The sequence below is a fragment of the Zonotrichia leucophrys genome, chromosome 2, assembly GCF_028769735.1.
Source record: "Zonotrichia leucophrys gambelii isolate GWCS_2022_RI chromosome 2, RI_Zleu_2.0, whole genome shotgun sequence".
Lineage (NCBI taxonomy): Eukaryota > Metazoa > Chordata > Aves > Passeriformes > Passerellidae > Zonotrichia > Zonotrichia leucophrys.
Genome location: NC_088171.1, coordinates 147932792 through 148048632, shown reverse-complemented (window position 1 = coordinate 148048632; position 115841 = coordinate 147932792). Strand labels below are relative to the sequence as shown.

The window sequence follows — 115841 nt, the reverse complement described above, 5'->3', positions numbered from 1 at the left end:
TCAGGTTCAACAAAGCAAAGTTCTGGGTTGTACACTTTGGCCACAACAAAGTCCTGCAGTGCCCCAGGCTGTGGCAGAGTGGCTGGAAAGCTGCCCAGTTGGAAAGGCCCTGGGAGTGCTGCCTGACAGTGGCCAAACATGAGCCGGCAAGTGCCTAGATGAGCAAGAAGGCCAGTGGTCTCTAAGAATTCTGTGTCAGCACTGGTGTGGCCAGCAGGACCAGGGTGGTGATTGTCCCTCTGTGCTGGGCACTGGGGAGGCCACACTTCAAGTGCTGTATGCAGATGTGTGGCCCTGTTGAGACTGAGATTAGTGAGAGATGCCTCTGCCCAAATTAAGGTGCCAGTGAGACCATCTACCAAAGTTAACAACAGGGATTTTATTTAACAGTAAATGGGAGGAAGAGAGGTAGAAAGGAATACAGAAGAGGAGGGTGAGAAGGGAAGTGGAGGCAGAGGGGATTGGGAAAGAGATGAAGCAGAAGACAGTCCAAGAAGACACTTGGTTCCAGTGGTGTCACGTCAGTCTTTCCTTACCATGTGCCTGGGGACTCCATGGTTCTTGTGAAGGGTTCATACCTTTCTCCAGTCCTTACTGTGGGTATCCAGGGAGGCGTTTTGCTATTTGCCTTGTGAAAGGAGGATGCCTTCCTTTGCCTGCAATGCTGAGGCCCACAATGCATTTCTCAGCTCTGAATGCAGCCTTGGGAGCAGGGTGGGGATGCAGCCCCCGCCAAGGCAGACCAGGCCTAAAGTCAAATTCTTTTGAGTTTTACAAGGCAGTGCCTTCCTCAGTCGGCTCTCCCTGACCATGTTGCCTTGCTTATTTCTTGTGGATGCCGCACTGGGGCTGGCAGGAGCTACCTTAGCAAGTGATTGCCTAAGGGTGAGCACTCATCTTTGGCCATCGACCTGCTGCAGGCCCCGGGCTCACTCCTCCGGCTACCCCCTGAGGCAGCTGAAGGAGAAAAGGCCACGCAGAGCCCGCCGGGCCCTATTGGCCATGGAGCGCCATGGCCGTGGGGCCGGGGGCTTTGGGACGGCTGCGCTGCCAGCGGGGCAAGCAGGAACGCTGCGTGCCAGGGGCTGGGCAGGCACCGGGCAAGCTCCTGCCGGCGGCTCATCCCCGCAGGGCTTTTCCTGGGGAGGGGCGGCCCGGGCACGCCCAGCCTCCATGCCTGCTTTGTCAGCCTCGTCCGAGGGATCGGCAGTCACGACACAAACCGCAGACATATTTGTGTCCTTGGGCAGTGCCGTAGGAAGATGCTCACTGTGCCCGTCGTCGCAGGGATCGCTGTCCAGGGGAGAAGCTGCTGGCTCTGCTCCCTCCTCTTGCAGTGAGAGGGACAACTCGCTCTCTGGCTCACTGTCCGCTCTCCTGCACTGTCTCTGTCAAGGAGCTCTTCTTCCTCCCACTTTACCAGCAGCTGGTCCAGCCGAGTGTCCATGGACAGCGCATCCTTGTTGTTAAAAAGAGACCACAGCTCTTCAAACAGGTTGGGAGGCACGAGCTGTGCGTAGGTTTTGGTCTCTCTTGTAGAGTCTATGGTCCAGCTGCAAAAGCTATGCTGGCCCGAGGGACTTTCTGCATCCAGGGAGGAGAGGATGTCTTCCTTCAACTTCTCCAGCTCCTCTGCCTCGACATTCAGAAGATGCTTTGAAGCATCCTCAGGCCCAGTGCACATTAGCTGGCCACATGCAGTTTGCTCGGGCAGCTGATGAGTTTCCCTGTCCTCACAGGGACTTCCAGATGAGGGAGAAGCTGAGAAGTCTGAGCATTCCTCAGGCAAAAGCCCATTGTGCCCCTCGTCCCAGGGGCCTTGGTCCAGAGCAGAAGTTCTTGCCTCTCCCTCTTTCTCTTTCAAGAGGGCAAGGGATGTGCACTGAGGATTGCTGTCCTGTCTCCTGTAGCCTCTGTTTCTGGGAGTTCTTCCTCCTCCCACTTTTCCTCTGGCTCTTTTGGAAAACTGTCCCAGGGCTGCAAGTTGTCAGACACAGGCTGCTGCTCTGCCAACTGGGCAGGAGACAGGAGCTCAGAAGAGTTTCCAGTCTCTTCTGTGGAATCTTTGGTCGAGCCAAGAGCACTGGGCATCACCTGGGACTCTACATTTGCCTCTTGGAAGACATTTGAATGCTCCTGGGTCCAGGTGGACTTGGTGGACCTGTCTTCACACAGCCACGGGGCAAGGCCTCTGAATTGCCACTCTGCTCTTCCTGCACCTCAGTGAGCTGCTCCATCTCGGTGTGCTCCAGGTGGTTCCAGGCAGGCTGGGTCCCTGTGCAGCGCAGCGTGCCACCTGCCCGTTGCAGGGGTGGCAGGCGATGGCCCTGCCTTGCTGGTGACCCTTGCCAGAGCCTTTCAGCTGAGCTGTCTGGGGACGGTGTTTCCCAGGCCCCATAAGCAGCCCGAGTGCCCCATGGAGAAGGTGGCACTAGGTCTCGGTGGGTACTGCCTACAGGGCCTGTGCACCATGCTCTGCCTCTGGGAGAAGACCCAGAGGCTGCTGGGGCTGCTGGCAGAGGGGGCAGCTTGATCCGTGCCGAGGCTGCTCTTGGCATGTGCTCTTGGAATGGAGGTGACCCAGTCAATGGAGGGCCGTGGAGAGGCGGCAAGTCTGACACGGACAATCTTGGTGGCCGTGTGACTGTGCCACTGAGGGGCACTGAGTGCCCTCTTTCCAGACTGCCCTCCTGTGTGTAATGTCCCGGGAGGCTCCCTGAGGTGACTGGTCTGGGGAGCAGTTTGTCCCCGTGGAGGGGCGTGATAGCTGTCCAAGTGACCTGCAGAGCTGCTTGTGGCTGCCTGTGAGTCACCTGGCAGCAGGAGGAGGTGGTTGATGAAGGTAGCTGTCTCCATCAACATAGTTGCAAACTCAGCCCTGGCCCTAAGGGCAGCGCTGACCATGGCAGCCAGGCCAGGCTGGGTTCCCAGCTGTGCTCGCTGTCTCTGGGCCATTCCCTCACCCAGGCCGTCCAGGCACCGGCTCCTCCCCAGAGCAAGGCCTGGAGCCAGGCCTGGCTGCTGCTCTCTGCCCCCAGCCCTCCCCCAGGTCCCACTGCAGCCTTTCCCTCCATTCCCGTCCCTCACCTGTCGCCGCTTGGACAGCAGCGACTGCCCCTCATGGGACTGACTGGCTGTGGGCGTTTGCCTCGTGTCTCTTGAACATCTTGGCAATGCTCTGACAAACACTGGCCAAGGGCACCCAGGAGAGCTGCTTCCTCCTGAGGAGCTGCTGCCTCGTGAGAGAACTGCTGCCTCTTCAGAGAGCTTCTTCTCTCCTGAGAGTGACAACACGAGGGGTTTGGCCCTATAAAAGTTCTCTGCATTTCCACATGGACCTGTGTCACAATGGCCTCTGGGCACGATGGAACTGCAGGTCACAAAGGCCTGGTGGGCATGGCTGCCCCTTGTCTCAGAGGCCTGGGGGTTTCCATCGAGATGTCGCTTTCTTAGGCCTTTGCCCCTCTACTTTGACTACACTTGCTTGTGTCCCAGTGATTTGCAGCACTCCTTTGTCTCCCCCCCTGAGTTTGTCCTCCAAACATCCCCAGAGAAGCCGTGTGCCCTGCCAAACTGCTTTTCCCACCCAGCCCACCATGTGTTCCACCCCTTGGCCCCACCTCATGTAGAAAGATTATGAGGAAGGCAAAAGCTGAAGTAGCACTTCATCTGGCCACTACTGTAAAAGACAAGAAAAAGGGTTTGTCTACAAACATCAACTAAAAAGGAGGGCCAATATTAAGCCTTCTGGTCCTAGCCCTGACAGTTGACCAGTGGCTTCTCCAAGAACCAGCCCTGGCAACTTTGATGAGAGAGACTGCTTGAGCCAGTTTTCGGAAAAGCAACTTTAATGTAACAGCAAAGCAACAAACTACACAACATGCATAGTAGAAGGAATGAACCAGAAAAAGCCAGGGTCCAGAGTCTGCAGAGAAACTTATACATTTCAGAAAGGGGCGGGGTTAGGGCAGGGTCTGAGCAAAGGATCCAACAGGAGAGAGTGACTTGGAATATTACAATCAATGCAGCAAAAATTATCCAATGACAACACAGGGAACTTAGGCCTTTCTAGTAGTAATTGAATAGCTGAACTAGAGGATCATGGGTGGGAGCTCCTGCTCACCCTAACTTTAAGAGGGTTTTCCCATGGCCTCAGATTTCAGCCTCCTTCATTATTTAAACTGACTCAAACAGGCCAAGAAAAATTCTTCATTTGATGCAGAGGGGAATATGTTCACAGAGAATGAGGAAAAGTTTTCCCTACCTAATGCCTTCTTTGTCTCAACCTTCAATAGCAGACTGTTTATGCCAAAGACAAGCAGCCCGCTGAGCCAGCAGACAAGGGACAGGGAGCTGACCAGACCCCTGCAATTCTGCAGGAAGTTATTAGTGACATGTAGAGCCACTGAGACACTGACAAGTCTGTGGGGGCTGGCTGGGAGTCTCCCAGGCGGGCTCAGGGAGCTGCAGATGAGGTCTCTAAGGTGCTCTCCATCCTTTATTATCAATCCTGAGCAGTCACCAGGGTCCCACTTGACTGGAGGTGGCAATGTGACATCCATGCCCAAGAAGGGCCACAGGGAGGATGCAGGGAATTGCAGTTCTGTCAGCCTGACCTCAGGGCCCAGTATGGTTCTGGTGCAGGTCATCATGAGGGGGATCACATGGCTCAGAGAGGACAACCAAGGGATCAGGTCTAGTCAGTGTGGGTTTGGAAAGGCAGGTCCTGCCTGACCAACGTGATGTCCTTTGAGCAGCAAGTGGCCCTCCTCAGGGCTGAGGGAAAAGCTGTGCATGGAGGTTCCCTGGACTCAAGCAAAGCCTTTGACTCCATCTCCCACAGCAGAGTCCTGGAAAAGTCGTCAGCCCAGGGCTTGGGCAGGGACACTCTTTGCTGGGTTAAGAACTGTCAGGACGGCCAGAGTGGCTGTGAATGGTGCCACATTCAGGTGGTTTCTGGTCACTAGTGGTGTCCCCTGGGTCCAGTCCTGTTCAGTGTCTGTCCTGTGGATGTAGACAGGGACATTGAGGGTACCCTCAGTAGTAAATTTGTGACACTACCAAGCTGGGTGGGAGTGTCAACATGCTGGAGGGTAGGAAGGCTGTCTGGGGGGGATGTGGATAGGCTGGATAGATGGTGTGAGGCCAGAGGATGAGTTTCAAGAAGAGCCAGGCCTGGGTCCCACCCTTGTGTCACAGCAAGCCCCTGCAGTGCCACAGCTGGGGCAGAGTGGCTGGAAATCTGCCCAGTGGGAAAGTCCCTGGAGGTTCTGGCTGACAGAGGCTGTCTGTGAGCTGGCATGTACCCATGTGGGCAAGGAGGCTGGTGGCCTCCTGGCCTTCTGTGTCAGCACTGTAGTGGCCAGCAGGACCAGGGCAGTGACAGTCCCTCTGTGCTGGACACTGGCTAGAAATCTTCATTCAGTTCTGGGCACCTTATGAAAAGAAAGGGGTTGAGGTGCCAAGATTGTTGCCAGGGAAGGGCAGTGGTGTTGATGAAGGGTCTAAAGGGTAAATCCCATGAAGAGCTGCTGTGGGAGCTGGGTGTATTCTGGGGAAAAGATGACTCGGGGGGACCTTACTGCTCTTTACAGCCTCCCTGGCAAGCGGCTGTAGCCAGGTTGGGATTGGTCTCTATTCCCGGACAAACAGCAACAGAACAAGAGAAAATGGCCTCCAGCTATGCCAGGGAACATTAAAGTTGGAAAGCAGAAAGAATTTGTTGACTGAAAGGTTTGTCAGGCATTGCAAGGTTCTGCCCAGGGAGGTGGTGGAGTCAGCACCTCTGGAAGTGTTCAGTGAACCACTGGATGTGGCACTCAGTGCTCTGGTCTTGTTGCCATGGTGGTGTTCAGTCAAAGGTTAAGGTCAATGGCCTTGGAAGTATTTTCAACCTTAATGTTTCAGTGATTCTATCTTTAAGATCCCTTCCAACCCAACCTATTCTATGATGCTCTGAATAAGTAAGAAAGAGTAATTGAACTTAGGAGAAAATACATGAAATATATGCTGGTTCATTCAGAGACCTACATGAGTAATGAAGAAATAGCGTTTAGAGGGAAGCTGTGTGATAAATGTAACACCAGTCTGTGCCTACAGTAAAGGATAAACCTTCTGTATGCACAATCTTGGAGCATAATAAATGGTTGACATTGCTGGAGAAAAATGAACTGGAACAAACTGATAACCTAGATGGCAATAAATCATGGGAAGAGGATGTAGCATCCCAGTGTTCCACAACCACTATGGTGTGAATTGTTCTATAAAATGACTTGGGGAAAATGGTACCATTTCTCACTTTTTTTTGCAGTTATTTTGGTTGATAACAAATAAAAGTGTTTTGACCTCCTTAATATCCATCTCCTTGGGGGTCTTAGGAATCTAAGCATCAAACAGTTTGTTTGTGTGGTAAGTGTACAGAGCAAACACAAGATTTTTCTGAAGCACAAATCTAATGCTATTGTGCATCCAATGCATCATTCATTTTAAGTCACTGAATATTATTAAAATGTATGTAAAACATCACAGTAAGACAAACCACAACCAGTTTCTGCATGAGCAAAGAGAGTTAATTGAGATTGTATGTCCAGATCTATTAATTATGAGATGGTTATTGAAAATAAGAATGTACAACAACAATCAGAAAATATGCTCAGGATGTTGCTTTTACTTTGCACTGTTGTGTATTGTGCCATGTTGTGTTCTATGTATGTTTTTTCATTTCTTTCTTGTTTCCCTGCAGGGTGAACCAGGACTTCCAGGATTGCCTGGTACTAAAGTAAGAATTTTTTTTTTAACTTTTCCCATTATTGCTTGAGAAGTAGAAATGCAGGTTGGGAGGATCTCACTGAGAGATGTTCTTAGTTTTTTTAAGGAAGTTTTTAAAAGAAAAGACTTTTGAAGAAGGCATGTGACAGGTTCCAATGAGGAGATGCTCTTCCACAATTCTGGGAGATTGTGAAGTGTGAAGACCAGGACTTGAGGCAATGAAAGAAAGCACTGCCTCAAGTGCATCAGACAGAGCAATACTGTGACAAGACCGTGTGGTTTCTGACAGTTGTTGATTCCAAGTGGCCTTTGGTACATAGAGCCTGGGCAAGTTATAAAAGCAAATGAACTTTCAGTATTGAGTAGCTGAGTGTCTTTGATATGGACTAAGTGTAAGAGTTGGGGCAGGAGAAGAAAAAGGCAGTTTCTGATGAGAGGGAATGATCTTTCCTTAGCTTGTATCTGGAAAAGTCCTGGTGGAATATTAAAACAGCTAGAACTTGATGTTCTGAAATCAGGAAAGCACTCATGAAAAAATGAAACAGAAAAGAGAAGAGTGGGGCTTATCCTTATTGTGGCACTAGATTAACATCCTTTGTGCATCCCTCTGCCTTCACTGATGCCAGAGACAACTCTGGCAGGGATGTAAGGATGTCCAGAGACTAGTACTGTCTGTATGAAGAGGTTATCTCTGGGTGAATGGAGAGATTTACCACTAAGTATGCAGAGGAGAGGTCTAGAACTCAGTTCAGTATGGGCTGGTAAAAAAGCAGTTAGGTAGTATCCCTTTAACCTTAAAAAAAAACAAAACAAAAAAGATTAAAATTAGGAAATAGCACTCTTCAACTATAGACAGGAATAAGAGGCTCCCTGGTAATTGTGGGAAAGTCAGCAGGCTTTCCCTTACTCAGAATGTGGTAGAAAGTAAAGGAATTAAAAAACTATGAAAAAAACCTGGCTGTTTGGGTAAGAACATTTTGCTGTGCTGTTCAAATGTGATATTAATGATGGGACAGCAATTACCAAGAAATTTTTAAAAACGTGTATAACATCTGAAAATGAGTTTAACTGATGGAGCATATCCCCAGCCAGTCTGCTTGTTATGTGATTCCTTCTGCACTCAATAGATCTTTGTGATTTGGAATAAAACAAGATCTGGGGAATTTACTAACTTATTTATATAATGAGATAATTAATTAAGTTCTTACTGTTTATACAGCCACCCAAATCACTTCACAGGTGAGAGAAAACCTTGTGATAGTCTGAGCTCTTTAAATAGAAAGCATCTCCCAGCCTGCAAGAGGATTTGAGGAGCTGTAGGAGTTATCATGCAACTTGAAGGAACAGCAAGGGCAGAAAAGTACCCTGTGGGGGCCCATCATACCTCTGGCACCTTCTGCCTTGTATTTACTCTTTCCATCCTTTATGACTCTGTATTTCCATTGCAGGTGCATATTGAAGGCCTAAAAGGAGAGGAAGTAAGAGAGACTCAAAATCTCTTCTTTCATTGCAAGGATATTTTAATGTAATTCTGTTGCCTGTTAGGTTAGATTTTGCTGGAAAATAGTGCTTTAAAGGGAAGCTGGATGGAAGCATTATCAGGACATCAAGAAATAAATTTTCCTAATTACAATGGCAAAAATAATGAAGAAAGGAGAAAGGGCAATGCCATTTTCAGATGTGAATCTTACATAAATGAGAAATATGAACTGTTGAGTCAGCTATGCAATTATGCAAGGACAGGGATGTATTAACATTAATGTTAAACTGTATTTTATTTTTTGCCTAGTTTGTCTCTGAACCTGGGCACTCAAATAGGGGGACATACCCATTGTGTCAGTCTGTTAGTCCAATGTATAAAATATATATATATTTAAATTTTTATTTTTTTGTTGGTGGATCTGTATTTTGCATTTAGCTGTTACTTAATACAATTGTATGCGTCATGTAAATGATACTTTAAAGCCCTTCAGACCTCTGTAGGCTTGGGGGAAATGCTGGTGGGAGCTGTTTATGCAAAAACTGTTGTTCTCCACTACCAAACACCACCCCAGAGAGTTCTAGTGGAATATCCAGGATATCCCAGTGTCTTCAGTAGAGTTACTACCTGTGAAAAACAGAGAACCAGATACGGATAAGTGCCTGTTGAGTGTGGGTGGATCAGTCTGTCTGCAGCCTAGTGAGTGCTGATAATTTGAGTAGTCAGAGATTAAGGAGAAAAACAGCTGGTTCTGCACTGGTTCTTCAGGACTTGTGTGGAAAGTGGTGGTATAGGTCCTGTAAAGACAGTCAACATGTCTAATGTGCCCATGCACATTTTCATAAAGATACTTTAAAACTTTTATTAAAAAAACCCCAAACATTCCTGTAGGGAAAGCCTGGGCCACGAGGACCACAAGGCCACCCTGGACTTCCTGGACCTCCAGTAAGTTGTTTCTCTCACTACTTGCAATTTCAGAAGCTGAAACTCAGGCTGGAGTGAGGCATATGAAAATCTTATACATTATTCAGGCTCCAAAATATTTAAATAGTGCCCACAGCCTCCAGTTTTCTTCATTGCTGACAGAAGGTGTTGTGCTGTGGATGGCCTGTCTGAACACAGGGAAGTGACAACCAGGACACGGGCAGACTTTGCCTTAAGGCTGTTGTCATGCAGAACCTGATCATTTTTCTATTTCTAATGTCCTGAAGAGCTGTATGGGGCACATCTCAGAGAGGGACTGACTGATAATTTGTGAGCTGTCATGTCATGAAGGTCAGGGAGTAGTTGCTGTCAAAGGGGTTGGTGTTATGCCACAAGGTCGTGGCTGAAATACTTTCTGGATGAAAACTAAGAATTGAGTATGTGTGTTTATATTTCAACACAATTTTTATAACAGTTTGTACATGCCAACATTCTTACTTCTGACTTAAATTGCAGCCTATTCTAGTTATATTTTATGACCCAGCTCTGCAGGATGTCTCAGTTCAGACTGTCACTGCTGCCTCATTTGTAAACACTCTGTGTTTCCTCTCTTTTGAATTGCTTGTTGTGTTTTACTGTTGATTGGCTTTTGTAAAATTGATGGCATTGTGAAGGTGTGTTGCTTAGGTAAATCCAGTTTGAATTATGTAATTTAAATATAGTTGTGTGCTCTGTATTTAATCAGGGCATTGTCACTTTATCTTGTTTACTCATTCTCTTCTGCTCACAGGACAACATAATCATCAGGTAAGAGTTGTCTAGGTAGCCATGCAGTAATGGTAGCACAAAACAGCAGGGAAATCATATATAGTTCACTAGTTTTTTCTTATTCTGTTAACTTTCTAAATCTTCTCAATTTTAAAGGGAGAGCCTGGTCTGGAAGGCAAGCCTGGAATCCCTGGTTTGCCAGGTCAAAGGGTGAGTTGCTTCTTTTATTTAATTTGAGTCTCAGGAGGCTCGGGACAGCTTTGTTCAATAAGGTTTGCTACTTTCGCCCACCTTACATATATTTGTCTACTTATATAAGAATCCTGAGTCCCAGATCCTTTCCCATATTCCTTATTCATATTCCAGGAACTTTCAGTACCTCTTGGAGCTGACAGGTTGAATGCAGTGCAGGTTCTTTATTGCCATGTGCTCTCCTGTATTTATATCTGCTCCTTACTGCTGAGGGGTTGCTTGATATGACTCTGAGTGTGCAGAACCACTACTAATGTGGTCAGTTTGAAATTTCAGAGAAATTCTGTTGTCGTAGAAGTCAAATGAGTGTAAAGATTCTTGCAATACATATTATTTTCTGTCCTGTTTGGTCTGTACTCAAAAAGAAGATCCCCAAAAATGGTAGCTGGTGTACCATTCTCTGCCAGAAGCTTAGCTTTCCTATGCATGAAAAACTCATGGATTTTTTTTGACATGGAATTATATCTTCACATATTTAAGTACTGCTAAGAGGTCAATTTCATAGTGGACCTGATATTGTTGCACTTATACTCTGAACCTGCTTTTCCTTGCTTGAGCCTGTCCATATGAAGAACATCTCATGAGACAACACAGAATCAGAACACATTACCTCGATTTGGAAGACATCTCACACGAAACATTGAGGGAGTCATCGAGTCCAAATCCCAGCCCTGCACAAAGGAACCCCAAGAATCCCACCACGTTCCTGAGGGAATTGTTCAAATGCTTCTTGAACTCTGGCAGGCTTGGTGCTGCAACCACTGCCCTGGGGAGTGATTGTTCCAGTGCTCAGCCACACTCTGATGAAAACCTTTTCCTGATATCCAGCCTAAATCTCCCCCAATTCAGCTTCATGCTGTTTCCTCAAGTCCTGTCACTGGTCACCACAGAGAAGAGATCTGTACTTACCCCTCCTCTTCCCCTCACAAAGAAGCTGTAACTGCAATGAAGTCTCTCCTCAGTCTCCTCTTCTCCAGGCTGAACATACCAAGTCCTCTGGACACTCTCTAATACCTTTATGTGTTTCTTATATTGTGGAACCCAAAACTTCCCCCAGGACTCAAGGTAAGGCCACTCCAGTGCAGAGCAGAGCGGGACAATCCGTTCCCTTGCCCAGCTGGTGATGTTGTGCCTGCTGCCCCGAGGACAGGGCTGACCCTCCTGGCTGCCAGGGTGCTGCTGACTCCAACTTTCTACTTACCAGGACCCCAAGTCCCATCCCACAGCTGCTTTCCAGCCTCATTCCCCAATCTGTCTGTACATCCAGGGTTGCCCCATCCCAGGTGCAGGATCTGGAACTACGGATTCACACCAATCACCACACAATTGGTGATTGCCCACCATCCAATTGGTGATTGCCCAGTCTATTTGTCAAGGTCTCTCTTCAGGGCCTCTTTGCCCTCAAGAAAGTCGACAAATAAGAGTGGAAGTGAGATACCTGCTTAGCATTTTTGGAGGCAGTCACTTGGGTCTCAGTACTGCTGTTTAATGGGTCACTTTTTTAAGTAGCCACAGAGACTTTATAAGGCGTTCACTCCCTAAAGGAGATCATGGGGTTTGCCTGCAGTGCTTTGAGTCAGCACCAGGGCTGTTATCAGCCTGTGTGAGAACCTGTGAGCATAGGAAGGTGATGAGGAAACAACAGCGCAGGGAAAAGATATACACCTGGCTAAGAGGCTTTCTGCAGACTGTCCATTGGATTGTGTGCTGTTAAATTTAGCTGTAAGCATGAATTTTAGGAATCTTCCTAAAGATAGTGCAAGCAGCCTTTAGTCAATGCCTCAGTGGAAAAGGGCACTTACTTGCTTTCTTGTAATTTCCTAAACATTAGAAAATATCACTTTAGCAAATAACTCTGCAGTGCTTTGCCCCTAAATTGGTAAGTTAGGAGTTATCCTGGTTTTAAAGCCTTCTGTGAAACATTGTTTCTTGAATCAGATTAATAGAGCATATTAGCTGGTAAAAGACAGTGATCCGTCAGGATTTGCAACAGGACAGAAAATGCTCCTGTTAATGATCATTTGATTACAGATGTCATTTGATCTGTTCTGTCTTTAAATTTTTCCCTAGACTCTGTTGTGTCTAGCTAGTTAGACTTCTCCTAAGGGTCTTTATTAGTCACCAAGCATCTTAGATGAACAAATATATTTTTTTAATTAAAGGCCATTATTCAATGACTGAATTCTTGAGATGAATCAAAGTACTGGGCTTGGTGGATGTACACAGATCCCATCTGGGGGCAGGAGGTAACAATTCCAACCTGAAGCAAGCAACTGGGTTGTGTTCATTTTATTAGTCAAAAAGTGTCTGGCAGCTGATGTCTGCATTTTGACAACGATACCCTCACATCAGGAGCACACTGTGTGAAGAAAAATGCTCTGCTATTCTCATGTGACCTGCAAGACCTCTGAGTGACAGACAATACTGTCCTGATTTTATTAAAACTTCCTGAAAAAGAACTCTGAGAGTCTGCTTTCACTTTTAGGGTGGTTTTGTGGTTTTCTTCCCTCTACCTGTAATTCTTTTTCTTCTGTCAAATTGAAGAAAATTGAAGTGCTTTGGTTCTGCTCTTAAGTCTTTGATACCTGATCTACTAAACTATTTGTTGGAAATAAAACCAATTTTTTTTCTTGATAGGTACAAAAGGTGCAGGCTTATGACATGCTCCTAGAAAACATGCAGATCTGTGTCCAGTACAGATTAAACATAGGGTTCCTCTTAAGTGTACTCAGTAATTTGGATTTCAAGAATCTGCCTCTTTTTTAAATTTCAAGTGATTGAAATTTCAGAAAGAGACCAAGAGGAAACATTTATCCTGCAGCAGTCATGAGGTAGGAGCTGTTTAGACCATTTTGAGTGTGATATGCTGGACCGCAGCTTAGTTTTATAAAATTACATTGATAAACTCTGTCCAAGTTCAAGGTACAATCAGTACAAACCAAAAAATAATACTGGAGTATCATGGGGTAATAAGAATAAACTTATGAAAAGAAAATTAATGGAAAATACATTTATAATATAGTAACATTTAATGAATGTACTTCTCCGTGTTTAAGACTCAAAGTCAGGCAGATAAGTAATAATAACAATAAATAATAACAAAAGTTTAAAGTAGGAACTCCTGGGTTCAGGGTGCACTCCAGAGGAGCAGTGTTCAGATTATTTGTCAATGCAGGAAACGTTTGTCCCTGTCAGCTGTGCTGGGAGATTAAAAGTTAACAAATCTGTGGAGGGCTGCTGAGTTCTTCCTGTGTTTGATGGCGGAAGAAATACAGGTATTTGACTTTCCATTCTTGACCCATGTCTCACCTGAGTGGATTGTTGCAGATGACTTTCCTGTTCAGGCCAGTCACAACTTGAATTTGGAAGTCGATACTATTTCAACTCTTACTTCTCTGTATGTGAACTGCCCTGGATTTGAACCACTTTAGGCTCCCAAAATCCAAGGAATGGAGAGAGCTGACTGGTAATTCCAGGGTGAAATGGATAAATAATCTAGGAGAGAGGAGAATAAGGTTGCCTAGAAAATTAAGTAGGCTTTTTGGAAGGAGCTAGCCTCAAGGTGCACTCTCTCTCAATGTCCAGGAGTCCTTGTAACCCTTGACTTTGCCACAACTGCCCCAATAATCACTCATGATCTGGCCAACCCTGGTGGTAATTTTATCCTCAAACTATGGAGATGCTCTCACTTCAGAATTTACCTGTGTTATCTATCTAATGCATATGGAGACTGCAAAAGGCTGGAGCCTTCAGGGAGCTCAAACATTGATTAACACTACTGGATTTCTTCTGGTTTCTCTAGTATTGCAGAGGTAAAGAGACCAGATAAAATGGGTAATCCTAGTATCCCATCAAGGTTACAGGAGAAACAAAATTGGCATTTATGCTAGCCACAACTAAAGATGTTTTCTGTGTACTTTGTACCAAATCAACCTGTGTTCCTGAGCCAAACCTCAGAGAAAAACATGCTAAGAAAATGTGTATTCTGGCTAATGGATAGCAAGATGGGAAAGAGTCTTGGGCTGAGGTACCTTTCAGAACTTCCCCTCCAGCAGAGTGGAAATGACATTTTTCCTTGATTTCCTGTCTTCTGTATAGAAGATATTGTTTTGATGGATGGTTGTGTTCACATTTATTTGTGAGTATTTGAAATGTTCAGATGACTTTGCCTGCCCTGGCAAAGTTCAGCTATGCAGAAATCAAACTGTAAGCAAGTTAACAAAAAAAAAAAAAAAAAAAAAAAAAAGGAGAAGGAATTGATGTCATATGATGTCATAGACTAAATTCAGAGTGAAACTAATTGTCAGTGAGCTAAATACACAAATTTCCAATAAAACATACATTTTTAACTGTGCTTTTGTTCAAATTGCTGATAAAGGCAAATAGGATATATTTCATATTGTCAAAAGCTACACAATCTTACCTGATTCCTACTGTAGGTAACAGAGCATAATGTATGGGTTTCTCTGTCATATTATTAGGCAACATGACATTTCATTAAGTTTTGCTCTCATAGGTATAATTTCTCCCAGCAAGTATTTCTGTCCTTTTCAGACAGACTATAATGCTTTGGAGCAAATCTGTTGTAGTTGGATTTCAGTTAACCTCAGAGTGGCCCACAAGTCCCTTTCACAATGGGAAGTCTCTCTCAGTCTCTGTATGTTGCTCTAAGAGATTTCTTAATGTTTTGAAACAACCTGAAGCTTCTGAACATTATACCCAAGGAAAGAATAACCAGCTGCTCTTGCATCTCTTCTGAAGACAGAACAGTTGGTTGGTGGGAGACAAAGGCATCAGGAACACTGGGTTGTTTTGATGGACACAATTAAGGATGCTTCCTATGTGCCTGGTGCCAAATCCACCTCTGTTCCTGGGACCAAGCCTCAGAGGACACTGCAGCATCTCTCTTCTGAGGAAAACAGAGAGCTGGGCCTGTTCAGCCTGGAGAAGCGATGACTGAGGGGGGACCTTATCCCTGTCTGTCAGTGTCTGCAGGGAGGGGTCAGAGGGACCAGGCTCTGCTTGGGTGCCAGCAATGGGACAAGAGGAACAGGCAGGAACTGATGCCCAGGAAGTTCCACCTGACTATGAGGAAGAACTTCTTTACTGTGAAGTGACTGAGCACTGGATTCTCCTTCCCTGGAGATATTCCAGAACTGTCTGGACACAATCCTGTGCCTGTGCTCTGGGATGGTCCTGCCTGAACAGGGGAAGTTGGACCAGATGACCTGCTGTGGTGCCTTCCAACCTGACCCATTCTGTGATTCCAAGATTCTGTGATTCTCAGTGTTGTAACTCTGGAAGTAGCCACCTTGGCATGGAGCTCCCGCATGGATAGGAAGCTGGAGGCGGCTCATCTCCTGTGTCTGGCCCCCCACACCACATCCTGTATGCTTTATTCATATTCATATTCATGTTCATATTTAAATGAGTATTTTAACAGTGCCATTTGCATGGTCACCTTGGCAGCGGGCAAAATTATGATCTTTAACTAGAAAACATATGTTAAATGATGTGGTAACATGAGTCCTTCAAATTAAAAATGAGGTCTTGTTGGCTTTGACAAGAAAATAAATGATGGATGTTGGAAAAGTAGAAGGAACATTTAGGAAGAGTGGGTGTGCTGGAGTATATAATTCAAATTTTTATTGATATTGAGTCCTGCAAATGATTACAAATTCTTTCTGATACCTGAGGACCCTATAATCACTCCTTTAATATTGTTCTTAAATTCTTCTGTATATGAATGCTGATTTTCATTGTTTTAGGGTGGAGAGTTGCTGGGGATTTTTTAATGAGAAAAATAATTAAAATAACTGATTCTGACACATCAGATAATAAATCTCAGTCACAGCTGAGGAAAACATAATGAAAACTTTTCTTTTTGATGGTTTAGATTTTTCATTAAGTCAGCAAAAAACTGCTGTTAACAGATGCTGTTTCTGCACATCTTTCTATGAAGAAAAATAAAGGGAAGATTTTGTATTTGACCCTTCACATTATCAGGGACATTAAACTTTTTTAAATTATATTTTCCTTCTAAAAAGAAAATCAATCTGGAAGAGAAGTAGAAATGAAGGAAGAAAAAGTCTGTCTCTCAGATATTTACATGACTCTTCTTGTACCCTCCCCCACTATATTACTAACAGCCTTAGAAATATTTATGATTCAGTGTCGGTTACATATGAAGGAAGAAGAGATAATTTTTATAAAATATGTGACTTACCTAAAGCAACACAGCAAGTCATCTGTTGGGTTAAGAAACAAGTCCAACCTCTGCCTTAACTCCAGTGCTTACTCCATCCTTTCTTCCTCTTTTTTCTCATGTTGGATTTTTTCCTTTTGAATTATCTGAGATCAAACCCATGAGGACACACAAGTCCAGCATCCATACAGGTGACCTTGTCTCAGGCTTGTACTCCAGCTCTTGTCTTCTGCTTGCCTTGCACCAGTGGAGTTCTCTGGTTCCTTTGAAGGGATATTTTTAACTTGCAGAGGAGTCTTGGTAAGCTCTGCCCTTTGGTGCTAGTGTCACCTTTACCTAGAAATGCCTCATGGATTCCTGTTTTCCAGCTAAGAGATTGTGGATCTTTTCTATTCAACCATGCACCAGAGTTCTCTATTATTTTATTTCTTAATGCAAGAAACAGTGCAAGGGACCAGAGGAACATTGCTTTACCTCTCAGCCCATGTTTACACTTGGCACTTCCCTTGGCTGCATCTCGGCACCGTGACTTCCTTATCCCTCTGTAGCGGGAAGCCAAGTGGGATTGCAGGGTGTAGGAGATGCCACAATATGTGTAAGAACAGCTCTCAACTTTACAGCTATTTTCACAATTTGGGAGATACAGGATTGTTAAAGACAACTGGGGTTTCATTTCCAAATGGTGTCGTCTTCATTTCTAGCTTTTGTGTTTTGTGTACCCACGTTACATTGATTTACCAGGTTGGTAGTGAAAGGCTTTGGAAAATCAATAGCAGTCTTTGGTCGGCTCTCTAATATGTGCTCCTCTGTTGAACATGCAGGGCAAAAAAGGAGAACCAGGATTCCCAGGAATCAATGGTCTGATTGGCCCTCAGGTAAGTGATGACTTCTTCTTATTATTTCTTATTATAATTTTCCTGTAATATGTGTAAAACCAGATTTGGTGGAAACAGAGGACATGGAACCACACAATGCAGCATGTGTGATCTTCCTCTTTATACTGTATTTGAAGTTCATGTTTCCCCTTTTAAGATGTAAATAATTTATCTTGTTGAGATTGAGAGATGTCTGTTTGTCTGACAGCAATTTCATTTACCTTCCAGAGTTTTTCAGCATCTTAGAACCAGCACAGCTGTGTTGTATGGCATTTCCCCATTGCCTGTGCTTAAAGCTGCCTCATCCCAGAGGAGAATCCTTGATTTGTGTTTAGTGAGGAAGGGGGATTTCTAAAGTTAATGACCCCTTAACTCCTTTTTTTAAAAGCTTTTGGCAAATTAGAGCTGCAAATTGCACCATAGCATCATGAGGGCAACACAGAGGGGTTTATGTTAAGAATTGCCAAGAGGATTCAGCTCCACCATGGATCAGCCTGTTTGGCCCTAATAACACTGACACCTCTGACATAGTTCCTTGTTAACTTTGGAGACAAATTCAGCAGACCTAAATCACTTTGTAGGGTCACCCCGGCAATAAGAAAAATATCCACAGGAATGTCCTAAAGCAGGAAAGGTGCAATCTCACATTGAGCTGACTGCTCATAACAAAACAGCATTTCATTTGTTCCCTTTCAATAGTAAATTAACAAACTGGACTTTGGCTTTAGGATTGTGTTTCAATAATTGCTAAAGGGAAGAATGATGAGCTTCCATTGCTACAGCTGTTAATGATGTACTGCAACTTCTGTAGTGGCATGGGATTTAGATGGTGGTTGCTGCTACCTATACTTATTCCCCAATAAGCATCTCCTGTGGAAAAGCCACTTGGGTAAGCACTCAGGGAAAGCAGTCAAGTCCACACACACCACTCATCATGGCTAGCTCAGCAAAGAAAGGCAGAAGGGCCTTTTATATGGCCAGTTCTAGTGGGGTTTATTTCAGCACACTGAAGAGAAACCAGAGACAAAAGACCAGACCATGTGCTCTGCACAAGGGTAAGTAGGGGAGGGCACGGGGGCGGTACAAAGGGCAGGGCAAAGGGCATTGGCTTTGGGGAAAATGGGGCTGGCCACCAAGGATACCACAACCAATGAGGGAACAGGGAAAGGAGAGACCAGGGGAAGTTGGGACGTGTGGGGAAAGGAACTGGCATTGGTCTGTGTTAAGTGGAAGTCTGTGAGGAAGTCTTTTCTGTCTGCCCAGGTGGGGTAAACTCCATGGTGTCTCCAAAGGAGGGCTCTGGGGATTTCCCTGAGGGGGGAGGAATCACACTGCTAGACAGCAGATTCTGATTGCTTATTTATTTGCTCTGGCAATTTATGCCCTTGAAAGCAGGAGGAATGATCTAGATGTGGTTTGTGTGACAGGAGTTTTGTAAAGAGCTGATCACCTTTCCAGTACCTTGAGGCCCCATGCAGGTGAAATCCCTTGTGTGCAGCAGGGAACCGTGCCCAGCAAAAAACCATTTGATACTGGTTTTCATACTTTAAGTCTTTTTACTTTTGGTACAGTATCTAATCTGCAAGTATTTCAGCAGCAGCCTGCAAGAATGAAGACAGTGTTTCTAATGGATTTAAAAGATTTTAGAGTCATAGAATATTCTGAGTTTTAAGGAGCTCAGAAGGATCATCAAATCCAACTTGAGAGCCTTCACAGGACTCCCCAAGAATCCCTTCCTATTCCTAGAGCATACAAGAACGCTTCTTGAATTCTTGAATTGTTGAGTTAAACACCCTGCTTTTGTTGTGTGATTTTTCTTATCTTGGTTGATGGTTGGGGGTTTTTTTAAGTTTAGTTTAGTTTTGTTTTTTTCTTATTTTCCTTCATTTTGGAGGAATATTTTTTATCCATGTATTATTTTTTAAATACCTGACAGTATCCATCCAAACAATGTCACACTTACTTATCTCAAGTTCCCTGCAAATTAAAGATATATATGCATGTGTTAGCAATTTTATAAATGTATCTGTGAAAATTGCTGACATAGGATTAAGTAATTTTCCTTTTTTGCGCACACTAAATAATGTTAGCAAATTTTATGTTAATTAAAACTGCACAAAATGCTTCCCACATCAGGGGTACTTAAATTGACTCTTCCTCCAAGCTAACTGCATGAAAGGTAAAATATTGTTCCTATTCCTGCAGTGGCACTCTGTTCTAGACATATTGCTGCAGATTTCAATGTTTCTCCTTAATGAAAATGCTTACATTCACTTTGTGACAAAACTATTCAGCTTAACAGCACTTTTTGTGACATTAGATTTTTAAAACACTTTATCAGCATTTTCTCTCCTTTTTATTTTTTTTTTTCTTAATTAGACTATGTCCCAAAAATGCCCAGGAAGAAAAGTGGTTTTCGTATACTGTAGTTACATGGATATTCATTCAAATTATGCATGGAAGCCTGTGTCAGCTCTTCCTGTGCTGTCCTGGTGGTGTTGTGGGACAACTGATTTGAGTTGGCTGCACATAAACTAATTAGAACACAAAAATAGTCTCCCTTTCCACTGCAATTTTAAATTTATGTTTTCTGACCTGATTCCCCACATTGATACCTGTATGGACAGGAGGAAGGGGTTGATATAGGAACTTTAGGAGGCTCATTGTTGCTGAAGGACTCAGGAAAGATCTTCTGAAGTTATTAGTGGGCTTTGCCAAGGAAAATCATTGCTGATGTGCTCAGTCGTACTGAGAAGCCACAGATCAGGAAGCTGTGCAAGGGAACTGACTTAAGGGCTGCTCTTGTGGGTCCCTTCCAGTTCAGGTTATTCTGTGATTCCATGATCCAGTGATGAACTGGAGGTGAGATGAGTCAGTCCAAGTCTCAAGGATCATTTGAGAGATTATTTGTCAGACCCTGAAGCAGCATCTAGGAGGCAACTTCCCTGCTAGACTGGGTATGTTTTGTGTAGCTTTGTCTCTCTTTGCACACACCAACTCAAAATTATAATTGTAAGCCAAATTTTATAATTATCAACCAAATGATAATATAAAAATATTTTTAAATATTTATTTTTCCTTCCAGATCAGCTGTGGTGGTGAACCTGTCCATCTGCTTATTTGTTTCATGTTGTCTGATCAGCACCTTTAAAAATGAGCATTTATTTTCCAGTCATTTTTATAAATGATGCATCTTGCAACATCATTAAGGCATGGAATAGAAATTCTGGATATTTTTTCCTGTCTGGACTTGAGCAATTTTCTGGCAGCAAGGACACAGACACCTGAACTTAATAATGTGTTTGTGTTGTTATTATTTATTTGTACTATTTTAGTGCCCAGGAACCTTAATCATAGACCCAACTTTTATTGCAGTAGGATGTTCAAATGCAGACTGAAAAATGAGCATTTCTGTAAAGAACTTTAGGCTGAAATAATTGTCTCAGGCACTCTGAGCTGTATCACTGAGTTACCAGGGCTGGGGTTTGGCTCCAAATTCAAGCAGTTTTTGGGTTGAGAATGGGGATACAGGTGCCTCCTCCTGTTGATGAAGACCCAGTTAATATCATCAGTGGATCCTGAAGCTCTCTTAAAACAGGCACCTACTGTGGCCACTGAGCCACTGTTGAGGCTCCCTGAGATGAGTGGGTACTTGCTGGCCACCTGGGAGACATCAAAACACATTAAAAGTCTTTGAGATTTAAATAAAAATGCCGTAGCTCTGCTTTGCAATACCTCTGGGCTGTTACTGAGGCTTGCCTTGTGCTGGATAACCTGGTGGTGTAAGTCAGACCTGAGAGGGAGATCAGTACAAGCTGTACCTGTTATGGTCCTGGCTGGCAGTGATTTCATTAGTATAGACTTGTCTGTAGGGTGTGAGCTCAAGCCCGGCTTTTCTTAAGTAATTCAGGAAATAAATGGTCTCCTCTGAAACACACAGTGTCCTTAATGTCCTTTTTATAATGCAAGTTAATACTGCAAAAGGTAAAAAAAGGATGTGGGCCCCAGCTGCAAAGCTCAGATTGAATTCAAACTTTGCCAGTGCTGCTTGGAATTGGAAGATATTGCTCAGAGCAATCTTTAATAAGATCTATACCTTTAAAAAATAAATTAAAAAAGTCTTCACCTGTGAAGATTGCTAATAGTGCTGAAACAAAAGACATTAAAGGAGATGTTTTAGTTGTTTTTTCTCATTTGCTGCACTGACTCAGTAAACCAACTCCAAGCAAACACATGGGGAAATAAATCTTCCTCTTTAGACAAAAGAGATCATGTCCATAGCTTACACTAAGTGATTAAATTAAACAAACACTGCCTTTCACTGGAAGCAGGAAACTCTCCTAGAAAGACTGCTATGTACAAAGTCAACTTTATTCCATACTTTTAAAGAGCTGCAAAGACAGTTTGGAGAATTTTTTGTTGACAGAACTTTCATTTTAAATTTAATGTTGGTACTCCAGTTCCAATGCCACTTGATAAAGTGACTGGAGACTGGATCTGTGTATGAATTATGGCGCTGTCACTGGTGCTGACTACAGGACATGTATTGTAGACAAATGCTCACATCTGTTGGCTCTTCAGGCTTTTGATTTTTAGTGTCATCAGCAGCAGCTATTTTTTATAAGTTCTCTTACCTTTGTATTGATTTGTAAGGCAGGATTTAAGCAGAGAGAGAAACACGGTGCTCTTATGCAGCATTACAGAAAATATCTCAGTAATAATTTCCATTTCAGATTGGATATAAGGAAAATTTTCTTCAATAAAAGGATGGTCAAGCGCTGGATCAGGCTGCTCATGGAAATGGTAAAATCACTGTCCCTGGAGCTATTTAAAAGAAGTGGCACTTAGAAATGTGGTTTGGCAGTGGCTGTGGCAGCCCTGAGTTGGTGGTTGGACTCAAGGGTCTTAAAGGTCTTTTTCAACCACAATGATTCGCTGATTGTATAATTCCAATTCACAGCAGAAGTGGCTGGGGTGAGAAATGAAAAGCAGATTTGAGGAGCTGAACCTGGGGTTCACTCAGATGCTGTGGAGGAGAAGTGGAGCTCTGGAGTAGTAAAGGACATAGTGAGACACATGGGCTGCTCCACAAAACTGGCTGCAACAGCTTCACTTTTGATGAGAAAGGAATGTAAATAAAGGAAAGACAGCACAAAGGCAACAGGGAGGGTCTGTGGGGTCTTTTTGAGAGGTGAAATTGTGGGGAATGTCTTTGGAGACAGGAACAGAAAGTGGAAGGGGAAAGTCTGTCAGTGCCTCAGTTACTCATTTTGCTCTCATTTTGGCGGCAGACATGCACAGAATGCTCCTGTGTGTCCCTTCTTGTTTGTGAAGTGCTACACTGCATTAACAGCCCAGACCAGAAACTGTTTTAATATGGTCAAGGGCTCGTCTAAACCTTTGTCATAGGGTAAGAGAATCCAGACAACAGCATGGAATAAAGCACAGATAATATGTCTGTTTAGGCTTTGCCTTCAGGTGTCTGGGAAAGCCATCAGACTTCAGTTTTCATTGTTGAATGTCATTTGTTCACCTCCCTTTAAGACTTAATAATCCCTTCCTTCATGGAAAGGAGATTTAGGCCCAGCTGCCTACTGATGGAGTCACAGACAAAAGTTTCTGTTCCTTCTCAGAGCCTCCTTAGGGAGTCTACAACCTAAATCTTAAAATCCCTGCCTTTCCCAGCCCATCTTCCAGCAAGGTACAACTGGAAGAGGAGAGCACCAGAGAGTGGATTGTGGAGGACATATACAGCTGTGTCTCCAGTATGAACAGTGTCAGATTTCTCTCCTGAGCACTGTCACTGCATTACATTGTCTAAGGAATGAGGCTGGATGAAACACAAGCCTGAAAAAAACTCACCCTCCACAAAGATTTTAAATATATCCTATCCCAAAACACAGATGCCTCTACACAATATTTAGGTTTTAGATTTTAATGAACATTTGAAATATTTTTGTTTCAGAACAGCAGTTTGAAAATATTCTGGTCTAAACATTTTATTAAAAAATTCCATGTTTTGTATTTGTTTTCCAAAGTGAGTTTGTGTTGATCTGTTCTAAAATCAAGTTTTCATGTATCACTTCTTGCTTCAACACTTACAAACCACATGTCAGAGTGTTTACCAGACAGGAAAAAAATATACCCTGTGATTCTTTTCTTCTGGTTCAGGGTTTTAACAGGACAACACTGTGCTCTGGACTTGGAATAGGGACTCTCATCTGTAGAATTCATCAAATAATCTTTGAAAAAGGTAGTTGTGTAAATCAGGTGCTTTAATCTGGATTCACTTAAAAATGGAAGCAAAGAAAACAGATGGTGTGAGATTTTTTGGGGTAAACATTTCACAGTCCTGCTGCTGTAGTTTTATCGTGTTGGGTTTTTTAAAGCATAAATAGATTCTTTCTGTCACTTTGGTGAATTCTAATATTTAAAAAAAAATATTACTTCCTCTGGATTATATTCAGAAATCAGGAGAAGGGTTACAATGTGAGATGTTGATATACAAGTGAAACAGAAATTCTCTGCACAGTAGCAAAAGGGAATGCTCTATAAAGGATATTTGTGATGTATTTCTGCCATTTTATTTCACTTTATCCCATCACTTGCTGTATCCCAGGCTGCAGAAAGAAGAAACCCAGTAGGACAGTCAGTGACTGCTGTGTGCAGTCAGCTGGAGCAGGCTGCCAGCCAGCACCCTGTGCATCTCCAAGGGATAATGCTGGCCATTCCATAAAACTGTTCTTTCTGTGTCCACCTCTGAGAAGATTTCATCAGAAGAGTTTCCCATTAGTGGGTGGAGCATTTGTTGGTGCAACACATGGTGAGGCTACCTGTAAGCCAGTTTGGGCATGATATCCTGAGTAATTATCTCTTGGGGGACAATGAAATTGAATTATTAGTGGCTATTTAGGAAAATAATCAGATCAGTGGGATTCAGTTTCAGGACTTACGGTTGCATAAGGTTATTGTGGTCTATCGTATGGAAAGTTCTAGAGAGTAATTAGAAATTGTCTTGGATAGTGAGAATACCAAGAGTTACTGGGAGAAGGAGCTGGGATGAGGAGGATGTAGCAGTTCACATTTTAGGGATTATGCTGGTTGCTGGCAGATGCTGGAGTAAGACTTAGCTTTTAGATCAGATTGACCCTGCCAATTCACTGCATGGGGTAACACAACATGCCTGGGATTGCTTGGGCTGAGGCTGGGTCCTGGCTGGGGTTTTTCACCTCCTGATAGAAATTCCCTGGTGTAGGGCTAGGAAGGAAGGTGTTTCCTGGTGAGAGACAGTTCACTTACTGACAGAGAACAAAATTAAATTATTAGGAAGGAACTGTTGGAATTGTCAACAAAAGTCTGTGAATTTACACATAGTCCAATCTGAATTAGTTTGTAGTTTTTGTAAAGTCTTACCTTTTTTCCCAGTGCTCCCCCCATTCCTCATGGAAGCCCTCTCTTGGAGCCCACACCTTCTGCAGGGCCTCCCAGCAGTGCTTTGTGGAGGTGGAGCAGGGCCAAGCAGAATTTCCATGTCCTTGGTGTGTGTTTGCCCCATCCAACTGTGGCTGCACACAGTTGCGTCTGTGTGTAGTGTATTCTCTTGTGCTGGGCTTTTTTAGTCTGTTGAGTCTTTTCCTTGAATGGTGAAGCCTTTTTAAGTGAAGGAAAGTCTTCACCAGGTGTTTCCTGATGGGTATGGAATCTTTAACTGCAGGATCGAACTGCAGGACTCCCCAGGAATTAAATCATCAGCATCAGTGTGTCTGAAGACACTCTACAAGTGAGAGTGTTGTTGAAAGGATAACTCCATTTCTGTTCTGAGTTTCTCTGAGGCAAATGCAGCTGCAGTTTCCTTTTCTGGTCTCTTTGCCCCATCTATTGGTGAGAAGAGACTGTCTTAGCTCCTGGCTGAAGTTTGTGAATGTATTTTGTAAGATCACTTATTTGCCATCTTTGCTAAACCATGCCTCAAATAGGTCCTTCGCTTCACTTTTTTACACCATTGTCTTCTCATCATCTACATTATTCATTAAAAATAAATGCTAATAATGATCTATGGCTTGTAATATCTTAATATTAAAAGATGACAGGGAAAATGCTCTGTGACTAATTTCTGTCTTGTATCAGTTGCTCAGTTTAAAATCTCTATAAGAGTTTTAGGTGGGGTGGTTTGTTGTTTTTTTAAGCAGAATTACACAAGAACTCCCCTAATGCTGAAAACTGAAAATTAGTGAGATTGTCATGTTAGAAAGACAGAAAGAGGCATCCAGGGTCAGATTCCATTTCTCACACTGTTTGCTTAGGTCCTGATTCAAAAAATGCATGAACACATTTCATTCTGAGCATAGGAGAGAGAAATCCTGTCTTGTCTACAGGGGAAGCTGGGAATAACAAACACTTTTGTATCTCAAGCAACATACTAAGATTTGTCAAGGCTGGAAACAAATCTCTCATAGGAAGCTAAATTTAACAGTTTGTTTGATGCATAAAATAGATCCCTCTTTAAACCAGGTGGCTATTGAGAGAATGTTTCTCCTAAGAGAAACAGCTGTTGCAGGGAAATGAGTAAGACTGTTAAGATATTTCCAACTGAATGTGTTAATCAAACTATGATTTTGTGAGGATCTTTTACTACCTACCAGGTTGATGTCAAGCAACAAAATGGTGGCAAATTTTGTTTAAGACACTTGAATCATTGCAGCATTTCTCCTTACTCTTGGATTAATATTTTTAACCCCACCCTCCCAAAAAAAAGCAAGCTCGAACCACAAACCTGTTCATTCATTAGTTGCTTTCAGCAATTTTTTTTTTTTTTTTTTTGGAGGTAAATTATTCACTTTGAACCAACATGAATCAAGGTTAACTTTGTTTGGGTGCTCCAAGGAATCCCACTGGTCAAGCTTTGTGTTGTGGGTTACCCCTGATGGCCTTCCACTCCTCCATCTCTTGTACTGGAGTGGAGGATGGAGCTCCCCTTGTAGCAAGGGCAGCAGTGGCTTAAGCAGAAGAAAATGTTCAGCCTGTGTTCATGGCTCCTTGCTTTGGCATCTTGCAATTTTTAGGTAGGAGTTAAGAAAATAAAGCTCAGTGCTTTTGCCTGTTTCCCACAGGGCCCCTATTACATAGGGGAGGACCTGAGGCTTTCAGTTCCTACCAGAAAATTTGATAAATTTGCTTTGTTTCCTCTCTTGCAGGGACCTCCAGGGCCCCCAGGCACTGCTGGACCCCCGGGACCACCTGGGCCACCGGTAAGAAACCCTGGGGGGTTTTGTTTTATATCAAGGAGAAATAAAAACAGATGGAGAAAATTTTGGGTCATGGTTTTCAGAGGGAACAGAGTTAAGGCCTCTGGAAATGTGGGCTTTCTCTTATATTTTCTCTGCTAAAAGCCACAGCTGGTCCTAGAGCACAGCTTCTCCCTGCTAAGCCTTGGAACCACATTGGTGCTTCCTGGGGATAAATCAGGGTCTCCAGGGCGCCCCACAGCAGTGACCTGGCTGCAGTGGAAGGGAAAAATGTACTTGAAGTGAAAGCAGCAATCTGCAGTGAGATTCCTGCAGAGAATAGAAATACTGATTCATTTTTTATCCTGATTTCATTTCTCAGGGACTGCCAGGAGAGATTGGAGTTTCTGGTAAAACTGGACCACCTGGACCACCTGTAAGTGTTGAGGAACTGTTTCCCTCACCTCAAATTTCTTAATTACTTCAGATAATTTAATTCTGAAGTCTGCTTTGTTTCCCACTTCTTTTTTGCACATCGGGTTTTAATATGGGCTCCAGTTCTGTCAATTTTAATGCAGAAATAATTCTCAGATACCTTGTGTGAATAAGAATTTTACCAGGTGCAGCTCCACTATTCCTATGCAATTGGATCATGGTATTTTCTTTATGTGATACCTTTTATAATTCCTTTTGCATTTGACACAATATTGTTTCTCTAAACCTGGAATTTCCTGAATAAGGCCAAATTACTCATGATTGAAATCTCAGATTTAGCAGACTGTAGCAATTTCTGTTGTTCTTAAGTCACAAAAACTGAATAATTAAATACTTAGTACAGAATTGCCACCTACAGTCTGCAGTGTGTGTGGATTGACTGACACTTGGAAAAGGGAAGAATTTTTTTTTTGCCATTTTAAATGCATGACAGGAAGTAATTTTAATTCTTATCTTGCTGAACCACTCTGTCACTTTGTGCTATATAATTTAATTTTAGGGGTCTATTTACTGTATAAGAAATTACCAAGATTTAAAAGGAGAAACAGATGTAAAGGAAAATATATGTATATAGCTACAGGTAATAGGGACTTATAGAGAATAAACTAAAATTTAAGTAAGATACATAAAAAAATTTAAAGATTCTCAGTACCTAAAAGCTCTATACTGGAGTTTCTCTGTAACAATGCTGACATCCAGTGGTCATTCACTAAAACTGGGATACTGGAAGAAAAGGCAGAGCAAATATGTACAATGTGAGAATTTTTGTGTCTTTTGAGAAAAAGTAGGAAAAAAAATCAAAACCCAAAATGCATGAGGGGGTTTTTCTTTTCTTAAACTTATGTGGGTGGCAGGAGAGATGAGCTGAGCATGTTTATGCTGAGTTTGCTGGTAACCATTTAAAGAATTGGCACTTATAGCTTATGTTTTCCTTTTGTTTAGGGGCTGCCTGGCAAAGATGGACTCAATGGGCTTCCTGGGCTTACAGGTCAAAAGGCAAGTGACACCACAGACACTGGGATTAAGCTCCTTACCCAGGCAGATCAGAGGGGTGAGCAAGCAAGGGAGGCAGGAAAAACACAGCTGGGCATTGCAAACAATCAGTCAGGAAATCCACTGACTCTGGCAAGTCAAGGCACACCTCCAAGGCACAAAGAAGAAGAGCAAAGAAGGGTAGAAGGCTCCAAAGATGTTCCTTTCTTTCCTCCCTGAAGGGCTGAAAAGAAGAGATGCCATTCCCCTGAGCCTTCTCTAGGTCTGTGTGGCAGAAACTTGGTTCTTTATTACTTCCTACTTCTTCTGCCCCATTTGAAATCTTTTCCAAATTGTGGCTTGCAAGGGGAGTTGTCTCCTCCATTGTCTATGCACTGGGAGAAGGGAGATAGTAAATGTAGAGATAGGAGACACTTCTCATCCCCCTGCAAATAAGGGACAAAGAAATGTGCCATGTTTTGACTATCAAGGCCAAACTAGGTTTTGCGGGTGATGATTATAGTAAAGAAAACAGCTCTTAACTATCTGTTGCCTTGGATTGCCTTGGCAGAGGTTTTCTTGCTTCTGATACTTGATCTCAGGTCTAGCGGAATCCCCAGCTCCCATTTATTGTTGAATAAAGGTGAGGAATTTGCAGCCCATAATATGTTTCTGATTTTAAACAAACTTTGGATTTTATCCACACATCTGTGTAGCACTTACTGCATTTCCCAGCTGTGTAGTCACATTTCAACCACTGCAGCCTCTGCTGTCCATGCTGATGCCACCCACATTGGAAGATCAGTTTTAAAGTATTTACACAATGGATCCAGTGACCAAGGCCCCAGTCCCAAAATTTTATGGTTTTTTTAGAACACTTTCTAACTTTCTAACCACATACAGTTTGAAGAAACTGAATGGAAGGGGTTTTTTTTCCCAGATAATTCACTATGGACATCTTTAATGCAACAGTGATTGTGTTTTTCCAGAAATTCTCCAGTAGGATGCTGCAGATGTGATTGCAAATGGCCCTGGAATGGAAAAATATTCCAGGAAGCATATTCTCATATGGCTCCATTTACACCCTCAAGGTGATCTTGAGGAACTGAGTTGAAATATTCCTCACCGTTGGCTGCAAATGTGCTGCACAAACACCAGAGGAGTTTGTGAATTGACCTCTTGTGTTCCCTGCAGGGAGAACGAGGGGAAAAGGGTGAGGAAGGCTTTCCTGGAAAAGCTGGCTCTAAGGTAAGGGACTGTATTTCATAATCCACTGAGTATCCACTGAGTCAACCAAGGTGTGATTTTGGAAGATTTTATACTGAAGTCAGGAGAAGAAGATTCCTCTGAAGTTGGAGACATAGGAGGATGAGCAGATGGGGTTCACTGACTTCAATGATGTTCCAAAATACCAACACTTGTTTGGTGCTCCTCTCTCAAGCCTGTTTGCAGGGAGACCTAACCTGGACCTTGCATTGGCTCCCTGCAGGCTGTGTTCCCAAGCCATCAAAAAGGCAATTTCAGAGCCTTGTGGGGTGTAGGTGGAACAACATGGACCAGTAGGGACCACATTTTGCTAATGAGGAAGTGTTCTCACCAAAGGGTCAAGTCCTTACAATGTTACAGATTTGATTTTGTTTTTCCAGGGTGAACCAGGGAGCCGTGGCCAACCTGGTGAGCAGGTGAGCAGAAAAACAATCTTAACAGCAAACTTGACCTGTCAAAACAATAGCAAGCGACCACATGAGATAAAAAAGCCATTTGCCAATGACAAGATCTGTGCATGTCACTTGCATCTGTGATTGAATGTGCAACAGTTGTATCGGTGAGGCTTATGGTTGATTTTAGAAGGCTTTTCCAACCTTTTAATGAGTCTGTGATTGGTGGAATAAGGCTACAAGTCCAAGGCACAAATTGAGCTTTATTGGGATAAGGCACTCAATAACTATTACCCCACCCCGTGAGTCTGGACTGTACTGCTGCTATTCCAAAAGTCCTTGTAATCTGCCTGATAGGTATCACTCAGTTCCCAGGAAAGTATCCTTACCTCGTGTCCCAGGTAAGGGGAAATCACCACAGCATGGGCAAATGATTCCTCAGGAGTGTTTTCATCAGGCTCCAAGGGAGGAGTGGTTTCTGTGCCCTTCCTTGGTGTCATTTCACTGGGCAAGCAAACTATCAGGCTTGAAGTTTCCAGGCAGGTCAAGTGCAAGTGCAAGTCCAAGTGCAACAAGGGGCCAGACCCCAGCCTGATCACTGTCCCTTGGTCTGAATCATTTCCCCACACAGGGCTGTTTTAAGTGCTCACACCACTTCCAAGACACTTGTCCCTCTCTCCACAATGTCACGTTCTCTGTTTCATAAATATTCTCTTTCCTGTCTTAAATTGAATAGTGCTGTCCCTGAGAGGACTTCACTTCATACATCCTCTGAATTTCTACAGTAATTTGCTAATAGCATGTATATGACTGCTGTTTCTTCATTCGTTGTACACCACCCTCCAGGTACCATTCTACACTACATTTCTGTGGTTACAGATCAGAACATCATTTTGGCTTATGTCAGATATTTTACTAAAGTCAAAATACATCAGGAAAATGCTTTCTTCATGTCTGCTTAGTTTTCATGTCTAAGGAGGGAACTGGATGAGTTTGATATGATTAGTTTTTAACAAATCCACACTGGCTGTTTTGTATTATATTTCTGTCCTTGAACTCATACAAACTCAATGATATTTTGCTTCAGGGCCTTTTCAGAGGCCAAATTTAAACTGTGTTTTTATTTTCCCTCTAAATTATCCTCTGTGTCTTTCAATGTTAGATACTTTGATTACTCTCTGAATCTCTGGAATGGCTGGGATCTCATTGTCCTTTCCATTCCTGGAAGTGTCCAATGCCAGATTGGAGCAACCTGGGATAGTGGACGATGCCCCTGCCCATGGCAGGCGGCTGGAATTAGATGATCTTTAGGTTCCCTTCCAACCCAAACTATTCCATGACAGCCAGGATCCCACAGTAGCTCTAAGAAAACATCACTCCATCTGCCACCAAATGCCACTTTCTTTAAAATTCTCCCAACATCACCTGGATGTTCTTAGTCATCCTTAGTTACTACAGTATCTTGTTCCTCACCTGATTTTATCTACAGACCCATTGCACCTCTACCATGATAATCTCTTGTTCTCCCTATACTTAAGATAATCTCTTTAGAGCAGGAATTACCTTTTCTTAGTTCAGTATTTATACAAGACTTTGTGAATTTGGGTCTTATCCATGACTGATCTACTTTGTGATATTGCACTATAAATTCAGATAGAAAAGAATTATAAATAGGAAACCACATGGTTATTTTCAGATTACAAACTGGGTCAACTGGGAGCTAAATTTGAGAGTACTTGATATATTTAGGAGAAACCACATGACACAGAGATCATAGTTACTCCAATAACAAGTATTGTAAAGCAGAAACTCAATGTTCAACAGAAGTAAATCCCAATGTGCAATAGTGCACTGAGATAATTCTATATCTGTTCATCAGATGACATCTGTACTGTTCCGATTAATACACTGCAGTTTTTGCATTTCCAGACTACACCGGATCATTATGAGGAAAATAAAAGTCATATTATATTTCTTTTTCTGCTTTCATTTGCTTCCTTGGTCCTGCTACAGAGCAGCATGAAGGAAATACATCCTAAATTTTGTGGCATCAGTTGACAGGCAAAAACCAGAGAAGTTTTACTTGCTGCTTTAAGTAATGGTTTAAAAAACTAAGAAATTGTTTGATAATCAAACTAATCTTATTCTCTCTCAGCAAACTACATCTACAGTAAGTCTCATGAGAAAAATCAGGCAGAGTCTATCTTACAGCATTCAGTTTTCATACACTTTGTCTTATTTTCAGGGTGAAGCAGGTTTTCCTGGTCCTAGGGGCTTACCTGGACTGAAAGGAGAAAAAGGAGACCAGGTGAGTGGCTTGGAGCCACAAATTGTTCTTTTGGCCATTTAACATCAGGAGGACTTACCTGAGTGTCCCTAGATGATGTTGTCCCTTGGTGTGATGGCTATGGTAAGCAGCTGGTTAGAAACCACAAGGTTACCAAGTACCCAAAAAAGGTGTTCCCTGCCTAGTGACTGTTCCCAATTAACACAGAGGTGCTAATGAACACCTCTGTGTTAATTGGGAAGAGTATCTATCCCAAATGGGAAGAGTTGTGCCATGCTGCTCGTGAAGCAGTAAGAAAGGTTAGAACTCTAGAGGTCAGATTGCACTTTAGAACTCCCTTTCAGAATTACTTGCCTGATTTAGGGACATTTAAAATTCTTGATAACAACAAAAAATTACTAATCTATCTTGTCACTGAGCCCTGGAAAAGGCTTCAGATGGCTGAATTATTTTCTGATGGCTTAACTTCTACCCAAGTCCTGGTGTCTACTGCTTCTTCTGGGTAGCTACAGAACTCTGGAGACATCTTCATGCCAGGAAATATTTGGGTCAATGTCCTGACAGTAAATTTAGCCACATGAGTGAGGTTTATAACCTTGATTACTGATGACATGCTTGAATGTGATCAAGAAGGATCTAAAATCTAATCTGAGGTTTTTCCATGCAGTTTGCTCCATTTTATGCCTTGTAGAGCAGAGGATACAGAATATATTAATGGCAGAGGTTTGAAACTAAGTGGTCTTTAAGGTACCTTCCAACCCAAACCAAAAACATAATAGAAATATTCATTCTGGGTCATAACTGCTCTTTTGCTGCCTCTTTTCAAATTGGAAAAAAACCCTCTGGTTTTTATAACTACATCAGGCAGTAGGATCTTCTACGAGCAAGTTATTTTAGGATTGGTGCTTTCCTTTCTGTGAGGTCAATTGACAATTATTTGTTTTGAAAATATTGTGGATTTTTGAAGCCATCTTCAAAATGTTACTTTTTTAATTGCTTGCTCTACATCTTGGAAGATAGACAACTGAGAGTGTAAAATGTTTTAGTGAGGCTGATGCATTAAAATCAAAATGCACATTTTTCTTGCTTTCCTTTCCCTGCTTATAGGGAGAAAAAGGAAGAGATGGTCTCCCAGCAATGAAAGGTGAAAGAGGAGAAAAAGTAAGTCATGAAATGACCCTGATCTTCCTTAGACAGGAGAAGAAAACAGACAAAGGGGCAGAGACAAGTGATAGAGGAGGCTGAGGAAGACTAGAAAATTTGGAAGACTTTTAGCTGAACTTCACAGAGAAGCAGCAGAAATAGCTATGTGTTGGATGAAGAAAATAATTTACTGAGCAATTAAATCTGATGAAATAAAGGACAATTTCATTAATTCAAGGAAAACCTTTTTTTTTAATTTGGTTAAAATTTTCTCTTTTTTCAGTTTTATAATTGGCTGATATAAATAAGCCTAGAACTAAAATCAAAAATGTTTTCTGTGCCTGACTGTAGGGGATAGAACAATAACTAAAAGAATAGTTTGGGCTTCTGCTATCACAACCCCATTGATTTTAGTGAAAGTAAGAGAAGTAGACAAAGGTAATGTCCACCAAAATTTACATTAAACCCTTGCGAACATGAAGGTGAAGAAGAAACATTGACCTTGCAGATGCTTGTGAGGGTATAGTGGAAAAACTGCCCTCATGACAGAGGCAGTGGAATTCAGGGTGTGGGTTCTTCCATCAGTTCTCAGTTTGTCAGTGACTTTCACCACCTGTGGAGGTGGGAATTCTTTCATGGGTGATCCACTGACATCAATAAGGCACCTAAACCTCCTTTACCTGGGAGGTTAACAAGTTTTGTTGGTAGTTCTTGGCTTTCAAATGCCAGGGGACTGATGTTTGTGGAGCAAAGCCCACAGGAAGGTCAGTGCCAGGGCTCAGGAGCTCCTCCAGCAACAGCATAGTTTTGACTCAAAATTAGGGGGAACTGGATTTAGCTACTTAAATATTTGATGAAAAACAGATTTTTTTTTTTTTAAATCAATGAAAGAAGTTTAGCTAAAACATGTTGTTCAATCAAGACTTTTAGTCAACTTTAATTTAAAAAGCAAATTAAACTCCATATCCTAAACTGGATGGGGCAACTTTAGAAATTCATCAACCTGTGAATTCAGGTTGATGATAGAATCATAGAGAGATGAAGACAACAGAATGAGAATCCTGCATGCATCAAAGCAAGGACAGCAAAAATTCAGTCCAGAAGTGTTACAGAGCTGGGGGGTTGGGTTGTATCTCATCTGGTAATGCTGCATCTTCTAAATGATAATGTTAAATTTTATTTGGGAGTCTTTTTATGTAGTTAGTTACATTTTTTTTCTGCTCTCCAGGGTGACACAGGTTCCCCTGGACCCCCAGGCTTACCTGGAACAGTAAGTAAGATTGTGTTTGGTGCTGTAAGATTATTCAAGGTGTCATTCCTCCACATAAATTCCTCAGAAACAATTTTCAAGTTTCTTCTCTGCAGAAACTTTGAGACCTATTTACTCTGAGATTATATCCTTTTGTTTCAGAGAAGCAATACCAAGGTTTATTTCATCTTTTTATTTTTTTGGTGAGGTTGTACTTTCCTCTGTCTCTTCAAAAACAGACCGAGAATACATAAATTTATTGTTTTCAAAATTAAGATGCAAAGTTAGTTTGAAGAGCCTGAGTATAATTACAAGTTCACTGATGATTAAATCAGCACCCACTGAATGTAAATCCACAAACCTCTGAGTTCCCTCTAAGAAAACCTGAGTAAGCAGCTTTAAATTAGCATCATCATTGCCACTAAAGGATTTATACCAGTCACAGATCCTCCAAGACATGGCACACATCCTCTCATCATCTCTGCTCACCACAGCTGGATACAGCTGCCTCATTCACAGATTATGGAGAAAATCTGAATCAGGGTCTGTTGGTTGGTGAAAATCGAGTGCCTAAAGACCCTGAAACAGCAGTGGAGTGCTGGAACCTGAAATGCAGGGAATTCTCAGAACTTTGGGTCTATATGCCCCATGTATGTATGATCTGAAACCTTGGAAAAGGCTTCCAAATTAGGTGATAGAAACAAGAATATGGATTTATAGTTTAAAGCAGAGACACGTTGAGTTAAGAAGAGGAAAGTTTAATATATAGAAAAAAATAAAAGTAGTTACAAGGGTAAACAAGAAGTTTAGAATACAGTACTGTAGGTTTTTGTGTCATAACATGATTGACCAAGAAAGCTTACGCTGTGGCATGAGTCCATGAGACAAAATATTTAAGGATTGGGTCAAAAACATAAATATCCTTGTTGGCGGTGTTTTATTGGTCAAAAAATCTTTAAAAGTTCTTGTAACTGGAGGTCTTGTGACCTTCTGAACCATGTTATGAATATGTGAGCCAAACTCACCCTTCCTGCCCGTGTAGAAGTTAAAAATAAATAGCATCATCTAAAAACTTAGAGGCCCTGTCTCTAACTCATTCAAAATTCCTTCAAAAATCCCCATAATGGAAAAGATGATTTAATTTATTCTCTACCATTAGCTGGGCCTCAGTCTATGCCAGATCACTTCATGGTGCTTTATGTAGAAAGACTCCAAGTATATCAGACAAGAATAACCCAGTCACAACACCAAAGGTGAATCTGTGTTGGTAAAGGCAGAAAAGGCAGCTCACAAACAAATAAAACATGGCTGGACATGGAAATGTGCGCCACTTCTCAAGCTTTCTGTGTTTGTAGGGAGAAATTATTTCTATTTGTCATGGTTTAGGAATGGTAGTCCCCAGTTTAGCACCCCTGACCCCACAAGACCCCAAAACCAGCCTCTGGTCACTCACTTCCCCTTCTCCCCTCTTCCACCCACATGTGCCCAGAGAGGAGAACTGGAGGCACAAAGGGCAAAGATTGAGGGTTGAGATAAGAACAATTTATGGAAACAACAATAAGCTAAGCAAACAAACAATAGCAAAACAAACAATAACAAAAGTGGACAAAAGAGGGAGTGTGGAGCTTGACCTGACTGCAGCCATGCCACCCAAAATGCTCCCTCTGGTCAGGACCAGTTTTATCCCACTGCTCCATCTGCCTTGCTTGCTCCAGCAGAAAGGAAAGTCCTTCCCTTCTCCAAAGTGAGAGAAAGAAGCCTTTTCCTCCACCCCTGGCAGTGGCCTAAGGTGGTATTGAATAACATAATGCCTTGGCCGTGCTCCCTCCCACTGATCTAGGCTGGAACCAGGGCCTGTTTCAGTTGTTAAAAGTAGGTAGTGCTTTTGACAAGTCTTCATGTCATCAAGATCTGTTTTTTTCTTCAAAATTGTATCAGCTTTGAGAAAAGATACTGTCTCTTTCTACGAAACTTTTATCATTTCTTTTTGTGGCTATTCCTTCAGAGTGACTGTGTATTCCCATTGAGATTTCATGTATGTGGTACAAAGCAGAGGGAGAACACACCAAGTTCATTCATGGTATCAGGGAATTTAATAATACAGAAGGTGGCTGTAAGTGGAAAAGTGAGCTGGAGATTGCTAGCAGTAAAATTGCTATAAAGTCTAAAGATTGATTGTTTTTTCATCATGGTAGGACACACAGGATAGTCTTGAGTTTATGTTCATATTTCAGATATTCTGGGAGATTTAAGATATTTGTGGGCTTCTTTCCAAACATCCAGAAGTTACAGTGGGTTGCTCTTTTATAAACTTACTTATGGAATGTATGGAATGTGCAATCTGTAATGACAGGAGTATGTGTAAACTATTGCATTTTAAGGAAAATAGTCTATCCTGTTATTAACACTCTGGTTTCTGTTCCAGCCAGCCTTCTTCACCCCACATCCCAGGATTCCTGTAAGTAACATCTCTAATAAATATGTCCTCTGGCTTATCCCCTCTTGTATCTGGTAGACACACCCCTTATTGTTTTCTGTGTTATTTAAATGCTTTCAGTAAAGAACCCAGATTGAATCTGGTTCTGGGCATCCTCATCACTGCAACCAGCTGTGATGAGAAGTCCAAAGCTGTGCTGGTAAGATCAGCAGTCAAACCAACTAAAACCGAGTGTAAAATGAAGATTTTGTTCCCATTTATAGCATCTAGTGGGAAATAAACAACATAACATTATCAGTGAATAAGTTTGTTATGGATCAGGAGGTTTCATGGATGACAGAGGTAGGCTGTAGTAGGAGTGCCATTAGAAAGAGAAGCATATATGCTAGATTCTTCAGAGGATGAGGAAGGAAATAAGGATGTGAAGAAGTACTGGAGAAAGAGACAGGATTTCTTTGGCTTGCTCTTCCCCTTTGCTCAATGGTTATACTTATATATATATCTATATACACTCTAAGGAGACATACAGAACAATGACATCTTACCTTTGTAGTGCTACAGTCACAGAAAGAGTTTTTCCTTTTGCTTTGAGTACATTGCTCTGGTAAATGAGCTGCAAGACAGTAAGAAATGAAAGGCTTGAAGTGTGTCAGCTGTTCCATTTGCTGGGATTTCTCCCTGTGCAAGACGACTGTGGTGACACCTGCCACAGCACAGCTCTGCACATAGCAGTGTGAGGGAGGAGAAGGTAAGAACAGTTGGATGTACAGGTGTACACATTAAAGTGTCAGAAGGAGGTGATGAGCCTGAGGAGAGTGTCATGGGTGGCAGGACCAGCAGGGTGCTGACAGGTGCACTCCAATAACCAATCCTTGCCATTGCTTCCCATTGACTGTGTGTTGTATTGTACCAAGGAGCTATTTCCTATCTGAAATATTCCTGGAGATGGGGTGAGAGAACCACAGTGGTGGTCAGGTATAATGGCTGGAAAGAGGCAATAGCAGTAAAAAAAGAGGTGGCTCCTCACTTTGCCCTCTGTCTCCCACTGTGGCCAGGCACAGCTGGACCCCCCCTGCACTTTCTTTCCTTTAAGTAACACAGGAATTACTGAGGCATAATTGAGGCTACAGGAGGATACTGCTGAGAGCAGGTCATGGGAGCTGTAAGTCCTCTTCTGGGCCAGGCTGGTGGCAGCTGGCAGCTGGCACTCTGTGTTTTCTGTGCACTGAGATGTGGGTAAGCAGTGGGTGGCAGTGGATTAAGAGCAGCTGCCAGTGGGCAGCACTAGCAGGCACTGGTAACAGCTTGGCAGAGTCATGGATTTGGCAAACTGGAAAGGACTCACAGGCAGATTTTCTGGTGGGTTGTGTTAGCAAAAGCCATTTGTGTCCTGAGCTGCAGCTATGGCCAGCAGGTCAAGGGAGGTGATTCTAATCCTCTGCTCTGGTGAGACCCCTCCTGGAGTGCTGCATCCAGCTCTGGAGCCCCCAAAATAAGGAGATCTTGGATCTCTTAGAGGAAATCCAGAGAAGAAGATGGTCAGAGGCTGTAAACTATCAGATGGCAGGTTTAGATTAGGTATTTGGAAGTAGTTCTATATTGTGAGAGTCCTGAAGACACTGGCACAGGTTGTCTAGAGAAGCTGTGGGTGCCCCATCCCTGGAAATGTTCAAGGCCAGGTTGGATGGGGCTTTGAGCAGCCTGATCTAGTGGGTGACATCCTTTCCAATGGCAGAGGGGTTTCAATTAGATGATTTTAAGGTCCCTTTCTCCCCAGATCATTGTATGAATCTATGAAGAAATCCTTCCTTTGCCCATGTCTGTGGTGGTTAGATTTTGCACTGCTGTGCAAGTCAAGTATCAAGGAAAAAGTGGAAGAAAGGAAAATCTTAAAAACTTTCCCCATTTACCTCTTGCATTACTTCTCCACTTTGCAATTTTGTTTTCCCTGGTAATGTACATCCTTATCCCCACTCAGTAACACCATCCCTGCCTACAAATGCACTGACCTGTGTCTGTGCTTTGTCCTTCTGCTCTCTCAAAAGAGTTTCAAAATTTGAAATGTCATTACACAAAACAGCTTCCAGGCACAAACATACAGGTTTGCAGCTTTAGCCCCTTTGCTTGAGCTGCTTTAGGTGATCCTGATGTTTTTCTGAAGGACACTAGATGGCATCAGGGACTGCCTGGCTAAAAGTCGATCTAATGGGATGCTGTTTGTAGAGTAAAATTCCTCCCATTATTTACCACAGATTACAATGTTTATTCATAATGCATAATTAATACAAGCATAAGTAATATTTATGCAGCTACACTTATTTTATCTGTTAGAGAATCATTTGAAAATGGACTGTGAATTCCCAGGTGCTGCAGAAATGATTGGCAAATAGCAGACGTAAATAAAACTCAAGCTGATTTGTCTGGCTCTGCATTTTGGCTGATCACTATTCCTTGCTTGTGTGTGTAGCTTAAATCACTGATGTTCTTACTCTTGATTGCATAATTGAAACACTTGGTATGATAAATAATGAATAAGTAATGATTGCTGTTGCCTGAATACCTGCGTTCATAACAATATATAGGAGTGAGTATTGGTGTAGTGCCTCCTTTATTCCAGCTAGTTCCATAATTGTGTGCTTTCCTTTTCAATTTATAAAAAGCAGACATATGGATTTATTGATTATTGCTCTAGACCACAGGACAAAGCTGATGAACTTCTGTCTGAATGCATATTCAATTTACTGTAAGGAGGAAGAACAGGAATAAATTAATCTTATTAGGCAGTGATGGTGGTGCATGAAAAAAATGTACTGACTTTGCAGGAGGGAGAGGAAGCTGCATGGATGTATGGAGATGTTAATAGAACTAGAGATCAGGAATTGCTGTGTAGCTCACCTCTGGAAATGCTCCAGATGATCACTGAACACTTCTCTTTTATAGATGGAATAGGGAGCTGTATCTGGGATCACTGTGGAATGACATCAGGGCTCTGAGAGGTAGTGCAGTGGCACTGGTGCTTTTGCTATTGTTCACATCATGTGGCCTTTAAAAATGTTAGAGATTCATTTTTTTATTTTACGTATAGTCTTAGCTAGTCTTCTGCATGAGGGCAAAATGTTCTCCTTTTAAGCTGAGTATTTTTCAGTTAGTATCAGAACAGACCAAGAAGTCTAGATAGTGATCTCCATGTCTTAGTGTGGCATTCGTTTTTGACTCATTGACCTCAAGGTCCTTTGAAGAAGCTACTTTGTGTTAGAAATGGGTAACTGATTGAATGAGCCCACTTACTAAACAGAACTAGTGTGAGTTCTAGCCCTGGAAATAGCTTTTATTTCTCTCTTTGTCTTACTGTTTTATATCAGGGTGAACCTGGACCAAAAGGGGACAAAGGAGATCGAGGAATGACTGGAGAAACTGTAAGTGCAGCCAAGAGAGGACATGAGAGTGGTCAGTTTTGGAGGGAGAGGGTGGGACATGCTCCTTCTGTAGCTGGGATGCTTCTCTCATCAGAAATAGCCACAGTGGTGCTTATCTTTGTACTGCCTGTAGAGGAAGCTACATGACTGCTGGAGTTTAAGCACCTAATCTGTAGTTCTGGGCCTTAGTAGCTGAAAAAAGGACTGTGGGATTTTCTAGGCAGAGCTTGGCTGCCAGTAATTTATGTGCAGGATTTATTAAGGGATTTTGAAGTGATGTGGCCCAGCTAAATTGTGCATTTGGGTACTGCATTTGTATTCTGGACTTTCTTATTCTGGATGGAGCTCCCAGAAGAGACAGAGCCCTGTGCAGTGACGGCCTCTGAAAAAAAATCATGCTTCTCTCAGTGGAAGGAGCTCCTTTACCTCTCCCTTTGTATTTCAGGGATTGCCTGGGGTCCCAGGTGAGCAAGGTGTGCCAGGACCTGCAGGAGTACAGGTAAGGGGGACCTTGAAGAAAAACTTTGACATGACTAGAGTGGAGTGCCCTCAAGGTCTGTATCACTGTAAATAATTCTTCCTGTACACACCAGCAGCCCATTTCTTTTTTATCTTTTTATGAACCTACTGTCATAGGTTCAGGGATTCTGTAGAGGTTTTTACTTCTGTTGGACTGCAGGACAGCAGGAGGAAAATCAGCTCAGAGATACAATATCTCTGTAGCAGAGTCAGTATTGTCTGAGAGACTTCTTCCAGCTTCATGGTCCTTCAAGAAGACATCTTGTACTGCTGCTATTAAACCACAGGTCTTGCAGATAAATCACATTTCCAAAACATTGCAGAGCAGTCAGATTCAACCCTAGGTCATCTGACCTGGAATGAGCAATGGCTCATGTGAAATGCTTCTATGGTCTCAGCCATCTTCAGAAAATTTATTGTGTCACACAAAACTATTTCCCATCAACACTGAGGTGTTTCCATTCAACATGGGTGGGTGTTCACTCTGCCATCATATATGCTGTGCCCACCCTATATAATCAGCAGTACTTGGGCATCAACAACAAACCAAACAAAAAACCCCAAAACAAAAATCAATAAAAGCAAACCAAACAAAACCAAACCCCCCAAAACCCAAGTAAAAGCCACTGTAATGCCATGCAACTTTTGACTAACATCTGCTAAATGGGGGACAGTTTAGTGAGCAGACTTTGTCCTGCAAAAATTCTTCAGAAAGGGCTCTCTGATATCTATGGGTTAGGACAAACCCTCTGCATGGGGATCTCTTATTACCATTCCTGGACAACTAATGTTTATATTTCAGAGCTGGGGGTGAGTCTTCTGTGAAGGGAGACCATAAAAGTTCAGCTGGAAATTAAGTAGTTGATTGAGGAGAGGAAGGAGTTTCACCCAGATGAATACTTGCAGGTTTCAGCATCCTGTGCTGAGTATCTGAACTGATCAGTCATTAGTAACTCTTTTGAAGTCTTAGAGTTTTATTTTTATAGTTCCCTTTCTTGCTGCATAGAGAACTGGGAGCTGTTTCCTCAGCCATTAACTCCTCTATGAATTAGTTAACAAAACCAATTCCTAGTGCACATTCAGGCATCTTGAAGCCTTTTTGTCTGGCAGGAGGTCTCCATCCATATCTAATCAGCTGGTATCTCTCCTTTCTGCACAGGGTGCAAAGGGGGAGAAAGGAGCCCGAGGAGAGGCTGGAGCCCCTGGAGAGACTGTGAGTAACTCTTCCCTTGCAGCATTTTCCCCTGGCAGTGACACACCTGAAGGGACACTGACATCAACATCTTGTGGATTCGCAGTCCCAGGCTGCTTGATCACAGAGTACATCCTCATGCACAGCTGGAAGAGGCTGTTTGTGGGCAAACAGGACCAGATCAATGCCCCATTCAGCCCAGCTCAAGGTTGTGCATCTTTTCCTGCTCAATCTCTCCCTGCTTAACAAAACACCCTTTTGTGAGTGAGTGTGACTGCACTGCAATGTCAGCCCAGCTCAGGCAGGCAGCTGGAGCAGGGAGCTCACTGCTCAGCAGCAGCAGCAATTGGTTTTTCATCACTGGTGCTTTTAGGCTTTACTGTCTATTCTGTTGGGCTTTTTTTTAATACTGGCTCATCCAGAAGACTCATCCCACACCCTTTTTTGAGGCATTTGTTGTAGGGAGTGCTGCTCTTGTCTGTCTGTGTGCTTAAGAACAACAAAGGATTCCAGCCCAGTTTTATTATTGTAAAAACACATAAGACCTTTGCAGCTGAATAAAAGGCCTCAGACTTTTTTTTGCAAGCCAAGAGGAAGAAACACTGAAGAACTGTTTGAAATAATGATTGAGAAAGGGAATGACTGATTAGGAGAAGGAAGGAATAAGAAATTCAAATCATGCATCCTAGAGCACTGAATTTTTTTCTTCCACCTTTGTGTTCATGGTTTTCTTTCTTGTGCTTGTGCTTGGTCTCTAAGGAGTGCTCTAACGCTAAACCCTGAACTGCCTGTTTTCAGGAGTCTTTCACTCTTGGTTGAAGGACCCCTTAGTATTTTGGAGAGGAGGAAAAAATAAAAAAAAAAAAAAGAGAGATGGTAAAAACTATCCCACTTCCACAAAAACCCATTCCTTGGTTTTATTTTTTATGAACCTGGTGGTTCAGAGGCTGTTTATGATATGGAAATGCAGATATTTGCAGGCACCTTCCCTTTTCTTGCCATCCTTTCACAGACTGCTGCTGTTCCATATTTCTATTGGCTCACAGACCAGTGACTGTAAATAACACAGAAATGAAGAAACCTTTAAACCTCTGCTATGAGAAAAGGCTGAGAGGATTGGGATTGTTCAGCCTGGAGAAGAGAAGGCTCCAAGGAGATCTCAGAGCCCCTTTCAGTGCCTAAAGAAGGAATACAACAGAGCTTGAGAGGGAGTTTCTGCAAGGGCATGGAGTGATAGGACGAGGTGGAATGACTTCAGACTGAGAGTAGGTTTAGATTAGAATTAGGAGGAAATGATTTCCTTTGAAGGGGATAGAGCACCGCCACAGGTTGCCCAGCACCAGCTGGTCTAGAGGAAGGAGTCCCTGTTTATAAGAGAGGGTTTGGAACCCAGTGATGTTTAAGGTCCCTTCCAACCCAAATCTGTGATTCCATGAAACCTCTAAATATAGCCTGGTAACCCCAGACATACATCTCTAGTGGGACATAAATCCCCAAATATATGTCCTCTAATGAATATATGTCTCCCATGTAATTTTGGAGACACACATGGGCTTTTTCATGCTACAAACCTTTATCTTCCAAACAGATGAAGACCTGAAATTCAAAACTCTACACTCTGGATGGTTTAGGCTATTTCACCTATTTAGTGCAAAAGAATGTTTTCAGGTTTTGTTCCCAACAGCAGAGAAAGGTAGAATTGTCAGCAAAGCACATTTTGTTGACCTACATTTTTTATGATAAATCAACATTCTTTCCTTTGTTCTTCTGATATTTCTGGCCCAGACTTTCCTCCCCGTATCTGATCTAGATTTAGGATTTCTTTTGATAGAAGGTAGCTTTAAGCTCCCAAAGAGAGCCTTCATCCATGTTGTATTGTTTCATTACTCTTTACACTAAAAAGTTTCAAAAAAATGTGCTATTTTTTGCCTTCTTGATGTACAACACCTTGTCTGACATGAAATCCAATCTCACTTGGAACATCTTGTTCCTATGGTGATACAAGTTGTGATATGCACACACACACACTTCATTTTTCTTAAAACAGGGTTTGAGTGGACCAGCAGGGCCCCCAGGTCCAAGAGGCTTGCCAGGAAATGTGGTAAGTATGCACCAGTGTATTTGTTTTCCCATCTGTGCCCTGATTTCTTTATTTAATGTGCTTAGTTTTCCCTTCCATGGGGATTACTATGATGTTCAAAAGGCTGTGTTTTATTAAACTGTTTCTTATGGCTGAATTGAAAGATCTGGAGGCACCTGGGAATGGTGTATCCATTGTCTTCTCATATTCATTTTATCAAGGGGAGGAGGAGAGCTGCTTCATTCCTCACTAAATTGTTACAAGCAAATTTTGCTGCCAACTCTTCAAGAGAAAACATTCAGTGTTTATTGCCTCTTTGGTTTTGTTTTCTTTGCCTTTTTTCACTTGTCCTCTCCTTTTGTAAACAAGACTTCTTGGTATAAAAATAACATAATAAACTCCCACTTTTATTATGGAAGCTTGTAGGCATTTGAGCCTAAAGACCCTTGAAATCAATGCAGTGTCCCCTTACTTGGGGGTTCATCATCACTATTAATCTTGCATGAAAAAATTTTTCATATTTGCTAAAAAAAATCTTTGGATTTACTCCACTCCCAGCTCCACTAGGGTAATTTTCTCTCTAGTTCTTGGGGTTTCACTGGGCTTAGACTGGAGTAGGTGAAAAACAGCATTTAGACCTCAGGATATGATCAGGGGTTAGACCATAGCACTGTTAGAACCAGAGTTCTGGGCAATCCAAGAAAACTTAAATTGCCCTTCAACTAATTGTTAAGATACATTTGATTTAATTGTATTAATGTAGTGATTTAATTTCAAACTGAAAGGTGATATGAAAATTAAGAACTTTTCAATTTCATATTCCATTAAGCAAACTTCTATACCAGTAATACCAATATATTACCTATAAAAGCCAATATAGATGGAAATAATTTTTACTGGTGCAGAAAGGAAAATAATTATCGCATCTATTCCGAGGTCAATCCAATCTTAATGGTGCCAAGACATGATTTCACATCTTAAAATGGAGTACCATTCTAAGATATGTTTTGGTGGGTTAGGAAGTTACAGTACTTAATTTAGAGCTCTAAATCATCTATATTTTGACACAGAATCCTTTGAGACCTGCCAAGATGTTAAAAGGATTGAAAACTGAAATAGAGGAAGAAATGAACACAGCTACATTTCCCAATGTTGGGAGGCTTTTGGCTTCTCTGATACAGGGGTGGTGATTGGGGGTTGTTGGTAGCATATTAGGAGCTACTGAGAATTTCACAAAACAGAAAAAATAGTTACTGGTACAATGCAAAATTCTGGTACAAGCTCAGTTTCTGCTTTTTCTGTTCAGCTATTTTTTATATTGAAAAAGAAACTCCACCTTTAAGGACCTGTTATACACCTTTCTGTGGTATTCTCTGGATTACAGATTCTCTGTACTGGGAAATGTTGAGCTGATACTGATCCTTGAGATAAACTACACTGAACCCTCAGGTCTGCCCCTTTGTTTAAAATCCAATACTGCCTACAAAAAAACTTCTAAGCTTTAAAGTTCTTTTCAGGGTGTGCCTGGAGGCCCTGGACTCCCAGGAAAGGCAGGAGAAAAAGGGGAAAAGGTGAGTTGGTTCTTTGATGGTTTGTTTCTTTTTTGTTTCTTGAGCATTTTAAGTAATAGGGACAGATACTGTCTAAACTGGGAAATTATTTCATAGGTTCATGAATTCATCTTGTCTGAGCTCCTCTATTACACGTGCTGTAAGGTTTTCACCCAGTTGCAACTTTAGAATTTACCAAATAAACCACTGAGATATGAGTGGATATACTGAAGTCACTGCTACACAATTATGGTCTTCATTACCTGACAAGAGCAGGCATTTGGTGTTTTAAAAAACTCCTATTTATGACAGAAAATCCAAAACTGGAAGAAAAACTGGTTTCCTGTCCCCTTTCATGAGCTTTCTGAAGTCAGGGGCTTTTGTTTTGGTCATACACCCCAGAGTGCCCAGCATGCTGATCTTTGTCCTGATTTTTGTTTTCTGGATTAGGAATGATTAATCAGAAACATGATTATCTATATCCATGCATTTGGGGCTTAAAAGGGAATGAATCCCAGCTCATTCAGTAAAATCTTCTTCCAAGTTACTGAGCTCTGCCTCAGGGTCATGTGAGGACCAAGGGCTCTCTCATTCAGTGTTGCAGAAGGAGTGATGCACTTCACTCACAAGAAAGAAGAACAGTATATTTTATTGATGTAAGACACCAGGTTAATAAAGTTCAACGGTAAATGCCACAGTGGTTTAACAAGGTTCAGTGCAAGGTACACTTGATTATTTACTGCATTGAGGACAGGGAGAGACAAAACTGTCAGGGAGACCCTTCCATTGAGTCATGAGCTTCAGAAAGGATCCCTTTGTGTTCTAAACTCCTTCTCAGAGAGGAATTTAGGTGTGGCTGCATGCAGAGTTAGTCCTAAACTTGATCAATATTTTGTCTAAAGCATTATATGCATGCAACCAATCCTTTGTAGCACTTAGCTAAGGTTTCAGAGTTTCCAATGCATTTATTCCCATTTTGTTTGCTGAGTATCTGATGTGATAAGGTGATAATTTGAGGGGTTATCTTGAGAGGCATCCATGCTCAAGGGGAGATCTGGGCATGCAGGCCCTGGCTGTGCACTGTTCTTGGGGTAAGATGGTTTGCTCATGTTTTCATGCTGGGTACAAATTTCTCCCAAATTTGTGAAGATGTTGACTAGCACTGTGGTTAGGTGAGCACATTGCCCAAGCCATCTGTCTTGGGTTTGAAAGACAGGGTGTCTGCTAAGAAAGGCAGGAGCCTCCCCTAAAATGGAAAATGTAAACCCCCTCCCTCAGAATTGCTATAAATTTTAAATTAAGGGGCTCGCAGACAAAATATATGGGAGCAGGAATAACAATTCTTTACTAGGAAAGAAAATAAAAAGATAAATGATGCAGTACACTAAAACAACACTGACAGAGTCAAAACCCAACCTGGCACCCTGTGGGTCAGGTGTTGGTAGCAGTCCAACTGGAATTGTGGCTGCAGCCCTCCTGGAGTGTCAGGGGTGGTTCTGTTGGAGCAGGGATCCTGTAGAAGGGTGTAGTCTTCCTTTGAAGATCCAGTGGAAGAGGCAGCTGTTCCTCTGGGAAATCCAGTGGAGAAGCTGTGCTGGTATTCCAGAATCTCAAGATTATATCCAGGTAGGAATGCTTGGCTCCTCCCTCTGGGCAGAGCATCTCCCAATGGGATGCCATAGTCCTTATCAGCCATGCCGTGACATTCAATGGCTGTTATCAGCAGATGTCTCCCCAGAGGGGGGAGTTGTGTAAGAGATAAGGAAAACTACCCACTTAACAGAAGACAACTGCCATACAGATGGCAAATAGAATACAATTTGCTTGAGAATCCAGGAAAGCAGCCCTCACATGTGGGGTTGTTACCTGCCTCCCCAGAACCCAGTGTGAGTCAGGAGCAGCCATGACAATCGGAGACATCCAGTACTGTTGTTGGGTGTCACTTGGGCAGGGTTATGGGAAGCAAAGGTCAGGTTGGGATCAGGGCTCATTCCAGCATTTCTCAGTGTCACAGCAGGGGTAACCAGTTTTGATGAGTTCAGGTTGGGGTGTGCTCCTTGGAGAGAGCACACCACCACATATAGCTGTTCCAAAAACGTTTTGAAGCCTTCTTTTACTTTCCTTAATGGAAGTTACAACTGCCTTGAGATTACTGAAGGAAAAGTATTCCCATTAATGAGGTTTTCGTATGATACCAAAAGAAATCCAGGTAAGACAGCTAGGAAAATATCCGTCTTTCAGTTCCAGTGAAAGATCTGAAGTGGTAATTGTCCAGTATTTTAATGATTCTGATGGTTTCCCTTCTACAGGGTGATCCTGGAAAAGAAGGAAAAGTGGGTTTACCTGGGCCACCTGGTGGGCCAGGGCGTCCTGGAGAGCCAGGTTTGCCTGGGAAGGGTAAAGATGGAGAAAAGGTAAGTCCTGCTGACAAGCTTTGTGCTTGACTAGTTCAATATGAGACAGACAAGCATGACTTCTGCAGGAGAGCATGGGTTTACCTGAATCCATGGAAGGCCTGCCTGTGGAAAATGTTCCAGATCCAATCTGTGCATTAAAAAAAGTCAGAACTGAAGATTTCTGAAATTTACACTGAAAACAGAGACCTCCACAAGGAGTAACCATTGTCCTTGTGACTAGCACAAAAATGGATGGAAATTCCCTAAAAGCTTTTAATTCTTGCCCAATAGCAAATTGTTTAATTTGGTTACATGTTGTCAGTAAAATATTGCCAGGACAGTGTGAGCTCAGGTGGGAAGTGATGGGAGAATTGCTACCTTGACTATAGCAAAGTCCAGGCTCTTGTTTGGCTGGATGGTGACTGTTTTCTTGGTTTACTTTTGTCACTTTAGGGGGAAAGAGGACCACCAGGCTTGCCAGGACCCTTTGGACATAAGGTGAGCATGGACTTCATTGTGGACTGCTCATCTTAGTCACCTGAACTGGAGAAAAGAACATGGTGCAAACATGGTCTGTTTTCCACTGGAAAATAGAGTTTGCAAAGCTCTGACTCAAAAATGCACTTCTAGCCTTCTAGAGGATTCCTTTCTTTAGTATTTCAGCATCTCTGTGGATGTAAATATTCAGCTATGAATTAGCTGTGTTCACTTTCCACATTTAAAGTACCTTCCAGCACTATAAGAATTCAGCACAGATGGAGGTCTCACTGCAAACTTTTTCAGGGAAACTGGGACTGGGACCCTTTAATCCACACAATCTGCATGGCTCAGGGGTGATTTTCTCTCAGGACCACCTGTCAGCCCTCAAAAAGAACTTTTCCCTTGCCCTCATTCCCTTCACCTCTCTGCAAGGAGGATGTGAAATATTTTCCAGTAGAACCAGGTAGTCCTGGTTTCCCCTCCTGTATTGAGGCAAAGACTGGCTAGTTGAAGAGGTTGATGACAGTAACTTCTGCTGAAAATAATGTTTATTCTCTTATAAGCACACAGAAAAGAGAGAAAGGAATAAAACAGCAAAAATCTTTGATTTTGGGAGGATCCTGATTGTCCACTTGAACATTTAATCAGACATTTCAGAAATTGTCCTCTTCAAAATGACCATTTTCTGATCTGGACTGGAAAAAGAATCAGATGTTGAAGCAGATTCTGTAAATGATAAAAGGAGTATGCGACCCAATCCATCTACATCCCATATTTTTGAAATAACCAAACTGCTATGATTTTTTCTTAGTTTTGATGCATTTTGTACAAATGCATTGCAGTCTTTTCTATATATCTTTGACAGTTCAGAACACAGACCTACACCCACACAGACACACACTAATAGACTGAGAATTAATATAAAAGTCAGAAAAAAACACTAAAAGAAATCTCATTAAGTATTCTATTCAACAGCAACAGAAGATGATAAAAGTCTTAATTGTATGTGGGAAAATACTATTGAAATTTTTGTATTAAAATTATCTTTCTGAATAAAATAACTGATAAGGGATGTGTGGAGTATTTGAACTAATCAGAACGCATTTTTCCTCACTGGCCATGCAGCATTATTTCTTTGTAGTAAAAGATTAGCTTAAGAAGAAAGCAAGAAAGGGGAAAAATAGGAGATATTGCAGATTTAATTTTGAGTGGGCAGAATCCACAGGTAACCATTTTTCTATCATGCTTCTATATGGCTAAAATAATGTCATAATAAATAGCATAAATAAGATTGGTTGTTATAAATCTACTGCCAACGTGAGACCAAATCTCGCAACTGCAATGCAATCCATAAAAATCTTATTGATTTCTCCCTATAACTAGAAAACAGATGTTAAATTAAAGTCTTACAGCTGAATTCTTTCTTAGCCCTCTGTCTGCAGTGTGCATTGAACAATGTCAAGCTGTTTTCTGTGCTATTCAGTTTTACTTTGAAAATCTGTTTTTTAGAAGGGAAAGCTCTCCTTTTGTAGTACAGTGCTTGAGAGAGAATGGTAGAAGTGTTGACTTTTATTTTACCAAAATAATTTCATACACTTCTGTGAGTAGGCCTATGTTGGTAAAGGACAGGAGAATATTAAGATGCAGCAAAACTTCCCTAATCCTGTCTTCCCCAGATCAATGATCTATGTTAAGCAATTTTTGTGCCTTAGTCTTCTAGCCCAGAGAGAGAAAAGTGATTTATGGTGCTTGGTGCTTCCCCCAGCCCAGGAAAGTTCCTGCTACCCTGGTGAAGTCCTTGGTTCTGAAAGTGTTCTGGATGTGGCTCTTGGGGGTTTGGTTTGGGTGATTAAGGTGCTGCTGGGCTGGTGGTTGGACTTGCTGATCTTGAAGATCTCTTCCAACCTTGGTGATTCTGTGAAATGCTGGAAATTTGATACACTGCACTAAAATAAATGAACACACATGCAAAGATTGTGTTTGCCCTCAGTTCTGTGATGTGATGTGAACGCTCTGAGCCTGCAGAGGGGAGCTGGGGCCCCTGTGGGGGAAAAGGACACTCATGGCATGATGAGACAGTAACTGTGCCATGTCCCCATGCTGCCACATGGCAGGACCAGGACCACATGTACTCATGTGACATTCTGGTGTGCCACCTGCTTGCATTTCAGCACATTCTCTCATCAGTGCACAAAGCTTTTAACTCTTTCCTTTATTTCAGGGTGAGAGGGGAGCTCCTGGCCTCCCTGGACAGCCAGGAGACAGAGGAGTGCCAGGAATTGGCCTGGCTGGACCCCCTGTAAGTAGCAGATCCTGCTGCAACCTGTAATGGGGTGGAAAATCATGCATTGGCCTCTGCATTGCCTGTGCTCAGCTGTGCTGAGAGCCTGTGGGACATTTTGCCTTCTGAAGGTGCAGATTCCAGAAGAGTCCAGAGGCTGCCATTTGTGGCTCGTGTCACATCTCTGCAATGAGGGCTAAAAGTGCTCTGGGATTGATTGGTGTCACTCCTGAATTTTGTGCATCATCCTGGCACACTGGCTGTGGATGTGAGAGGAGATCTGTGCCAAGCTCTGGTCTCCTGCACAGTCACAGCCTTGCTGTTGTATGAGCCCTGTTGGAAGGGATGGGTGTGGCACACATGCCCACATCAGTGACACAGAGACATTCCAATAGCAAAATACAAAATCAGATTGCTTAAACTGCTGTGTTCCAGGAGGGGCCTCCTGCCTATAATTTCTCCCAAATATTTGGTAGGTTTGACCTCATCCAGCTCTGTCCTCTTGACTATCAGTTGGTCCCATGGTATATATGGGAGTCTGCTTGGAAAATTTGGATTTTTGTGTTGCTGGGCTTTGATCACTCCTTTGTACAACTCCTCTAGAAATGAGGGGGATTTGGCAGTGCTCTGGCAGTAGTCCTGCTCAGAGACCTCCAGCTATGCACTGAATTTGCTAGTGAAATATATTTAGGAGGAAGCAAATGCTATTTCTGGCTGTAATTGCAGGAGGATATCTGAGCCCTTGCATTCTTTTGCAATACGTCATGCATGCCACGATCCTGAACGAGTCATCAATGTTTGGTTATTATATCTGTTTATCTACATATAAATGTCCCAATTGGTAGAGGAAGTTGGCTTGAAATGATAAGTCATATTGCTGGGTAATGAGTTGAAAAATCTGGCTTTCTGAGGTGTATGTCCACTTAATATTTGCTTTTACCGTGCTGAATTCTGAGTTAGAGCAGACAGGGTTGATCCTGTTTCACACTGTGATCATGGCTTTTATGGTCCTCATAGATTTACCAATCACTGCAGGTTTCCTGGGTGTCCTTTGATTTATCTAAGGATCTATAGATTTATCTATGATTTATCTAAGGAGCAGTGGTGTTCTTGCATTTCTCAATGTTCAGCCATTAATTAAATTAAAGTTAAATTAACAAATGAGTATCTGGCTTGTTTGAAAATCACTAGTTAGTGGATCGTCTTTAATTACAGATTTTTAGATTCAGTCCAGGACTAGATGAGTTCATGTCTGCATCTTGATGTACACAGGATGACAAAGTTGTTCTTCATTGGGGATTTAGCATCCTCATCTCCATAAACACAAATGACTAAGGACTTGACTCCAAATGCAGACATCTCTTGTCTCACACCAGAAGATTGGTTTTTTCAGTGTCTTCATTATTTGCCCACTGTCAGGATGTGTAGCCACCTACACACCACACTGTTCTCAAATGATATGTTTTATTTATTTAATTTGCTTTACTAAATGCTTCTTTAAAAAAAAAAAAAAAAGAAAAAAAAAAACAAACAAAAAAACAACCAAACCCCTATTATGATGGGATTTTTTCCACTATAGATTCATCATAACCTCAGCTCCAGTGCAAAGACTGGAGTTGGAAAAAAAAAACAACTCTGTATAACCTTGAATCTAGCAGACTGTCACAAAGACTGAGTCCTACAGTAAAAAAAAAAAACTAATAAAATCAGTGGAGTTGCTTCAGTGCATATTACACGCTGAATTAAAGACATCAGCCTCTACTCTTTTTAGCAATGTGACAAAATTGTGTTTATAATACTTCAGCTTCAGAGCTGAGAGCCAACAACTCTTTTTAATTGGAATCCTCACCCTGTTTCCTCCTCTGCCCTTAACCTCTCTCAGGCTTTGCTCCCTGCACAAAAAGTATATATAGATGAGGATTTTTTTTACCTTATCTGCTGAAGTATTGAGTTACAATTTACATAACACTGAGCCATAAACTTGAGCATTAGCAGAGTGTGTTATTTCCAAAAGAATAGGGGACAGCTTGGAAAACTGGGGTGAATTCACATGTTTATGCTGAAGCTGCCTAATGCATGGATGCACAGTATAAGTAGAAACATTTCAATTTTGCCCTGTCTTGCCTTGTGGGCATTAATTAAATTATGCATTAAGCCATTTCTTTAACATGCACTAAGGTGTCTTCTCTCGTGGAGACACTGTGAGGATTAATGAGTTGCTGTGCCTGAAACAGAAAGCAGAAGGAGAGCAGAGTTATAGTGGTAGCCAATTTATTCAAACCTTGTTTTGTGTGTGTTTGGAATACCAGATTGAGTCACCCATGATGGATGTGGCACTGCATCTCTTCTGTGGTGTTCCTGTAGAAGTGGGTACCTGCCAGGGGCTTCCTCTACTCAGCTGCACATTTTAAGTTGCATCCCCAAACAAACAGCATGCACAAGCCCACTGCCCTCCCCCTGCTTTGACCTAAATTAAAAAGCACAGAATTCCTGTGGGATGTTTTTCCTTGTGTAAGAGGTGGCTGAATGTAGTGGTCTTCAGAACCTGGGGGATTTGTCCTGCCCAGCCCAAAGGATGTGTGGATGCTGTGGTTCTGTGTCTCCAGACCCAGCCAGGAGCATGGATTGTCCATGGGCAGAACGCACACCCATCCACACTCAGGAGTGCAGAATGCAGTGAATAATGCCTTAATGCAGGACCCACCCTGCTAAATGAGAATTTAAAGTGTTTTGATTGCTGTGTCTTTTCTGTTTGTAGGGCCCTGCAGGACCCCCAGGAGACAAAGGGTCACTGGTACAGTATGTCTTTCTAGCTATACCCAAATTCTCTGGGGAGGGGACAGCCACACTAATTATGTTTTTGCCAGTCATTTCATGAGGGCAGATGTCATTGCTTTGGTTTTGCTTGAGGAATGGTCACAGGGTGGCTGATCCACCAGAACCTCTGTGTATTACCAGGTACTTGTCTGCTCTATTGGGTTATGAGAAAGAGTTGATCAAGAGCCTTGGCCTGGTGGAAATGTTTCTCTACCTGTCAGTAGTCCTAAAAGGGAAATAATGAGTGACTTGCTTCACCCTTCTTTCAAAAAATTATTTTAAGGCACATAATTCAAGGCATATTTCTTCTAGCCAAGGCCTCAAAGGTTTAAAAGAAAGCATATTAGAACATTTTTCTTACTTAAATCTTACAGATTTCAGTATTCAACAAACACACTTTAGTCCCTGAACATTCAGTTTTTCAAGGATGCAATCCATTGGTGTGGCACAAACAACTGTGTACCATGGTCTCGGTAGACACTGGCCGGAATTTCCAGCACAACAGCCAGTCCTAGCAGAGTGATAGCCTGGAACTGAGGAGATGTGTGCTGTTTTTACAGTCCCCCATGGCAGGAAGGAAATTATGAATCTGACTCCATGTTCTTAGAAGGCTAATTTATTACTTTATGTACTTATATTACATTAAAGAATGCTATAATAAACTATAATAAAGAATAGAGAAAGGATTCAAACAGAAGGATTAACAAGATACTAATGAAAAACTCATGATCTCTTCCAGAGTCCCACCACAGCTGGACAGTGATTGGTCATTAAGTAAAGACAATTCACATGAAACCAATCAAACACCCAAACAACCACCTGTTGGATAAACAATCTTAAAACCACATTCCAAAGCAGCAAAACACAGGAGAAGCAAAATGAGATAATGAGAAGAATCCTAGCCAAGGGGATTTTTCAGAAAACATGACAGTGACAGAGATGGATCTTCTTTTCTCCTCTACTGTCCTGTGCTCTGTCATATTTTCTCCCTGTTCAAAAACCTGCCTCCTGTAAAGAGTCATTATTACCTCTCCAATCAATGTATGGAAAGATTGACTTTAGTGATGCACATGAAGTCCCTTGAGGCACAGAAATTGTTGATATCAGGATAGTGCAGTGTGAGCTGTAATTATATTTATTCTTAAACTCTCATACTTGTGTAGGTGCTGGTTAATTTTTCCACCAATTATTATTAGATTAAGGATTTCTTCTCTTCAGCTAAGAAGCACCTCATAAATACTGCTCACATTGCTGGGTTTGTCTGTTCTCTCCCTCTCAGGGTCCCCGTGGTGTGCCTGGGATTCCTGGACCTCAGGGACCTCCTGGCCACGATGTAAGTAAAATTAAAGTGCAAGTGCTCAAAAAGCTGGTCAGTGCTTGCATCAAATTTCCTTAAAAAATTGTGCTGATAATCAGCTGCAGTCTCTGTTACTCGGATTGTCCAAGGGACATGATTTGCAGAAGTGGAGCTCTTACAACTCAGGATGTCAAAGGGGAAAATAGTTGGAATAAGGAGGACTGCTTCAAGGAAAGTGGGGTTCATCACTGAACCATTTTAAAATGACACTGGAGAAGGAACTTGGCAGCATACACTGGGGAAGGATCCCACACTGGAAAAGGATGGTGGTTAGACTCTCTAGGAACTTCTTAGAATCCACTGAGATCAGTGCCCTTTCTGTTAAAACAGGGCCACAGCTGTTAAGTTCTCTGTGAGTTCATTTTGTTGCTGCTATTGTGCATTTTTGAGGATATTTTAACCTCTTGGTGCATTGTGCTCCCACTGTCTCAGTGGTGAGTCATGGAACTGAGGAGCAGAGAGGAACGTGGCGGATTCCCAGCTGGAAAGCTGGCCCTCTCTCTGCCTGCTTCCACTTCAGGGCTGCATCAGAAAGAGGAGTTTTTTTTTTTTTTCCTCTATGATGTGGAAACCAGTCCTCTGAAGGAGCCTCTGAAGATTTGGAAGGGCTTGATCTTTGAGTTTAAGGGAACACTATGGAAAGGGGGAAGTGACCTCCTGGAACTCTCCTTCTCAGCACTGCTCTGTGATGCTGTCATGTCTGAAATGGTACCAGCTCTCACCAGCTCCACAGCAAGCATTTTCCAACCCTGGTGTGGCTTTACTGACATCCATCAGGTGGCCTAAAGGGGGTCCTTTCCTGTGAAAAGAAGGTCTTGTTTTCTTTCCACCTACTTATTCCTAGAGGGGTTGTGGATGCCCCATCCCTGGAAGTGTTCCAGGCCAGGCTGGATGGGGCTCTGAGCAGCCTGGGATAGTGGAAGGTGTCTCTGCCTGTTGGGAAGGATGAAAATTTGACAAGAAAGTCTCACAGATATGTGTGCTTAGCAGAAAGATTTTTGAATGTAGAGTCTGATGCAGGAATAGAGATGGAAGCAAGTTTTGATATAGAAGAAAAGATTTGCTGAGCCAGTTTTACTAGATAAGTAAGAGGCAAAGGGTGTGTTAGTTAGAAGGGGTTTTTATGACTTAGGGCAAAGGATAAACCCACCTCAAACAGCAAGATGTTTTTACCAAGCAGAAAGATAGCACAGGAAAACAAGTCAGTAAATGTTGCAAACAGAAAAAAGGTCTCAGAATTTTCCACTGCAAGAAAACTGAAAAACAACTTCTAGCTTAAACTGTAATGTACTAGCTTTTAGTGATTGGATAACAGTAATGTGAATATGGTAATTATAGTAGTTATGATAGGCAATAGATAAAGTTAAGGTATAGATTGGTTCTACTGCATTAAGATGCTCAGCAAAGAAAAGTCTATAATGCATTGTAACCAAAACCAAAGGGTCTCCAGGCCTGCCTGCAGCTGGAGCTCATTTAAGCTCTCACACCCTGCCTATAGCACATGAACTGGATGATCTTTATGGTCCCTTCCAACCCAAACCGTTCCAAGATTCTCTGACTCTATTCTTTGTCCCAAGACCAATGATTGAGCCAGGGTTTTCCTCCAGAGCCCATGATAGCTGAAATGGTCCCTTGTGTCCCTGAGCAGCCAGAGATTTGGGATTGATTGTGTCCTGCTGCCTGTCCCTAGATCCTGCCTGTCCCCTCATCCCATTGCCTCAGATGTTTGAAATTTTTAATGAAGATGTTTTGAACAGGAGATAAGATAGATGGGTTTGTTAGAGCTGAACTGTGTGAGGAGATTGCCTGAGGCAGCTTTTTGGAGTCTCTTTCTGGCTCTGCTCTGATCAGCATTGGCTGGTCAACTCTTGGAGATGCAGCACTGAGGTCTTTACATTTTTCTTTTCCCTGCAGAAAATTAATCCAAACACAAACATTCCTCAGGCTACTTATAAAACACATTTTCTATTACACACACTGCTTTAATTGCAGTCAATATGTCTTTTAGAACCTTTCTGCATTGTGTGATCACTTGTTAAACCATTCTGTCTGTGTTGCAGGAGGCATAATTGGGGGTACAGGGCACATTCCAACATTTCTTGGTGTGTCAGCAGGGATAACCTATTTTGACAAGATCATGCATTTGCAGTTCCCTGATCTCTATCTTTATTTAACTAGCATAAGGAACTTTTTGTTCTGCTTCTGTGCTCTTGTGTGCCAATGCAGTGTTCCTGTATCCTCTGAAACATGTCCATTTTTGTACTCTGCTGTGTTCAAACAGGATATCATTGGATAGGAAAGCTCCAATTTGAATTGCTAATATGAATTTGCTGTGCAACTCCCAAGCCATGCAGTGTCAATTGCCTGAATGACTTGCCTCAGTGTCTTGTACTTTGCTGTGGCCTTTGCAAATGTATTCCATGTTTTTTTCCTGAGACTAGAAAATTCTTTTAAATCACATTTACATACATCAAGTTACTCTCTGAATTATTTTTCCAGTTGCAAACTCATCAGATGCTTGTGGAAGTGCCTGCTATCAGTTGCATTCTCTGATATAGCAAATCAGATTTACAACTGCATTTGGGGACATGAAAGAGTCAATATTGTTTTTGCAATATATTTGGCCAAAATTCTCCCCCACTGGCGAATAAATTGGAGCTTTTTACATGACTACCTTCAAAATTTTTTCTGGTCCCCTAAAAGCATGTGTCATATTTTTTTAGGATGGCCCAAAGTCGCCTTTGGAAACATCTGTTGGTTACTTAGTCTAATATCAAGAATTCTCAGGGCAGTGTCTTTTTTTATTAAAATTTAGGTTTTGAAAATACTTGCCTAGTTTTGCAGTACAATTGTGCTGTTTTGGCCTTGTTCTGTTCCTCTTAGAAAAAGCCTTGCTATTTCTTTGTCTTCTAGAGTTCATTATGGCCATAAATCCCTATGAATTATCTTTTTCTGTGACAAAGCTGGGGCATGTTGTCTTCTTGCATATATACAATTTTCTTGTCTTTAAATTTGCATTTGTTTTCTGATTAACCAAAGCTCTAATTCTTAAAGCCTGAAAAGTGTGCTTTTTTTAGGTCTTTTTTCCCTAATAATATGACTAACTTCTTCCATAACAGAACTACTACACATTGTGCCTACCTTAAGGACCTCAGTCACTTAAAAAAATTACTTTCTCTTGCTTTTGGAAAAAAAAAAATCTAAATCACATGTCTGCCAGTATTCCTGTATCAAGCATTAAAATAGTGTAGCCTTAAGTACCTTCTGTTGGAGAAGTTGGCCAATCTCCTAGTCTGAGAATTACAAAAAAGTATTTCTCCATGTTCAGTGATGTTATATGCAGTGCTGTCTCCTCCAGCTCTGCAGAGCAGGTCCCTCCTGCCTGATTAAATTTGATATATGGAGGAAATTCTTAACTGTGCATGTAGTGAAGCACTGGAGCAGAATGCCCAGAGAAGCTGTGGCTGCCCCATCCCTGTAAGTGCTCAAGGCCAAGTTGGATGGGGCTTGGAGAAACCTGGTCCTGTGGAAAGTGTCCTGCCCATGGCAGGGGCTTGGAATGAGATGGGATTTTATGTCTCTTCCAACCCAAACCATCCCATGATTCCATGAAAAGGTTTATTAGAAAATGTAAAAGGACAGGACAAGCCACAGTGAGCAGGTGCAGGTCTTAGCCAAACAAGTGCTCAGCCAGCTCTGGTTTACCAGCCCCTTTTATACTCTTGTGTTTACCCCGTGTTTGTTTGTTCCTCTCTCTCCCCCTGCACAGCCCCTCATGCATCTCCCCAGCTCTATCAGTCCCTCTGCCCTCCCAGTTCATGTCACTCAGTTCACAATCTGATCACTTGCAAGGTCCAGATTGCTCTCCCAGCAAGTGCAGTCTGTGGTTTTTGATGGCCCATCAGTTACTGCCAGTGACAAGATCTGCTTCTTCTTAGGTCTGCCTCTCTTGGAAAATTTAGTTTCTGATTTCCTCCTTTTCCCTTAATTTCCCAGTTGATAAGGTCCTGGATGTGGTAACCTTGCTGCAATAAGCCTCCTCATATTTCCACATGCCTTGATCAATTTGCGTGAATGTCCAGGTTTGCTTCCCATCATTGCCATCCTTTTTTTTGGTCAAGTTTGTGTCCTTGACATTCTAATTTATGACTTTCTTCTTCTCTTCCTTTGTTGAATTCAAAAAGATTCTTGACCAGATACCCCTAAATGAGCAGACACTCTCTGGGCAGCCACTCTTACACACTTCATGTGTTGGGAATGATCTGTTCTCCCCTGCCTGTCTGCTGGGAGATAAAATGTTTCTGTTCAACACACCTATTTAGCGTCCTTAGATTAGGAAACAATCTGAATGAGATATTCTGTTATCCTCCTATTAACAGTGAGGGCACCTGTTTAATAGGATCTTTCTGTATTTTGATTATGATAATTTGAATTAACATAAACACTGAATTAATCACTTTTTAATTAGGTTAATTATTTATGGTAACTAAGTTCCAGAATTACTGAGAAGTTCATCGCCCCCCTGCATTTGCTTTCATAATTGCAGAACCTTTGTGGATGCATAAATTACTGCCAGTGGATTTGAAAAGCAGAGTTTGCTGTTCTGAGGTTGATTTCCCCATCCTGTTAGAAGGACAGTTCCAGGGAGCCTTTGTGTTTGTTTTACTTACACCCCAAACCAGGGTACACTTATTAACCCACCTATTGTCTCTTTATTGCTGTGGCATGTAACTGATTTAAGATATTGCATTTCAAGTTCAATTTTCAGTCTTGTAATAGAACTATCCCACCATATGCCTGTGTGACTGACACATTTCCCCTATACACTTATGTTTCCTTACAGAGTTTCTTTAAGTATTTTCACATGCACCGTTGACCTGAGCATCCTTTTCCCCATCATAGGATTTTGCCTGTTAACTGCACCAGCATTTAATTCAGAATATTCTGTATTGGAAGGAACCCACAAGGCTCATCGAGTCCAAGTCTGGAGTGAATGGGCCATGAGGGGATCAAACCCACAACTTTGGCATAATTAGCACCATTTGCCAATCAACTAAGCTAAATATTGTTTTTTAGCATTATCAGCAGCACAGTTTCCATCAGTTCCCATTTAAAGACCATTCCTGTGTGTCAGATTTTGCAGACTGATGCTCTGGATACTGTGCATCACACCTCCTCGTGGCTGACATCTTTTCCCTGTACTGGTGTGCTGTACCACTCACTAGATATTCTGCTTTGTGCCAGCCACTCTTGGCTGCAATCTTCTGAAAGTGTTCAAACTTTTTGAGTTTTCCAACACTGGTTTATTACTTGGATCTGTGCATTTTCCCACATCGTGTTTCTGTGCCATGCAGTTTTTTGGTCAGACTCATTTGCTTTTCTCTGAATTTTCTGGCTTTCTCTTTTCCAGTTCCCTCCCCTATTAGCTTGTCAGATGTAGTTGTAACTTCCATGTCTTCATTCTAACATTTTCATTCTGCTCTGAGCAATGTGAAGCTGCATCAGGGGAGGTTTATGTTGGATATTAGGAAAAGATTCTTCATCCAGATAGTGTCCAGACACTGGAACAGGATCCCCAAGCAAGTGGTCACAGCACCAAGACTAACAGAGTTCAAGAAGCATTTGGACAGCGCTCTCAGGCACATGATGTGATTCTTGGGATTGTCCTGTGCAAGATCAGGAGCTGGACTTGATTTTTTGCAGGTCCGTTACAATACAGCACAGTTTGTAATTCTATATTTGCAGCTTGTCTGTTTTTGTCAGCCTTTTCTAACTCCAGACCTCTACAGACCAGCAATACTTCCTCTACTTTTGACTCTGCTTCCATTGGCCTGTTCTCTGATAATGCACCATGCTGAAGTGCAATCATCCACATCTGTTTTGTTCAGTTTGGCTCACAAAATCATTCTTCAATGGACATTCTCTGGTTGCAATCTTGTACCTTTCACTTTTTCTGGAGAACTTTTCCTGGGGATTCAGGGTTTTTTTCAGATTTGTCAGCCATGGCACAGAGCTTAATCTCTTTTTCTGTCTCATTTCCACCCTTTTAGAGACATCACCAGCTCCACATCATACAGCATGCAAGAAAATGGGTTCATCCCTTTTTGTCTCAAGGCACTCTGATACCATGTGGACATGATAGCTGTGCTTAATCCTTTCCAAGGATTTCCATTTTATTCACTCTCTCCTTGCATGTCTTTTCACATAACTAAGAAGTCTTTTCCTATATTCTTTTTTTTAAAGATCTTTAAATACTCAGATTACACCGCTAGTGCCATGTTCATATTTCAGATCCCAAAGCAGAAGGCTGTCAGTGAGCCCTATGGCATATATTTATAGCTGTGCTACTAGTCAGCATGAAAGACATTTCTGAACTGTTTTACTGTCTTGCTTTCTGATCCAGGATTATTCTCATGGCTCAAGTTTTTGCTTTGCATCACACTTTTTAGAGCAAGTTCTGGGTGAGTCTTCCTGAACAAAGTAGGTCTGGGAATATAAGATCTGTGTAATTGTTATTTAGCCATCCCCCTTCCCATTTGCAGAGGTGGCTGAGAACACAGTGGAGAAGATGCCAAAAGTATGACCTGACAGCATCTGTGAAAGAGAAGGGACTTGGGGAACAGTGCACAGTTCTCTGGATTCACCTTGAAATTCTGTGGAAGAAGGAAGGCTATAAATGACTAAAATGATTACTTATATTTACTCAATTCCCCAGAAGGACTTCTGGGAAGAAATGTGAGCTAAACATCTTCTTCAGACCTTGTCTTCTCTTTGTTCTCACCTGCGGAGGGTTTAGTTGCTCAGGAAACAAGAGTTCATCCATGAACTTCAGGACTACTTCAGCTCAACTTTAGGTCCATTTCAGTGAGTGTTTAATTTTTGTCTCTTAGAATGACAAGGTAATTGAAAGGTTTTTGCTCATCCAGAAGCATTTAATGTGGACATAGAAAAAGACAATTGATATATTTTCCCATTTTTTCTCTCCTCTGGCAAGACACACAGGATTTAAGTACTAAGTGAGACTCAGGATGAAATTCAAGTTTGCCCTGTAGCTACAATTGTGGTTTATCATGACACACAGTGCTCTTTGGTCATTAATCCCCATCTGGTTGTCTGTGTAAATAATGCAAGGAACTGATTGGCAAAGTGGAATAACCTGAGACAAGGTGGCAGAAAGAACACCCAGTGCCCTTCCTGGCTAAGCATTTGACCAAATTTTAAAGGAACTTTCCATGTGGAAACAACTAGATAGTCTCAAAGAGTAGCTCCTGCTGAGCCTAGACTGGTTGAATGCCACCTGTACCTTGATCAGCATCCAGATGTTGATGCAGCCCAAAAAGCCAATCAAGTCCTGGGCTGTATCAAAACCAGCATGGCCAAGAGGTCAAGGGAGGGGATTTTGCCTCTCTACTCCATTCTGATGAGACCCCACCTGCAGTGCTGTGTCCAGCTCTGGGGTCTCACAGCACAGGAAGGACGAGGAACTGTTAGAGAGTCTAGAGGAGGCCACCAAGGCAAGTGAAGGGATAGAGCAACTCTCTTACAAGGAAAGGTGGAGAGAATTGGGATTGTTGAGCCTGGAAAAGTGAAGGCTTCAGGGTGACCTATTTGTGGTCTTCCAGTACCTGAAGGGAGCCTTGAAGAAAGATGGAGAGGGATTTTTGACCAAGTGTGAGAGCTATAGGTAACCAAGACAGCCAAAATCCAGACCTGTGTAAAGAATAGATTTATTCCATTACCACTCTGGCAGAATGACGACACATGCACTACTAAGTTTATTCCATCTTAGCAGGGGCAAAAAGTGCTCAGGGTAACCTCCAAGCTCCTTATCTCTCTCTCTCCCAGCAGGCAAGCCCCAGCCTGTGAGGAATGCCTTTTAAGTATTTTACAGCATTTTGTTATCTTCTATAAAACTTCCACTTTTCAGGACAGACAGAAAACAACCCAAAGAAAGCACAACATGTGAAATTTTACACACTGAATATTCTTAGCATCCTCCAGCTGCAAGGTCATCTTTATTGAAAACAGCTCTTCTCATCAGGTCTTCCACTTTCAACCTTTTTCTTGCCACACAAGGGGAGTGGCAGTAAAAGGGATAATGGCTTCAAACTGGAAGAAAGTAGGTTCAAATTAGATATATGGAAGAAGTTCTTTACTGTGAGGTTGGTGAAACAATGGCACAGGTTGCCCAGAAAGCTTTGGCTTCTCCATCCCTGGAAGTGTTCAAGGCCAGGTTGGATGGGACTTAGAGCAACCTGGTCTAGTGGAAGGTGTCCCTGCCCATGGCAGGGGGTTGGAATGAGATGGTCTTGAAGGTCCCTTCCAACCCAAACCCTTCTATGACTATATGAACATCCTGGGTGGCAAATCTGGAACCATCAGAGAGAAAACCCCATGTGGGGCTTCAACAGAATCAACAAAGCTGAACACAGTAAGATCTTTTTTGGTGATCAGTAGAAACTGTTCCTTTAGAAAAAAAAAAAGATCAGGTAGGACAGCTTTTGTATGTGGTAAATTTTGTATGCTCTTTGAGGTGCTCAGTATGAATAGAACATGCACTTGCTTAAGTGATGATACAGGGTGATGGACCAGGTGGATACAGGAATTCAGCAGAAAATGGTTTGGGGAAATGTCTCCAAGCATCCTTAAAACTGCAAGGATCCTCACAATGCAGATTATTGTCACCATCTGAGCCGTGGCCAACTGTCTTGTTCAAAATATTTGGTTTCCCAAGTGAGCATGCCTTTATGCAAATGTTTTACAAAAATTTTTAGACTTGGTTTTGGTTTTTTTTTTTTAGCAAACTTAATTCCTTGTAAACGACATGTTAGAGATGCACGCTGAGGGGTGAAGGTTGTCCCTTTTCCTAATCCTGCCTTTCTGAACATAAAATACTGAGGATGCTGATAACTTCTATGCCTTCATCTCAAGAAAATGGATACCACTACACCTCAGCAAACAAAAAACCAACCAATCAACCAAACAAACAAATTGATTTTGCTTGTTGAAAGGTCCCTACAGAGATTTAAATCTTCATCCTTCACATCAGTAAAGTTCACAGTGTTTCCTATCACCAGAAGACAAGCTAAAGCAATTCCAGTCTCTGTGTGACTCAAATGAATTTCGCAAAGGTTTGAGAGGATGTTCAAGTTGCAGATATTTGGAGAAGTTTGCTGTCTGTCTCATGCAAGGAATAGTGCTGGTTAGCAGAAGAAAGTGAAATGTGTGCTAGTCCAGATCAGTCAGCAGAGTGCAAGAGCAACCACGGGGTTGTTGTACAATAATTTCACAATATTTTTCTTTTTCTTGATCTGTAGGGTGTACCTGGAAATCCAGGGGAAAGAGGACCTCCTGGAAAACCTGTATGTAACTTCACTTCTGTATTACATCTTCCTTTTAACTCAGTTTCCTCAGAAGTGCACTTGGGTGCTTTTCCACTGTTGTTTTTCCCAGCAGAGCAGTAGGAAAAAGACTAAAACCCACTAAAGGTTTAGTGAAGGCTTTGGAATGGGAACAACTGGATATTCTGCATGTACATAAAAGCCAAAATTTAAAATTCCACTTCCTTAGCACCACTCTACAGTACCCTCAGCAAGAACTCATCTCAGGTCCCAGTGAAAAGCATTGCTAGGGTAGGGTGGGAAGTACAAGTTTGGCCCAGTGAATCCTAGACAGGATGAAGAAAACCAGTGAGAATCCAAGAACATGTTCAGGAAAAATTCTTATGTCTTGATGCCTCTTAAAATTGCCTGAAATAATGAATTTCTCATTCCACAGGGTTCGCCACCCATGCTTACTCCAGAGGACATAAATCTCCTGGTAAAGGTAATCAACTTTTAATGAATGTGAGAGTTTATGTCTCTGTTTGATTCAGTGAGAGTGTCTGAACTACAAGCGCAAAAGGTGTCTTTAAACACTCTTCAAAGCTCAAGAATGACAAGTCTCCTGCTTGCTCTGGTATTGGGACACGAGCTCACAGTGGAGATGAAAATCCCTTCCCCAGCAGTGAAATGATCTAAAAAGTTCTCTGTAACATCTCTAAGGCTTTCTCAGCTCTTCTTGAGGCATGCATTCCAAGGAGAGATAAGCGTTATCAAGTTACATTATCTAAACCAGAAAATGGAAACCATTTTAATAAAATGCTGGATTTTTTCACATACAACTTCAACAGTGACTGGAGTAATTTTAGGTAATTGTGAGTGCAAATTTAGTTTGCATTGTGAATCTAAAAGGATGCAGGTAATTAACCCCAGAAGTACTTGTGATTCAAAAGTGATAATCTGTCTGCCTTTACACTCCATGTAGAGAATTTTGTGAGAAATTAGTCAGTCTTTGATAGGTGTTGACTGAAAAATCTCTATAGATTTACATGGGCTGAGTTGTGAGTTTTTTAAGCTGTCTTAAACCTGGCAAGAAATCTTTTGTTATTGATTGAAATAAACTAAAAAATTACCTTCTCTTACCAACCTCATTAACCAGAGGGCCCTTTTAAGATGGCTGCTGTGAAATTACTCTTCACTCCAGAGTTGTCTTTGTTTTGTGGACCCTAGTATTGTTCTGGAGGTTTTACTGTAAAGTGTTGCTTGGGACTTCTGATCTGGACAAGAGCAAGAGACTCATTCTTGGGTACAGGATTGTCACTTTGATGTTCTTTCATTTCCTTCCTTTGCTTCTATTATGGTTAAACACATTTGTGCATTTTTTCTGCTTGGTATTTTTTCACTCCACACTTGGTACAGAAAGCAGCACCTTGAAATCCCAGGTGAAATTAGGGCTCTGCTGTTATGGGTGTTTCTCAAGCACTTACATTGTAAGTAGATAAATGTGGATGTAGGCACTGAGACTCAGGACAATTTACTCCACAGTTTTGCAACAGATTATTGACAGAGTTGGGTGTTGTAGCAGGGGCTCCTGGCTCTCCACCTGATGATCTGTTTTGTAATATGCTCTTATGGGCAGGATTCCCCCTTTACTGATGGGAGTCTGCCTTTGAAATGGAAATGTCACAGATGGATTCAATTTCCTGAGGATAGCTGGAATGTAAAGACTGCTGAGACCATGCTTCAAAGATGTTTGGAAGGAGGGAGGTAGTGATTCTCCCTGATAAAATTTGGCCAGGACACTGTGACATTCACAAACTCCATTGGATGAGTTGTCCTTAGCCAAGGTGGCTGCTGAATAATTTCTCCTGCAGAACCCTTTCTGGCATTGTGTTGCACCTGATTTTTCCCTAGAAACCTGCCCTCTAAGCAGTAACACAGATCTTTCAGCCTGGAGCAGACAGAGGCTTCTAGTGGTGTTGTAGATTCAAGCCAAGGTTTTTCTTGATAGTCTTTCTAGTTTTCCTGACCTCCCTATCAGGAGAAACTTTTCCTTGGTTTCCTGATACTGGGTTACCAGTTAGGACCTAGAACTGATAGGAAACTTCTTCCCATGGGAGCAGGTGTGAGCTCAGCTGCTGACCCTCACTCTGCTTCACACTGCCCTCATTGGTTCTTTAAGGCAAATTCACCCCAATCCTGAGGTAAAACAGCAAAGGTTTAAGAATTACATCAGCAGCACAGTGCTGCATTCATAGCGGGTGTCCACAGGGTCTGCTAAGTGTCTGCAGCCTATTGCTGACGTGTTTTCCCATGTTCTCTCCCAGGATGTGTGCAGTGAGTGCCCTCCTGGGCCTCCAGGACTGCCAGGCATCCCAGGTTTCAAAGGGGATAAAGGTCTCCGAGGACCACCAGGGAGAGATGGCCAGGATGGGAAAACGGTAAGAGAGCTGAAGGAGTCACCATGCCTGCATCTGCTGGGACCTTGTTTTTCTGTTAATATGGTTGATGGTTTCTCAATAAGATTAATTTTTTTTTCATCAACAACCTGGTGAATTCTTTTTAGAGGCCCGTGGAGTCAATGAACTAAACTGGTGTTTACCTCTACCTCTTGTGCATTGCAGGGGATTGCTGGTCCCAGAGGTCCTCCAGGCCCACCTGGGCTCGATGGCCCAAAGGTTAGTTGGTTTTCTTCACTTGTCTGATGAAAGCTTATTTGTGACTAATTAGTCACACTAACTATTTTGGGAGCAGGTTACCCAAAGAAGTTGGGAATGCCCCATCTCTGGAAGTGTTAAAGACCAAGTCGGATGGGGTTTTGAACAGCTTGGTTTAGTAGAAGGTGTCCTTGCCCATAGCATGAGGGATTGTCTCACTTTAATAGTGTCTTCTACCATCCCTTTGTTCACACACAGACAGGCAGCCACATCTAAAGGGCCTGATTCTTGTTGTTGAATTTCATTACATTGATGGATAGACTTGAGAGTAAGTTTCAACTCAAATTAGGTGAGCAAGAAATTAAAGCCTCAGCAGTAGCCACCATGCCTGTCCCTCTCCTTTTTGAATCTTATGTCCTGGAACCACTTAAGGCTGCAATGAGCTCCTGGGCTCCAAATACACCATCTGCCCTGGTGGTCTTACCCAACAACTCCAAGTATTTCCTGAAACATAATACAGGAAAAACTTTTAGCTATATGGTGCTGCTTCATGGTCTAGGACATAGGTGAAATAAAACTTCTGTTGTTTGAAGTATTCCAATAATGTCATATTTAAAGCATTTCTCATAAAGAGGGCTGCCACAAGTCTGCTCACAATGCCAGTGCCTGGCCACAGTTAAAACCTTTACAGCTGCGTAATGTTAAATAAATCAAAACAAATCAATGAGGGAGAGGTAAGGTGATTTAATGGTTGGCCACAGTTTCCTTCAGACATCCTTTCACTACCGACTTACTGTCTAAAATAGCTCCTGCTATTTTAACATCTTTGTATTTGCACTTGTTAGCATGCAGGACAAGCTAATAGAGTTTCATTAATTAATTTCAGATCTTGCAATTAAAAATATGGTGGGGAGAGCAGCACAATCTCAAAAGTAAATAGAGTTGATCAAAATGAAAGTATGTTCCAGGATAAAATTTACAAGAGAATTAGTAACCCATAAAGCCAATAACTGGCAGAAATGCCAAGCAATCTGAGACATACCTGGCCATCTCTCTGCTACTTTCTTATATTTCATAAGGAAGCAGAGATTTAAGCAGAAAAATGCATAGTTAGATAAAATAACAGGATACATTTCAAACTGTACATGTGCATAAAGTCAAATCAAGTAACTGATAGGTATTTTAACTTGAATTCAATAAAAACAGTTCTCAAAAAAAAAAAAAAAAAAAGAAGCATTTGAAGACCCCTGGGAAGGAGCAAACACAAGGTCAGTCTTTGTGACTCTTTTCTGCATATCTTAGGAGGATCCTTGCAGTGGAAGACCCAAATTGCTCTGCACTTTTGACTCTGTGGTGTATTGTCCTTACCAAGCTATTAGGTCCTGCTCTGAAAGAAGAGCAGTAGAATTGCAGATCTTTGCTCATGAACAGCTTCATTCCTTCTGGCCATATGAATTTGAGCTCTTTTATTAATAAATTGCAACCCTCTTTCTCCCCTTTGTCTCCTAGCTCTCATGTAGCAAACCAGTGTATTATTTCCATGGCCAGCAATTCATTATTGCTCTGTGCATTGTTCACACCTTGCTCACCTTTACCTCAGCAATTTTCACTGTCTAATCTCACTGTGAGCACTGGTAATGCACACATGCACATTTAAGTCAGCTGTCTCTGCCTGTGTCTCTAGAACAGAAAGAGGGGAGCAGTTTCTGGTTATGAATTTTCTGGCTGCACCTTAAAAATGCTGAAGGGTGTGGGCACCTTTGTTGGGCCAGATGATTCTTTATCAAATGTGATTTAGTGAAGTGCCTAATAACCTGCCTGGTCTTTAAGAATGCGCAATTCCTCTTTATGCCTATGATAATAAAACATTAAAAACCAGCTATGCTGGCTCTGCTCAGAGGCCATTTTCCACATATATTCCTGGCTCCAGCACTGGTAGTGAAAGTCTAGAGAAGGATTTAAGAGGAGGACTAAGAGGGCTCAGTCCTGATTCTTGAGTTTTATTCTTGAATGTCCAAGTGCTTTATGAGAGAGGTCAAAAAGCTGTCACAACACTGAATCTCATTGACTTTCATTGGCTCTTGTTTTATTACCAGGGTGCTAAAGGAGACCGTGGCATGACTGGGGAAGTAGGAGAAAAAGGTGAACAGGTAAAAACAGAGTGTGCTTTCCAGCAGTGCTGTCACTGTGATTGGTCCTTCATCACTAACTCCTGTGATGCCTGTACAAGAGCATCCTTCTCAGAGGTAGAGGAGGAAGATGGGAGCTCTTAATCACTGACAAACCACAAATGGGCTCTGTCAAAGAGTGGAACCATAGCTCTACAGATTCCATCCTCATCTCCAATAAAAACCTCCCAGTACCATCTGTTTCCTCACCTCTGGACTGAATGCTTTAAATTTTCTACATTACCTAACACTTCCTCATTTCCTTGGATAATCCCTAGATGATTTCCAGGAGTTCAGGTGTCTATGGGGTGAAAAAGCAAGTGTGTCTGTTTGTCTTAGATGATGAATGTAAGGAGGACCTCTTTTAGGAGGGACTGAGATGCCACAGGAAAGATGAGAATGGTTTAAATTAGAGTAAACTTTCATAGTTAATTTTGCCAAGAGCTTAGTCACTGGTTTAAGGTGCAAATTAGCACCTCTTCAATGACATTTTTAGGACATTTTAAACAGGCTTGGTTTCTCAAATGACCTCCTGTCTTGTGCAATTCCACAATATCTGCTCTAATCTGCCATTAGCATAGACTAAAATATGCATGGGAAGAAGTACACCTGAAATTTGACTATGTTATTTTTGAAATGCATGCTTTGAAAACCAAGGTTTCACTTGAAAAAGCCTTTATTCCCTTATAACCAGCTCTCTGTGAATTGACTCATTTTGGTGTTACTTCACAATAATCACCAGTTAGCTTTTATAAAACTAGATAGGTGACTAATACATAAAGAAAGTCTCTGATTTCATTCTGCAGGGCCACCCTGGAATGCCTGGCTTCTCAGGGGCTCCTGGAAACCCGGGTCCACCTGTAAGTTCCTCTGTTGCAAACATGGTCCTGTAGTTTATTGTTGATAAAGGGTGTTGCAAGCTCCATGTGGTGGAAGGAACCATTCCCATCTGTCTGTGCAGTGAATTTTCATTTTCCAGTGGGTTCCTCATGATCCCCTGAGTGTGATTGAGTTCCCCACTCATGGTAATTGCTATTTAATACATTGGCCACTTTCCACTGATTGCTTCAACTCGTTCTGTAAATTGTTGCTAAGCTTCAGTTGCTCTCTTTATACAACATAAAGATGATGATTAAAACTCTTCCATAGGGACTATTTAGTACATGTATAGGTGCTTTCCTGTATGTGGGGTAAATTGTTAGTCTAGAACTAGCAGATCTAAGAGCATTTTAGTTCTCAATTTTGCACAGTAGTATGAGACTGGATTTTCTCCAATTTTCATGTTGTGGGAGTTACTTTTGAATTAAAAGGCCTTTTTCATGTCCCTCTCTATCACAGTCTTCATTCTTAGATTCTGCTCTCTCCATGAATAAAATTATGCTTCTTTGTATTTAAAAATGGGTGATAGTGCAGGATCAGGGATGAGATCACTTGGCTCTCCTGCTGGCTCTCCTGCTTTACTCCCTTCAAATTTGGGGATTTTTTCTGAGTCAAGGACTTTTCTCTCCAAACCACCTTTCATTGCCCAGAGTCATCACAGCTCATATTGCTGCTTACAGTGCAGTTTGGCTGTGTTGTGCTGAGGGTGTGCCACCTTCATCTGTTCTGGGGATCAGCACAGCCTGAATTCCCATTGACTAAATGACAGGACATACCAGAAAGGGGGATTAGATTAAAATTCCATATTCAGATGGTATCAATGCCTAAAGGATGCTGGGTGCTTTGCTGCTGTGACAGCACATGAACTTGCTTTGTGAGTGATTTGAGCTCCCATGAGCATTATTTTAGGAGAAGTTAATAACAGACACATTTGCTGTGTCTCTATTAACCTAATACTGCTACAACTACAGAGCTGAACCAGTGGGATTAAAGCACTTTAAATTGTCCTATGAGACCTCCTGAACAGACTCACAGCCAAAGGAAAAGTAAAACTGAGCCTGTCAAAACAGAGCAAAATGTGATGTCCCCTATACAATTTTGTTCTTCAGGTTTTGCTGACTTTTCCCTCTGTCTGCATTTGCTTGTGGCTCCAGGAGTTTGCCTGATACAGTGTGTGTTTCATAATTTCTGTTCTCCCACAATTGCTGTTCTTCAGAGTTATTTTTATCATGATTGGCTTTTTCCTACTTGTCCCCTATTTTCAGAAGGAAGAGCCAGGACCAAACTCAAATATCTGACTATTTCTGGCTTTGGAGGCTGATTGAGTGCAGAGGTTGGCACTGCTTTTCAGTGATGGATGAAGAAATGGAATGAATGTTAAGCTGAGTGATTAAAGAAAGCTCCAGAGTTGCCAGCTATGTGTTGACAAATATATAAAATGCATTAATCATTCACGTTGTTTCTGCTTTATTTTGTTTAGGGATCAGATGGGGCACCAGGACCAATAGGACCAGCAGGAAACCCAGGAGACATGGTAAGCTCTGAGCTCTGTGCTTGACTGCTGGCTTCACCTGGTTTTAGGTCTGTGAAGTAAAACTGAGCTGGAATCCATGTAATGTCCCTTGAAAGCTCCCCAAAATATTCAGCCTGCAAATAAAAGTTCCACAAATAACCACAGGTTACTGTTCTAGCCCTTTTTTTACTCACCAATGAAATTCCAAGTTGGCCAGAAGATAGTCCAGCCCATGGGACCTCTGTGGAGGTTTTTGTACCTCTTGTCTGCCTGTCCTTGCTATTAACATCTCTTAGCTGCCAGAACAGGATGTCTAAATCTGTTAGGATGCTTCATGACCTAAGGCTAATACCTGAACTCTATGTGGGGATCATCAAAATATAACCAGAAACCTGTTCAAGGATGTCACAGCACAGACTGCTGAGATGCTGGAGCCTGGCACTATTTCCTGGCACCACAAAAAATACCAGTACATGTATAACTTGTTGAGAAGCCCATGAAGAATATTGGCATTGCTGTTTCATTTTAAGGGTTTTCAGATGCTTCTATGTCAATGCATCAGAAAACCCTGGAAGAAACAGGTAATCTGATTGATGCTAATTTCAATTTGAAAATTTGAAAATGAACCTTCCCTAAAGAATACTCCCTATTGAGTTGGAACAGTTTATAAAACTGTGTAATTCCATTATGGATTTCTACAGCAAGGTTTCCTAAGGGACAAGGTGCCTTTTGCAGAGCCATTTCACAACCTGAACTTCATCATAAGTAAACAGTGATGGTCCTTCTGATGGCTGTTATGAAATAGAGAGCATTCTCAGAGAGGCCAGAGACAAAATGAACAGGCTGGCTGAAATTCCATTTCAAATGGATGATAAGATTGTGACACCATGAAAGACCTGGAGTGATATTGTCCAATCCTGCTGGGTAAGGGGATTTCTCGGGATGGTCGGCAAGGCACTTCTGGTAATTACTCATTTAAAAGGTTATAAAATACACATCTGCTTCCTGGCAGGACTCCTCATCCAGGAAGTTAAGGATGAAATATTAAATATAATTAAGCTTCAGAAAAAAAAAAATCTGAGTGATTTCAGAGGTTTCTCGATTGGTAAGAACTCAATAATAGTGAATTTTTTATGTTTAAAGAGAGTCATCCATTCTAAAATAGAAGGAGTTCAAGAAAATTTCCTAGACTGTGTGACATGAGCTACAAGACCACCTTCTCACAGTTGTCCCATCAGACTCTACATGTGATAAATCTTCATCTGATAGAAGCCTCTGAGGATCTTGCCTGACACTCAGTGTTTGTTCTTTCTTTTCAGGGCAAAGATGGTCCCCCAGGTCCACAGGGCCCACCAGGGCTGCCTGGACTTCCAGTGAGTGTGATTAAGCTCCTTCTAATTCAATACATTAAATTATTCATGCATACATAGGTATGTAAAACAAAGGGGTGACACTTCTGAGGTGCTTTGAGAGCGGTGTGTGGTCTGTAGCAGTGTCTGTTATGCTTATGCAATGTCCTTGTTCCAGGACAGTATTTGTTTTGTTCCAGGATCTGTATTTGATCACTTTAAAGCAAAGTGTTAATAACAGTGTGAATCAGGACTGTTCATTGCTTGTCTTCTCATAGGAAGAAATACTCTTATACAGAGCATGGAAATCAAGTTATAACTCCAGTGTAAGGGCACAAGGATTCAAAGACTGGGATACTGACTTTATCTGAATCCAGTCAAAATTATTTCTTTGCACTGACTCAGATTCAAGTGCACCTTGGGCATAGACTCCTCTCTTCTGGAAAATGTAACAGTACAACATTTGGGGATTTTTTTAATCTGTCATAAAGATAAAGCCAGAGATAATTCTACTGTAAAGTAGCCTACCTGAAGATAATGGCATTACAATGATTTATAATAGTTGGTTTTAGAATCATGATTTTAGATTGTTGGCCTGCTCACCTTGCTGGAAAGGGAAATATTGCCCTATGGGAAAGGGAAAGAGGTTTCAGGTGTAGCAGGGAGAGGTTTATAACTGAGCTATAGAAGTAGGGAGAGTTTTGGAGATGTAGGCAAACATAAGAATGTAATGATGAGCAGACTTCTCATACTGACAAAACCCCCACCAATCATCCTTGTCAATTTTACTCTGTTTTGCATTTCATTTTACAGGGCATTGCTGGTAATGATGGCAAAGATGGCAAACCAGGATCTCTGGGGGAGCCGGTAATGTAATTTAAAACTGTTTTGCTCAGTCAATCAGAAGCTGCATCCAGTTGTTGTTTTTGAAGCTGCCTATCTATGGACTCCTCGGGGGGAACAAGGAGCCTGTTTGCACATCTGTTTTTAACAACAGAAAAACTGTATTGTCTTGAGCGATTTATAGGCATGACACATGAGCAATCTTGAAAAGAAACTATGTTCTTTTACTTTTACAACTACCATAAATACACTAAAACTTAGTGACTCCACTTTTACAGCTGTCTTAAACACTGCAGAGAAAGAAGGTTGTCTTGTAACATTAAGCCTAGTGATCCCTCCTTTTGATAGAAGTTTATGGGGCATAAAAAGTTTAGAGGAGTCTTTAAAGAAGCTTTTTTCTGGATTGCTCTGAGACAGTTCTGTTGCCCAGAATTAGAGTTTATATTTGATTTTCTCTACTTAGTCTATTACTTGCATTTGCTGAGTCAAAAAAGCTGAGCTACAAAGTTGTCAGCTAAAAGGCAATGTTAATAAATTTGGCAGTGGATGTAATTTCTTGCAACTGTGTGTGTTACATGAAGATGTGCTTCAAGTATCAGGCATTGCCAGCCTCTTCCTGTGATTTGCCAAATGGGACTTGGTGGTTCTGGGAACAGCCAAGTTCCCAGGCATTAGGACAAATGCTAAGTAGAGGAGTGCTTGTCACAGAAGCTGCAGATAGTTTGTGTTTGCACCAAACCACTCCAGTTCTGTGTGCAGATGCTGATTTTGCATGTGCTGATTAGGTGTTGGTGCAGCTCTGACACTGCAAACATGCACCAGTCCAGAGCTGTGAGGTGCCTCAGGAGCTCAGAGTGCAGGTGACAGAGCAGCTCAAGGTGTGTTTGGGAATGCCTGTCCCTGCTGCTCTCCCTGCAAATTCAAACTGTGCTGGACAAACTCTGGGCACTCACGGTTCTCAGTGATGTTGTGTCTAAGGGAGGGGACTGGGAGGTTTCCAGCAGCAGTGAGATGGACCTGGGGCTCTCTCTAACATGAGCATTATTGTTTCCCACAGGGAAAGCCTGGAGAACAAGGGCTCCCAGGCCGGGAGGGTGCCAGAGGATTGCCGGTGAGTGCTGCTCTAAGGGTTCCACCCACTCACCCCCTGTACTGTAGTCAGGGGGCATTTCTTGAGCAAATGAGGTTCTTTACTGATGGAAACATATAACCAGTCCTGGCATTGTGACTAAATAAAATATATAAATAAGCAACAACAATAGAACACAGACATTTCTGAATCCTTCACAATGGAGAACAGTAAATCCCTAATCTAGAAATTAAAGCATGTGACCTCATGCCACTTCTCCACCAGAAGTCACAACTGTAGCCCTTGTGCTCTGTTATAGGTCCTCTGAAAGACTGGGGACAGTAAAGTTTAGGGTTAAATAATGTATTGGCTGGACACACCAGGGATACACAGAGCACAGCCTTGGTTTTACAGCTTAAGGAGCAATGGAAAACTTTTCCTGTGATATGGCCCTGCCTAATTACTCCCTGGGACACAGCTAGTCCATGCTGATCAGTCCCTAGTAACTTTTGGAAAAACTGGACAGATTATTAAAAGAACATTTAGTGAAGATAGAGTTTTCTTAGTCTTTCCTGCATCAGGGTGATGGATAATTATTGATTTCATTCCCTTGTATAGGGTTTCAAAGGACAGAGAGGAGATACAGGTCCCCCAGGTCCCCGGGTAAGTAACAGGTACCTCATGCACAATCCATTGGAGAAAGACTGTGGGAATTGAAATTGTCTTTTCTGAGGCAGTAGGTAAAAATGATGACAGTGTTTTACATGGCTGTTTTCAACTATGGGCCACCTCTATGGCACAGAAATGACAGCAGCTGGCTTCATTCCCTCTGCTGAACTTCTGATTGCAGGGAAGGTGAGGCAGCTGGTAGAGCTCAATCCTCTGATGCTCCCTTTGAGATACTCCTTTGTGAATAAGTTTCAAGGATGCCTCCATGCCACATCCTTCTGGTAAAATGCTGGCAAAGTGAGGACCTCTACTGCACTTGTTAGACAAGTGCTGGCTCTCCTCCATAAATGCTGAAGAAGTGCAAAATAAGTTCAAGTAGAAAACTTACAGAAAAGTGAATAGAAGTGTCCCTTTGGCTTAGTTTCTTGGGAGTCATAAAACCCAAACCTCAAGTCCTGCATGAAAAGTTGTTCTCCACTCTCTTTGGAGCTCCTTGGTGTAAAAAGGGGAATACAAAACTGATTGTTTTTCTAACTAATCCTGCCTTTTTTACAGGGAAGTAAAATTCTCTGCTTTCAGAAGTTTATGTGAAAAATCCAGTGCTGGATATCCTCATCTCTTCCTCATTATGATAGCTTCTGTATCATGAATGTGTTGGTGGTTTTCAGTGCCTGCAGTAGCAGTAGCAAATAATTTGCTGGAAAGCAGAGCACTGCCTTGTGCATCACTTACAGGAGATGTTTCTGAGTTATTTTTATAAGCTGCGTGTCATATAAGATGAACGAGGCTCTTGCTGGCTTTAAAAGATTTTTCACTGAGCTCAGTCACACATTGCAGAAACCCCATACCTGTTCTGGTGGTGATACTGGTCTGAATTTGACCTTGAGCTGATCTCTTCCCTTTTTGCTGAATTGCAGGGGGAGCCAGGTGTGACGGGTCCTGCTGGTCGTGAGGGGCCACCAGGGAAAGATGTAAGTGCACTATTTTGAGCAGAAATGAATCTCCTTCTCCCTGACAAATGAAAATTTTAATTCACAGTGACCCTGACCTGAAACAGCTGCAGAAACTCCAATAAAGGGTGAATTACTGCAGGGAATGATTTGTGCAAAGATCATTAGGGGAAACAAAGAATTAGAGGTCCTTTGTCACCGCTCAGCTGCTGACACTAAAATGTCAGCTATATCTTTGGATAAGCAGAGAAAGCAGCATTGTGTGAAGCCCAGGCTGTGCTTGGTAGCCATGGACCTGTCTTCTGGCACCCATCTCTGAGCAGAGCTCTGCTCTGCAGGTCCCACCAGGCCAGGCTCTGTCACGCTTCCTCTGCCACAGCTGCATCTGACTGACTGTGTCACTCCACTGAAGTCTGGGAAATACCTATGGAATAAGTTGCTGCTACTCAGAGGAAAGAAAGATGGTACAAACAGTTCCTCTAGCATGACTAGTGTCAAGTGCAGTCACATAACAGAGTCCTGGGAGGGAGCAGCTGATGTGGGATCCTGCAGCAGCTGCTGAGCAATGTTCCCAGCAGCAGTGCCACTGCCATGGGACCTGGAGAGGTGGCTTCTCATTTAAACCCCTTTGTGTCACTGGAAGCTGGTGTGCTGAAAATGGTACACTATAAAGCAAAATGTAGGGCAGACCAAAAGGAACCCCTCAGAGGAGATGAAGGAAGCTCTGAAGCCTCCCTGCAGAGAGAATAGGTTTGTCAGTTCTTGAGAAATTTCAGAGAATCTCTGTCCCTAAGAAATACAGCTTTAAGATAATCTGATAATAACCTGATAGAAATGGTTTCTGCCTGTAACCAGGTTGCATTTAGTGGTAGGTGTTTAAAATTCAAAGGGTTGATCTTCCTCATAAATAACTGAAAGAGGGCAGTGGGATTCCTTTAATCCTGTTTTCCCTAATACGTGAACAGTGTAATTTAGCAGGAGTATTTTAAAATGTTTGTTCACTTGCCTCTGTGCCAGATCTTTCTCAGTCATCATAATACTTTTCTTCCTTTCAGGGTGATCCTGGTCCCATAGGACCACAGGGCCCTCGAGGGCTCCGAGGGCAGCCGGTGAGTTCTCTCTCCTGACAAGCCATTTCTAGAGGTCCATAATAGTTCATAGAATGGTTTGGATTGGAGGGAACATTAAAGATAATGTAGTTCTAACCCCTTGCCCTGGAAAGGGATGCCAGCCACTAGACCAGCTTGCTCAGAGCCCAATCAAGCCTGGCCTTGAAAACTTCCAGGGATGGGCTGTTGTGTATGGTGGGAATGTTCTGCAGTCCAGAACTCTGGCTTGAAAGAAGAGAGTTTAGGAAGATTCAGACAATGTTTGATTAAAACACTTTGCCTTTCAGAAACACAAATAAGAGTAATATTGCTAGGAACTGATGATGACTTATAATAGTGCAAGGGACTGATGGTTGCTGACTGAGTGGGAAGAACAGTTCAATGGATTCTGTCAGGATGCAGAGTCAGAAATACTCATATTTCAGTCCTGCCTCTGGGATCCCACTCACTTCTCACATGGCCTCGGTTTTCAAAGGTAGACACTCACTGTGGATGCCCAAGCTGTTTTGTGGGGTCCAGTTGTGATGCTATTCACCTGTACTATTTTATTACAGCTTCAGTGGAGAAATAGAAATCTAGTTGACATTTCAAAAAGTTTCATTTGGGATGGCTCAGAAATTATTTTTATTAGTTTCACAGGGTTTAAAATTCTGTCTTAGAAATTAATCCTTATCAAGTCTGAATTGTTATCTCTGTTGCTGAACCAAGGCACATGTTTAGTGTGTTGCAATGAGTGAGTTCCTTTCCTCTGTGGAAGACCTGGTGGTGAAACAGATTCCACAGAATGACTGGGGGGGGGAAATGCTGACTCAGCAATGCCAGGAGTTGGAGCAGCAGGTCCCTCTAAGCTGGGGGGGTTGGGGTTTAGATTAGACTGCAAGAACATAAGGAGACCTCCTGTGTCTACCTCATAATTGATCTCATTACTCCTGTGCTGCTGGCATCACTCACTATCGTGTTGTGCCCCTGCACAACATCAGCAGTGAGTAAAATTATTTGAAAGGATAGAAATTATCATAACCCCAAGCCACAGTCTTCTTTGCAGAAGAGTTACTTGTATGTTGGAGGCCAATGTATCAGTTTCTCTTGTTCTTCCTTTTCTTTGTTTTTTATCTAAAAAAGAGTGTGAGGTATGATTTTGAATATTGACAGTACAAGGGCTGGTCTTTATGGTCAACTCCAGTGAAGGGAAAGACTCTGAATGTTGAGTTGAAAGAAAAGGAGTGTAAAATCTCACCAAACTTTGTGTATGATTAGCTCATCTGCTTTCTTAAGGAACAATGAGAAACAGGTTCTTTTAAGGGATGATTTGGCTCATTCTGAATTGTCTGGTGTCAGGTATCTATCAAATGTTAGAACAAGTATTTCTCTCCATTCCCCAAAAAAGGGGAAGCCTGAGATGATTTAAAAGAGTCTTGTCTGAACAGTGGTGACCTGGAGCAGCCAGAGGAGGTGGCTCCATCCACCCAGAAGGGTGCTGCATATGATAAGGACAAGGGTGCAGGGAAGGAGAAGTGATGGTTTGGTCCTCCTCAGACCTGCTGATTTGGGTGTACATATTGATTTTTTTTCCTGAGATCAGCCATGCAGTCAGGGACGCAGAAGCTGTGAGGTCAGTTGGAAATAAGATACTTCACAAGTCTGTCAGGAGAGGAGACTGAACAATGCTAAAGAAATCCCTGCTGATGTAGGTGTAGCTGAATATTTCTAGTTTTAGCATGCATTACATCACTAACCTTTTTTCTTTTGACACAGGGCAAAAATGGAGTGCCTGGATCTGCAGGAGAACCTGGCCCAGCTGGTATCCCAGTAAGTACCACAAAGGGAGGCTGGTGCAGCCAGGAGAGGTGACTGACCAAGTGTCGGTGGAGTGGATTAGTGTAGCTGGTTACCATCCCTGAGGTTTCCATGTCTGAAGATGGGTGATCTGAAAATCAGTAGCTGGCCACAATTTTGAAGGGTGTTTGGCTATGTTCCTGGAATTGAGATGCTAGCTGGGTCATCACTTTTCCCAGTGAAAGTTAAGTGTTCACAGCAAATGGAAATGATTGATTGCCTAGCATGGAAAAAAGATTGGCATGCCTCCTCTTCACCAGTAGATTGAATTTTGCCAAGCAGAGAGCATGCAGCCAGCAGAGAGTTGTCACAAGGAAGGAGAGGGCCTCGGGGAGTTGGCTGGCTGCCACTGAGGGATAGTGGCAGCAGAAAAATCCTCCCAGGCACTTGAGGGAAGAGCAGACAGCGGGCAGTAAACCAGGATCAGGAAGCATAATGAAACTCCCCTGAGGCCATCCTGTAAGGAAGAACAGCTTGTAAATGAAAAGCTATAAGAAGGACGGTGGTTTGGTTGTTTTTTGTGTTTTTTTCCTCTGTTCTGCTGCTGAAAATTGTCCAGAATTCAACAAATCCATGCAAACATTTCTTTGTGCCCAGTAGCATCTATCACAATTCAGAGCTCTTCCCTCTCTTTGCCCATGGAGACAGTACAGCTTGCTGGACTGTGGGATTAACAGGAAAACAAAGGCAGAGCAGGAGGAATGTGAAAAGCTGCAGCAGGGCTTCACTCTTTGTGACCTTTGCAAAGTCATAAAGCCACCCCAGCCTCGCCACAGACTTGTGCCCTGATCAAGCATCTGCAGAGATGTCTCAGAGGAGCAAACACCACAGAATCACAGAATCACCAGATTGGAAGAGACCTTCAAGATCATTGACTCCAACCCATGCCCTGACACCTCAACTAAACCATGGCACTGAGTGCCACATCCAGTCTTTTTTTAAACACATCCAGGGATGGTGACTCCAACCCCTCCCTGGGCAGACAATTCCAGGACTTTATCACTCCTTCCATAAAATAATCTTTCCTAATATCCAACCTACATTTATTTCCCTTGGTGCAGCTTGAGACTTGACTCTGTTCTATCAGTTGTTGCCTGGAGAAAGAGACCAATCCCTTTCAGGAAGTTGGTTTCTGACTAGAACCACCTTTCAGGAAGTTGTTGAGGGTGATAAGATCACCTCTGAGCCTCCTTTTCTCCAGGCTAAGCACTCCCAGCTCCCTCAGTCATTCCTCACAGGAATTCCTTCTTGCCCTGTGGATCCTTGCTCTTGCCTTTTCAAACTTATTCTCTCATTTTTGTTACACCTACCCTTGTTCCCAATTCCTATCACTGTTTTTTTTTACCTTCTGGGTCTTTCTCAGGTCACTGTGGCTTTGGGATGCCTTGTGAATGCCAATTGGGGATTATTATTTTAATCATCATAGTGTTATCACAGTACCTATGTGATGTGACCCAGGGACTCACAGGCAGCTTCCTGCACAAACAGCACCACAGCAGCCTTTGCTCCTGAGGATTTAGAGTCCAAAAATAACATAGGAGATTGAAAAAGGATAAAGTCAGATGGATGAGAAAGGGGAAACGATGAGACAGTGTTGGTCAGCAGAACAGACAGTCATCTCATCATTATCATTCTCTGTCATTAAAATGAATCCTCTCCTTTTCATAAAGGTTATTATGGGAAGTGTCTCCTTTTGCTGTACATAAATCCATTTATTTTTAAATGCACTAATTTCCTTCCCAGTGTGGTGTGACAAGCCAATATTTTATATTTCTGTGTTGAAAAAAAGGAATGTGAGGAAGGTTATCATGGCAATAAGGAATTTTTTTTCCACCTTCACTATTGCTGACTTGAAATCACAAGGTAAAATCTGCCAGGAGCCTTTTCCTTTTGCTGTTTGAAAAGTGCCCATCACAGTTCACACTTGCTCATGATTAAGCCCACACACAGCAACACAATCCAGCCCCTGAAATCTTCAGGGCAAGTTACACACCCCAAATCCATGTGCTTTGTGCCTGACAGGCTCATTGGTGCTCACTTTGCATGAGTTTTACTCTAAGAAGAAAAAGGGCTGTGTTCTGAACCAAAATTAGGGGGCAAAGTTCTGAAAATAAAGGTTAAACTAAGAGTTAAAACCACATCAGAAGTGTGCATGAGACAGTTCTGTATCATGAGCTGTCATTTCAACTGCTCTGATCTGCAAGGAGAAAGGGACAGTTTGACAGAATATGACAAGAGATAAGTGAAAGAGACATAAATTGAACCTGGAAATAAAGGCAAAGGAGAAGCCCTATAGCTGTCTGTTGGTTGTATTCTTGGATTTGAGTAGTATGACCACCTGCACTGTTTCCCTGTCATCACCTATCACAGCATGTCTGCTCTCAACACCCCCTTATAAGCCATGTGTCACCACAACAGCCCTGGAACACACCTTCTGCCCCTGCCATAATTTTCCCTTTTCATCTTCTCCCAGGGACCCTGAAGAGCTTATTAATAAGGCAACCACAGTGCCTGCACCCTGCTTTTATAAAATACTTTGTTCTTCCTTGTCATTTTGGGAGTCCTGCTGCTAAAATGAAATTTCCCAGTTCCAGTGTATCTGTAAATGAATGTTCTTGGAAAGAGGTGTTATGAAAAGGTGTGCTAGTGTCTGTCTCATTTCTGTCCTAAGGGTCCCAAAGGAAATAAAGGAGAAACAGGCAGCCCAGGACTCCCTGGCTTTATAGGACCCCGAGGACCACCTGTGAGTATGTCTGGGGATGGATTAGATCCTCTCTTTACCTGATTTTAAAGGTTAGACAGGAAGATGGACATGCTTCTCTTCAGTTAGGTTAAAAAAAAAAAAAAAAAAGCAGGATGTATAACAAATCCAGAAGCCATAAAATTTTACTTCCAAAGGAAACTGGACTGCAAAAATAGTATTTTTCATATGGATGAGCAACCATAATCTCATGTATGGAGCTGGTACCTGCCAGTCAGCCCTGATAATGTGTGCATTAATCAGACTGCTTCAGTAGTCTTCTTAATACAGGTATGGGGTATTTAAGTTCTCAGACTTCATCTCTGCATGAACCTTAGATGGGCTAAGTAGGGAAATTGTGAGTGCTGTATTATTAGTGCAAATTGTGAGTACTTTATTATTAGTGCAAATTCACTAATAATACAGGTATTTCTGATACTTACTATTCTGAAGGAAATTCCTTTGTTGCCAGCAACAGAGGTACATTGCAATTAAAGCATTCATATATCTCCCAAAGTGATCTAAAATAATAAACCTATACCATGACATTATCACAGCCTCAGAATTCAATCTCTTTGCAAGGTGAGTAAAAGATCTTAAATTCCACTAGAAGGATGGAAAAAGTGATTGCTAGTTAAATTTTTTTTATTTCTAGATTTGTTGTGACAAAAAATGATAATTTAAAAGATTTTTGTATGTCTCTAGCAGAGCTGAATCTTCCACAGGATGGTTCTTTTTTTCCTTCTGTATTTTTTAATGTTAAATTTTATGATTTGAAAGGAAGGTTTTGGATGAAAAGAGTAGAAATAAATATTTCTCTGGACAATGAATTTTAAGCAGCAAACATGGTAGCCATTTAAAACTGAAGTGGGCCTAAGGAAAACTCAAGTGAGTTTAATGCAGCTTTATTTGGATCACACATCTCTGATTAGTTCATTCCTCATGGAGATGTGTATGGGAGCTAACACAGCTGAAGATGTTATGTTTCCAAGGGAAAATATCATGTTACAGATATGATCATGTGTGTTGGCTGCAATCAGACTTAGAAAGTTTTTTTTTTTCTATACATGATATGGGAAAGTGGCCAGAATTTCAGCAACAATTAGGTTAATGTTTACTTTGCTTTACCTGCAGTTCAGGACTGCAGTGATTTTTTTTTCATTGAAATACTAAAATGGAAACTATATTATCTAATTTTCACATTAAAAATGAAAAAAAAAAAAGATATGTGTAAATAATTCTGCAAGGGTACTTATTGAAATTAAGATTATTTAATACAGTTCTGAAAGACAGGTGAGCACTTCGCTTAAAATTCTTTAAACCTCTGTATGTGTTTTTCCAGCTGGTGTAATACAAGATGGTACTTCTACTGACAAAATTTACTTCACTTACATCTTCAGACACTTATGGGTATAATGCTGATGCCATTATACTTATGGGTATAATGCTGGTGCTCCTTAAGTTAAACAAGACCATATAAAGTGTATGAAACTTCAGGAATTGTTAGTAAGAAAAAGGAGCAAAGTGTGTTGGAAGCAGGAACACACAGTGAAAGATCTGCCCTCAGCTGGTTTGTTAGAAATTACTTCCTGTTATTTATGTTTACATGGGATGCAAATTCACTAAAAAATGCTTTCCAAATAGCAGGATGTGTCTATCCAGGAATGACCAATAGCAGTAGGATAAGGATAAATCATGCAAACCTGCTACTGTGTAGAAAAAACTTGTGTTGTTAACACAAAGCAACACTTATGAGTATTAGGTAGAGTCTTTCTTCCAGCTCCTCCAGTGTGATGCTAAATCCACTTTCTGTGTGTCTTAGGGAGAACCAGGAGAGAAAGGTCCTCCTGGAAAAGAGGTAAGTTAAATTCACTGTTGTTTCAATATAAGACTGGTGACACAGGGAAAAAAATCGTCAAGGGTGTTACCAGGGTTGAAACAAATTGGGGTTTTTTTTCATAGAATGATTTGGGTTGGAAGGGATCTTAAATATCATCGATTTCAACCCACCCTGCCAGGGGCAGAGACATCTTCCACTAGACCAGGTTGCTCAGAACCCCATTCAACCTGATTTTTCAACCATTCCAGAGATGGGACATTCACAACCTCTCTGGACAACCTGTTCCAGTGCCTCACCACCCTCACAGTGAAAAATTTCTACCAAATATCACCCTTTCTGATTGTGAAGCCATTTACCTCTTGTCCTGTCACTACAGTGCCTGACAAAAAAGTTCGTCACCATTTTTCTTATAAACCCCCTTTTAATTCTGGAAGGGACTCTGAGGTTCCCCCAGAGCCTTCTCTCCTTCAGGCTGAGTAACCCCAGCTCTCTCAGCCTGAATCCGCAGAAGAGGTGCTCCAACCCTTTGGGCATCTTTGTGACCTCATTTGAGCATCTTTGTGGCCTCATTTGAGCTTCTCTAACAGGTTCATGGCCTTGGTAATATTCTGGCATCACAGCTGGACACAGCACTCCAGGTGGGGTCTCACCAAAGGGGAGTGAAGAAAGAGAATCACTCTCCTAAACCTGCTTGTCATGTGGTTGGGGCGGGGGCTTTTGCTGTTTTTTGTTTGTTTGGGGTTTTTTGTTTGGTTGGTTTTTGGTTTTTGTTTTGATTTATTTTTCTTTTGAGAGCAAAAGAGAAAGCTCTCAGGAAACTGTGGGGTTGTCATGGAAGTAAATTTTCCTGGGGTCACAGGAATCATTACAAAGGCATATGTTTCATTATTCACTTTTATTATGGACGGTTCTTTTATGCTTACCTTTATTTTCTTGCAGGGCACACCAGGGAAACAGGGTGCAATTGGCTCCAAAGGAGAGAGGGTAAGTTGGAGAACATTACCAGTTATTTGATTATGATGAAATAAAGAGAGCTATTCTGAGTTAGGGCCTGGGGGCAGAGGTCATTCAAAAGTGAAGCCAGTGCTTCTCAGTCTTCCAGGTCTCTTTAATCATTCTCCATCAGAACAATTTGTGATTCATTTGTAGTGCACCAGATGTTGCACTCAGCAACTTTGCCAGCTCAGCTGTGAGTGTTTCTCTGTGTTTGGAAATCAGAAGTTTGCTTCTTATTTTGTGGTGGTAATGTCCTTCTCTTCACTTAGGGAGAGCCTGGCATCAAAGGTGAAAAAGGCCTTCGAGGAGAAAAGGGTCCTCCAGGTGATCCTGGGATACCTGGTCACAAGGGCCATCCAGGACTGATGGGTCCCCACGGACCTCCAGGAGACACTGGGCAAGTTGGTCCTCCCGGTCCTCCGGGGCAGCCAGGATTTCCAGGACCAAGGGTAAGGTTGCCAGAAAAAGGCTTTGCACAGTAATTTTGCTGCCACAGGGATCAGAAAAGTGCCTCAGAGTACATTGAGAATGACAGAAACTGGAGCAGGAGTATGTTTTAACAGGGAGGCAGTGCTTTTAGCTCTTAATACCCATAAAGGGGAGCTGTAGCACATGTCAGGGAATCATGGAATCATAGAGTGGTTTGGGTTAGAAGAAACCTTGAAGACCATCAGTTCCACCCCCCTGCCAGGTTAGGGACACCTTCCACTAGACCAGGTTGCTCCAAGCTGTGTCCAACCTAGCCTCAGACGCTTCCATGGGTGGAAATTAGGAAAGGCTTATGTGGGTGTTGACTTGCACTTCAGGGGAGCTAAATAATCCAGACTCATAGTCAGTGTGTCCAGTTGCTGACAGCTTTTACCCCTAAATGCCTAAATCCATTCCTGTGATGTTGACCTTGGCATTGGAGTGTAAAAAAATATTCTTTCTAGGAGGACAATAATGTGTAGCACTTCATACAGAGGACTAACACCTTCCTCTGCTGCTGGTTGTTACGAGAGAAAAAATGCTGAGCTGTGGAAAGGTCACTGCTCTATTCCTGGAAGTCCTGTAGTCAGCTCATCAGAATTCATGAAATACTATTTTTGTTTAATATTCTCCCTCTTTTTTTTTTCCTCCCCCCTGTTGGGAAACAGTCTCACTACTGAGAATGCCTGAGGGTGGTTTATGTTGCAGAATGAGAAAAACTACCAACAGCAGTGAAGCCACTGTGCCCATCCTGAGGATTGTCATGGTTTGAGCCTGGCACAGAGCCAGTGCCCCTCATGAAAATGCCTCACTTTGGTGTCTGCTGTGAGATGTGACTAGGAATAAGCAAAACAGGCTTTAACTTAAACATAAAGACCACTTTATTACTTAAACTACAGGAAAATAGGGAGAGACTATAAGGAAAAAAAAAAAAAAGAATTGAAAACTTTACAAAAAAAACCATTTTCCTCCTCCCCCACCACCTGACTTTCCCAATCCAATACATTCTCCCAAAACAACTGCCCAGCCCGGCACAACACTTCAGTATACTCAAACATCAGTTCATGAAGAGGAAAGGAGTCCTTCTCGTTCCATAGGCTTCTCTTGGAAACACACTGAAACCTAGTGTGCTTCTCTGTTACTTCGGCACTGCCCGGAAGAAAAAAAGTCCTTCTGCCGCTTGTAACATCGTCCTTCCATGCCCAGTGCTCTCACCACTGACGGCATGGACCAGAGCTGCTTTTAGGGTTGTCTTTCAAAGATGCTTTGTCTCACTCCAAAAAGGCACAGTCTCTGCTTTTGGGACCTCTGTCCCCCCCATATTTTTCCAACCCCCTGGGGCCGGGGAGTCCTCACAAAGAACCTTCCTGGTTTTGAGGCACTGCCTCCCCCTAAATGCAGTCTGTGTCACAAGAACAACTGAGTCCATAGCCACGAGAAAAGTCTAGCCAAAAGGCCACTCCAAATCATCTCTCCCCATCCAATCATCTCCACATTCTCCGGGCCAGGTCCTTATCTTATCTCATCTCATCTCTTATCTCCCTTCTTATTCAGCTTCGAGGAGGATTAGCATTTTTGCAAGGCCCCAATCATGCAAGAAAGGGTTAAAAGTTTTCAGTCTCTGTCTGTCCTGGGACGAGATGATACTCCCACACGTGCTGCTGCTGCGGCCGGCCGCTCTCCCTCCCCCTTCTCCTCCTGGCTGGCTGCCATCACATTCGGTGCCGCCGGCTCTCTCTCTCTCTCTCCTGGGGGGGGGGCTGGCTGCCCGATGTCTCGATGTCTCTTGGGGCTCCCCACCCTTCCATCCTTGAAAGCCCCCTCAACCCCCACCTCTGTCCAGGCCCCAGGCCTACCGCATGGCGGCCCCTCCCCCGCCCAGCAGCAGTGGGCCGGGCGGGGGAAGAGATCTGACCTCTTCGCCTGACGATGTCCAAAAGAGGAAGTGCCAGGGCAGTGCCTTGCTTTTAACCCCTGTGTATTCTCGGAGGTGTGTCCAAACCCCACTGGCTACACCAGGTGTCAGTATGAAACCCAAAACCTTCATTGGTTTGACCACAGCTTCCCAGAATTCCCACTCCTTCCTGGTCAAACCATGACAGGATGAATTGGAGATCATCTCTGAGGAGAATAAACAGAGAATAATCTCTGATGTAAAAACTGACTAAATTTTAGACAAAGCATTTCTTCGTGTTTGAAATCAAGTGATGATTATGAAAACTTAATTTAACTAATGGGGTTAAAACTTGAAAAGATAATTTGTAAGCCTTTAAATTATGCTCTGCAATTATGTTTACTTAGTGGGATATACACTAAGAGCCATAGTACTTAATAATAAAATTGTTTCTTTTGTCACCAGTGACACATCTTTTTCTCATGCAAAATTTGTGTCAGGAAGGAGGCGGTAAATGGACCAACTCTGTATTTATCAGCTATGCTATTGATTAAAATTAAAATGTCACTTAGCTATTTAATAAGATATCATTTTTTAATGAAGAATAACTTCTGATTCAGAAGAACTCACTAGTTTTTCATAAACATAGAGAACACAAACTGCATCTTTGTATGTTAAAAGTGTGAGGGAAAAGCAACACTTTTGCAAGCAGTTGATGCAGAAAAGAATGCAATCTTTAGGTTGACCAGAAGTATTTTCAAAACTGACAGAAATGCAAAGAATTCTTTTTGCCAAAAAAAAGAAAAGTGTATTTCGAGTGGAACATCTCACTTTCTGATTTATAAAAGAAAATACTCGATCTTTCTGCTTGAAATGGTTTATTATTTAACACGTCTACAATTTTCTTTTGAGTTCTTATAAAGGCAAGAGCCTGGCAACCCTAAAATCTATTTACAATATTATTTACAATCTAAAAAATTCTTCCACCTATCAAAAATGCTTTCATAATTTTTTTAGTTGCATCGTCCAGAGTTGTAGTTCACATTACTTTGAGTTTTTACAGCTATTACAGCTGTACAACAGCAGCAGCAAAAAAGAATTAAGAGAAAGGATGAAAGATACTGTGCCTTGGGAGCTGGGTAGGAGGCAAAGGCCAGACAACCACATGCCCTGTCTCTGTTCAACAGCCTGAAATCAGACAAAACCTTCTACTGGTTTGGAAGAATAGGTATCATATGCATTAACTGGCTTCTGTTTCCTGAGATAAGGCCTGCTGGCAGGGGATACATCCAATATGAGTGTTTTCAGGAAGTCCAGATAGCCAGCATTAGAACCTTTGGGGCACATGCACTCTCTGCAAGGAAACATGCCGTGATGAAAAAGAACATAGGATCACCACTGGGATCTGGTAGGGGAGAGATGTTTCCTAATGTGACTTCTGCAAATTCTCCTATGAGTGAATAGGAAGGAGATTTTCCTAAGGATGGTGGTGGGAACAGTACTGCAACTAGTGGGGAGACCAGGCTCCCTGCTTAAACCATTGACCCGCAGTTTGCCAGAAGGCTGGAAACTGAGAATGCCTTTTGGCTCTGTTCCCACAGCACATTCCTGGAAAGGCTGTCAGCCCAGGGCTTGGGCAGGGGCACTCTTGGCTGCCTTAGGAACTGTCAGGATGGCTGTGACCAGAGTGTGGAGGGGAATGGAGCTGCAATGGGTTGGCTTCCAGTCACTATTAGTGCCCAGTCCTGTTCAGTGTCTGTCCTGCTGATGTGGGCAAGGCCATCAAGGGTACCGTCAGCAGTAAATTTGTGATGACACCAAGGTAGATGGAGTATCTGAAGGGTAGGAGGGCTCTGTTTGGGGGATGATATAGACTGGATGGATGATGTGAAGCCAGTGCAATGAAGTTCAAGAAGAATAAGGCCTGGGTTCTGCCCTTGTGTCCGCACAAGGCCCTGCAGTGCCCCAGGCTGAGGGCAGAGCAGCTGGAAGGCTGCCCAGTGGGAAAGGCCCAGGAGCCGACAGTGGCCAGACGTGAGCCGGCATGTGTCCAGTTGGCCAAGGAGGCCAGTAGTCTCCTGGCCCTCTCTGTCAGCATAGTGTGGTCAGCAGGACGAGGGTGGTGACTGTCCCACTGTGCTGGGCACAGAGGAGGCCACACCTCGAGTGCTGAGTGCAGATGTGTGACCCAGTTAAGACGCCATTAGTGTGACATGCTGATGTGCCAGTTCAGGTGCCAATGAGACCATCTACCAAAGTTAACAATGGGGATTTTATCTAAAAATGAATGTGGGGTAGGGTGAGATGGAAAGAAGGGGAAAACAGAGGGTAAGGGAGAGATGAAGCGGAATACAATCTGAGACACTTGGAACCAGCTGCATCCTGTCAGTCTGTCCTCACGCTGTGCTTCTCCGTTCTGGGGACCCCAGTTGTTTTCTTGGAGGTGTTGGTGTTCCAGGGTCAGCACCTTTCTCCATTCCATTTTGGGGGTATCCAGGGAGGCATTTTCCTATTTTCGATGTGAAAGGAGAATGGGCATGCTTTCCATTGCCTGCAATGCTAAGGCCCAAGGAGCATTTCTCAGCTCCTAATGCAGCCTGAGGGATGCAGCCGTCAGTGCAGACTGGGCCTGGAGTCAGCTTCTGTGGGATTCTACAGGGCAGTGCTGTCACCCTTCCTCAGCCAGTTCTCCTTTACCTGGCTGCCTTGCTGCTGGCTTGGGGATAAGGGATTCTGGCTGGCAGCAGGACCTACCTTTGGCAAGTGGTGCCCTATGGGTGAGCAGTCATCTCCTAGGAATCTTCCTGCTGCTGGCCCCGGGCTCACTCCTCCGGCTGTCCCCTGAGGCAGCTGAAGGAGAAAAGCCGGCGCAGAGCCCGCCGGGCCCTCTTGGCCATGGAGCGCCAGGGCCGTGGGGCCAGGGGCTGCGGGACTGTGGCTGTGCCAGCAGTGGAAGCAGGGACCTGGTGTACCAGGGGCTGGGAAGGCACCGGGCAAGCCCCTGCCAGCACACCAGCCCCACAGGGCTTTTTCTGATGAGGGACAGCCTGGGCACAGCCAGCCTCCATGCCTGCAGCATCGGCCTCCTCCACGGTGTCAGCAGGCGAGGCACAAACCACAAATATCTCTGAGTCTTCCAACAGTGCCATGGGGAAAGGCTCACTGTGCCCCTCCTCACAGGGATCGCTGTCCAGGTGAGAAGCTGCTGGCTCTGCTCCCTCCTCTTGCAGTGAGAGGGACAACTCGCTCTCTGGCTCACTGTCCCCCTCTCCTGCACTGTCTCTGTCAGGGAGCTCTTCTTCCTCCCACTTTGCCAGCAGCTGGTCTAGCCGAGTGTCCCTGGACAGCACATCCTTGTTGTTAAAGAGAGACCACGTCTCTTCAAACAGGTCAGGAGGGATGAGCTGTGCATAGCTTTCAGTCTCTCCTGTACAGTCTTTGGTCCAGCTGCAAAGTCTGTGCTGGACCCAGGGACTTTCTGCATCAAGGGAGGAGAGGATGTCTTTTTCCAACTTCTCCAGCTCCCCTGCCTTGATTTTCAGATGATCAGAATCATCTTCAGGCCCCATGCACATCAGCTTGCCATGTATGGTTTGCTCTGGCAGCTGATGAGTTCCCCTCTCCTCATAGGAACTTTGAGATGAGGGAGAAGCTGAGAAGCATGAGGTTTCCTCAGCCTCTGACATGGGGAAGAAGTCACTCTGCCCCTTGTCCCAGGGATCTTTGTCCAGGTCCGAAATTGCTGCCTCTGAGTCTTCCTCACTGAGTGGAAGAAGCGATGCACCCTGTGGGTCACTGTCCCTGTCTCCTGGAGCCTCGCTTTCTGGGAGTTCTGTCTCCTCCCACTTGTCCTCTGGCTCTTCTGGAGAAGTCTCCCAGCCCTGTGAGTTGTCAGAGACAGACTGCTGCTCTGGTAACCAGGCAGGAGACAGGAGCTCAGAGGAGTTTCCAGTGTCTGTGCTGGAGTCACTGTTGAAGCCAGGAGCTCTGTGCATCACCTGGGTCTCTGCATCTGCCTCTTGGCAGAGACTTGACTGCTCCTGAGTGCAGGTGGACTTGGTGAACCTTTCTCCAAACAGGTACAGGGCAAGGCCTCTATATGAGTCTCCACAGGTGTTGCCACCGTGCTCTTCCTGCACCTCAGGGAGCTCCTCCATCTTGGTGTAGTCCAGGTGGTTCCAGTCAGGCTGGGTCCCTGTGCAGAGCAGCGTGCCACCTGCCCGTTGCAGGGGTGGCAGGCGATGGCCCTGCCTTGCTGGTGACCCTCTCCAGAGCCTTTCAGATGAGCTGTCTGGGGAAGGTGTATCCCTAGCTCCGTAAGTAGCCACAGTGCCCCATGGAGAAGGTGGCACTAGGTCTCGGTGGCTGCTGCCAACAGGGCCTGCAGACCATGCTCTGCCTCTGGGAGAAGACCCAGAGGCTGCTGGGGCTGCTGGCAGAGGGGGCAGCTTCATCCATGCCGAGGCTGTTCTTGGCATTTCAGGGCTGAAGTGGCACGGAGGTGTCACTGACAATGGAGGGCCATGGAGAGGTGGCAAGTCTGACACGGACAGTCTTTTTGGCCGTGTGACTGTGCCACTGAGGGGCACTGAGTGCCCACCCTCCAGGCTGTCCTCCTGTATTCCATGTCCTGTGGGTTTCCATGAAATGTCCTGTCTAGGGATGAGTCTGTCCCAGTGTAGGGGCGTGACGGTCACCCATGTGACCTCCACAGCTGCCTGCGGCAGTTTCTGGGGCACCTACGGGAAGCAGGTGAAGGCGTGAGATGGAGGTGGCTGGGCAGGTACACTGTCCCTCCTCATTCTGGCAAGCCCAGCTCTGGTCCAAAGGGAGGTTCTGGCCATGGCAGTCATGCCAGCCTGGGTTCCCAGCTGTGCTCGCTGTCTCTGGGCCATTCCCTCACCCAGGCCATCCTGGCACCGGCTCCTCCCCAGAGCAAGGCCTGGAGCCAGGCCTGGCTGCCGCTCTCTGCCCCCAGGCCTCCCCCAGTTCCCACTGCAGCCTTTCCCTCCATTCCCGTCCCTCACCTGTCGCCTCTTGGACAGCAGCGGCTGCCCCTCACGGGACTGGCTGTGGGCGTTTGCCTCGTGTCTCTTTGACATCTTGGAAGTGCTGTGACAAACACTGGCCAAGGGCACCCAGGAAAGCTGCTTCCTCCTGAGGAGCTGCTGCCTCCTCAGAGAACTGCTCTCCTGAGAGTGACAACATGAGGGGTTTGGCCCTACAAGAGCCCTCTGTGTCACGGAAGGGGTCTGTGTCACAATGGCCTCTGGGCACGATGTAACTGCAGGTCACAAAGGCCTGGTGGGCACTGCCACCACTTGTCATGTAGAGACATGGCATCCTTGGTCACAAAGTTCTACTTTAGGCCTTTGCCCCTTGACTTTTTCTATGCTTTTTCCTCTCCCAATTACCTGCCACTCTCCCTTTTCCCACCTTGGATGTTCCTCTCCTAAATATCCCCAAAGATGCCCTTTGTTCTGCCAAGCTGCTTTTCCCACCCAGCCCACCATGTGTCTCACCCCTTAGCTCCCACCTCGTGGAGAAAGACAAATCAGTAAGGCAAAAATCAATTAGCACTTCACCTCGCCACTACTGTAAAAAACAATTTAAAAGTGTTCATTTAAAAAGATTAGCAACAAAGGACAGCCAAATATTCATTCTTTATTGGATATGTGATGGGTATATGGTTATGAAGGATGAGGAAAAGGCTGAGCTACTGAAGGCCTTCTTTGCCTCAGCCTTCAACAGGCAGATCCATTCCCCAGAGGACAAGCAGTCCCCTGAGCTGGCAGACAGTGTCCAGGAGCTGACCAGACCCCCTGCAGTTCTTGAGGAAATCATTAGTGATCTGCAGAGCCACTGAGACACTGTTAAAGTCTGTGGAGCCGGCTGGGAGCACCCCAAGGGTGCTCAGGGAGCTAGCAAAAGAGCTCACTAAGCTACTCCCATCCTGTATTATCAGTCCTGGAGTGTAATGATGTCTCACATGGCTGGAGGTAGCTGTGTGACACCCACGCTCATAAGGGCAGCAGGGACGATGCGGGAAACTGCAGGTCTGTCAGCCCGACCTCAGGGCTCAGCAAGGTTCTGGAGCAGATCATCGTGAGGGGCATCACACGGCCCAGAGAGGACAGCCAAGGGACCAAACCCAGCCAGTGTGAGTTTAGGAAAGGCAGGTCCTGCCTGCAAAACATGATGTCCTTTGAGGAGCATGTGACCCTCCTCAGGGCTGAGTGAGAAGCGGGGGATGGTCTCTCTGGACTTGAGCAAAGCCTTTGACTCCTTCTCCCACAGCACAGTCCTGCAAAAGCCATCAGCCCAGAGCTTTGGCAGGGGCAGCCTTGGCAGACTTAACTGTCTGGATGGCTAAGTCCCGACAATGGCTGGGAATGGAGCTGCAACAAGTTGACATTCAGTCACTAGCAGTGTCCTCTGTGCCCTGTCCAGTTCAGATTCCCAATAAGGCCCTGCAGTGCCCCAGGGTGGGAGCAGAGTGGCGGGAAAGTGCCCAGTGTAAAAGTCCCTATGGTTGCTGGTTGACATAAGCCGAACGTGAGTCAGCATATGTCCAGGTGGGCAAGGAGCAGGGTGGCCTCCTGGCCTTCTGTGTCTACACTAGTGTGGCCAGCAGGACAAGGGACATGATTGTCCCTCTGTGCTGGGCACTGGGGAGGCCACACATTGTATTCTATGTCCAGTTCTGGGCCCCTAAGTTCAGCAAGGACATTGAAGTTCTGGAACAGTTCCAGAGAAGGGAACTGAGATAGTGAAAATTTGGAGCCCAACTCCTGTGAACACTGAAGGTGCTGGTCTTGTTCATCTTGGAGAAAGGGAGGCTCAGGGGAGATTTTATCAGAGGCTCTATAACTGCCTAAGTGGGGTTTAGTCTCTTCTCCCAGACAGCTGGTGATAGGACAAGAGGACATAATCTCAAAATGTGTCAGGGAGGTTTATTTTGGATACTACAAACAATTTCTTCACAGAAGGGATAATTAGATACTGGAATGGGCTGCCCATGGAAGTGGTGGAGTCACTGTCTCTGGAGACATTTAAGAAAAGACTGGATGTGTCACTCAGTGCCATGGTTTACTTGACATGGTGGTGTTCAATCAAGGGCTGGACTTCATTATCTCAGAGGTCTTTTCCAGCCCAATTGATTCTGTGATTGTTTTGAGTCCCTTTACATTCCTCTTTTTGGCACCCATCCTGCGGCCCTGTGTGTGATGGGTGATGACATGGCACCTGCTGAGCCCTTTGTGGAGCCCTTAGTTTGCACATCATAGAACCACAGAGTGTTTTGGGTTGAAGGGATGGACCTCAAAGATCATCTACTTACAACTGCCCACTCAGCATAGGCAGGGATGCCACCCACTAGGTGAGGTTGCTCCAAAACCTACCCAGCTTGCCTTGAACACTTCCAGGGGGTGGGCATCCACAGCTTCTCAGGGCAACCCATTCCAGTGCCTCACCATCCTCACAGTAAAGAATTTCTTCCTAACATCTAATCTAAATCTTTCCTCTTTTAGTTTGAAAATGTTCCCCCTTGTCCTATAACTATCTGATCCCTTTACTGTGGTTATCTAGTCTCATCACTGTGGTTCTGACTCTTTAGGGAGAGCCCCCATCTCTAGAGACTTTAAGGAGACTTATCCAAGAGGAGTTATCCAAACAGCTAGATGGTAAGTAATCAGTACCAGGAAGCCAGAAGATGGATCTGAGAGTATGAAAGATGCTTTCCAGAGCTGTCCTGGCACCTGAACCTCTCCTGCTTAAGGAAGATAGAATTGCAGCAAGCTTGCTTGGGAGATGTGTGAAATGAAATGTGCTTTATGGTTCCCCAGGCTTTGATTTTCCCAGCAATAGCACAGAAAGTAATCAGAGTAGATCATAAACTTTCTTTTGAGGTCTCAACTGGAGAAGAAATGTTCATGATTTTTGCTTATGACTTTTGATGCTCATCAGTATTAGAAGAGGGGCTGGAGGGGATATGGGCTGCTGTTTCTCTCAAAGTATGAGAATTGCAGACCACTACTGATCCCATTGACAGTGAGATGCAGAGCTGTAGTCCTTCTCACACAGCTCTTGATGCAGCTGACAGACAGCTGCAGGCATTTTGTTCTGCGCTAAAGATCACAGGTAAACAGGGTGATCATTTCACAGATTTTATTTACACAGTCTCAGTCTTCAATGTCCACACCAGTCTGAAAGCATTCAAGATCAATGAAGAGAAGAAAGAACACTCTTCTCTCTCTATTCTGTAGAATGTTTATGTGATGCTAAGTGTTTTATGAGCTCTCAAGTTTGCTGTCATGGTGTAACCCCAGCCAGCAGCCAAGGCCCACACACCACTCACTCACTCCCCACCAGCCAGATCAGGGAGAGAATCAGAAGAGTAAAAGCTGGAAAACTCATTGGTCGAAATAAAGACAGTTTAATAGGTACAGCAAAAGCTGCACCCAGAAGCAAAACAAAGCAAGGAATTAAGTCCCTGCTTCCCATGGGCAGGCAGGTGTTCTGCCATCTCCAGGACAGCAGGGCCCCAACACAGGTAATGGTTACTTGGGAAGACAAACACCATCACTGCAAATGTCCCTCCCTTCCTTCCCTCTCTTTGTACACTGAGCTTGATGTCACATGGTCTGGAATTCCCCTTTGGTCAGTCTGGGTCTCCTGTTCTGGCTGTGTGTCTTCCCAACACCCAAATTTCCTCCCCAACGTGGCTGTACAAAGAGCAGAAAATGCCTTGGCTCTGTGTGGGCCCTGCTCGGCAATAACAAAAACATGTCTGTACTATCAGCACAAATCCAAAACAGACCCCCATTCCAGCCACCATGAAGAAAATTAACTCCACCCCAGCCAAATCCATCATGATTGTTCAGGGTCTTAGCACTGAAACGGCAGGCAGTGTGTGCTTGTCTGGAACAGCCTGGAACAAGACCAGCCATGTAGCATCTCTGCATCACAGAAGCAATAGGAAAAGGCTCTCATTTTCAGAGCACGAGTGGTCCCAGTTTAACAGGGATCCACCATCTGCACAACTAAAAGAAGAGACATTTCAGATACTTGGAGGACAAGGTACAGAGGATGAGAGAAATGTTTATGATAAAGTATGGAATTTAGGAGAAATTCAAGGCTACCAAGAAAAGAGATTTAAATAAATTAGAGAGGATCAGAGAGTCACAGTCATGGATTATGGAGGGACAAAAAAATGGGTGGCCATGGAAAATTGATCTATGACAGTACTTGGGACTTTACTGGGCCCCTGGTTCTGGTTTTCCATCTCTTGGAGCATAGTCCTTCTAGTCTAACAAACCCATTACCCTCTCTTCACAGCAAAGTTACCCTACATCCTGGCTCAGATACAGCCTGCACAGGTAAAAGCATCCCATGGCAGACCAGGACCTCCTGGTCCCCCTGGGAAGGAAGGACTCCCAGGAAGAACTGGCCCTCCAGGAGAGCCTGGTCGGCCTGGACAGACTGGGTCTGAAGGGCCACCTGGACCAATTGGTCCCAAAGGTAAGTGAAACTTGGTGTGTTGGGGCAGGCCAATAAAAGGATGTATCCACTGGACTTTGGCATCCACCTTTCCTTTTAGTAGCTTATAAATTGTCCTCAAAATGCAGGTGTTTGAAGCGACCTCAGTCTCTTGAACCAGAGGTGTTGAATATGACCAGAAATTGTTGGTATGTTGCACCTCTGGCCAGAACTAGAGTGGGACAAGTCTTCATTTCCACTTAATGTCCTCTCTCAGAGGATTGGCCACAATTAGGAACTGTTTTTACCAAATAAATTAGCTTCAATGTGGATGGAAGACCTATACTAGTACTTAGTTCTGTAGACCACATTCATCAGTTCATATTTTTTCTTTCCCTCTCTACAGGAGAAAGAGGAGCAAAGGGTGAAAAAGGAGACACTGGCATTGGTCAGCGAGGGGAAATGGGTCCCCCAGGAATTCCAGGTGTGTTATTCAGAACATCCCACAAAACACATCACTTAGAACCACTGCCAGGACACAGGTCTCTGCTGTACTAGAGAGATGATCAGGATGACATAAAAACAACAGACACAATTTCTGCAGGATGTTGCCCAAAGGGAAGAACTGTATCATTAACATCATCTCTGGCCACCTTTATTTCCTCAGCCTGATGAATGAGTACAATGAACCATCTCAGTTCCAGCTAAGTTAACTGACCTTTGGGTCAAATCCAAAGTGAAGCTTTAATTATTAGATGCACTGTGAAGTGATTTCTCTGTCCTTGGCAGAGTCTTCCTGTGACCAAGCTGAACCCAGAGGTTCAGGCAGCTTCAGATGTTCTGAAAGGTCATATTGAACACCTGTGCCTTGGGGATACAGCTTCTGCTTTACTATTACTGTAAAGCAGCAGCAAATACAGTTTGTCTGCAGTCTGAAATTAGGCACCATTGATAAGTTTTGCCTTCACTGCTTTCTTGGGAAAGGAGCTATGGGAAGCCCTCCTAACTCCATTGTCTGCATCTGGCAGACTGGTCTTGCATTGCCCTCAAATAACAATGTGCCCACTATGCTCTGCACCAGTGAATTATCTCCCCAGGCTGGCTCTTGCCTCCACTTTGCCATTCTCACCTCCTCTCTGTGAGGACTGTATGTCTTTAGTTGTCTCGTGCATCTCCATGATGTCAGCATGGAAGAAGAGCAGCCATATCAGAGCTGAGCATCCCAAGGTCACCATAGGGAGTGGAAATCTTTTTTTCAGAGGAGACACTCTGATCTCTGATACACTCTCTGTATCCTTGAGATACATCCTAGCCAAATCCAAACCTATGGAAGCTGCTGTCTGCATCCCAGTTTGGCAGCAAAACCATCTCCTATGACGTTACACTGCTGAGTACTGCACACTGGGCGTGTCACTCACCAGGGCACTCACTAGGGCATTCTGTTTCTCTTTCAGGCCTCCCAGGGGAGCCTGGTTATGCCAAAGATGGGATGCCAGGGCCTCCTGGCCCTCAAGGTGAAGCTGGTGTGCCGGGCCTGGCAGGTCCCCAGGGGCCCCCGGGAGCCAATGGACAATGTGACCCCTCTCAGTGCGCTTACTATGCAAGCCTGGCTGCCCGGCCCTCCAATGTCAAAGGGCCATAGAGTGCAGAGAGCACCCCCAGACTTGTTTTGAAAACTTGAATTCCTCACACCTGCCAAGAGCTCTCCAGTGTCTTCAGCTGCGTTTCTTTCACAGGAGGCCTTCTAAAGCCAACAAATGCTGCCGGTCGGTCAGATTATTTTTATGAATTATAATAATAATTATTATTATTATCTTTGATGTGATATGTGAACTTATTTTTTTGTTTGTTTTCTTTAACATCAGGGCATATTAAAATGCTAAAAATAAGTGGGGTTTTTCCTCTTTTGAAAAGCATATAATAGCAATGTGTTGTGTGACTGTTTATGCAAAACCATTCCAATGCCAAATTTTTTATCTGTTATCTGATTAATTTTTTCCAAAGCTTTATCCCTCACCCTTTCAGCTCAAATCAAATCCTGCAGCCTGGAGCATTAACTGTGACACACAGGCACAGGATTGTTGGTGCTATTTGCCATCTGCATGGCAGGGAGGAAGATAAAGTCATACCAAAGCTGGAAAAGGTGTCTCCAGTGCATCCAACTCCCAGTGGACAATTTTGAACAGCTAGTGTGTGCTTTCCAGAAGATCCCTGTTAAATTTAATATTCTTCTGCTGATAAATGAATCAATATTCTATAGGAGCTACTTTTTCATGGAGTCATGTGGGATTTCATTGTAAAGGCCTGAAAGGATGCACAGAAGATCTCAACCTCTCTGTACTGGAGAGTTTTTTTCCAAGAAGTGGAGCTTACTTACCTCTGTCAGGGAGATGCATTTGCAAGGTTATCCTCTGTCAGGTTAAGGATGCCAAATCCCCTGTGCAATGTCAGCACATGCACAGCTCCCTACCACTGCTTCACCCAAAAATCAGCCAGAGCAGCATAGAAAGCCCCCTGGTATTAAAAACTCAGGAAGCCAACTGTGACCCAATTCACTGTTTTGGTTGATCCATTATGACCATAACTTGGCAAGTGGTGTTACTTAGAGGGCTGGTGCATAGTGCAGCCTGGTCTAGGAGGATGTTCATCTTTGATGAAAGGATCAGAAGAAATGTTCATAAACATGGGGGAAATTGTGTTTGATGGTGACAGCAACAAGCCAGACAGTGGCCATTTCTCCCTATCAGCTAATTGCCAAAATCAACCTGAGAATGCAAAGACAAAGTAAAAAGGGTATGGAGTCTTAAAAGACCTTCACAATAGGTCATTAGTGAGCTTAACCCTCTGACCAAGCCATGCCCACCCACCAAGTGCAGATCTGAGAAGTGATCAGGCCTCAGATACGTGCCAGCCAGCAAAGCAGCTCTGTTTTCAAACCTCTTCTGCACAAAGCAGTTTGTAGTGAGAGATGGGAGTAATGGACCTGACACAGGCACTAAGTGCTGAATGTGTTTGGGAATCCGGTCTGCTCTTCTGGAGACAGAAAACAGGCACCCTGCCCTGCTAGCACATTCTCCATATGGCATGGTGCTTCCAAACTGGGCAGCCCAAGCAGAAGCCACAGCTGTTGATAACCAGCCCAGAATCATACCCTGAGGCTAAAGCGCTGAGATAAGCTTTTGCCAGTCTTGGAGTATTTTCTCACCCAGTAGCAGATAAAATTTGCCTCTGCTTTACTGAAAAATGAAATTAAATAACAAGTACAAATGCCAGGGTTAAACAAAGTCTTTACTGTGTAGCTCATAATGGTGCTATTTTTGCTATTTCCTATGCAAATAAACTCTTTGATTTGATTTTACTGTGTTTCTTGCTATGGAAAGACCAATTAAAGTGAAAATACCATGAAGTGAAAACCTTACCACTTTTAAGTAACTTTCAATGATATATGTGTTACTGTAGTGCATCTTGGGTTAGCTTGCTGGATTTTAGTATTAAGCAAACATGCTGATCACATGTTTGACAGAAGCATTTTTCTTCGTTCAGGCTGACATTTCCTCCCTCCAGTGGTGAGGCAAAACAGGATCCTTTTTTGAGAGCACCTCCTAACATGGGAAGAGACATTGTTTTGGGTAAATGTGGTGGTAATGAACAAGCGTTATGGAGGTCAAACATGTTAACTGAGCCATGCAAATGTGACATTTAATTCCTGTCATGATGGTGACCCCTTCATCTCCACAGGCTCTCATCATCTGTGTCTGATGTGCCATGCAGGTCATAGAATTCAGTACATTCTAGTGCATCATGAGAAGAGAATCTACATAATGATGTTCTGTGAAACAAATTTCAGGGTCTTTAACTCCTGTGAGGTCATAGAATCACAGAATAATTTGGGTTGGAAGGGAACTCTAAGGGTCATCTAGTGCAATCCACAGTAGGTGAGATGGTGCAGTGGCACCCACTTGAAAGAGATGAAAGAGTTGTTTTATAACCTCTTTCATTTGAACTTCTGTGGGAGCCATTTCCAAGAGTCAGTATTGGGAACATAAGGGAAGCACTTGCATCTTTAATAGCAACTGAAAAATCTGCATGAGCTAGACACAGACTACATCTCTGAGCATTTTCCACCCATAAAAGGGGACACAGCCTAATTCCCTGTGCTTCAGCATATTCCCTAGCATATGGCTATCTGCTCAGTCTGTTCCCAGAGACATCCCAGACTGTCTCTGTGCCCTGAATTCAGTGGGTGCCATTTCCCTGCTTTTTCTTAAACCTTGTTTTCTCTCCAGCCAGTTAAATGACATTTACCAGGCAGAATCTGTTGTTAGTGAGCAGAGTACATGAGCTGCAGACCCAGATCAAGACCCATGTTTGTACTCATCCAGATTTTACTCATCAAAGGGAGGTTTCTGTAGCTGCCACCTCTTAGAGAAACAAGCCCTACAAGAATGTGCCTAAAAGGACACCTGAAATAACAGGTAAGAAAGGAGGGTGTATTTGGAGGATTTCAAGAACTGTCACAGTTTTTGCTTCAGTCTGTTTGTGTGTATTTTCAGTCTTTGTAAAAGTGGCCTGAGATTACTTTGCAAAGTAGGTCTGCCATCTGGGAAGCCAGTAAACCTAAAAGTACAGCCCTGGGCATGGTCAGAAGCTGCTCTCCAAAAAATGCAGGTGCCTCTGTGCCTGAGCAGGTGACTATGAGTGTATTGTCTGTCCAGCACTGTGCCAGGTGAACACACAGCCAGGAGGTGGCAGGCAGGACAGGGACAGTGCTGGTGGCTCTCTCCTAACCAGCCCTGAGTAAGGCAAAGTTGTGGCTTTGGCATCTCAGTGTTCCTGTGTCTGCAGCCGAGTGTGTGGTAAATCACCATTCTGTTCTGAGTCTGAGGTTTAAACCAGGGAATAGACTGATTTTTTGGCTGGATTTTGTTTTGTCCCTGTGGCAATATATTGCTAAAATTGCATTAGAGAGCAAGACAATATATTATTCCGATTTTTAAAAGGAACACATGGGATTTATGGCACCACTGTCAGTTGCTCTTTTTTTTACCCTTTTTAAAAAATCATTTGTAAATTACAGTAATTATAGCAAACAAACCATTATTTCATTCAATTATTTGCCTGTCAAATAAACAAATTACAAAGACAAAACAAAGCAACAGGATCATTAGGGGAAAATATATTTTTTTGTGTTAAATTATTTAACAATTTCTAAACAGTTTTGAATTAGCTGCTTTTTGGAAGCTGTATCAAATGCCTGTGGGCTTTTTCTTCTTTCCATAGAGACAATAAAAATACTGTGTCAGCTAAGCCCAAACTCTGTGCTCTGACCACAGAAGTGGTTAGGAGATGAACACAGATTTTACATTCTGAGAAATTATTTTAAAACAAAGTTTAAAAATTATATTAAAAAAAAGTTTGTTCAGCCTTTTAATGTGGAAAATGGCCAAGCTCTGCCTGTTAAAGATTTCATTTGACAGCTTCTGGAGCAGGACTGGTGCATAGGAATGGCTGCGTGTCACCAAACACAATACATGGGGCCAGAGACACTGCCAGGGACTGGCAGGTGTGATGTAGGACCTAGAGGAGCCTTCCCAGAGCTTCAGTGGGTGACCCCAGGGGAGAGAGAGCACATCAAATAATGTAAAATGTCTGTGTCTGGGTGCCTTAATTCCATGCTCAGTCTCTCACAGTGAGATTCAGAGTCACAGAACATAGAACCATAAAATATCCATAGTTTGAAGGGACCCATGAGGATCATCCAAGTCCAGCTCCTTGACTTTAAGGAGTCAAGCTGTGGTTTGACCTGCATTTTCGTAGCTCCAGTGAGAGCTGTAGAACGTGGAGATCCATTCAGTTTATCCTGAAGTATTCAGCTGCAGCACTCTGAACCATGTTATCTACATTAACTATATCTCCATGGAAAAGCGATCTTCTGGGAGCTGTCTTTATCTTCCACTCTCAATAACTCACATAACCCCTGAGCTGGTGTGGGGATATTCATGTTACAGGTGATGGCATGTTGGGTGCTCTGTGACCAGCAGCCAGGCTGCTCAGGGGGAGAGGAGCAAGGCAATGGCAGGAACTTGTACAGTCCTTAGGCAATGAAAACTTCCTTAAAATTACTGCACTCACTCAACAGTTACAACATAGACTGAAAATAAATCTACTTTCAGCCTCTGTGAGCTGGAGCCCCCTGCTGAGGAGGGTTAAGGTTGCTTCTCCATGGCATGGCAGGAAGAGCAGCATAAGGATGAAGGCAGTCTGGAGTTGAAGGCAGGCTCCTGCCCCAGTCTGCAGCCCCGTGCAGGGGTGAGGATCCATCAGAAACCACCAGGAGTCCTCTTTGCTGCTGCTTCTGCAGAACTGCTGGAGGAAGAATCTCTTCATCAGCCTCCCAGTTGCCTCCTATGTACTAAATTTAGTAGCTGAGGCCTTTAGGGCAATATGGGTCCATCAGGGTTTGGATTTTTCTTTCAAAACCTTTGTAAATGGTAAAATTTGGAGCTTAAGAAAAAGCCTGCTTAATTTTGTTGATTTGGTTTAAACCTGGAAGTCACATACATGGTAGATACTGACTTGTGAAATGGGAACTACTTAGAAAAGTGTGAAGATGTGATGAAGAGGAGACTGTTTTTGGGAATTGCTTTACAAAGCAGATTTTTGTTGTAAGGGTTAACATCTGAATACCTTGCAGGACTTGGGTCCACAATATTGATGCTGGCAGCATTGTTGTTGAAGTTTGTCTGAACTGAGAATGAGACCATCCTTCTGGGTCTCTAGGGGATTATGTGTTGAAAATGCAGGCTTTCTTGCTACTTTACATTTTGTGACATTAGTTTTATATAGAAAGCATAAGGGGACAATTAGGAACATTAATCATACTCCAAACATCCCTATCAGCATCAGGAAGATGGATGTCCTGCAAGGAGAAGAGAAGAGCCTGCCACCTTCATAAAGGAAAGCATGAGTTCAAACTCCAGGTTTGAAAAAATACAGCAAGAGAATGGTGCCACAGCCCTCAGAAACTTCTTTCTGACAATACCTTTGTCTCTGCATGACATGCTGTCTGAAACACTTGGGTTTGGATTTGAAGAGAAAAGCATGTTCAAACAGAAGGCAGCACATACAGCAATTTGGTTTATTTCACAGGACAGATGTATTTGACAATGTGTTCTTAGAGACACATTTTTCCCCTTAGCAATGTGGGGGATGGTTTTCACCCAAGTCTGAAATTATTGTCAGCGCAATAACTTCTTCAGCACCTTTTTGATGGGAGTTGAGTCTTATTTTTACAGTTATTTGTGAGGTCTGTTGGAAAACAGCCTTCTGCAAGTGAAAATCTCACTTTTCCTTGGCTTCTGCATTTGTGTCTGATGCACAGATATTTCTAAGTTATTGTACCCATTCATGCTTATGAAAAATTATTAGACTCTCTCAAGTTCTGCTGAATTTTTTTTCATGTAAAATCCATCCCAGGAAGGTTTCAAGGCCAGGTTGGAGGGGAACCTGAGCAACCTGGTTTAGAGGACGGCATCCCTAGCCATGGCAAAGGGCGTGGAACTAGATTGTATTTAAGGTCCCTTCCAACCCAAAGAATTCTGTGATTCTATCCCAGGAGTCTAAAATGGCTAAGCAGCCTCACAGGCAAAGTGATACTGTTTTCTCTTACAGATGCTGTAAATTTATCTGGAAGAAATCCAGGGCTTGATTTCAAAATGATTATGGTATTTGTACTCTGAATCCAAGTCAAGGGTGACAGCTGGTATATGCCAGGCCTTAAAATGTGTACTTCAGGGTGAAAACCAATTAAAAAGCATTAGAATCTAGAAAGTAAGAGAGAAAGCTGAACAAGAATCCCCAAATCCTCTTGCCAGCATTGTCTGAATAGACACCTACTACCACTCACCTGTGCAGCCACACACTCCCCTGGTGCTGGAACAAAGGTTCCAGCAAATTTAGGAACATCCTGGCCTGAGATGATCAGAACTGAGGAGGCTGCGAAAGCAAAGCTGATGTGCAAGACCTGACCTTCACAAGACCTGACCTGGCAGACCTGCTTAGACTACACCTCTAACACATTGTCTTCTAATGGCCTGTGGGTCTCCATCTCAGGGAGATCTCTCTCCTTGAGAAGCATTTTAAATGGCTGTCTTAAGCAGTTTTTTAGCTGAAAGGCTTAAGGATTAGAGGATGAAGTAAAAGAGGTTGGCTTTCTCAGCCTGAGGCTTCAAACCCACAATTTTCTCCTTCCAGAAAAATGCCTTGCTCTCAACATCACATGCTGTGCTGAGTGGCTTGGGATAAACCTGGCATTTTACACATCTACAAAACCTTTGACAGCAAGGAATAAAAATTTGCTTTTAAATATGCCAGAGCAAGTGCAACACAAGAAAAATGGTATCTCCATGGTGTAGGGGTTTACACACTTAGCAGGAGGGAGGAGGACCTCCAGATTTCAAAACTGATCCTTTATTGTGTTTGTTGAATGTTAAAGGCACAAACTGACCTGAGGACAAGATTTGTTAATGGTTCCCAGGTCACCAGCTGTTCCTCTGTCTTCTCCTTGTCCCATTTAGCATGTTCTTGTCCCATTTACCATGTGCCTTATCTACTCTGCCTTGCTGCTTTCCTTGCAATCCCAGGCAATGTGAATTCTTCAGGCAAAGGCACCCTTGATGTTTCCAGAAAGAGAGAGCTACACACAAGCAGAGATTTGAACGCAGCTGCTGAAAAGCAGAGGCAGTTTTTTCCCGTCTGACCAATGCTCACTGCTTGCAGCTCTGAGAGGCCACATCACGGCGCAGGAGCTGGGTTTGTGTGCTCTGCAGAGCAGGAGGGAAAACACCTGATCATGTGAGAATACCAAATGTTTACTCAGTGGGATGTATCTGAGCAACTCTGTATGTTGGTAACGTGCCCAGCAGAGCACAAAGCTGACAGAAAACCTTGATCCATCAAAAACATCAGAGGTTGCCCGTGGAGCATGCAAGTAATTGTAACTGACAGTCTCTGTCCAACCAGCCACTGTTCTGGTGGGATATGGATGCAGTCACCTCTCCCAGATGTGCCTGTCCAGGTCCTGATCCACTCTGGAGGTACCTCACAGAGCACGATCCAAAATACGAAGGGAAGAAGAAACTCAAGATCTCTGGCAGGGATCTGCTGTCAGTTCCCACACAGGTCTTTGGCTTGAAGCAGCTGCAGGTGCTGGAGATGAGCCCAGAACGAGAGAGCTGCCTGAGGTACAGGATGGAGCTGCTGCCCCAGGAAATCGGCCGTCTGAGGAACCTCACCTGCCTCTATGTGGACTCCAACAACTTGAAGAAAATCCCTGCTGAAATTGGCACTTTGAGCTGCTTGGAGAGGCTCACTCTGAGCAACAACAGCCTGAGCTCGCTGCCTGCAGAGATGGGGGCACTCCAAAGGCTGCAGAGCCTCCACCTTGCCAACAACAGACTCACTGAGTTGCCTGAACCCCTCTGCCAGCTGAGGAGCCTCACCTTTCTGGATGTGAGTGACAACAAAATAGATACCATCCCCTCCAGCATTCAGCATCTGGAGAAACTGGAAACATTGCTATTGCTCTTCAACTCACTGGAGAGCCTTCCTGAGGATTTCTGCCTTCTGAGGAATCTGCACACACTTTGGTTGGGAAACAACCACCTACAGTCCCTTCCAGCAGCCTTTGGGGAGCTGGTGAACCTGGACTGGGGCTACAACTACTGCTCGTGCAATTTTGAGGGGAATCCACTAGAGAGTCCTCCTCCTGAAGTCTGCAGCAGAGGCCCTGAAGGGATCAGAGACTATTTCTCATCACTTCATAGGATTTGGAAAGACTAAACCACTGGTGTCAGTCCTCTTGAAGTGACTGTGATGGATTTATCCTGTGCAAATCATCTGCACAAGCAAAATATGTTTCAGACAGCAAGGTCTGCTGAATTCACTCTATGGAGCTCAAAAGCTTCCTCCCTGCTGTGAGGTGATTTCTCTGGAAGTCTTTTTTTTTTTTTTTTTCCTTAAACAAGTATTGAACAGGGTATACACCTTTTAAAAACTCATCCAGGGACAACTGTAATATTTTTTTTTTGTATTTATAGTTGCATAGGATTATCTCAAGAAATGTTGCAGACAATCATGCAGTCTGAGAAAATAAGCAAGTCTGAAAGGATAGAGTCAGGTAAACAAGTGGTATGTAAATAGCAATAATCTGTACTCTTTGTTTGCACACTGGGTTGGGGCTCGAGTCTGGACTGGAAGTAAGTGCAAGCTGAGATTCTGGAAGCTTTTAAGGTCATACTAACCTGTGAATTTGGCTTTGTTCAGGTAGCCCAGAATCTCATCATTTTCCACACAGGTTGAATCAGCTCAGGCTTCTGTCTGGCTCTGGGAAAAAAAACCAAAACCTGTATCCATGTCCCACAAGCTATTGTGCAAACAATGTCTCCATTCCTCTGGCAGGACATAGTGTATTCCTCCTGAAGAGCAGCATCAGCTGGCTCTGCAGAGTACAGGCAGGGCTCTCACACTCTCTGGAGGCAGCATGGACACGAGTTTGATGTGCCAGCCCATCCTGAGCAGACCTCAGAGATGCAGCTCCTTGGAGCTTGGTGCTGCACAGGGGTAGCTCAGATTTAGAGCAGGCAGCGCTAGCAGAAAAAGTTTCCACTTTCACTGAGTCTGGGAAAGTGTTCAGAGCTATTAAAGAATGAGTATGCAAACTTCCTGCAAGGGAACATTCTAAAAATCCCTGTCATAATCATAAAAGGCTTCATCAGTGTTACATTATGGAAATTTGCTGAGACTCCTTTTTGCTTCATTTTGCTCTCTCTTCCCCCTATCATCAACGTTTTCCTCCCACCTCTCTTTAACTTTGCTCTTCGTGGGTGTTTTCTCTGTGGCTACTCCCTCTGACATTTATGTTTCATTATTTTCTTATCATCAAAAGCCTCTCATTCCCTTATAAATCCTTTTCTTTGCCCTCTGTCTCCTTTGTTTTCTTAGGTCACCTTTGGCCAACACACAGAAAGATGCAGTTTTGTGTCTTTCCTGGAAGGAAGGGCTGAGTCAGGTCTGGTGGGAGCTGAGCATGTTCTTACAGCATTCAGAGTAAAAGGGAGAAAGGCAGAGAGATTGATACACAGGCCATTAATTCTCTTGTTCAGTGTCCTGTTATTTTCTTCTCCTTATAGCAAAGATCAGCACAAGGAGATCTGAATCAATGCTGAAAATTTTTCTGGGTGACAGAAGCACAACTCCAGATATGCTTAATACAAACTGATTTTTACATTGCTCTGCCCCTGACCTCTGTGAATTTTTCAAACCAGCTGTGACTTTTTGGTGTCATGGTAACCATATTCATTTTATCAGTGGGCTATCACACACAGATAAATGAGTGCATGGCAGTCACAGGCACACAATTACATCACACCAGGTCATTCGATTTTCCTGCAGCTGATTATTTCTAAAACATGTAACATGGGAAAGAAAGGAGTAAAGGGACTGCAGCGTCTTGCTCAGTTGCCTCTTTCTGTGGCAGCATGGAGAACTGGAGATGAAAGAGCAGAAGAGTGAACTTCAAGGCTTTTGTCATTCAGGGTTTTTTCCAGAGCATATTTGGGACAGTGTGTGAAGTAGCTCCTGAAGCTGATGCCAACTCAGGCAGAGGCTGTATCAAGGTGGCAGCATTGAAGATGCTGAATGACTGTGGATGCTGAATGACTGTGGTCTCATTCCTGTTCCTGTCATTGATGCATTCTCCAGATTCATACTGCTTTAATTTCCTCACTATTTCTTCTATTTCCCCATTTCTGTCACCCCATTTAATAAGCGCAGGCATTGGGCCTTCCTAAAGCTTGCCTGGTTCCTTCCGGACATGAGGTTAAAGGCAGTATGAGCAGTGGGGCCCAAGTAAAGACCAGGTTATCCCCCTGGTTTTGGACATGTGTGAGAATTAAATTCTAGTAAATGTGTTCTTTTTAGAGGATTGAGTTTAACACACAAATTCCTTCCAGAGTATCATTATACACAGGTGCTAAAGGGATAAATTTCTCATGTCTCACATCAAGCCCTTCAGATTCCATGTTGCTGTTTTTCTTCTACATTGCACAGGGTTTGGGCTTGAGATTCCATTTCCAATTTTGACTACCTTTCCCTTCTGCATCTTGGTTGGTGATTTCTGAAAGGCAAGCTGATTTCAGCTTCTTTGGGGACTGCACAGCAATTCAAAGCTTTCACTTTTGGTTTTAGCCATTTTGTTTAAGTAAACCTCTCTCCAAACCCACAAACATCATTTGTGAAGCCTGATTGTGTCTGTTAATAATACACCTGTCATAGCTGAGAGTGATGGAGCTAAAAGGTGAGGTAAAAAAATCTTTAAAAAACAATATTGCCATTGTAATTCTCTAGTCTATTGGGAACAAGAGAAATTCTCTGAAACTAATGCAAATGAAGGCACTTTGACCATGCCATCAAGCTGCTTGAGCAGATTGAATATGTTACTGAGATGTGTCCTGACACCTTGCTGTCTGTTGCCCCTTCCTTTCCCTTTGTCCTGATTGTTTCCAAAATCCCACTTCCCAAAGTGGAAAATCCAATAGTTCATATTCTTTGCAGTATTCTGGCATCTGTGTTAATGAAATAGTTATGCAGAGCAATAAGTAGATCCCGGTGTTGTCATTAAGATGGCATTAAAATCTAATCTCACACTGCTTATCCTGTATTTGTTGTACTTTATGTATTGTTTCTAAGCATCCTCCTTTGCTTGTGCTCATTAAATCTTCAGGTGTTAATATCAGAGAATGGTAAACTGCTAGGATATGGGCCTCTGGTGAAGAGACGTGGATACAATCCATACTCAGGGGTTAGGGGGAGGAGGAAGAGGGGGAGTTGTTAAACCTGTCATTCAGGGTTGATGGGAGTTGTGCCTGCATTTCCCTTGACCCTGTGTTGCATTGCAAATAGCCTGGCCTAGGAGAGCATTGTCCCCTGGAACCCCACAAGACTTTCACTGGAAAACTTTGAACTCTTGCAGCAGAGCAGTAATGAAATGTAAAAGCAGTGAGGGGAAATAGCTCCAAATAGGAATTCGAGGAAATATTATATATAAGGGCAGAGGGCTTTTTAATTTAACATACAAGTACATAACACTTCACAGGCTGGTAGCTCAAGCTGGACAAGTTCTGACTGCAGATAAGCTGCATATTTTTAATGCTGGAGAGTTCACCTCAGGATATGGCAGATTCTCTGTGCCCTGAAATCTGAAAACCCCACAGTCGCACTCACCTGAAGGTATGACTGTATAACACTTGCCTTGTTTTATGCAAAGTCAAATTTACAAAGGCTCCTTCTGTCTTTAAACTATGTGTTTACAATCTATGGCTACTATAAATCTAAAATATTATATCCCAGCATTTACTTATTTTTCCTTCAGTTTGCCTTTACATGAAATTCAGCATTTTAGTGTTCAATGGCTAGGAACAGTACTTAAAAATTCAAATATTCCTAAATTTCATGATCGGGGCTCTTGTGGCCAGTGATGGAGTCTCTGAGTTGGCAAAACAAAATTTAAAAGCAGTTGCTGTTCTCCTCATACCTGTTGGAGTCAGCAGCAGATTTCCAAGCTCACAAGTGAAAGGCTGATCCTAAATTCGCCTTGAGTGGACTTTGACACCAATCAGTTTTCGAGTTCTTTTAAAGACCACCAACACCACCTGCCCTTCTGTCTTCCTCTGGCTCTGCAGCCTCATCTCAGTCAGTGCAAGAGGCTCAGGTCTGACAGGAATGCAGAGGATCAACAGGTTTAGAAATCACTGAATGCAAATGATTCCTCCCTGCCAGAGGAACCACATTCAGTCCCTCCACCTGGGCAATGGTACTACAGGAGAAACAAAGCAATCTATCATGGACAAGTGCCATATCCTTCAGCACATTAAACTGCAATGAAAGCCTAAGTAGCATATCTAATGAAGATCACTCTAAGCTGTACAATGAGTGGGTTTTGACTCCCCAGAGTGTTCTGCCCACGAACCAAGAGACACTGGCGTTTAAATAAATGTGATATCCAAGCCATTGATTTCTTATGTTTAATAAAGATCTCAGCAGTCATCAATAAGCTCTTTATTTTTCTGCCACCCTATGGAAATTGTAAAATGTGTTGCCATTCTCACTTCCATGCAAACAACTTTCTTTGAACAGTTCAGGCAGCGAGAGGGGGAGAGACTGATGCCACAAGCAAAGCCCAGATGGAGTAACCCCCACACCGAGATTTTGTACTGAAACTCAGTGGGTATTGCCAGACTTGAGACAGAGCCAGTCTGGGGCTCTCTGCTGCTGAGATTCCCAATGAGATCCCACTTTCATCCTTTGGTGCGTGAAATTTATGAGGATTTGCTTTCAGCAGGATGCACTGACTCCTGCATCAAAGGTATTGATCCAGCTGAGGTCAGGCCATCAGCACAAAACTGTGTCTAAGAAGAAATCTTCCAAGTGCTTTGTAAGTCTAACTGTTAAAAAATTCAAACTGAAACTTCCAATATAAAGAAAGCTGCGTTTTGTTTGTTTTGTTTCATATTCCCTGGAGACTTAGAAAACAGATTATTGTACTTTTGTTCATAACAAGCCCTTTAAATACATGAAGCTTGTTGAAGAACTTCTTGTAAGACTTACTAAAGTTAAATAAAGACAGAGCCTGCAAGTCTTTCTACTCGGACCATGTTTCTTTACATCTCAGGTAGTTCTCCTCTGGACTGTTGCTGCACACCTTTTTATTGAGCTGACACATTCAAAACAGAAAATGACATGGTATCTGAAGTCTTTCTAGTGACCAAGAAAGGACTGTTGAACATCTTTAATGTTATAACCCTGTCTGTTCACTCCTACATGTTGGCTGTTTCTTCTTTTTATTTTTTAACAAGGAATTCACCTTGTCATCTACTGCAATTCCAGCAGCTACACAGCTGCAATTGGCAAATTTTGATATTTGTGTATAGTGTAAGCTGAAGTCTGTGGCCTTGCACTTGTCCCTGCTGAACTTCAGCTTCCCCTTTCCCACCCCAGACATGTTATACAATTCTTCCAAATCATTCTGAATTCAAACCCTGTCCTCCTGCACTTACGATGTCTCTGAACGTTATGCCATCTGAAAATTTAATAACCATACTTTCTTTTCTATCATCTAATTCATTAATGAAAGCATATGCCAGGACTGTATCCAGAAGAGACCTGGCTGAACTCCATTTCTGCATCCTTCCACTCTGACAAAGCACCATTGATAACCTTTCTGATATGTTATCAAACCAGCTTTGCATCCAATCGATCACAGTCTCTTCCAAACCAGCCTGCCAGGTCTCACTTATGAGAATGCCACATGCAGCCCTTTTGAAAACCTTAGTAAGGGGGTAAGATTTGTGACAGCTACTTCTCCTTTATTCTTAAGGCCTGTTACATTGCTAAAAGTGGATATTAGATCAGTTCAACACAATTTATTCTTGACAAAGCCACATGGGCTACTTGTCCTTGCTGCTACATGAAGCAGCTGTTTCACATTTCAAGCTGTGACTTGTTATATTTCAACAGCTTATGAAATGTGTATTTGTTTCAGAATCTGTGCAAGTCTCAAAGGCAGGTGAGGATCATTTCCCATCCCTATCTCCCAACAAGAAATTAATGCAACAGCCACTTGCTGTTTCAACCTCAGGGGAAAAATTCAGGGCTGGTGGGGGACCAGGACTGCAGCAAAGCAGTAAAACACAAACACATCCAGGCTGGAAGGATTTGGTGGGGTCTGTTCCGTGTCATGGCCAGTCCTGATATGCTCTGGGTGGCTCCACAGTGGGAGTGGAGGGCGACTCTTGCAGTTTGGGGAATGCAGCTCAGAAAACATGTGGGGTAACACTAATTTCCATTTGCCTACTTGGCTGCTGTGCAGAGGACTTCAGTCTGGTCATGACTCGGTGAAAAGGCAGTGACTGGGAAGGGCAAAAGATACAAGTCTAAGGTCCCTAACCCATTTTGGTCTTGTCCTGTTAGCTGGGAGCTCTCCTTGACTTTTTTTCCTGTGTCCTATTTTCAAATGGATGTCCTTAATCCTATTTCTTAGACTCAGAATAGGCCTGAGCAGCGTGAAATTTCTCTGAAGGCAGCAGGAAACGGAGAGTTTTGATCCTGAAGTAACTATCTTCAGTAGCTCACAGCATGTGTCTGTGTGTGTTCCCTGGGCAGCTGTGTCAACTGGATGATATCTGCACCCTTCCACTTGTAAAAAGGCTGTGGCTCAGACATCTTCTTTTGATGTAGTTGAAAGGAGGATTCCTTTTTGTTCTCAACACTAGTGCTGCCTGTTAGGAGGATGTCCCTTTGCATTGGGTCTGTATGTTCAGAAAGAATAAAGGGGAAAAAAATTATCTCACATGGTTTAAATATATGCCAGACTGATTGCTCCTGCATCATTTTCACACATAAAACACTGTTGCACTTCAGCTATTTCTAAACATCCACACAGTGGTAACAGCAGGGTTCTGTGTCTATATTATTCTGTGTCTAAACTTTGCTATTGGCGAAGTTTCCTTTTCAGGTCTAAAGCAGTCCTTACCCAGACTGAATAACTGATTTGTGCCTAAAGCACTAATGAACCTAAATTATTCTTTATTCAACTTTTTTTTCTGACTATGAGGTTCAAGCACTTTGGGCATGCCCTTGATTCACCTTTCTGTTTGGAGGTGTCTGGGTTTGCACAGCTGTGAAGGGAACATGAGACTGAGAAGGCAGACCTTCTCTGAAGACTCTTTTTGATGACTCTCAAAAAGCTGCCTGCTCTTCCAAGGACTAGACTTGATGACCCTGCTTATTATTTCCAGTTCTGTGTTCAAAGTTGTCTCTTTTTTTATTAGATGATATTGCTTGTTTGGACCATGCTAAACTGATGCTCTGTATATCTTTTTCCGTTTTAAATGTTATTTTTCTTTAGCTTTTTGTTCTGTTCTTTGTATTGTACAGGCTGACTAGTTCTGCACAGTTCTGCCACATTCTGCACAGTCAGACACATTGGAATTTTTTGGTTGTTTCCTATAAAATTTTTGATAATCTGACTGAATGAAACTATTAAATAAAATAAGTTATATGATTCCATGTGTATGTGTATATTAGGATTCTGCATCCTCATTCAGCAGAGCCATTACGCAGATGCCCTGTAGAGATCCCAGTTCTTTGCCCTGTTTTAATATTCAAAGCACTTTATAGACTCTTCTGGATGTCATTGTGTTCATGCCAGACCTTCAGAGAGAAAGGATAATAATGGTCTGGCATTATACAGGAAAAATAACATTTGCTTTATTTGAATTAGGTAGATTGTCACTGGAAATGTCTTGCATTTAAGACTGGTAGAAAAAGCATAAGCCAAAATGATTTTTCTGTCTAGAGAACACCACATAGGGTATTCTGCAATTTTCTAAATCAAATGTGCTTTTCAGTTTAAAAATCTTCCCCTGTCCCCTCTCAAAAAGATTTAAGTAAGAACAATGCTTTATTTCAGAATTAACAAATATTTGTCAGTAACCCACACCATTCTATGATTCTTCAATTTTACATGGGCACCTTCTGCCTCCTGCCCAGGCTGCAGCTCCCTCCTGGTCATGTTTCTTCTCTGCCCATTCCACATCATCTTGAAAACTTCTCTTCCAGGCATGTTTAGTTATTCTAAGGAAGGTACAAGCTTTTCCCTTCTTAGTGCTTTTACCTGGCCAGGTAGTTGCATCCACAGCAAAAGAAAATCAGCAGGGCTGACTTTTTACTTCTCACCACAGCCTGTGAAAGGAAAACATATAAACGTGAATTTTTCTTCTCAGTGAGAAATTCTGAATCCCTTCACTTTTTTACAGCCCCCTCCACTCCAGCAGTTCTTGCTCTAAAAATAGTGTTTGTTTTTCAATTAAAATCAACTAATTTTTGAGGTGATATATTAATTAAAACTAAACCTGTTTGGGGCTGAATTACAAGTCTCTGTGGGGTAAAGGACCCCAATACTAAAAGGGAAAGATGCAAAGTCATTGAGTATGAAAGAGCAAGTTTGATCTATAGTGAAGTCTGCTTTTGTTCCACTTGCTTCTGAACAACTGCAGCAATTTAGTGCACTTGACCTTTACTGTGAGATTTAGAAAGGAAATGTTTGATATTCTGTTCTATTTTCAAGAAACCTATGAGGCAGATAAGTAATACTTCTGCCTTTTCCAGATTGTTCCCTGAAAAATTTCTTTGATACACAGTCAGAATTCAGAGACCTTGATTTCTTGCTGAACAAACTCTTAGAAGTATCAAACTGGCACTGAACACAGTGAATTTTGACATCACAAGTCCCTCCACTCCAGTTTTCAATAGGTGCAAATCTGCCTACCCTGAGTGTTAGCATTCTGACTTTGTTTCCTCTGTAGTTTGTATGACTTGGGAATCAGTTATAATTTTCACATGAAATTACCTCTACAGGAATCCCATCAAAAACCCACACAGAGTCTGCAGCACATAAATTAATCTTTTCTGCCCTGCTCACTGGTGAGCTGTACTGGCTATTATATAAAGTGGATGAATCATGGATGAGAAAGACATTGATTTAATTCTTTCCATGTTTGTTTTACTCTTGAATTTCAGTACACATCTCTAAATACCTGCACAGAGCATTCCTTTTTGAAAGACAGAGTTGGAATGCTATTTCCAATTTCCATTAAAGCTTTACATCCTGAGCTTTGCAGGACCATCACTATATTAGAACACTATAAAATATCTACACAACATCTATCCAAAAACAATTGGATGAAGCTCATATATTGGGAAATGCACTAAGAAAATGCTGCAAAGCTGCACATACAATGTTTGAGGGCCATGATTCACAACCAGATGGTGATGGTGAACATTCAGGGGATGTGTTCAACTTGATGGTGAACACTGAGAGGAAAGGACTGGTTTTTAGGAAGTAACTTTTTGAGGGTAGCATCCAGGCTTTTAAAAGCTGAGTTCCATCCATGCAGTGAAGTAATTCCAGAATCCAGTCTGTGGTACTGGCCATTTTGTATGGTCAAGACTGATTTTTCTCACAGAATAACATCTCATTGTGTTTAGGCTTTCTCTTTAACCCTCCCACTCTCTTCCTTTGTAGTGATGCATACTGAGTAAATCCCAGGTGCAATTTTTCCATTATTATTTTGTGTCTTCTCTCCTTCCTTGCTTACTTTCCCACTGAGTCCATGAGGCAAA

The 115841-nt window shown here is 43.0% G+C and overlaps 3 protein-coding genes across 3 annotated transcripts; all 3 read left to right on the top strand.

The window, feature by feature from the left end:
- Positions 1-27949: 27949 nt before the first annotated feature.
- LOC135442947 (collagen alpha-1(XXII) chain-like) lies at positions 27950-55742 on the top strand. Its single transcript, XM_064703218.1, has 18 exons — positions 27950-28042; positions 29158-29211; positions 29610-29645; positions 31867-31929; positions 33016-33069; positions 34280-34321; positions 36726-36758; positions 40100-40153; positions 40599-40652; positions 41832-41885; positions 43912-43965; positions 45462-45515; positions 47804-47908; positions 48344-48388; positions 50592-50669; positions 53410-53450; positions 54748-54801; positions 55670-55742. The coding sequence occupies exons 1-18, from the start codon at positions 27950-27952 to the stop codon at positions 55740-55742; spliced, it is 1041 nt and encodes a 346-aa protein (XP_064559288.1).
- LOC135443415 (collagen alpha-1(XXII) chain-like) lies at positions 54382-98330 on the top strand. The gene is made up of 24 exons (XM_064703630.1): positions 54382-54586; positions 54748-54801; positions 64143-64187; positions 64603-64650; positions 66473-66586; positions 66770-66823; positions 68899-68952; positions 69777-69830; positions 71330-71383; positions 72682-72735; positions 73525-73578; positions 74612-74665; positions 75242-75286; positions 76210-76263; positions 77298-77351; positions 79107-79160; positions 81859-81930; positions 83750-83785; positions 84707-84751; positions 85033-85212; positions 94741-94807; positions 96462-96644; positions 97009-97086; positions 98057-98330. Exons 4-24 carry the CDS (start codon positions 64615-64617, stop codon positions 98242-98244), a joined length of 1584 nt encoding a protein of 527 aa, XP_064559700.1. The 5' UTR covers positions 54382-54586; positions 54748-54801; positions 64143-64187; positions 64603-64614; the 3' UTR covers positions 98245-98330.
- Positions 98331-105641: 7311 nt separating this feature from the next.
- On the top strand, positions 105642-106442 carry LOC135442946 (uncharacterized). The gene has a single exon (XM_064703217.1). The coding sequence runs from the start codon at positions 105642-105644 to the stop codon at positions 106440-106442; it is 801 nt and encodes a 266-aa protein (XP_064559287.1).
- Positions 106443-115841: the final 9399 nt, after the last annotated feature.

Excerpts from the sequence above, each read along its gene's own strand:
- LOC135442946 (XM_064703217.1), top strand. The coding sequence starts at position 105,642 with ATGGATGCAGTCACCTCTCCCAGATGTGCCTGTCCAGGTCCTGATCCA.
- LOC135443415 (XM_064703630.1), top strand. The coding sequence starts at position 64,615 with ATGCTTACTCCAGAGGACATAAATCTCCTGGTAAAG. Across the intron at positions 64,651-66,472 it reads ACATAAATCTCCTGGTAAAG|GATGTGTGCAGTGAGTGCCC; the intron begins GTAATCAACTTT and ends GTTCTCTCCCAG. Across the intron at positions 84,752-85,032 it reads TTGGCTCCAAAGGAGAGAGG|GGAGAGCCTGGCATCAAAGG; the intron begins GTAAGTTGGAGA and ends CTCTTCACTTAG.
- LOC135442947 (XM_064703218.1), top strand. The coding sequence starts at position 27,950 with ATGGACTCAATGGGCTTCCTGGGCTTACAGGTCAAAAGGCAAGTGACA. Across the intron at positions 47,909-48,343 it reads AGGGTAAAGATGGAGAAAAG|GGGGAAAGAGGACCACCAGG; the intron begins GTAAGTCCTGCT and ends TTGTCACTTTAG. Across the intron at positions 50,670-53,409 it reads TTGGCCTGGCTGGACCCCCT|GGCCCTGCAGGACCCCCAGG; the intron begins GTAAGTAGCAGA and ends TTCTGTTTGTAG.